Source organism: Capra hircus, chromosome 9 (genome assembly GCF_001704415.2).
Source record: "Capra hircus breed San Clemente chromosome 9, ASM170441v1, whole genome shotgun sequence".
Lineage (NCBI taxonomy): Eukaryota > Metazoa > Chordata > Mammalia > Artiodactyla > Bovidae > Capra > Capra hircus.
Window position 1 is genome coordinate 73527002 of NC_030816.1, and position 116281 is coordinate 73643282.

The window sequence follows — 116281 nt, forward strand, 5'->3', positions numbered from 1 at the left end:
CCATATTGTGTGACAGTATTTTGATTTGCACTGGGCTGGCGGAGCCGCGGCGAGAGCGAGCGAGAGCTGGGGGGGTGGGGGGAGGGCAGGCGAGCGCGAGGGGGGTGGGGGCCGAGGGAGGTAGGGAGGCCCAGCGAGCTGGAGCGGAGAAACGGGGAGCGGCGACGCCACCCAGCCATCGTTTTTGATCTGCAGCAGCCGCCGGCGGGGCGACCCAGCCCGACCCCCTCCCCTCCCCCTCAGCCACGAGCGGCGGCGGCGGCGGCCGGAGGGAGTTGGCGGCGGCGGCGGCCGATCGGAGGGGCTGAGTGGGGAGGGAGGGAGGGCTGAGGTGTCCCCCCTGCCGGGTGGAATCGGAGGCGGCGGCGGCGCTGGCGGCGGCTGTGGTGGAGGCGGCGGCGGCGGCGACGGTGGAGACGGCTGCCCTAGTGGGAGAGGCGGCGGCGGCCGAGGAGGAGGAGGGGGAAGCGGCGGCGGCGGCGAAGGGTAAGCGGACAGCGCTGCCGGGCCTCGGCGGGACCCCCAGTCCCGGCTCTCCCCTCATTTCCCCGCACCAGCCCCCCCTCTTCATCTGGAAGGGACTCTGCCGACTCGCGAGGCCCTTGCGGGGCGTCCGCTTCTTCCTCTCACTCTTCCTCTCCTCCGCCTCCTTCCTTCCCCAGTGGCGAGGTAGAGAGGGAGGCCCCCCCAAGTCCTCCTGAGTGGCCGGGGGTGGGGAGCATCGGGCCGGGCCTGGGCTCGGGGGAGTAAGTATGTAGGGGGAGGGGGAGATTCACTGGAGTCGGGCGCCGGGAGAGCCCCGGGTGGGGGAGGGTGCCAGGGGGGTGGGGAGGGCCCCTGCCTGCACGGGTGCCCCCCGGTCCGCCCCTTTGGCATGTGTGAGATGGGGGGTGGGGGAAGGAGAACGCTTTTGGGGGAGAGTTGTGGCCCGAATCAAGATGACTTCGGGGCGAGGGGAAAGACCGAGGGAATCTGGTGGTGCTAGTGGAGGGGAGACCGTCGTTTCCCTTTCCAGTATTGGTTTTCTGCAGCCTTTTTTCAAGTGGGGAGCCTGCCCCTCTGGGAACTTGTGGCCCCTAGATTTCAGTGGATAGATAATTCTAGCTTTCTGTCCGATCAGTCTCAAACCCTAAGACTGTGGTTGTGGCAGGAGGCTGGAAGGGTCTGGGTATCGCCGAACAGGTGACAGGTGTATCTTTCTGTGGCTGATGCTGTGGGATGGCCCGGGCAGGGTAGTGTACCACAGTGTCAGAGACCGTGTGCGTTCGTATTTATGTGTTTGGCCATGTTTCATTCCATATATAGTATATTTGAGATGTTAGGTTTCCATTCTTCAAGTCGGCTTAATTGTTGTGGAGAAATTCTTCAAATGTTTCTGATAAGAGGGGTTTCCAGGAGGGTGGAGGGAATTTGCAGCTTCCCGGGGGTTTCTCAGGAGTCCGTGATTTTGGGTCGCCAGTACGAGGCTGTTTTCAGTGCTCTATTTCATTGGAAAGTTCTTGAACACTAAGGTCGTATTTGAGGCAACAGTGAGGCAGTATAATTTTGCATCCATTTTGTCTGTTTTAGGTAAGTTTGTAAAAGTGTCAGACTTTAAGGTCAGGTTGATTCACATTTTTATGAAAGGAATCACTTTGTGCTTTTGCTCACTCTAAAGAGTATGTTGCTCATTATGCAATTTCGGATTTGGCCGGGAATTTTGGTGGGCATGGAACAGAATTTTGCTTTCAGTTTTTATACTACTACTGCTTACCACACTCCTCATACAGTGGCAGAGTATTGACACCTTTTAAAAAATATCTTTGAATTCCTTGTAACAGTGAAATCGTGCTTGCTTTTAATCCCAGTTTGAAACTTTAGATTTTGAAACCATTACATTTTCTAATAAAGACAGACATGCTTTTCCTCTTGTGTGCTTTGGCTGAGCACTTAAATTAGAAACAATGGGAGGAATTGTTAGATAAATGAGTTACAAATTTTAAAAGGGTCAAGTTTAAAAAGGATCTATAGCTTTTTTAAAAAAGTGTATGGAACGAATATATTGAATGATGGCACTATTAGTGTGTTAACAGGAAATAGAATAAAAATTCCAGTGATTCAGAACTTCTGTTGGTTTTTCCCCCCTTAAATCTTATCAGTTTCTAATAGGGTGCTTAATATTGAAATCTTTAAAGGATCAACTGAAAGTTGAATGTGTTAATTGGATGACTTAGTCATGTACTGCATATACTGTTACTTCATTTTTCTTTTGGGCAAGTGGAATACCTTTTCTTGAGTTCAAAACTATTCTCAGGGAACCCTGATGAATGCATGCCTTTCCCTTCTCTTTAGTAAACTGTCACATGGTGCAGCGTGTGCTTTTGTAACTTGTTAAGTGTATAAACAGTCTCATCTGATAGAAATTTTCTGAAAAATGTTTTAACTTAATCTGATCTGATTGAAATAACACCTATATTTGGTCCTCTACTGGAAAGAAGCACTTGCCTTCAGCTAATGATATTATTTAAAACTTGCATATAATTATTGCATCTAATGAAATCAGGAGGTTTTTAAACTACAAAGTAAGCATTACTCAGATCCCTAATTACATTATTACTGAGTATTGCTTATTTAGTATTAGTAACACATTACACTTGGGTAACTGTCTTAAAATGATTAGTCTTATGTCCTGACAGAAATAAAAATTTATTATACTTCTGTACATTTCTCTGTAAGGAAAATTCTTTTCTCAAAATACTATTTAGGATAAAATCGACATATGTATCTATGAACGTATGGCACTGTGCAAAATAGGTGTAATGTACACCATTTGCATGAAACTCTGTGGGTTTCTGTGCCCAAAAGTTCCCATGAGGAATGTGTGAATTTTCTGAAACAGCATTTTTTTTTTAATTGTATAAACTCAAGACTAAAATTTTATTTTTTAACAATTATCAATATACGTTAAAAGGCAATGTTTTACATTGTTGTAGATGTTTTGGGAAAAAAGTTCTTGATAATCTTTACAACATATAAAATTTGTGAATTAAACTATAATTCAAGAAAGCTTCAGTTCCTTTGTATCTCTACCTGGCCAGGCTCCTGTGGCCCAAAGGAGAACAATAGTAGCACTTTTCCATTATGTCACTAATGTCATCTTCATTTGATCCATCTAAGATTGGGACTCTGTAAAATAGAAGGATTATGAGATAATAACAGAGGCAAATGTGAAAATGGGGCAAAATAGTAATGAGGAAGAAGATAGGGGCTAAGATGCTAGTAGAGGATTAGATGGACAGTTTTAGGCAACTAGGAAAATGGAGATGTGAAGAGTGGTGGGTGCCAGCACAGGAAAGTGAACATGCTGGACTGCTCTAAGGAGATTTGGTCTGAATCTTTTGATAGACTCGCAGTCTGTATGTCATATTTTAAAAAATGAGTCAATAAAAATCGATGAAAGTCTAAATGAAATGCTTAACTTTAATGCTGGAATGCTAGTAGTAAGTAATTTTTAATCCTCTGTATTAAGATGATAAGGATTTGGTGACTGAAATCATATGAAATCTAAACATATGTATTCATATGTTCTTACTTCTTTGCGTCTGGCTCATATTTCCAGAATACTTATATACTATTTTAAGATTTCATTTTTTTATGGTGAATGGCAGAATGTTGTTTACTCCCTAAGTCGTGTCCAATTCTTTTGTGACCCCATAGACTGTAGTCTGCCAGACCCCAGTGTCCATGGAATTCTCCAGGCAAGAATACTGGAGTAGGTTCCCATTTCCTTCTCCAGGGGATCTTCCTGACGCAGGGATTGAACCTGCATCTCCTGTATTGGCAGGCAGATTGTTTACCACTGAACCAAGGCCACTGACTTAATCAGAAAGCTAAAATCCCTGAGTAAGTACTCAGGGGTAGCCAGTACTGTGCTTTATGTTCCCTTTGTGATATGCTTAGTCACTCGGTCATGTCTGAATGTTTGCGACCCCATGGACTATATAGCCCACCAGGCTCCTCTGTCCATGGGATTCTCCAAGCAAGAATAAGGGAATAGGTTGCCATGCCCTCCTGCAGGTGGTTTTCCCAATCCAGGGGTCAAACCCAGGTCTCCTGCATTGTAGGCGGATTCTTTACCGTCTGAGCCACCAGGGAAACACATGTTCCCTTTAGTTAACTACTAAACTTGCCTGTGATCTTGATAGAGTCAGAGATTAAGAATGGCTGTCTTTTTCTTAGTTTTTCTAAGTATTCCATTCCTTAAAACACATCGTTTGGTATTAAGGAGTACTTAATACTAGCCTTCCAGCATTAAAGTTACTCATTTCATTTAGACTGATTTTTATTGACTCATTTTACAAAATATGCTTAATTTTTAATTTCTGAATCCTAAAGGAATGGGCTTCTATTAAAAAGCACAGTAAAATGTGTCAGCTGACAAGTTAATGTTTTGGAAGGAGATAGACATCAGAATTGCCACAAATCAAAACTGTGAATATTAATTTCAACAAAGGATTTCTATGAAAATTGATTTAAGTTTTGGCACTTTAAAAAGTGCTTTGTTTGAAATATAATTTATGTAGACCCCAATAGAGGATGTTTGCTAAATGAAACTTTGCTGAATGTGTCTTTTTTTGATTTTCCTTAACATTTTATTTTAACAAGAAATTCTATTGGACTTATAATCTGTTTCAGCTCAAAATTTGGTATCAAGGAAGTGGTAAATTTCTTTTGGCCTTTAATATCTTAACATTAACCTTTTTAGTATTTCCTACATAGTAAAAGAAAAGAGAAACTAATATTTCTTGAATACCTACTGGGTGTCAGGTTTTCTATTGTTTCACAAATATTAATTGAGCACTTAATATGTGCCAGGACTCTTCGAGATGTTGGAAATGACAACAGTGGATAACATAGACAGGATTTCTGTCCTCGTGTAGTTTACATTTTAGTAGTGGAAGACATAATAAATGAGGAAAATCAAGTGTGTCTGGGAAAGAAAAGTACTGTGGAGAAATGTAAGACAGAAAAGGGGGTTGGGGAACAGACATTGCCTATCTGCTCTTTTAAAAACTGCATAATGGATATTATATTTGATTTCAGAAACAAAAACTCCCATACATAAATTTTTTCTTTTAAGACTATATTTCATAACTTAGGAACGACATTATGTTGATACTTCAGAGTTTTAATTAATAGCAGTTTGGTGTTGGTAGTGCTTCAGAAAGCTGCTTTTTGGCTCAATAGAAAACTTGGAGTCTGCTATACTGGTTTCAATCCTGATTTTGCTGCTTAATAGCTTTGTGATTTGAGATCAACTACAATTTCTCAGCCTCTTTGAGCTTATTTTCATCTCTGTAAAATGAGTGTATCTATAAGGTTGTTATGATAAATTATACAGTTTGTGTAAATTATCTAATTTATAGAAGGGGCTTGATAAATTAGAACTTTTTTGTCTGTTGCTTATCTGGAGTTCTGTTATAAAACAAACATAGTTGAAGTTGGTAACCCTTCCAAGAAGCTTTCACAGCGCTGTGGGGGAGATTGTTTAATACACATTGTATTTGAACAGGTACCACTCTTCTCTGGTAGAATGAGGTTAATTAAAACTCGACTGTAATTTGTAGTCAAACTTTCTGGGGAGTTTGTGCATATTGTCGAATCAGTATGCTGTAGGAGTAAACCTGGTCTTTATGCTGAAGACACATGGTGACTGATCTTATTAACAAGCTGGATATCAGCATTTTAAGAAGTAGATAAAAATATTGTGTAGGCTCGGTGGAAACACTGTGAAACCTTTAGCACAGTCGAAGTATTCAGTAAATGTTCACTTTTTCTTTAATTATTATGCCTTTATTGTGTGATGGGGTAATCCAAAGTATTCACAAAGTATTAAGGAAAACTTTACAAAGAGAAAATAATGCTAATTGTGGATAAGTTTTTTGAAGAAAGAGAGGAATGGTCGATCAGATTGCAGTTATTTGTTTCTCATTTTTAGCCTGGGAAATCATGTCTCACTTTCCTTTCAGGCTTGACTTCACCATATCTTCAGTGCCTGGCCTATGCTTTGGAGCTCAAGAAATACTTTGTGTTCAGTGCTGAAAGACTCTTAGTGATAGTGTTCCTTTGGTATCACAACTCTTTTTGGTAGTGAGCACCTTTTGATTTCGAAAAGTGCTTGCGCTGGACGTAAGCCTTTAAATCTCTTGTTTTAAGCACAGACTGAGGTATCACACAGAGTGTTCTGAATGCCATTTTTTTTTTTTTCAATTTAGCCAAAAGTTTGAAAAAGATCCTAGAGATTAGAAGGAAGAAATCATTTATTTTACAACTAGATTAGTAGTTGTGAACCTATTCATATGAAGTTATTGATATTAAAAAAGTGAATAGCAATTTTTAAAGCAGAGGAGAAAAATAATTCATGCATAATTTTTCACTCTTATCTCTTGTCTGTCTCTTTAAGGCAATTTCAATGAAACTGTAGATTTATACTGTCATTATAAATTAAATGGCTCAGTCAATTTCTTACATTTCTATGATGTGGAGAATATTGGTGTTTTCATGGAAAAGGGAAAACATCCCACCCCACCCCACCCCACCCTTACCAGTAACCATTTTTCAGATGTTTAAATCTTAGCATCAGTCAGCTTTTTCCTGTTCTGTGGCAAGTTATTCTCTGCCTAATGAATACAGTAATAATTTTAGCTTTCCTAAAACTGAAGACTTCCCTAAGGTCTAAGATCTTTAGTCATTTATGTAAATTATTTCTTGGCTTAAAAAAAGCCAAGATTTTTTTTGAAGATTTATAGAAACAAATTGCTTGATATTCAGATTTGTTTTAGAAATGAGCTAGAAATACCTGCAATTGAATATTTTTATACTCTTGTGGGATTTTGCTTGTTTGCTTGTTTTGAACTGTAACAAAACCTACCACTGGAAAGGGATACTACTACAGGCTGTCAGCTTGAGTGGCTTCAGAAAGAAAGTCTTGATTTATCCACAAACAGGTATAATGTAGATAAGGGCATTTAAAGAATTTGTAATATTTTAATTGCCTTATTAAAGAAAATGGTATTCTTGTTTCACTTAAGAAAAAAAAGAACAAAGCAAAACACAGTCCTTGTGCAAGCCAGAAGCCAAATGGAATAAAGTAGAGGTTGGAAGGGTCCCACAGAGAGAAGAAGCAAGAGTAACAAAGTGTAGGATTTAAAAGATTTTGGTGGAAACATGAATGCTGATTGTTTTTAATAAAATGATTCAAAAGAACCCATCTGTTAAAGAAAATCTGTGACCCCTGCAACCAGCCCCTGCCCATGCTTGCCTCAATGTAAGTCAAAAGCAATATACCACATACTGAGGTATATTCTAGAGATTGGTGCTGTTATCAAAAACTTCAGAGTTTCTGGGGGGGTGATTCTGATCATTTAACTTGTCTATTTGGCTAGTGCAGAAGACAGATTCTGGGAGAATAACAGATGACAGTGTATTATTAAGGTGAAAAAAGGGCAAAAAAGTAAATTTTCACTTAAGTTAACTATACTTAAATAATGGGAAGCAATTTTACACTTGTAATTTAGTTTTGTTAGGTTTTTCTTTCAGGATACCTGTTCAATTCATTTTTCTCAACAAGTAAAATAAAAGGGAAGTAACTTCTATATTATTTAATTTACAGTAACTCTTTAGACCAAGGGTGAAATAAAACATCACCAGTATTTTTTTAATTCAATAATATTATTTTCTATGTCCATATTTCACATTCAGAAAAGATTTAGTGCTAAATTTCCTGATGTTTATTACTGGATTGACTGATTTTTTTGCTTTGATTTTTTCCAGAAGTTTTTTATGTTAATTCCTCGAACTGGTGGTGGTTGTAGAATATTTTGCTCTACTAATGAGTATTAATTACTATTGGTATAAATAATATTTAACAGATTAGTAATATACTTGTATTACACAGTTATGCTTATAGTAACATTTTCTTTTCATCAGCTTTTATTGGTGGTGAGTTATCACTAGAAAATAATTACAGAGAAGGTAGTAATATAGGCAAGAAAATCTACTTTTTAAAAGGAATTCAGAACAGAGTATGTGTTGCATTTTAATTCATTGAGTACATTGTGGTAAAATTGCTTGGGTTACTTTTTAAAAGAGTATTGATGACCAGATGAACATGAGCATCTACTTTTTGGGACACAAGCTGATGTATGTAGGGGTCACAGTTAAGTAGTTACTAGAATTAAAGAGAAAAAGTTCTCAAGATACCTTAAGGGATCACTGTCATCAAAAGTTGAACATCAGGCACTGTGTATTTGCATTGAGAGTAATTTGATGTTTACCTTGTGACAAGTGTAAACCTGCTGTTTGCTGCTTTATGATGATTTTCAAAGGAAATGGAAAAATAAACATGTGGAAATGAAGTTTAAAAAAAACTTCCCATTTCCACAAAGCCGTTCTTTTTTACATATGAAAATGTATTGACACCTGTTGGTTGAGCTTGATTTTCTTTTTCTTGAGATTTCTCTAGCTGAGGTGAGGTTGCCCTGAGTGAGACATCCTCTCTTCGTGGACACCAGCGTGAATTTATAGGATGACGGTTCGGAGCCCTTGCCGTAGCTTTGTGAATGAAATAAATCCATTGTATTCTTTTGAGGAAGGAAACTGGTTCACAGGAAAATGGAACTGATGATCTTAGCCTAACCAAGCTGAAGAATCAGTACTTCAACTTCTGTAGGGTAATACATGACCAAAAGAATAGAAACTCTGTAGAGTTTGTTTCATATGCCTTCTCTGATACACCTGTGCACAATAGCTGACTAACCCAAGAAGTCTTGCCTGATTGATCCTCTCACCATGAGTCAAGTCTGCTTTATTAGTCAACTTAATTCAACTATCCAGTAGTTTTGAATTAGTTTTGAGTCCTGCTTGTGTGCCAGGTACTTTGCTAGGTGATGAGACTGGAAAGATGAGTAAGATGTGTCCTTGCCCTCAAGGGACAGGTATACAAACTAGCAAATGCAGTGACCAGGTTAGATGTAAGACACTTTAGGGATCTACAGGAGGGAGTGTCCGACCCTGTGAGGGAAGGAAAAATATGAGAGGGAATTCTTCCTAGGAAAAGTGACACAATCTGTGTGCCAGATAGGCAAGGAAGAGGAGAATTTGGGAGAAGCAAGGCCATTTCAGTCAGAACATGCGTAAAGGATGGAGGTAGGAGAGGACACGCCTACTCAGTACAATGTATTAAGTACCGGTGGTGGGTTAATAGGAAGTGAGGTAGAAAATGAGCAGAGCATGAAAATACTTGTATACTCTATAAAGCAGATTTGACTTCATCCCATAAATGATGGAATGTTTAAATTAACATTCTAGAAAGATTTCTCTGGCTCTAGAGTAGAGAATATTTAGGAGCTGGGGGTGGGGTGGAAGAGGTAGCTTTATAACCATTTATTTGAGAATTGATGAAGAGATGAGTTAAGGCTGTAATTAAGGAGAAGAGTGGGTGATGAATTTGAGAGTACTGAGTGTGAAGTAAGGTAAGAATCTCACACGCTCTGGCTTGAGTACCTGGGTGCAAAGTGTAATGCCTGCCAGTCATCAATACAAGAACATGCCAGGGGCACAGGTGAGGAAGATACTTGAGTTCTGTTTATGGTTTTATGGTTCCTATAGAGAGAGAAAGAAGAAGAAGACATCACTTTATGTGTGGTGGGGAGCGGTAACAACTGGAAAGTCTTCTCTGACATTTGAGCAGGTATCTGGGTGAAGTAATAAAGAGAAAACTTTCTAAATAGAGAGGTGGGAGCATGCCTGCTATGTTCTAAGAGCAAGAAGACCAGTGTGGTTGGAATTGAGAGTGGGAGAATTGTGGATGAGATCCTAGTGAGTATGTGCTTTTCGTGTAGTGCCTTTAGATTGCAGTGGGGATTTTAGTATTTAGGATGAGCTTAGAAGCCACTGAGGGGTTTTAAAACATGAGCTATTTGCCTTTTCCCCTCCTCTCACTTGTTAGAATATGATTTGAGAGTGGCTATGTGTGTGTAATTCTATATTATTTTCTTCTATGTAAATTCATATAACCCTCACAGTCAGGATACAGGACTAGATCTGTTCCGTCAGCACTAAGAAACTCCTCTGTACTACCCAGCCTTAACCACTGATCTATTCTCCATCACTGTAATTTTGTCACTTGGAGAGTGTTATAAAAGTGGAATCATACATTGTGTGATCTTTTGAGATTGGCTTTTTTCCCTCAGCATTAGACCCTTGAGATGCATTCTAGTTGTTTCTTGTATCAGTGGTTCGTTCCATTTTAATTCTAAGAAGTGTACCTTTGTGGGTGTGTGTTTTAGTCGCTCAGTCATGTCTGACCCTTTGAGACCCCATGGACTGTAGCCTGCCAGGCTCCTCTGTCCATGGTATTCTTCAGGCAAGAATACTGGAGTGGGTTGTCATTCCCTTCTCCAGGGAGGAAGTTGGAAGGGTACCCTTGTATGGTGTACCACAATTAGTTCAGTCGTTGACTGAAGGACTTTTGTGTTTCTAGTTTGGGGCTATAAACACAAAGCTGCTGTGAACAGTTTTGCAGGTAAAATATGTTTTCGTCTCTCTAGGATAAGTCCCCTGGAGTACAGTTGCTGGGTTGTGTGATAAATATATATTTAACTCTGTAAGAAACTGCCACTTTTCCAGAATGGCTGAATTTACACTCCCACCATCAGTGTGTAAGAGATAAAATTTTTCTGCATCCTTGTCAGCATTTGATACTGTCAGGATATTTTTTATTTCAGCCATTCTAATAGATATGTAGTGATAGCACATTGTAACATTAGTGTGTGTTTCCCTAATGGCTAATGGTGTTGAATGTGTTTGCGTGTGCTTGTTTGATGTCTGTATATCCTCTGTGAAGTGTCTGTTCAGGTCTTCTGTGTATGTTCTAATGTGATTGTTTTCTTGTTGAGTTTAATGAGTTATGTATATATTCTGGATAGAAACACTTTGTCAAATATGTGATTTGCAAATATTTTCTCCTGGTCTGTAGCTTACTTTTTCATCTTCTTAATAGAGGCTTTTGTGAAGAAAATAATTATGAAGTCTAATTTGTCTTTTTTCTTTTATGAATTGTTTTTTTGTTATCAAGTCTAATATCTCCTTAACTTTAGGTTCCAAAGATTTTCTCCTGTTTTATTCTAAAAGTTTTCTGAAAAGCTTTACATCTTACATATGTAGATCTGTGATCCATTTTTACTTAATTTTCACATAAAGGTATAAAGTTTAGATTGAATTTCATTTTTTGTCTGTGAAATGATCAGCTGTTACAATACCACTTGTTGAAAAAAAATTACCCTTCCTCCCTTGAATTAATTTTGCACCTTTGTCAAAAATCAGATGCATGGCTGTGCTATGACGGTCTACTTCTAGATTCTCTATTCTGATCTATTGATGTTTGTGTTTATCCCTGTACTAGTATCTCATTTTCTTGGTAACGGTAGCTGTATGGTAAGTCCTAAAACCAGGTAGTGAAATTTCCCTAATTCTTCTTTTTCAGAATTGTTTTTAACTATTCTATTTCCTTTCCATGTAAAATCTAGGATCTATTTAAAAAAATGCTGGAATTTTGGTAGGAATTTCATTAAACCCTTAGATCTATTTAGGGAAAATTGATATCTTTATTTTGTTAAAAATAAAATAAAATCTTTCAATCCATAACACAGTTTATATCTCTCCTTATATTTAGATTGTCTGATTTCTTTGATCAGCATTTTATAGCTTCTAACAGACACACATTTTATATATGTTTTGCTAGATTTATACCTAAGCACTTTTTTTTTTTTTTTGGAACAGTCATAAATGATACTGTGTTTTAAATTTTGGTTTCTAGTTTATTATAGTTTATAACAATGTGGTTGATTTCTGTGAGTAGATTCTGTGTCCTGAGACTTTGCTAACCTAATAAATTCTAGTAATTTTTTTGTGTGAGTTTTCTAATGTATCTGTGAATACAGACAGTTACGTTTCTTCTTTTCCAGTGAATTTTATTCTCTTTTCTGACCTTACTGCTCTGATAAGTACTTTGAGTACTGTGTTTGGTAGGCATGGGGAGATTAGACAAGCTAGTCTTATTCCTGATCTCAAGGGAAGGTATTAAGTCTACCACCATTAAGTACACGTTAGCTGTAGGTGTTTTGTAGGTGCCTGTCTTTTCATCATTTGAGTTTTTATCATGACTGGGTATTGAAATTTTTCAAGTGGTTTTTCTATGTCAATTGATACGGTCATATGGTTTTTCTTGTTTAAACTGTTAACTGATGGTAACTTCCCTTTTTAAAGATTTACTGTGGCAGCTCTTTGTGGAATAAACTAAGGGCAGGGCAAAGATGTCAACAGGGAAGCCATATTGGAAATTACTGCAGTTATCTAAATGAGAGCTGACAGTGGCTTGGACCACAGTAACAAAGGGAAACGGCATGAAGAGGGCAGGTTTTGGATATGTTACAAGCCCTGAGTGGCAGGCAGGATATGTTGATGAATTGGGTCTGAGGCATAAAAAAGCAGTCAAGGCGTACTCAGAGATTTTTGGCCCAAGCATTTGAAAGTGTGGAGTTGCTGTTGACTGAGTTGGGGAAGACAGTGAAGTAACAAGTTGGGCTGGACAATCAAGAGGGTTTTTGTTTGGACATGTTAACTTTGAAAGGCCTACTAGACATTTAACTGGACCTGTCAAGTAGGTAATTTGAAATACAAAATGGAATTCAAGAAGGAAATTCAGGCTGGAAATAGAAATTAGAATCATCAGTTGAGCTGATGTATGAGAAATTACAGTGACATTTATTAAAAATTTTAACCTATAACCTTTTTACTATACTGTTATTTAAGGTTTATTAGCAAAAAAACGTGATTATCCCAGCACATGAAAAACTTTGTGAAAATTTGAATTGTTTTGTTTATTAACACTGTTGCCTTCAGTTCAGTTCAGCTCAGTCGTGTCCGACTCTTTGCGACCCCATGAATCACAGCACGCCAGGCCTCCCTGTCCATCACCAACTCCCAGAGTTCACTGAGATGCCATCCAGCCATCTCATCCTCTGTCGTCCCCTTCTCCTCCTGCCCCCAATCCCTCCCAGCATCAGAGTCTTTTCCAATGAGTCAACTCTTCGCATGAGGTGGCCAGAGTACTGGAGTTTCAGCTTTAGCATCATTCCTTCCAAAGAAATCCCAGGTTGATCTCCTTCAGAATGGACTGGTTGGATCTCCTTGCAGTCCAAGGGACTCTCAAGAGTCTTTTCCAACACTACAGTTCAAAAGCATCAATTCTTCGGCGCTCAGCTTTCTTCACAGTCCAACTCTCACATCCATACATGACCACTGGAAAAACCATAGCCTTGAGTAGACGAACCTATGTTGGCAAAGTAATGTCTCTGCTTTTGAATATGCTGTCTAAGTTGGTCATAACTTTTCTTCCAAGGAGTAAGTGTCTTTTAATTTCATGTTTGCAGTCACCATCTGCAGTGATTTTGGAGCCCCAAAAAATAAAGTCTGACACTGTTTCCACTGTTTCCCCATCTATTTCCCGTGAAGTGATGGGACCAGATTCCGTGATCTTTGTTTTCTATTGCCTTATCTCACATTAAATGCACCAGAAATTGTGTGATTGGGAGACAATTTGGGAGATATATGTTTATTGTAATGTGTATTTAATCATGCTTATTTGATAAGTGGATGGCTATAATAGTAGTATAGACACATGTGCCTTATTAATTTTGAGAGCTTTGTCCTAAATCTTTGTAAACAAAGTAAAAAGTTTATGCATATTGTAGACAAGTTTTGATACTATTATTAAGTGGCTGAGAGGCTTTCTGAGGCACATTTCTTTTGTAGAGAAAACAGCCAGAGAGAAAGAGCAAAAACAAAAATTAAAAACGAAAATGCAAAATAGATATCAAGGAGAGACTTTTTTTTTTAAAGACTTTTGACTTAGAGCCAGAATTAAATTGGTAAAGGGGAAGGGTGAGCCTCAGTTTACAAACTTGATAAAAAGATATCCTCTGAGTTCCATTCAGATATGTTTTCTTCCTATTAAGGTATTCTGGAAAATGCTTTTTAAGTGGCATGATATTTTCTGTTGTAGCTAATTAATGATCTTTTCTTATTTATAATATAAATATCTCTAGCACATTATTTCCCGTTACAGGGTTTGCCATATTACATTATAATATTCTGTTTATTTTTCAGTTTCTCCCACTGAATAAGGTTTTACAGCATTAGTACAATGCCTTAGTACAGTAAGCTCTATGTAAATATTTATGAATGAATGAGTGAACACACACATTACTAAAGTTTAAAGCTGTTAGATTTACTTGCTTTTGAAAGTGTGTTTTTGAGATTCCAGAGTGTAAATTATGGTCAAAAGTCTTTTCTGAGTAGTGCCCTGATGCTTTCAAGCAAACATTATACCCCCGAAAAGTACACCCAAACATAGCGATATTACTAACCCAAGGTCAGTGACGCACACATTTTGCCTCTTGTTATTTGTTCTTTTTTCATAGTAATAGTGGTTTTAAAGAATCCCCCTGCCAGTGCAGGAAACACAAGAGATGCAGTTTCTATCCCTGGATCATGAAGATCCCCTGGAGGAGGAAATGAAAGTGAAGTGAAATCGCTCAGTCATGTCCGACTCTTTGCGACCCCGTGGACTGTAGCCTACCAGGCTGCTCTGTTCATGGGATTCTCCGGGCAAGAATACTGGAGTGGGTTGCCATTTCCTTCTCCAGGGGATCTTCCCAACCCAGGGACAGAAGCAGGCAGGTCTCCCACATTGCAGGCAGATGCTTTACCCTCTGAGCCACCAGGAAACCAACTCCAATATTCTTGCCTGGAGAATTCCGTAGACATATGGAGCCTGGTGGGCTGCAGTCCATGGGGTTGCAGAGTTGGTCACAACTGAGTGCACAGGCACACACAGTGGATTTTTGCAAAATCTAAACCTGGCCTAGGTTCTTGTGTGCAGAGCACACGTTGTAAATAGTAGGTTGAGCTTAGAGTTTGGTCCATAGTAGTATCTCATTGGAAATTTCCTATACACATTTTAAAAGAAAGTAACTTTGGTCTTCCTTTTACCTAGTCCCCCCTCATTTCCAGGTTGATGGTAGAGGTATAAGCCATGTTTCTTTTCAGTAATGATTATACATACTTTTTAAAAAACATTTTCCTCTACCTTTTCTCCCTTGAGCTTTATAAGACAAAAATACCTGAGCCTTTACTGTTCCAATTCATATTTAAGCCCCAGGAGAACAGTTATTTTTGAAAGCCATAGTGTTTTATTTCCAAATCTCTAGTGTGTGTGTTTTGTGTGTGTATGTTTATGTATGTGTATGTATATAGCTGTGCATGCATGCTCAGTTGCTCAGTCGTGTCTGACTCTTTGCGACCCATGGACTGCAACATGCAGGCTCCCCTGTCCATGAGATTGCCCAGGCAAGAGTACTGGAGTGGGTAGCCATTTCCTCCTCCAAGGGATCTTCCCAACTCAGTGATCAAACTCACATCTCCTGCATTGGCAGGCTGAGTCTTTACCTCTGAGCCACCTGGGAAAATAAGAAAGAAAGTGAAGTCACTCAGTCATGTCCGATTCTGCAACCCTTCAGACTGCAGGCCGCCAGGCTCCTCTATCCATGGGACTCTCCAGGCAAGATTACTGGAGTGGGTTGCTATTTCCTTCTCTAGGGAATCTTCCCGACCTGGGGATCAAACCCAGGTCTCCCACATTGCAGCCAGACCCTACCATCTGAGCCATGAGGGCCTGTCCAGCCACCTGGAAAACCATGTATATATCTGTATATACATGTATATATTGTGCTAGTCCATGAAACATTAATGAAGTGTATAAGAAAAACCGCTTTCCTCTGATATTGTTGACACCAACATAGTCAGCATATAAATTGTATAGTGCTCTGTTTTAGGCATTGTTGTGAAAAGACAAGGGGCTATATAAAATAATCCTTGTTTTCTCTGAGAGAGACCAGTGTGTAGTCAGCTGAGGATTCTTGAGAACATTAAATGAGCAAATGCATTATAAATCATTTGACCTAGTGCTTAGCACATATATAAATGTTTTATCTTACTCATTGTTACAAAATTGTAAACTATTTGTTATAAAAATAATAAACTAAAACTTCATTGTTATACCTCTTTTCATTTGACTTTCTTGGTCCCGTTCCTTCTTGCATTTTATCTAACTTTTCTAACTCCTTTGTTGTAAGTTCTTGGTCTTTGTGTCTCCTCTCTTCCTGTCCAGTCTCTTTTCCGTTATTCCCTAGGTCAATGTCATCACCTTCTACTGAAATTCATTGCAGTCTAGTTCTGCAAAATCTCTTAACCTCTCTTAGGAAGGAAAATGACATGATCCAGCAGTGTTTCAGGAACTAGAAATCTTGTTGCCACTCTGAAATATAGCTTTGAAGACCGAAGAGTGGAGTAAGCTATCAGATAAGAGATTACTGCGTTACTTCAGTTGTCCAGATAGCAGGGACCGGAACAAGGATGTTGTGGGGAGAGAAGGGGGGTTAATGCGAGAAACACTTGCAGGAGTAATCAGTAGAACTTTGCCACTGATTGCATATAGTGAGGAAAAGAATTGAAGGCCTTGAGATTTCTAGCTTCAGAATCAGTCCTGTACTATTGGTAATTAACATATAGATATATTATTGTGTGGGAGGCAGAGGGTTGAGTTTTGGGCAAGGTGCTTTAGCAGCATGGCACTGTCAGACTATTCCTTTATTTGTTGCAGTCCCACCCACGCATCCTCCCCCTCACTCACTCCCTGAATTCCATGCTATTAGTCTGGGAGCTTCCCTTTGAGAAGGGCAGTTTCTATCCGGTCAGAATCAGCACTGGAGGCTGAAGCGCTGCGGAGCAGCTTCTTGTTTCCCGCCCACGTTCCCATTGGCCTCCTCTCTGGAACCTTCCAAAAAGATTAGTTAGAGTAATGTTCACCACCATTACTATCGCCCACCCACTTCTGGGATAGTCACAGATAAATTTTTTATTTTTATATAAAGTAAATGGAGCAACTTGGCTGGGCTCTTTGAAGAAAAATAAAACATTATGAAGTGTTTGTGATTAAAACATTAATCAATGAGTAGAGTAATACCTCATTCATCTAATATTACTGGGCAATAAATATTCTAAAGTAAGACAATTGAAACTTATCCCGAAATCTGTTTCCATGTAGACTTTATGTATATAGAACTTTTAATGCTATTTTTATATATACTATGTAGATTATATATATATAAACAGCTCCAAATCTGTTTCTTTATAATGTTTTATATGACTTACTGCCTTCTGAGAACATGTCTCCACCCTAACTTAATCTCCTGCTCTGCTTTTTGTCCCAGAGTTTCAGAATGAGAATCAGGAGTCCCTGATCCTAGTCTACGGTCTAAGAGTAAATTCTTGTTTGAGGATCTTTTTTTTTTTTTTTTTTACCATTGAATCTGTGAAATCTGGATTTGTGCCTAGCATAGAGTAGATGCTTAGTATTTTTTGAATGAATCATTGGTTTATGCCCACTTTAGCACTCTTTCCCTGATTTATTACTTGGAATTCATCACTGCCTAGTAAATAAGTTTCTGAGTTTTTAATATAATATGACTATCTAGGTTCTAATTGAGTTGAATTATTAATAGTAAACTTCCCTTATGAGTCTGTTTTTGCTGCCTAGTAGAATTTTCAGTCCTCCTGATGCATTTTCTGATCCTTAAACTTTTGAAAGAAATGATCTTCTACTACTTGGTTTATTAAGAATGAGTAAGTTAGTCACTCAGTCGTGTCCGACTCTTTGGGACTATAGCCCATGGACTGTAGTCCACCAGGCTCCTTTATCCATGGGATTCTCCAGGCAAGAGTATGGGAGTGGGTTGCCATTCCCTTCTCCAGGGGATCTTCCCAACCCAGGGATCGCTCCTAGGTTTCCCACACTACAGGCAGATTCTTTACCATCTGAGCCACCAGGGAAGCCCTTACTGAGAATAGTTTCTTCACTGAATACATTCCATGGGCCTGTAACACATATAGGCAGTGCCACTATATACAAGTATGTCACCCATGTCCCCAGGGATCTTACACTTTAGATGAAGAGACACAGAAGTGGAGCTCTAAGAGAATAATTACATTTTGGGTCATGAAGCATTGATCCACACGCGCATTAGGAGTTCTAGGAAAAGGAGGGATCCATGTGGGCTGAAGCAGTAGAAAAAGAATGCAGAAAGGAGATGGAATTTGAATTGCTTTTGAAAAGGTAGTTAAGATTTTGACAAGCATTTGGTGGAGAATTGACATCCTAAGATAGAGCAGTAGTGTAGTCAAGAATGAAAACAGGATTGAACATGTTTAGACAAAGCCCAGATTTCAGATTTCTCTGAGTGTGGGGACTAGTGGAAAGTTAAAGTAACTAGATTTAATAGGGTTTTACTCCAGATTCTAAAACCCTGAAGAGGGTCTGAGGACAGAATTTAGAGGAGTCCCTGCATTTAGATGAAAAAAAAGTTCTTTATATTGTTACTAGCAATGACCTGTAACTGAAATTTAACCTTTCCTTCTATTATGATTTTAACCAGTAAAGCACAGTAGTATTACCAGTCCTGTGATTTTATTAGTCATAGAAAAAGCACAAATATTATGTTTACTGTTTTGGCTATCTCTGAATATATTTTATGCAAATTACTACTTTAAAACTAGTTGTTATTAGACCCCACTGGAGTTTACATGTTGGGTGTTAGTAAAGAAGCTGATACATAAATATATCAAAAATATGGGTTCTGGAAAACACTGGTGATTTTCAGTATAATTGATTTTCTTTGTGATCACTGATTTTATTTTACTCATTTAAAATAAATCTGGCCTGCTTTGTAATCCTGTGTACTGTGTTTTATGTATTTCAAGTCTTTCTGAGAGGCGATATGTAGCTTTCTCCCTGCCAAGTAGGGGTCCAAGGTACCAGTTCCAGTGGAACCAAACTGGAGAAGGAAGTCCTTGAAAACCACAGTGAAAAGTTTTAGTTGAAGTGATAAACAGGGGAGGAACCTAGTATATTTTTCATTTATTTTTGTTGTTTTAACAAAATGGTGTATTTACTCTGTACATTTACTCTTTTAAATTTCATCAAGTTGGAGAAAAGAAAGCCTCTTCTTAGCTTACAGTTATAGATAAACTAAATTTTAAAAGTGCACAGAAGTTCAAATATAATATCACAGTCACTGTCTTTACCCTCTTACTATGTATCTGTTCCAGTTTCTTAAGTTCTTGTGCAAAGCAGTGAAATATTTAGGGTGGTTATATAGGAACCTCTCTTACTCTGCTCTTCTATACGTGATTGGTCAAATGTGAAGGACTTCATGGCTGGGATATAGGCTGTGGGTCTGGTCATTTCTAAGTCGGATGATTGGGATAATGTGGTAGCAGTTGGGGTGGAGCAGAATTGGCAGTTGTGGTATTTGGAAAGAAGAACCTATAGGACTTGGTGGCAGATATGAAGGCTGAAATGCATGGAGTGGTGTTAGGGAAAGTATCAAAAGGAAAGTTAAGAACAGGACACCTGAATTGGGGTGTATATATTGTATATTATGTAATACCCCCAGCAAAGTTTGAGGCATCACCCAGTATTTAAACACTAGTATTTCTGCAGTGGAAAATGGAAATGTTTCAGTAAGTAGGCTAAATAAAGCCTGTAAGTAGCTTCACATCAGTTCAAAGCAGATTTTTGCCACTATCAGATGAGCTTTGACATGAAACTTAATAAGAAATCTTTTCAGAACTTTTTAGATTTTGGAACTACGGAAGTAATTGTGAACTGTGTTGACTGTAATATCCAGTGAGGAGAGTCTTAGGAGTGGTGTTTTGAGGAATGTTAGTTATTGGATGGATGAAATTTGAAGCAGTTGAGAAAAGTAAAAGAAAGCAAGAGAAAAGGTAATTTCATTTTTCAGGTTAACAAGAAAATTGCTATTTCTAATGAAAACAGGAAGTTGAAGAGGGGAAGCCAATTTGGGGAAGTTTAAGTTTAAACTTCAGCACAATTAAGAGGGAAAAAAAATCTTGTTTCACATGAGATACCTTTTATTTTTCATGTATTTTGTATCATGGGTAAACAAGCTTAGTAGTTTAGAAGTGTTGCAGTGGAAAATTTCCTTTTAAAATAAGCTCTTAATTTTCAGAGCCTGTAGACTCTGATGTTGAGATATGAAAGTACTTCTAGCTTGGGAGTGGTTGGAAAGGTATTCCTATATAAGTAGGATTGTGGCTCTGCCCGCTAAAAAAAGAACCTGGCCGATAGACTGAAAGGAGTGGAGTAAGGTAGGGGGTCCTCTAACAGGATGCTTGTGTGTGTGGCTGAATCATTAGTATGGCTGTTTTTATAATCATATGAATATATTCAGAAGTAGTAATTGCTGGAGAAGCAGTGGTAACTGACATGTTTTCAGTGCTTACCACATACCAGGCCCTATTTTAGGCCCTATTCAGCAGACAGTCTGGTGGCATCTGTTCCTGCCTTGTAGACAAGGTTGTGGTTATCAACCTAGATGGGAAGCATTAGGCTAGAGAGTGGTATAATTTTGATTCCCAGGTCCCCTTTAAAAATCTGGAAGATAGATAACTAATGCATGAGTTTGTGAAATTGAATGGGTTTTAACTTTATTGCCATTCTGTGACTTTAAAAAAAAAACCTTTGGTGAATGGACTCATACATTAGTATTGTCATATTAGAAATATGGACAAGTATCTTTAACAAAAATGAAACAGGGTCCAATCATTACTCTTGAAATTTGTTTAGTTGCTTTCTGTTTACTATATATAAATATGCTGTATAAGTGTACACTTTATGATTCATAAGTTTAAAAAGGCAAATATTGTCTTAAACTTTTATACAAATCCTGCTAGTGACTTGTGTGAGTTGAACTTTTATGTTTTTCTTCTATTTATTAAATAAGGATGTTGGGCTTAATCTCAAAGGCCCTTTCAACATTGAATTCTATGATTCTGATTGTTTAATTTTCATCAGAACAGAAAGCAGCTTCTTAAAGAAGCCTCTCCCTAGATTAGTACTACAAGTGTAGATAAGATACCGGAGGAAGAAGTGAAAGAAGAAATGTCATAGTTTGTACTTAAATCCTTTTGACAAACATTAAGAAGCACTGAAACAGGGAACCTTGGAAACTAGAAGAATGTGCAGTGTTGACCAGAAAAGTTTTCAAGAAGAGCATGATCAGAAAGCATTCAAGTTAGTACTTAATTAATGAGTTAAGTTAATAAACTATAGAGGAAGGAGCCCTGGGCCTGAAGTTAGAAAGCTACAACTACATTTCTGGCTCTAACTCTGCTGCTTATTGGAGTTTTGATGATCAGAAAATTACTTAATTTTTCTGAACCTTGCAAAGGAGAGTAATAAATACCTGGCCTTACTTGGTTTTTCATAAGGATCAAATGATATGGTAAATTAGGTGGCACTAGTGGTAAAGAACCCACCTGACAACGCAGAAGATGCAAGAGATGCAGGTTTGATCCCTGGGTCGGGAAGATCCCTTGGAAGAGGGCATGGCAGTGCTCTCCAGTATTGCCTGGAGAATCCCTTGGACAGAGGAAGCTGGCCGGCTACAGATCACAGAGTCGGACACGACTGAAGCAACTTAGCACACACACACGCAATAAAACTTAAAATATTCTGTGACCTTTCTTTTAAAAAGCAAAATTTAACTGAGTGCATTTGAAGATGTGATTGTATTTATTTTAAAAAATATATGAATCAAGCAGCAAAGTTGTTACAAAATGATAGGTAAGGATCCTGAAGAGGTTATTGAATTTGGTGATTTGAATGAAACCGTTAGCAAGGGAAGAAACTTGAGGGCAGATTAAAGTAAAGTTGAGGCCAGAGCATTACTGCTCAGTGGAGAAGTTTGGAAAGGCGCAGATGTTGGAGAGAGAGGGCCTGGCATGGCTTGTTTACTCCTTGCATTGTTGTTGCAGACTTTTGTTTGCCTGTTTGTGTTCCTCACTGGATCAGGGATAGGTCGAAAGCAGGAACTCCAGTTCATTCTCAGTGCCTTGAATAGAGTAGCAATTTTAATAAATAGCTTTGTAAATAAATACTTGCTGAACAAGACTTAACTAGTAAAGAAAATTTTTGTGGTACGAATTTGTGCATGGTGTATGTTTAAAATGGTTAAGACTTAAACATATTCATAGGTTGAAGTGAGAGACTGAAAAGAAAAGGTATTGGTTTTCTCAAAGAAACAGGAAAAAGAAGGATAGGATCTGGAGCCACAAATGAAAATGCTGGTCTTAACTGGTAGAGAGACTGTTCCTTACGAAAAGCACCAGATAATTATGTATTTCAGAACATAGAGGGAAAAAAGTAAGCTTCCATATTCGTTTTACAAAACTAAGATAACATAAAATATGAGCATAAAAGGAGATTACATACCAGTTTCACATAATGCAAAAAATGCATAATAAAATCAAATGGAATTTAGCATTACATTAACAGAGTACTACAAATGAGTGGTATTCCCGTTAGGAATAAATCAAATTAAGTTATATTAGGTGATGGGACATGTGAATATCCTGAGGGATATCAAAAGAAGGGAAATCAACATTTATTTCTAATAAGAATCCTTAGTGAAACAAAAATAAATGAACATAGATACATAAGATTTTATATATCTCAGACCAGAAGCCAGCATTTTGTTACTAGAAATGGTGAGGTACTAGAATTTCTATTTTAGTATTTAGGGAAATACTAAATTCCTTTTAAAAACTCATGAATCAAAAAAGGTCTGGCTGGCATTACTGTTACATAACATTGTCTTGAGAAAGCTGGCCAATATAATTAGACCAAAAACAAAATAAGAGGTGTAATTATTGAAAGGGAGGAGGCACATTTATTTGTAAATGACAGTTTATATCTAGAAAATCCAAAAGAATCAACTGAAACATTATGTGAGTAATGAGATTTCAATGTGATAATTGGTTATAAAATAAAAACACCCAAAAATTAATGGTTTATCTAGAAAATTGTTTCTTTCCATGGTCTGTAAACTGAAAGCCTATCCATATGGATTAATGAATGGGAATCCTCATTCTTGAATACTCTTTATTATGCCTGCTGGCAAAACTTACTTATCTTATCATCTCTAAGTAAATTCATCTCTAAGTCTATTTTGAGTAAGATTCTTTCCATGTTAACTTTTAAAACCTCTGAAATAAAGTTGTAGTAGTGAACACATTTCAAGTAAACTTTAAGAAAAGAAGTTTTTTTTTCTTTTTTCTTTTTAGAATTCCTTGTGGCTTGTGATACTTGCTCTATTACTTGGTAATGCCAGGGAAGGTGTAATCTGAGCTCTGAACCATATTTGGTAAATAATAATTTTATGTGGAACCCACTGTTCTATCAGTAAGAGGAAAATTATTGCTCAAATGTAAGGCTTTTCTACGCCCTTAAAGCATTTCCTGTCTTAAAGACCAAGTTAGATCATATATTGATTCCTTTTGTTTTTTAAAAGACATTGTATCCCAGTTCTATACTATTTTGACTAGAGGTGTGTTGACAAAAGTATTTTCTGCTTTACTTGAAAGAGGGAGAATTACATGTCTACTTACTTGTTTACCATTAATTCTCTTTATCCTAAGTGTAAATTGTTATGTTTTTATTTATCATCAGTTCTCAAAATTGAGCTCTCTCGCATTTGCCTTGTTCTGGGATCAGTGTTGATAAATCAGGTTATCTCTCTTATGATGTGATGCAGTTGAGTTATTTAAAGCTAAAGCTTGCCACACAGCTGTTGTTTCAGCATTTTATGAAAATGAAAGCTTAAGTATACTCAGATGTTTAGAGCAAAGCTTCCCAGGTGGCACAGTGGTAAAGAACCCACCTGCCATTGCAGGAGTGTGGGTTCGATCCCTGGGTCAGGGCAATCCCCTGGAGTAGGAAATGACAACTCACTCCAGTATTCTTGCCTGGAGAATCCCATGGACCAAGGACCCTAGCAGGCCCTAGCCCGTGGGGTCACAAAGCGTTGGACACAACTGAGCATATAGAAAACTGAATTGAACACCTACTGTCTGCCAGGTTGTTAGCTGCTAATTCTCATGACAATCCAGTGAGGTAGGGGATGCTATCCCATTTAATAGAACAGAAACTTCTGCAGAGTTTTAGTTTGTACAGGAACCAGATTTGGAACCTAGATCTTTCTCTACCAGAATATTTTCATCTACAGCATGCCATTACAAAAGGTGGAAAATTGACGTTGTCCTTAAAAACTACGTTCATTCTCTTTTGCTTTGTTGTGTCCTGGTTACTAGAAATGCAGGGAGTTAAGTTCTTTACATCCTTGTCTTAGCACTACTCTTGTCCTGTTACAATCCTCACCATCTGCCATCATTGGACAGCAGCAGCAGATTCAGTTTATTTTGACTACTGTGGGATTGAGTCTCTTCTTTCGTAGACACTCCTAAAATTATCAGCTTGCCAAGCATAAGAACATCATTTCTAGGCCCCAGTAATCTAATTAGTACAACATTCTAACATTTTTAATAGCCTACCATTTCTGTAACCTTTGTACTTGCAAGTTTTCTTGTGTGTGTTTTAATAATGTGGACCTAACCAAAAAAAAAAAAATCATTGACTCTGTTTTGGTAATGGAAAAAAGAATTTCTGGTGTGGTTAAGAACCACATTTATGAGCTGTTCTTTGCGTCCTTCTTTAAGAATTACCAAGTGTTTTTAAAAATTGGAGCTTTATTTCACTGCTTAGATGTATCTAAAGCATTTCTTAAGAAAAGTCTGAGAACTGATTTTAGAAATTTAGGGAAACAGAAGGTAATTGGAAATGAGATAGCAAAAGAGAAGAGTAAAGTGACTTAAAAATGAGAGCTTTACAATTCCAGTCTTACTAATGAAAATGAACTTACTGTTGGTTTTCTCATTCTATATACTCTGGTTCCATATTGGACAGTCTGTTGCTGAAAGCCAGTAGAGATTTCATAAAGGCTACTGGTTTAGTTTCTAGAATTGGAAGTTTAGAGTGGAGTCGGGTAGATTAAGACAATGAGTTAAGTAATGCAAATAGCATCTTTTGGTAACTTGTATTTAAGAGAGTCTTCCATTTAAGAATATTTCCTATGCGAGACACTGGGGACTACCTCACTGCTATTAGCTCACAATGTTATCTGGTCACGTTTCTTGTTCTGCCTACCTCTAGTTTACTCTAGTTTCTCTTCTGCTTTCAAGGCTCCAGACCCAGTTCCTGGACCTGCCCTGGAAAAGAAGTATCCAGTAGAGATGAGCTCACTGCAGTTACTTAATTAAAAATTTGTAAGCTGCAAAAATGGCAATGGGCCAATCAAGAACAGCTACCATTTGAATTTTTCTATTTCCAGGTATGCTAAAGTCCATGGCACCAGTCAAGCTTAGCCGTGTAACTGCCTTACTATGAAATCTATAATAACCAAAACTTTACTTTTAAAACTTTGGTCATCTTGCTCAGAGTTTAGTAACATCCCTAACCACTGGGTGACATGCAACTAGTATTGACTTTAACGTACCTTTTGCCTGACTATTTCTAATTTAACTTGTTTGTAACAGCAAACTAATGGAAAAAGAATTAAAGAAAAATTAATTGGAAATGCTATTGAGTTAAGCCCTGTAAAAATGTACAAAAAGTACTCTGGTCTTCATTGAGAAGTACAGAAACAACCAAACTGTCTTCCTTTAAGAGGTTCACATATGGTACAAGTAATTTAGAGAATTAAATAAATGAAACAGTTCTCTGTCTTGAGGTCCTCAACTAATCTACACTGTGAGTGCCTACACATAAAGAGTTAATATGGTCTTCAAAAATGGGGGTGGGGGTGGGAGTGGGGAAATTGAAAGAAAATTCCTGGATAGAATCAAGTAATATATTATGTAATAGTTTTACCTGAAGAATTTAGTTCTGTTTTAAATGTAAGTATATAACTAGTATTTGCTATATTTTTACTTGATTGCCCAAAAGAAACCAGACGAGAAAGTCATCAGTAGTTGGAGTTGTTGTAGAAGGTAACCACAAAACTGAAAATTAAGGTTTCTTACTACCTTAGATTTTAACTGAGAAAAAACTACTTGTGAATGTTTAGAGGGCTAGGTTAGCTTTTAAGGACGTTTACCACTTTTACTAATTCGTATAGATTTAGGAACAGTTAATCCATAAAAGGTGACTTTATTTGCTAAAGGGTAGATGACCATACATATCTTTTGATTTTAAGTTCAGTTCAGATAAGTTAGAGATTACCCAAAGTTGAACAAATGAATTTTATATCCCAGTTGTGATTTTAAAAGGTGATTCTGATATCCTAGCTTATGCTTTGTATGCCTTCCTCCAGTGTTAATGCATAATGAATTTAAAGTCAGCCAGTCTTGTCAACATCAGGTCACTGATTCTGTGCCACTTCATTTGTTTAGCATTGAAATAATTATATCTCACTGAGTGTTGAATTAGGGCAGGAAAGAGAGCTACTACCAGAGTTACTAGGGTCGTTACCACTGGTAGATGAATTGAAGGGGAGATAAGAGAGAATTGCTTCTGAATTTGAAGTCTTACTAGTTATCACTGGGGCTGTGAGTAATGGTGAAAGTTTTCTACATCATTGAATGTAAATTGTATATAAAATAGTTCATTAGGTGCGCTAAGGATGTAGAAATAAATTAACCTTGTTTTCAATGGGCTTATGGACAAGTAATACCATAAAAAACTATCATAATAGAGGTGGAAAAAACTGTAGAGAAAGTAATATTTCTACTGAGCCTTGAAGAGTAGATAGAAATCTTTAGCAAGAAAGACGATAATATTCCTAAGTTGTAGAAATCAAAGTATATAATATGTTCTAAAAATTGTAAACACTCCAGTATGCCTGCAGAATAGTAGGGTATAGAAGGATATGATGGATGGTGGAGCTATGCCACACATGCTTTCAAATGTATGGTAAAGGAGTTTCGATTTAGTTATTAGGGCATGAGAATCCATTGCAGATTTATGTCTTAGCATTCTTGCACTTAAGTCAGTGAGTCTTTTGAAAAGCTGACTGCAATAGAGTGAGAGTTGAAACTTGAAAAAGTTAGAGATTAGGCAGTAGCAATACCTATGAAGGCCAGCACTTACTCTTATTTGTTTAGGCATCATGTGTGAAGAGTTTTACCTGTAATATCTCACTTACTCCTTACAGGAATGTTGTAAGAACTGAAATAATACAGGTTAACATTGTTCAGCACAGAACCTGATCCATGGTGAGTCAGTGATCACGCTGTAAGCTCAGAGGAAAGTGCCCTTGTCCGCCTTTATGTGTGAACATTTAAATCCCATCTGTCAAGACTCCTGATGGTTGACCATTGTTGCAGTTATTAAGTATATCCGTAACAATTTCAGCATTGATAGCATAGGCATAGAGTTATTTGAAAGTACATTGAATTGGCTCAGTTCTGGTACTTTCAAATAATTCTTTCTATGCTGCTCCTACTCTCTGACCCCCCCATATCAAAATACAAGTAGTGTTATGGGGAAATACATAGGAAATATATAGGAAATACTTTTATAGGGAAAATATTCTGCTCTAGTCTCCATTGTTTATGCTTACTTATATAAGAATACATGAATATATATTCTTATAAAAAATTGGAACATAACAGAGATGACTGTATCTCCTTGGACCACCTTCTCCCTATGTGTTCCTTTACCCAGCCAGGTCTCCAAAATAATTAGTGTGTATCCTTTCAGAGTATTACCTGTGCATTTCTATAAAAATATCTGTTTCAAACTTTTTTTGGTGTCTTTTTGTTTTTAACACAAAGGGCATCATTATACATGAGTTTTGCATCTTTTTTCATCCAGTAATGTCTTAATAGGCCTTTGCATATAATTATTTGGCTCTCTTACTTGACTTAAAGAAAAAAATTGCTGTACCTTGATTTACTCATTCATTCCTAAACGGTTATTCAGATTGTGCTTTTAGTGATATACACTGAAGTGACATTCTTACATCCATGGAGTCGCAAAGGTCGGACACGATGGAGTGACTGAACTAAACTGACATTCTTATATGCTTCTTTTTAAATACATATGCTTGCCTGTAGGTTGGACACTTTATATTGTTATAGATGGAGCTCTGGTACTTCATGATCAGCAACAAATTTTCATTCCCAGCTAATGGTGCTAGCACTGGATAGTGACACCACAGTTGGGAACTGGTCTAGAAAGCAGCTCTGCTACTGACTTAGCTGGAAGTGTAAATACACTTCTTAATACATCTTTCCATTATTCTCTTCAGTTAAAAAGAAAAAAAAACTGGAGTAACATTTCTCTTCTCTGCTTCACGTGTGGGGATGACAAAGTGAGATAAATGCTGTAAGAAGTCTCATATAAATCTGAATTCTACTAGTTTATGATTTTTCTCAAAAGCAGGAACTATATTTTGTTCATTTTTGCATATTTAGAGCACATTACCTGGCTTACAATGGGCAGTGTTTGTGGAATGATTCACAGACATTAAGGTGAGCCAAAAAGCAGATTGTATTTATGAAAATTCCAGGCCAGTAGAATTTTCTTAGATCTTATACATAATCTGGAATCTGTGCATTTTTCATTGAAAACTTTCTACCTTTTTAGCCTTATCTCACTTCCCTTCTGTAGTACAGCTATAATTCTTCAAATTTATCCTATTCTTTCATAGTCTTTTCCCTAACACAAACAGTTGTCAGTGATATCCTGCAAGACTCTATGATTTATCTGTAATGGCCAAGTCCAAATACTGCATTCTTTGTGAAATTTCTCCTGCCTCTCCTCAGTTCCTGCATTTTAGGCACTACTGCCTCCTGATCTCCACTGCTGCTTGTACACCTCTCAGTGCCGCACAGTGAATGTTACTGAACAACTGCATGCCTGCCTCTGGGACTGTGTGGAATGTCACAGAACCAGGCAGGGCTTGGAACTTCAGAGATAAATTAGGTGGATCTGGAAAGTGAGAGGCGTGTTGTTCTTGCTGACTTGTGGGATTCAGCACATACGGGACAGGGGAAAGCAATTAAGATCATCTATGATTGCCCATGCCTACCCTACTTCTCCAGCTTCATCCTGCATCTCACTTTCTCCCTGTTCCTCTCACTCCCTGCCCTTCAACATGAGCCAGCTACTGGTGGTTACCCAAACTTGCCATGCTGTCTGATTCAAGTCTTTTCCCAGGCAGCTACTTATGCTTGAAATTTTCTTCCCCTCTTGCCTGTCCACCTGGTAAACGTATTTTTGTCTTCCAAGACCCAGCTTAGGTGTTGCCCTCTTTAATTAATCCTACCCTAAACTCTCCGCTTCCCTCAGAATTGATTGGCCCCCTCTATGTTTCCGCTGTGCACTGCAACACAGCTCAGTTACAGTTCAGTCATTAATGTTTACTTGTTGATGTATTTGTCTTCCTCTACTAAATGTAAATTTCTTAAGTGTTGAAAAGTGTGCTTTTATTAATTTTAATATTTTCAGCACCCACTATAGTAGAGAGTGAATAGTAGACACACAATAATTGTTTATATAAGCAATGTGTATACTATATATGAAAATATATAACAATAATGCATTAGAAAATGTGTCATAAATCAAAATGTTGAGTAGATGATCACTTTCATATTTGTTCATAGTTTACATTGTTATGAAAGTCATTCTAGATTTATGGATAAGTATTACATAATGAGATTTCTGGTTCTTTATTCAATTATATGATATTAAATTAAATATTCTCCAAGGGCATCTATAATTGGAGAATTGTGAAATATCTTTATATATAATAAATATGTTGAGATAGAAGTTTCTGTACAGTTTTGAAATTATTCTTGATCATCTAATATAAAATCCATCCCCCATAACTATAACAAGATTAACAACCGACTTTTTAACAGTTCCATAGTGTTAGATTTGAAAGACTGGCACATACTTAACAAGATTATGTTAAGTTCAATGAGATGAACAGAAGAAACAGGTCAAATAAGGGGCTGAAACTGCATGGGAGTCAGTTGGTGAAATTTCTTCTTTCTCTAAATCTTCATCTTAAAATGTCAATTTAGATTAATACTTTAGCCAAGTTATTGTAATTTTCACATGTCATTGAGTCTTACTTAGTTCATTCCAAACATTTATGGTGGATGTAAGATGAAAACTGGTTCTTCCAAGTGCTTTCATTTTCTTTTCTGCTCTTTTTTTCCCTTTACCTATAAATGGGAGCTCATTATCATATCATTTATTTATATTGTGCTTTCTTTTAAAGATATTTATACAGGAGATGGATTATCAAAAAATTATATTAAAAGGGGCACACTCAGAAGTAACTTTGTTTCCATCTTAAAACCCTAATGTATTGGAAAATAATAATGAAGTATGAATTGGAAAATATACACAAGGTAGTTAGTTATATAATATGTTTTGATGAATTATAACCATTCTGCCTTAGATTTATTGCACTTTTCTTGATCCTTAGAAAATGGTAGCACTCACCACAAAACCACAGTACATAAATTGCCAAGTGTGGCTGACTTGCACATTCCTTTTAGAGGAACTTATAACTGCTGAACCTTTTAACCATAAGAAATGGTCAGTATTCATGGACTTGAGGCAGTGTATTAATGAGTAAATTGGGAATTTTTTTTTAAAAGGAGATAGAGTGGGCCATTATGTTACTTCTTAACCATTTGACATGTATTAAAATTACACTATTAATATTTATTGTTTTTCTATAGAAAATAAATTACTATAGGCTTGTAAAGTTGAGAAATACATTTTCTGGTAACAATCCTTTGTTCCCTTTAAACTTTTAAGTTACACTAAATCTGAACATGATAAGTAATTCAAGTAAGTAGCATTTAGGTGACTTAATTTGGTGTGTTTCTATTATTTTATTTTTGCAAATATCTATATAAAGTGATTCAAGACTACAGCAGTTCTATGCTAAACTTTATGCTAAAGATGGATTATACTTATTCTCTTTTTTATCGTAAATGATGATAGTATTTGAATTTTAGATTTTTAAATGCCATAGCTATAATTCTTACATTTTACCTCTTAGGAAAATAATTTGATATTATAGACTTTGGAGAGCAGCAAGTTTGCTTTGCTTTAATAAAGATGTAACATCATGTTCCAAGAAATACAATTCTAATAATTTTCTGTTAAAAGTAATTTTGAAATTTTCATTCAATTACATTTGTAGATTATTTTAAAATTAATCAAATGTGAAGCATCAACTATTATATACCTGCTTGACATTTGATGAGATAGTTACATCATCAGTAATGAAAGAGGTACTTAAAATAGTGTATATAATTAGAAAGATAATACTTTTTTTTTTTCAGTTCACTCCTGAGATCCTTATTAAGGCCAAAAAGTTTCAAAACTTGCTTTAACTTCAAAAAAAAATTAGCAGCTAACTCACTGCATAGTCATCAGCCAGTCCACAGAAGAGACACAAGTTAAAATTAGTAATAAAAAACTATTAACATCATATTGACAACCAAGTACATAAGTTGAAACGCTCTCCCTTCCCATTAGACGTCCTGGGAAATTTAGTAATGGTTGTTGAGGTTGCTGCTAAGTTGCTTCAGTTGTGTCCGACTCTGTGTGACCCCATAGATGGCAGCCCACCAGGCTCCCCCATCCCTGGGATCCTCCAGGCAAGAATACTGGAATGGGTTGCCATTTCCTTCTCCAATGCATGAAAGTGAAAAGTGAAAGTGAAGTCGCTCAGTCATGTCCAACTCCTAGCAACCCCATGGACTGCAGCCCACCAGGCTCCTCTGACCATGGGATTTTCCAGGCAAGGGTACTGGAATGGGTTGCCATTGCCTTCTCCAGTTGTTGAGGTTATGTGTCCCTAAAAAGCACCGCTATAGTCAAAACTAAAAAATAAAACCCCACGGGACTTAACAAGAAAAATGGAATTGAGGTATAATACTCAGAATGTCATCAGTGAACATTTTAAAAAGTAGAAACCTTAAAAGGCATGATACTGTAATTTTACATATGTCAAATGGCTAAGAAATATGTGTAAGTACTTATATAATATTTATACAAATAAATACTGTACTTTGCTTTTAAACAGTCCTAAAGTTTGCCTTATAGAAAGAACTTTCACATAGTTGTGGAAGCTTGTTATTGTGAAGAATGATTTTTTGAAATTGGAAAGAAAGTTGAACACAAGTTGTGGATGGGTGTGACTGATTCCTCGAAGCTTCAGTAAGCTGAGGTTGCTGGCAGATGTTTGAGGTGTGTTCGTATTTACATTTTGAGTGTTCATAGGCAGCTTGTTTCAGCTGAGTGTGGTTTTTTGCATTCATCTAGTATTTCTGACAGATGAATTCACAGCAGAATTCATTTAGTGCTCAAATTGTTGCCTAATATATCAATTGCATTGATGCAGTTTCAAAACAACTATTACAGCAGCACTCACATATAGCCAAGGGTAAGACAAACACTGTAGTTTGGAGGGATGGCTACCACTTTTTATAGTAGTCTTTAATCTAGATATATTCTGATCTTTATTTAGAGATTTATTACGACAGATACTTACTGAGCATCCACTACTTGCCTTCCACTTTCTAAATATTTAAGATACAGCAGTGAACAAGATAGTCTCTCCACTTTGAAACTAATATTACTTGTGTAAAAATTTCTGTTTGTTGTCACAGGTTGGTTTTAAGAGGTAAAATTGGATAGATAAATGGACCTCAGGTTTAAAAAAAAGAGTCTGCTGGGCATCAAGACTTTTCTCTAACTCCCTAAATTATATGCGTTTACAAGATAATTTTCTAGGGATCTGTCCAGGTCAAGATTCCATTGTTTATAGAAAAAAATTAGTATCTCTGGAGGTCACTATGGAAATCAGAGTTAAATTTTAGGATAGTAATACATGTTAAAATGGAGCAACCTCTTACCTTATTGTCTATAAGCTAAAGGAGAGTCCCAGTGCAGTTGAGAAGTGAATTTTAGTTTTATATATTTTGTCCTGTTCTTCCATGATATTCAACATAAGCTGTATTTTTCTTTGTTATGGTAGTAAATTTGTTCCGGTAAAACTCAACCATGTACAAACAGGGCAAAGATGAAATACGTATATCAATTTACATAATGATAGGCTAAACCATTTGTGTATCTCAAGACCTTCTATAATAAAAGCCACTGTACACTTGCAGCCTTCATCAACCTTTCTCATCTTCTCTTGTAGATACTCCCCACCCGAAACTCTTTCTCCTTAATCCTCTTTCCTCCTGTCCCTCCTCTTTCTAGCCAAACAGGTGACTGACTCATTGTCTCCAGAACCTGCCTAGTATTTATTGGATTGCCTCGCTTCATACTTCAACCTTGTGATGATTCAAGGCCCTTCCACCTCTTCCCTCAGGCCTGAGAGCACTCTGAACACCTATAGCACAGTTTATACCACTTATCTGGCACTTATTTTCAACCTAATATTTGGTTTTCAGGTAGCTTTGTCTGAGTTATCCAATTAAGACAAATGATTTGTCCCATATACGTGGGAAAGGAAGGCCTCAAAGGCTTTGTTAGCAAAGTAATGTCTTTGCTTTTTAATATGTCATATTAAATAATTAATATGTCATAAATTTTCTTCCAAGGAGCAAGCGTCGTTTAATTTCATGGCTGCAGTCACTCTCTACAGTTATTTTGGAGCCAAAAAACAGGTCTGTCACTGTTTCCATGTTTCCCCATATATTTGCCATGAAGTTATGGAACCAGAGTTTATACTTAACCAACCATTTAATTGTCTCATCTTACTAAATGAGACAGCCCCTGCTGATATAGAATTGTGGGTGAAATATTTAGCAGTGTTATTTATGTTTTTAGCTATTAACATGTTCTGTCACCAGAAAATTTTAGGAACAAATAGTTAAAACAGAATGTTGTTTCTTGAAATTCTACTGCTTAGGAAAATTTTAAGCTTACTTTAGAGTAACCCTCTTCCAACAACACAAGAGAAGACTCTACACACAGACATCACCAGAAGGTTGACACCAAAATCAGATTGATTATATTCTTTGCGGCCAAAGATGGAGAAGCTCTGTACAGTCAGCAAAAACAAGACCGGGAGCTGACTGTGCCTTGGATTATGAACTCCTTATTGCCAAATACAGACTGAAATTGAGGAAAGTGGAGAAAACCACTAGACCATTCAGGTACAACCTAAATCAAATCCCTAAATCCTATACAGTGGAAGTGAGAAATAGATTTAAGGGACTAGATCTGATAGAGTGCCTGATGAACTCCACCTATAGATGGAGGTTCGTGACATTGTACAGGAGACAGGGATCAAGACCATCCCCAAGAAAAAGAAATGCAAAAAAGCAAAATGGCTGGCTGGGAAGGGCTTACAAATAGCTGTGAAAAGAAGGGAAGCGAAAAAGGAGAAAAGGAGAAAAGGAAAGATATACCCATTTGAATGCAGGGTTCCAAAAAATAGCAAGGAGAGATAAGAAAGCCTTCCTCAGCGATCAATGCAAAGAAATAGAGGAAAACAATAGAGTGGGAAAGACTAGAGATCTCTTCAAGAAAATTAGAGATACCAAGGGAACATTTCATGCAAAGATGGGCTCGATAAAGGACAGAAATGGTATGGACCTAACAGAAGCAGAAAATATTAAGAAGAGGTGGCAAGAATACACGGAAGAACTATGCAAAAAAGATCTTCATGACCCAGATAATCACTATGGTGTGATCTTCAACCTAGAGCCAAACATCCTGGAATGTGAAGTCAAGTGGGCCTTAGAAAGCATCACTGCAAACAAAGCTAGTGGAGGTGATGGAATTCCAGTAGAGCTGTTTCAAATCCTGAAAGATGATGCTGTGAAAGTGCTGCACTCAATATGCCAACAAATTTGGAAAACTCAGCAGTAGCCACAGGACTGGAAAAGATCAGTTTTCATTCCAATCCCAAAGAAAGGCAATGCCAAAGAATGCTCAGACTACCGCACAATTGCACTCATCTCACACACTAGTAAAGTAATGCTTAAAATTCTCCAAGCCAGGCTGCAGCAGCACGTGAACCATGAACTTCCAGATGTTCAAGCTGGTTTTAGAAAAGGCAGAGGAACCAGAGATCAAATTGCCAACATCTGCTGGATCATCGAAAAAGCAAGAGAGTTCAGTAAAAACATCTGTTGACTGCTTTATTGACTATAAAGCCTTTGACTGTGTGGACAGTAAACTGTGGAAAATTCTGAAGGAGATGAGAATACCAGACCACCTGACCTGCCTCTTGAGAAACCTATATGCAGGTCAGGAAGCAACAGTTAAAACTGGACATGGAACAACAGACTGGTTCCAAATAGGAAAAGGAGTATGTCAGGCTGTATATTGTCACCCTGCTTACTTAACTTATATGCAGAGTACATCATGAGAAACGCTGGGCTGGAGGAAGCACAAGCTGGAATCAAGATTGCCGGGAGAAATATCAATAACCTCAGATATGCAGATGACACCACCCTTATGGCAGAAAGTGAAGAAGAACTAAAGAGCCTCTTGATGAAAATGAAAGAGGAGAGTGAAAAAGTTGGCTTAGAGCTCAACATTCAGAAAACAAAGATCATGGCATCCGGTCCCATCACTTCATGGGAAATAGATGGGGAAACAGTGTCAGACTTTATTTTTCTGGGCTCCAAAATCACTGCAGATGGTGATTGCAGCCATGAAATTAAAAGATGCTTACTCCTTGGAAGGAAAGTTATGACCAACTTAGACAGCATATTCAAAAGCAGAGACATTACTTTGCCAACAAAGGTCCATCTAGTCAAGGCTATGGTTTTTCCAGTGGTCATGTATGGATGTGAGAGTTGGACCATAAAGAAAGCTGAGTACCAAAGAATTGATGCTTTTGAACTGTGGTGTTGGAGAAGACTCTTGAGAGTCCCTTGGACTTCAAGGAGATCCAGTCAGTCCATCCTAAAGGAAATCAGTCCTGGGTGTTCATTGGAAGGGCTGATGCTGAAGCTGAAACTCCAATACTTTGGCCACCTGATATGAAGAGCTGACTCATTTGAAAAGACCCTGATGCTGGGAAAGATTGAGGGCAGGAGGAAAAGGGGGTGACAGAGGATGAGATGGTTGGATGGCATCACCGACTCGATGGACATGGGTTTGGGTGAACTCCAGGAGTTAGTGATGGACAGGGAGGCCTGGCCTGCTGCAGTTCATGGGATCTCAAAGAGTCAGACACGACTGAGCAACTGAACTGAACTGAGAGTAACATGGTTTTATTCATTAGTAAGACTTTGATACTAAAGGGCAACACTTTGTCAGGTTTGAATTATGTAAATCTAAGTAGTTTATATAAGGTATATTACCAGTTACTCCTTTTTTAAAAGTTGGATCTCTGGGAATTTAGCTTTGCTGCATCATTTACTCTGTATGGTACCTCCTTGTCAGGAGCAGGTAACTAGAATCTTTTACATATCTGTATAGTCATCATTTGGGAGTTTTGTTTGTTTTTTAATCTTTTATCAAAGTTTGCTAAAAAGTAACACATCTCATCTAAATCTGTAACTTCACTGGTAGAATAGTAATGTTTACTCCATCCCCTCCACTCACATCTCCCCAATTCCCCTAGGGTTAGAATTGCAAGAGCTTTGCTGTGTTATTGGACTTGATGGAAAGCCAGCTTTTAGTCATATGTGATTAATATTCTATAGCTCTTTCGTTAGCAACATACACACTTTTCTTCCCAAAAGACCAGTTTGGAAAGAACCTTGGTGATATAGTCCACCCCTCATAATCTATTAACTGGGTAGGCTGATAGTATTTACAGGGAAAAGTAATATAAATATTGAATACAGATTTAAGCAAAAACTATGAAATAAGTAATTGGGCAGATGGACATAGGAGTAGAGAAGGATGGTTATATTATGGCATGAGAACTAAGTTACAAAGCTAACTCTTCATTTTCCATAGTAGGAAATCCATAGAAAATGTGTAAAATTGAAAAAAATCAAGAAATAGTCCTATAAATCATCTTGTATAGGAATGTGAAGAAACAGCTTAGTGTTGACACTGGAATATGGAATAGGATAAAAGTGGAGAGGCATGAGGCAGGGAAACTTGGTTTCCCCAATAAACTTTGTAATACTGTTTGGCTTTTAAAAACTATGTACATATGTTCCTCTTTAAATTTTTAAACATTTTAAATGTTTCATTATAGGGTAGGTCAAAAAATTAAGATATCTTAAAATCAATTTTTGTATAAAATGTTTAGTATTTAGGCTGGAAGGAACGTTGGCCTTTTAGGGAAAAATTAATAATGACTGTAATTTTCATATAAAATATAACCAAGAATATTTTTCTTTGTGTATTCTTAAATTATATGGTAGGATTGTCTCATCTACACTGGTTAATTAATGCCAGCACCAAGGATGCCTTTCAGATGTTTATCTGCAGCCCAGAATTCTGAGCTCCAGGTCCATCTATCCCAGCTCCCTCTGTGATATCACTGTTTTGAGGTTGTAAAGGTACCCTAGACTCAGTATGTTCAAAACTAAACTTTGGTTTGTTTTCTTGGACCTTTTCTAGTTTTTTCCTTAGTTTCTAGATGGGACCAGCCATCTGAACAAATGAAAAAGCAACCTTTACAACCTCCTTCTTTACCCCAATATCTAATCCATCTCCAAGTTCTATTAAATTTTACTTCCTAATTATCGCTTCAGTTTTTCCTTCTACTCAGTGTCCATTGCTATCTCTACACTTACAAAGTATTAACTATTTCTTAGCTAGTTCAGTTCAGTTCAGTCTCTCAGTCGTGTCCAACTTTGCAACCCCATAGACTGCAGCATGCCAGGACTCCCTGTCCATCACCAACTCCCGGAGCTTACTCAGACTCATGTCCGTTGAGTTAGTGATGCCATCCAATCATTTCATCCTCTGTCGTCCCCTTCTCCTCCTGCCTTCTTAGCTAGACTAAAGCATTTTTCTAACTGGTCTTCTCATCTTTTGCCATTTTCTCCATACTGTAGCCATTCTTCACACATACATGATTTCTTGATCATGTCACCTTTCCTGCCTCTGAGCTTAAATCTTTCAGTTTCTTCTCATTACCCTGGGAATAAAACCTCCAAATTTTAATGGCCTATAAAGGCACTGCATGATTCAGCTCCTACCTTTTTCTTGCTGCTGCTGCTCTCTAGTTTTTCCTAATATACTCCCTTGTAGTCTGTTTTTGAATGATGTGAAGGAGATGAAAAAATTACTGTGTCAGCAGTGAGGTAGACTGAGATAGCAGTCAGCAGATCTGGTAGCAGAAGGCAGACAGAAGATAAAATAGTGGGCAAGTTAAAATAGTTATGTAAATTATTAGCTTGTTTTGATGTGTCTTTAATCCAGGAATTTCTGTGACCTGGAGAGCAAGGGTATGGACTCTAATACTTGTATCTCCAGCATGGTTATCTGCTGTGTACTAGGTACTCCTTAAATTCATGGATTGTGAATGGATGATGATAGTCCAGTTTTAAATATCCAGGTACCTCATAAATGCTCAAATTCTGTTCAGACCTGTAAGTCCTGTTGCTTTTCTTTGTTGTTGTTTTTTGATCTGGAGGCTATGGTCTCTTCTTGGGAGTACGGTTAACAGTTGCATGTGTCATACCACTGTTACAGTCCTGGAAGAACTCACCATAGTGAACGGTAGTGAAATGAAGACTTGATGATTATCATGACATGAAGTCTGAGCCATTAACTGATACTTAGTACTCTGTACTGTCATAATACTGAGAGGTTAGAAATCAGTTGCTTACATACTCTAGGAAAGGAAATAACATGGCACATTTTTTAAATCTTTCCAGTATACTTATGGTTGGGTTTGTAGTGCTGTATATACTCTGCTGGGCTTCCCAGCAGCCTCAGTGGTAAAGAATCGTCCTGCCAGTGCAGGAGACGCAGGTTCAGTCCCTGGGTCAGGAAGATCCTCTGGCGGAGGAAATGGTGATCCTCCCCAGTATTCTTGCCTGGAAAATTCCATGGGCAAGGGAGCCTGGCAGGCTGCAGTCCATGTGGTTGCAGAGTCAGACACAACTCAGTGCCTGAGCACAGCACCCAGCAGCATGTACACTCCGCTACTATTTAAAATCATTAAGAGCTTACTCCCAGATTATTTGAGCTGGCAGCAGGTTAGGTGCTAGAATTTTACCCCTATTGTTAGGAGCATTCCTGTAAAGCATGATTTCTTTATTCTTTTCTCAGAAGAGCAGTCATTTTGCATCTTAACCATAGAAAATTCATTTCTGTTTATTATTAGAAATAATTTTCCAGATTAAATTGTAAGGTATTTCTAGGTTTTCCTTTCAAAATTAAATAAATACCTGTTTGTTTCAACAGTGTGTTTAGTTGTAAAGCTTATTCACTCACCCACAGGCTACATTTAAAAATAGTTACCTTGCTTTGTTCTTAAAGTCTGCTTTTGGTGGATGCAGAATATGGGTTAATTGTTTCTTTTCCCTTTCAGCACTTGAATTTTGTCTTTTCAGTATCTTCTGGCCTTCACTGTCTTTAATGAGTAGTCAGCCTTCATTTAAATTGTTGTTGCCCTTTATTTTATTTCTTTGACTGCTTTTAGGATTTTCTTTTTCTTTGGTTTTCAGCACTGTGACTATTATGCCTACATGTGATTTCTCTGGCTTTTCCTGTTTAAGACTTGCTGATCTTCTTGATCAAGATCTTTTTGCTTGTTTGTTGTATTTAAAGCAGACTCTGACCAGTTTTATTATAGAAAATTTTTCCATGATTGACTTTTCACTAATCTGTTTTGGCATGCTTCTAACGATACCAAATCAGCTGGATCAGTGATAGCCATGGTGTGTATTCTGGTATTTCCTATACCCTGTGCCCAATTCAACATTATTGCCACTGCAGATGGATACCAGTTTTGGCTGACGTGGCGTAATTCTCTGTTTCAGATTTCTTCAACCTGGGCAGTTGTTGATGAGGCTGACCAGTTTCACATTGCCTTATCTTACCATTTTCAGAGCCTGCATGTACTCCAACATGTGCTTGCCACTTTTCTTAAGGAGTTGGAATCTTGGGTTGATACAGAGTCTAGAGCTGAGTGATTTAGGCAACTTTATTGTCTTCCTTGTGACCACCGTCTTCCTGCTTTAGGTGTGAAATGGTTCCCAACCAAGAACAACCTCCAAGATGGACAGGGAGCCAGTCAAGTTCTTCTTGATGTGTAAATTTAGATCTTTTACTAACTTGGGGAAATTTTTAGACACTGTTTCATTAAATACTTTTTTCTATCCCATTCTCTGCCCCCTTTCCTTCTGGAATTCCAGTTACAGGTATGTTAAGAGTTACTGATTCTTTCTCACAGGTCCCTGAGCTAGGTTCATTTCCCTGGCTCAGTCTTTTTTTTTTCCTCCATCCTTCAGGTTCTAATGATTTCTATTGCTGTGTCTTCAAGTTCACTCACTCTTTTGTCATTTCCAATTTGTGACTAAACCTAGCCAGTGAATTTTATTTCAGACATTTTATTTTTCACTTCTTGAATTTACATTTCTTTTATAGTTTTTTTTTTTCCCTTGACTGAGAAATCTAAGCATATTGGCCCTTATATTCCTGGACATAGTTAAAATAGCTGCTTTAAAATCCTTATGTGCTAATTCTAGCATCTGGGTCATCTTGGGCTTGGTCTCCCTCAGTTGCCTTTCTCTTGACAATGGGTCAGTTTTTCCTGTGTCTTCTGTGTAATAATTTTAGATTATAACTTGGATGTTATGAATGACACATTGTAGAGACTGAAGTTTATTGTGTTCCTTTAGAATGTGTTGATGTTTGGTTAGTGGTTTGCATGCTTGCTTGTTTGTTTTAGTAGGCAGTTAACTTGGCTGAACTTAAACTACAAACTGAAACCTCACTTCTGTTACTTTAACCTTAGCCTGATTTCTTGGAATCTCGTCTGTACAGTTTGGGAACCAGAGATATGTGTAGATACTATACACAAAATTTGGTGTTTCTCTCCTTTTGGTGATTTACTCACTAGGTTTTCAGCTATTGTGGTCATGGCAAAATCTGTCCTTTGGTTCATTAAGCGAATTAGACTGAAGATTTACTTGTTTGGGCTTTTGCTGCGCAAAAACAACTGGGATGTGCTCTCTGGGTAAAAACCATTTAAAAAATGGAAAGTCACCCCATGTTGTCTACTTCTTGCAACTACTGACTCGCTTCTCCTCCTCCCAACCCCCAGCACCACCACTCCCACTTTGCTGTTTCTGTTTTCAAGCTCTTTATGTTTTGTCTGTTTACAGAAGCTACTCGTGAGAGCATCAGTCCAGTAGGAGCTACTTTGCCATTTCAAGAAGTGGAATCCCTAAAATACAATTGTGCTTTTGAACAATTTTCTTGTTAGTATACTTGATAGTCATATAAGAGTTTTTTCAAAGAACTTGAGAGATTTCTGTATATGTTTTAATAATGAGTTGAAATTTATTTTCATCCTCTTTTAAATAAGAAAGGTTGTCCTGAATTTAGACTGAGGATTTATTTATTTGCCTTTCCCTCAAATTATAATTTCCAAATCTACATTACTTGAAATGCATTTTAGAAGCAGAATACATGAAGAACCCATACAGTAAAGCCTTTATTTCATCCAACAAATCTTACATCTTGGACCTAGGTCCTTGGGAATACAGCTGTAAACTTTGAAGTTCTTGATCCTATGGAGCTAACGCTTTACGGTTAGGCAGGTAGGTAGATAGGTAGATATGTCAGTATTGATAAAATGCTATGAAGTAAAACCAAGGTATGAAGATGTGATAGGGAAGGAGAGGAGAGAAGTGTGGCAATATTCTAGGTAGAAAGATTGGTCAAGGAAGCAGTCTGATCAGACTTCTTAGTGAAGTGTGAGAGAGCCATGCAAATATCTGAGAGGAAAGGGTTCCAAGCAAAAGGGGCCACAAGTCTAAAAGACCCAAGGGAGGAATGAGGTTAGCTTCTCTTTGAGAAATAACCAGTGTGGGGGAACTCAGTGTGGAACTGAGGAAACAAAGACAGTGGTAGGAGATGAAGTCCCAGGTGGTAGTTAGCCAGGGGTCTTGTGTTACAGGATTTTGTGCTGGGGAAATGATTGTTCGGATTTACTTTTCACAAGGATCACTCTGTTCAGTAGAGTAAGAGGTAGGGGTGGAGCAAAGAGTTAAGCAAGGAGGAGACCTTAGCAGTAGCAGTCTAGGTGAGCTGTGATCATGGCTTGAATAAGAGCAGTAGTAATAGAGGTGGGAAAATGTGATCAGATTCAGAACAATTCTTTTGCAGATAGCCAGCAAAACTTGATGATCGATTAGATATGGCATGTGAGAAGGACCAACTGAGTGACTGATGGTACCATATATGGAGGTGAAAGAGACTGGGAAAGATTTGGTCTGGGTAGGGGAAATGAAGAGTTCAATTTTGGACATACTAAGTTTGAAGTGAATTTTAGATATCCAGACGTAGATGTGAAGAAAGCAGCTGGTCATGTAGCCTGGAACTCAAGGGAGAAAGAGCTCCCTTGGAGTTGGACATAGAGATTTGCAAAGCCTTTGTTTAAAGTAGTGTGTTTGGTTGAGATTACCTTGATGAGGAACGTAGGTGTAATCGAAAAGAAACCCTAGGTCTGAACTGCATAACTCACTGATGTTTAGATGTCCAGAGAAGGATCTGACAAAGAAAACTGACAAGGAACTGCCAGTGGGTGGGTAGAAATCCAGAAGAGTATAAATCTCAGAAGCTAAGTGAAGAAATTGTTTAGAGAATGGGGAGTGGTTGACTGGTTTATAAACTGAAGAGAGATCTAGTGAGATGAGGCCTGAGGAGTAACGTTAAGTTTAACAATCTGAAGATCCTGGGCAACTTTGATAAGTAGTTTCAGTGAAGAAAAACTATGAAAACCTGAGTTGGTAGATCTTAAAGTGATAAGAGGGAGGAAATGAAGACAAAGTATAAACCATCCTTTGAAGGAGTTAGCCTGAAAGAGGGAATGGGCAGATAAATGAGTTGATAACTGGAGTGAAGTCCAGAGAGACTTTCTCAAGATCAGCAATGCTATAGCATGTTTACTGTCCCTTATATTATGTTTAAATATCATTTATGAATTTCCGGTACTCTTCTTTTCTCTTGCAACCCATTTGTAGAAATATTACATTGGATGCTAAAATATTGTGTGTGTGTGTGTGTGTGTGTTTTTGAAATAGATTGGGGAAATCTGTAATGCTAATAATTTGGTTTGGCAGTGCTTTTACCTAGGAGATGTAACTAAGCTGAAGTCACACAGACAAAAGAATTGGGGGAAAATTAACCAAATGATGATAAAAAGTTTGAAAGTCTTTACCAAACATGATATCCAAATGAGCTTTTATTCTATTGAGGATTCAGGAGTTCTGTCATAACTAGATTTACTCAAAAGTGTTTAATATCTACTGTTACGCTGAAAACTGTCTACAGAGTGCTAGGTGTGCAATAAGGGACATGAGAGACCAATTTCTGTGTTCATGGAGTTTATAGACTTGTACTTAAGCTTATGGAAAAGAGAAATATTACAGATAAGAAATTTGTTTTAAAGAGATCGTCTTATTGTTAAATTTATTCTAAAATGAATTGTATTTTAATTATTGTGCAAATAGTATGATTTTAAAAATTTTAATATGTTATATAGGTTTAATGTATTTATATGCTATTTATATCTCAAAGAGGCTTTAAGATTAAACATGGTTTATGTTAAGAATGTTAGGGATATAAATAAATAGGGTATTTCTCAACTTGGACTGTACATTAGAATCACTTGGGGGGCTTTTAAAAATCCATATGCTCATGTTGCTCCTAACCAATCAAATCAGAACCTCTGGGGTTGGGGCTCAAGCATTAGTATTTTAAAATACTGATTTAATAGAGACAGAGGGAATAAAATGCTACCAAGCCCCTGAGAATGAATTGATTACACATTTAAGGATTAAGTACATCTGAAAAGACAAAATATCAAATATTTTTTGACTTATAGATCATTTTTAGATAGAGCATGCAAAGCTATTTGTAGAACGAAACTTTTTTAGGATCCAAAGTTTAAAAAATTTTAGTAGAATAAATAAGATTACTCCCTTAGTCTCTCCTCTGATAATTAAGAAAAAAATCAGTGACATTATTCATTTTTTCCCTTTTAAAACAACCTTGACAGTAATTTCTTATTTGAATGCCTTTAGGCACATCCATTATAAAGCATACACAAATACATAGGAATTAGAAAATTTTAAAGTTTGCCATCAGTAGTTATAAACTGAAAAGACAACTATACTGCAAGCATTATAAGACTGAATATTTTTATAACTTAATACTAAATAAATACTAAAGCACATACCCTTTTGTATTGAAATTTTAAATCCATGATAATATTAATTCTATAATAGTTCTCATTAAAATTTTTTTTTCTTTCTTTCACAGAAAATGCTTGGACAGAAGAGATGAGTACTGTTTCCACTAAGGCCTAGAATTGCCTGTTGTACAAATAGTCCTGATCAGGCAAGATACGAATGGCCCAAGGAAGCCACCAAATTGATTTTCAGGTTTTGCATGACCTGCGACAAAAATTCCCTGAAGTACCTGAAGTTGTTGTGTCCAGGTGCATGTTACAGGTCAGTGTTTAATGATTTCTGAATTTATTAATACAACTTGGTATTTTTTTCAACATTGGAAGAGAACACTTTTATCTTCTTTGGCATTAGTGCAGTATGATGGAGAGATGAGCTTTGATGTCTGATAGTCATTTAGCCTTTAGCAAGTTCTAGGCTCTCTGTTTCCCATCTGTCATATGGATAATACCTGCTTTGTAAAGTAGATGTGAGGATTAAGTGAGATCTTATATAAAGCATTAATAAATGGTCCACATTTACGATGAGCTTGCTTGACTCCTCCCTTACCCAATTTTGCCAGGAGAACTTTTAAAAATTCCAGGTCTTCCATTTCATAGGGGTGGGATGATTTGGGAGAATGGCATTGAAACATGTATAATATCATATAAGAAATGAATCGCCAGTCTAGGTTTGATGCAGGATACAGGATGCTTGGGGCTGGTGCACTGGGATGACCCAGAGGGATGGTATGGGGAGGGAGGTGGGAGGGGGGTTCAGGATTGGGAACACGTGTACACCCATGGCAGATTCATGTTGATGGATGGCAAAACCAATACAGTATTGTAAAGTAAAATTTAAAAAAATAAAATAAAATAAAAATTAAAAAAAAGAAAGAAAATGAGAAAATCATTAAATAAGGAATCAGGAAACTTGGGATCTAATCCTAAATGGCGCCCTAAGCATATTTTACAAGTAATATGCCTTCTTTTGTCCTTTAGTTTTCTTATCTATAAAATGGAAGGATTTGACTAGACAATGCCTGAAGTCCCAATTCTAAAGAAAAAAGTTTATTTTTATATTTTTTAATTTACTCTGTAAGTTTTCTACTTAATATCACTCTCTAATATGTTTTTAGATTTTTCTTAGTACATACAATTTTAGAAATACATAATTCTAAATATTTTGTGATAGTATACTTTCTCATTTGATTAAAGTGGAAATCTTTCTGTCAAGAACAGTTTTTCAGCTTGTTCAAATGGAGATAAAAAAAGGTGATTGGGGCTCAGACATATTTACTCATGTTGAATGATTTTTAAAGTTTTAAATTATATGAAACTTGAAAAGGCTCAATATCTGTATTTGGTATCAAGTAACTCCATTTTGTTCACACTCTGTCACCTGTTCTCTGTACACTTAATTAGCCTACCACCTTTAGTCTAACCCAGTTTTGGTCTTTCCAATCTGTCCTTCTCACTTCTGCTAGAAATGTCCTTTTAAATTCAGATTTTATTGCATATTTACCTGCTTAAAAGCCCCATGGTTGTTACCCATACCCTTCAGAGTAAAGCTGATAAATCTTGATGAGGGCATACTAGATCTGTGATCTAAAATCCTGCCGCCTTCTGCAGCATGACCTCTTGCCTAGTCCTTCCTCCCTCATACCCTTTCCCATAATCATCCTCAGCTAGTTGGAATTCTCCAAATATGTCTGGCTCTTTCTGTGGTACATTATTTAAAAGCATATGTTTTGAGTTAATAGTACTCTATTGTATATTTGAACGATCTTGAGTATTCTTACTGCAAAAATAAAAAAGGAAGAAAGAAAAAATTGGCTGTGTAGAATAGTAGATGTGTTGATTGTGGTAATCATTTCACAACATATAAGTATATTAAATCCTCCCACTGTAACCTTTAAAAAGAATCATGTTGTCCAGCCTAAATATATACAGTTTTTATTTATCCATCATACCTCAGGTAAAGCTAAGGGGAAGTAATTTTAAAAATTTAATAATAACAAGTAGCATATGTTTTGTGAGTAAAAGAGACTTGAATTCAATATTTGACAGTTAATAGCAGCAATTGAATTAACTTCTCTGACCCTCATTTTCCTCAAGTGTACAATGGAAACTTAAAAAAAAACTTAACAGAATTAAATGTGATAAGGCAGGAAAGCAGCTAGTAGGATAACTGATTCATAATGAGTGCTTAAGTAATGTTAGCAACCAATATGAATAACAGTAATAATAGTGGAAGGCCCATAATGAATATTTGGTGAGTGAATCAGTAGTCCATATTTGTTGATATCAGATGTGTAATGAAAATGAAAGAGGAAGGAAGGGTAATAAAAATGGAGTCAAAAACTAAAGAAAGTCTGAAAAGGAGCAGCAACAGTGAGGGGACGGTATCTTCTACAACTCAGGTTCAGTTCAGTTCAGTCGCTCGGTCATGTTCAACTCTTTGCATCCCCATGGTCTGCAGCACACCAGGCCTCCCTGTCCATCACCAACTCCCAGAGTTTACTCAAACTCTTGTCCATTGAGTCGGTGATGCCATCCAAGCATCTCATCCTCTGTCATCCCCTTCTCCTCCTGACTTCAATATTTCCCAGCATCGGGGTCCTCTCAAATGAGTCTGTTCTTCAGATCAGGTGGCCAAAGTATTGGAGTTTCAGCTTCAGCATCAGTCCTTCCAATGAATATTCAGGATTGATCTCCTTTAGGATGGACTGGTTGGATCTCCTTGCAGTCCAAGGGACTCTCAAGAGCCTTCTCCGAAACCACAGTTCAAAAGCATCAGTTCTTTGGTGCTCAGCTTTCTTCATGGTCCAACTTGCACATCCATACATGTCTACTGGAAAAACCACAGCTTTGACTAGATAGACCTTTGTTGGCAAAGTAATGTCTCTGCTTTTTAATATGCTGTCTAGGTTGGTCATAACTTTTCTTCCAAGGAGCAAGCGTCTTTTAATTTCATGCAGTGATTTTGGAACCCCCCAAAATAAAGTCAACCACTGTTTCCCCACCTATTTGCCGTGAAGTGATGGAACCTGATGCCATGATCTTAGTTTTCTGAATGTTGAGTTTTAAGCCAACTTTTTCACTCTCCTCTTTCACTTTCATCAAGAGGCTCTTTGATTCTTCTTTGCTTTCTGCCATAAGGCTGGTGTCATCTGCATATCTGAGGTTATTGATATTTCTCCCAGCAATCTTTATTCCAGCTTGTGCTTCATCCAGCCCAGCGTTTCTTATGATGTACTCTGCATATATAAGTTAAATAAGAAGGGTGACAATATACAGCCTTGACGTACTCCTTTTCCTATTTGGAACCAGTCTGTTGTTCCATGTCCAGTTCTAACTGTTGCTTCCTGACCTGCATACAAGTTTCTGCCTTGAGAACTATTTCATGAATAGTATGAAAAGGCAAAAATATAGGACAAATATAGGAGTTCAGAGATGAACTTCCCAGGTCAGTAGTGCCCAACATGCTACTGGAGATCAGTGGAGAAATAACTCCAAAAAGAATGAAGAGACGGAGCCAAAGCAAAAACAACATCCAGTTGTGGATGTGACTGGCAATGGAAGTGAAGTCTGGTGCTTTAAAGAGAAGTAAGAACCTGGAATGTTAGGTCCATGAATCAAGGCAAATTGGAAGTGGTCAGGCAGGAGATGGCAAGAGTAAACATCAACATTTTAGGAATCAGCAAACTAAAATGGACAGGAATGGATGGATTTAACTCAGATGACCATTCCATCTACTAGTGTGGGCAAGAATCCGGGATCTTAGAAGAAATGGAGTAGCCATCATAGTCAACAAAAGAGTCTGAAATGCAGTACTTGGATGCATTCTCAAAAAGGACAGAATGATCTCTGTTCGTTTCCAAGGCAAACCATTCAATATCACAGTAATCCAAGTCTAAGCCCCAACCAATAATGCTGACGAAGCTGAAGTTAAACGGTTCTATGAAGACCTACAACACCTTCTTGAACTAACACCCAAAAAAGATGTCCTTTTTATTAAGGGGACTGGAATGCAAAAAGTAGTAAGTCAAGAAATACCTGGAATAACAGGCAAATTTGGCCTCGGAGTACAGATTGAAGCAGGGCAAAGGCTAATAGAGTTTTGCCAAGAGAACGCACTGGTCGTAGCAAACACCCTCTTCCAACAACACAAAAGAAGACTCTACATATGGACATCACCAGATGGTCAATACCGAAATCAGATTGATTATATTCTTTTCAGCCGAAGATGGAGAAGCTCTATACAGTCAGCAAAAATAAGACTGGGAGCTGACTGTGGCTCAGATCAGGAACTTCTTATTGCCAAATTCAGACTTAAATTGAAGAAAGTAGGGAAAACCACTAGACCATTCAGGTATGACCTAAATCAAATCCCTTATGATTATACAGTGGAAGTGACAAATAGATTCAAGGGATTAGATCTGATAGACAGAGTGCCTGAAGAACTATGGATGGAGGTTCGTGACAGTGTACAGGAGGCAGTGATCAAGACCATCCCAAAGAAAAAGAAGTGCAAAAAGGCAAATGGTTGTCTGAGGAGGCCTTAAAAATAGCTATGAAAAAAAGAGAAGCAAAAGGCAACAGAGAAAGGGAAAGATACAAGCATCTGAATGCAGAGTTCCAAAGAATAGCAAGGAGAGATAAGATAGCCTTCTTCAATGATCAGTGCAAAGAAATCGAGGAAAACAATGGATTGGGGAAGACTAGAGATCTGGTCAAAAAAAATTCAAGATACCAAGGGAACATTTCATGCAAAGCTGGGCACAATAAAGGACAGAAATGGTGTGGACCTAACAGAAGATATTAAGAAGAGGTGGCAAGAATACACAGAGCTATATAACTCGGATATCTCTTCCTAATTTTTTAAATCACGTTCTCTGATAAGACTATACTGAGAATGTTCACTGAATCATTGAAAAATAGAAAAATACGATATTCTTCAATAAAATTGTGTAAGATTTGCTACTGAGAGAACTGTCCAGAATGTGGAGGGAGGGAGGAGAGAGAAGCTCTTAAAGTATAATCTTCAGGGTGTATTAAGTTAAATAAAATGTAGAGTATATATAGATGTATATAAATACATCTATAAATAAATATACATATGTATATATATTTGCCCCTGTTTGCATGAGGAAATACTGGAAGGATTAAAAATGAAATAAAAGATGGGTTATCCATGGTGGGCAAGAAGGAACAGGCCAGATGAGAGGAGACATCTCAATGTGTATCTTTTAGTGTTACTTTGGTCTTTGTAAATAAATTACCTATTTTTTAAAAAGATAAAATAAGTAAACAGGTTTTTAACTACCAAGAAAACAGAAAATGAATAATCTAGAATTTCTTTTGGGCTTTCAGTAGTGTCAACTTCAATTTATTAATCTGGTTTTATGAAAACACAATGTTGTATGACATGCTTCCCAATACCCAGCTCTTTTAAATTGAGTTGATAATCTTTCTGGGCATTCAAGCAATATGTCTTCTAGCTGATTTAACAAAAATGTGACAAGTGAAGGATGGGGAAGACTCCTCTAGGGATACAAATAGGGTGTGAATCTTCCCAAATTTAGAAAGTTACTTTTAAACTGTCACAGCAAATAAACTACCTCTAAACGTAGTGTGACTTCCCTGGTGGCTCAGACGGTTAAGCATCTGTCTACAATGCAGGAGACCCGGGTTCAATCCCTGGGTCGGGAAAATCCCCTGGAGAAGGAAGTGGCAACCCACTCCAGTACTATTGCCTGGAAAATCCCATGGACAGAGGAGCCTAGTAGGCTACTTGTAGCCCATGGCGTCGCAAAGAGTCGGACACGACTGAGTGACTTCACTTCACTTCACTTCAAACGTAGTGTAAATAGCTCTTATTTAGTGACAGCTTTTCTTTGGGGAGCTGCTCTCCCTTACTCGAGCTTCCAAGGTGGTGCTAGTGGTAAAGAACCTGCCTGCCAGTGAAGGAGACCTAAGAGACCTGGGTTCGATCCCTGTGTTGGGAAGATCCCCTGGAGGAGGAAATGGCAACCCACTCCAGTATTTTTGCCTGGAGAACTTCATGGACAGAGAAGCTTGGTGGTCTGCAGTCTATGGTGTAACAAAGAGTCAGACATCACTGAAGACGCTTGCTCCTTGGAAGAAAAGCTATGACAAACCTAGACAGTATATTAAAAAGCAGAGATACTACTTTACCAACAAAGATCCATATAATCACAGCTATGATTTTTCCAGTAGTCATGTATGGATGTGAGAGTTGAACCATAGTGAAGGCTGAGCGCTGAAGAATTGATGCTTTTGAACTGTGGTGTTGGAAGAGACTGTTGAGAGTCCCTTGGACTGTAAGGAGATCCAACCAGTCCATCCTAAAGGAAATCAACCCTGAATATTCATCGGAAGGACTGATGCTGAAGCTGAAGCTCCAATACTTTGGCCACCTGATGCAAAGAACTGAATCACTGGAAAAGACCCTGATACTGGGAATGATTGAAGTCAGGAGGAGACGAGGACGAGATAGTTGGATGGCATCACTGGACTCGATGGAGATGAGTTCGAACAAGCTCCGGGAGATGGTGAAGGACAGGGAAACCTGGTGTACTGCAGTCCATGGGGTCACAAAGAGTCAGACACGACTGAGTGACTGAACAGCAGCTTCCTTTCTCAGTTGGGTAGGCTTCTTGGTCTTTTCTCTGAAGACAAGTATATTATCCTCCCTATAATATACTGGTTCAGAACTTTTCTGCTGCTGCTGCTGCTGCTAAGTCGCATCAGTTGTGTCTGACTCTGTGCGACCCCATAGACGGCAGCCCACCAGGCTCCCTCGTCCCTGGGATTCTCCAGGCAAGAACACTGGAGTGGGTTGCCATTTCCTTCTCCAATGCGTGAAAGTGAAAGTGAAGTCACTTAGTTGTGTCCGACTCTTCACAATCCTATGGACTGCAGCCTACCAGGCTCCTCCGTCCATGGGATTTTCCAGGCAAGAGCACTGGAGTGGGGTGCCATCGCCTTCTCCGTCAGAACTTTTCTAGATTAAAAAAATAATAATATACAGAATATTAAAAATCAGTAGTTAAAGGATCATGTCACACTGCCACTTTGTATACATGTTCTTAAACATCTTATTTCTTAGGAGAACTGAAGTATCAGTATCATTTTTGTTCTCTTCTGACTTTGTTTACTGCTCAGCTCCCTCTTTTTGGAACTACTCACATCATTTCTTTGTGCTGTAGATTCTCTAAGATAGCTGTGTTTTCAGCAGGTGTAATTCATATCTTTAGCATTCATGTTTGGTAACTAAATCATAACTTAGAATAGTGTACAGATTTCAGTTTTTTAACTGAAATTTTCATTATTTTTTTATTCTCTTAATATGACAGTTAAATCTGTAAGTTTAAAATTGCTTTTCTTTTCAAAATAATGCATTATTACTTGTAAGCCGTAGTAGTTAAGTACTATAGCCTTAATTGAAGTCTTCTCAGATGACCTCCACCCATAAACCTTATCCATATTCCTATTACAACACCTACCATTGTGCATTATATTTATTTATGTACACAGTAATTTCCTCCACTGGACCATGAGATCCTTAAGACAGCAGTTATATTCCTTTCTACTTGCCTAATGGGATGCTCAGTAAATATTGGTTGAAAGAGTGAATGAATCAAAGTATGAGAAGGATGATTATAGTGTATACTTTGATACTGTCTATGCAAGAAGCTTGGGGGGAAACGAAAAATGAACTGGAAATAACAATTCAGACCCTTCTGTAATTTTGAAGAGAATGCAGATTTGTGTATGTACAAAAAACCAGTGACTTTGAATCTTTTAAAAACTCACCCCACCTCTTTTGATACACTTAAATGGGAGTCCTGTACCATTTCCCACTAAAGTAACCAGGGCTTCTTTGAGAAATAGCTGATCCTGTTTCTAGGATAAGAGCTGTACAAGGTGATTGTGAACTTCTTGTCATATTAGAAAGCAAGGAAGCTATGAAAGAGATGACTGGGCTCACGTCCTGTGTACACTGGAGCCAATGTGGAATCATTCCCACTAGCCTAAAGATAGGATATAATGACCATAAACGACAAGCATTGACACATATCAGAATGTTAAAGATACAGGAATTTATCATGATACTGAAAATGTGTCACCTTTGGAAGTTGCTAGGGCACCAATTCATTATTCTAAAAACCAGTAAAGAGAAAGAATTTATTTATCCTGCTTGTTCTGTGCAAAAAGTAATAGTTGAAAAGATCAAATTCTTTGAGGGAGAATTGCAGCTCAATACATGAAGAAGGAATCTTTTAATTGGAATGCTACCCTTTTGCATCCCCTAATAAAGTTTCTCAACAGTGACGATCCCTGACTGCTAAAAGTCATTAGCTGGATCAAGCTGTGACATCAGAACCTACCAATCAGCCTTAAGGTCAAAAAGAGACAGGCAGATATATCATTGTGTCTCCTGTGTGATACAGTAAGAAACAAAGCCTACAAAGGGACTTGCCAAAAACTTGTGTGCATGAACCTGCACACACCTGTAGTGAAATAGTTTACAGTGAAATATAGGAAATAGTCATACCACAAGGGTGCAGTCAGCCAATCCAGATGGGAAATTCTGCTGGACAAATGACCCATTTTTCAAAAAACAAATGGCTTAGAAAATTATAGAAAGAGGAGAGGGTTAATTATTATTATAAGATATCTAAGAAGCATATCAACCAAATTATGTGAACTTTGCTCAGATCCTGATTTAAACTAACTAAAACAATACCTGCAAGACAAGGGACTTTAACACTTATTTGGATATTATGTGATATTACGAGACAGGGGACTTTAATACTATTTGCATATTATGTGATATTAAGTACTGATTATTTTAGGATATGATAATGCCATTTGCAGTTATATTTTAAGATACATATTGATGTATTTACAGATGGAAACAAAATAATGTCAGGCTTGATCTAGCTTAATAGGAGCAGCTGGAACAGATAATTGGTGAAGAAAGATTTGCCATATAAAGATTAATAATGAATATAGGAGAGTTTGTGATATTTGGACTTCCCTGATAACTCAGTTGGTAAAGAATACACCTGCAATGCAGGAGACCCCAGTTTGATTCCTGGGTTGGGAAGATCCACTAAAGAAGGGATAGGCTACCCACTCCAGTATTCTTGGGCTTCCCTTGTGGTTCAGTTGGTAAAGAATCTGCCTGCAATGCAGGAAACCTGAGTCTGACCCCTGGGTTGGGAAGATCCCCTGGAGAAGGGAAAGGCTAGCCATTCCAGTGTTCTGGCCTGGAGAATTTCATGGACTTTATAGTCCATGGGGTCACACAGAGTCAGACACAATTGAGCAACTTTCGCTTCACTTTACTTGACTTGTGATATTTACTGTGCTTTTATATGTGTTTAAACTTTTCTGAAACAAAATGTTTAAAAAGTATATTTCCTTTTATCCTATTGTAGCCTTATAAAAGTCCCTGTGAACTCTTTCATGGTTTTGCTAATAAGAAGTAATGTCTGTAGAGAGTAAAAACAACCTAAGGACCTGTGAGTTATGGCATAGCTGGGACTAGGATATATTAATACTAATGAGAGATTATAAAGAATTAGGGATTTTTGAGATCTCACGGAAATTAAAACATTTGTAAATATGGATGTCAGCTTTTGAAAAGGATGTGTGGGATTGGATTTAGTAGGGAATATGCATTTTAATTTGGGAATGTTAGCAAAAAGGAGATGAGAAGATGAGGTCTTTCGTGACTTAGAAGGGAGAAGAATTTACTAGGAATAGCAATAAACTTAGTTTGAAGCAAAAGCACCAGTTAGGTTTGGCAAAAAGATAAGGTCTTAATATGAAAAAGAGTAATCAGTTGATAAAGATTGTGATGAATTTTTAAATTTTCTTTGAAAAACTAGTGTGTATTAATTCAGAGCTATATGTAGGATAAAAGGATTTGTATGGTATGAAAGATTTGAACTGTTGGTTTAAGAGGGAAAAAAGTCCAACCTTGCTCACTAATCTTTTCTTTTGTGTCACCTGTTCAAGTTGTGAACTGCCATTTCTTAACAAGACTTGGAGATGCCTTTTAGTACCATTTTCTCTACTAAGATTTTATCTCATATCAAATCACCTATAGACATTTTAACCTGACTATTCATCCTTTTTATCTCTAAAATTCCCCTTTCTGTCAGGCTCTTAGTCTTCCAGTTCTTCTTGAATTCTCTTTCTCCCTTATAGCAAATTGTGTTGACTGTTTGTGAAGTGAAAGTGAAAGTCACTCAGTCGTGTCCAACTCTTTGTGACCCCATGGACTCTACAGTTCATGGAATCCTCCAGGCCAGAATACTAGAGTGAGTAGCCTTTCCCTTCTCCAAGGGAATCTTCCTTACCCAGGAATCAAACCGGGGTCTCCTGCATTACAGGCAGATTCTTTTCCAACTGAGCTTATCAGGAAAAGACTGTTTGTAGTCTTTCATAATTTGTTTTCACAGTCAGTCATTATTTCATGTCTTCTAACTGATCTTCTTGTCAAAAAGTTTCCCCTGTCTTCTTTCAGTATCAGTGAAGTTCTTTATCTTCCCCAGAGACCCTTTGTGTCTTCACTTCTCTGTTAGCATATGTTGATTGGCTCTTCCCATTTCCTATATTAAAGTCCAAACTCCATAGTGTGACTCATTTTTCAAAACCATGAATTATTTAATCCCAATCTGATTTTCTAACAGTTTGTTCCACAGAATTTCCAATAGAAACCTTAAACTCCAGCCAGATCTATTCCAATTACTTTGTTTAGAACATACTTTTACTTACTGTCACATTTATGTCTGTATTTACTCATGCCATTCCCTTCAGCAGGAATGCTTTTTTTCCTATTCAGGTCCTCCATTTACTAAGGAAATCAATGAGATTGTACCTCCTTCATGGACACAGTCCTTTTTACAGTAGCCTACAATATTAACTCTCTGTTGAACTTCAGTACCACATATTATTTGGCACATGTTCATGCTTTTAAAATGTTACCTTTTCACAAATCCATGTTTTGTTTCCCTAATTGAGTTGCAAGCTCTTCTAAGGAAAAGTCTGGGTTTATACATCATTTGAGTCCTCCACAGTCCCGAACAGAATATTGCACACATTGTGGGTGTTCAGCAAATATTTTTATGGATAATTTGTGAGTAGTGGTTAGTCAGTCTCTTCTTAAGAAACAATCCAGTCATTTTTTGGTTTGTTTTTTATTTTTTTCATTTCTCTGGAGTAGAATTATTGATGCTGTCTAAAGGCAAAGATGTGAACTCAGCCCCTCAGATTCTGGGGGCTAACTTGAACTTATATTACATACATATACATATGTGGTTTGTTTATTTTTAACACTAAAGAGGAAGCACGTAAGGAACTGTGACACCTTTGTTACGAATTTTAGAACTTTTTAACTTAAATACCACAAAAAATAGTTTTTAAAAGGTCGTTGGTTTGAAAGAATGATACATAACACATGAACATGCAAAGTATTAATTATATAGCAAGCTCCAATGCTTTGGCCAGCTGACTCATTAGAAAAGACCCTGTTGCTGGGAAAGATTGGAGGCAGGAGGAGAAGGGGACGACAGAGGATGAAATGGTTGGATGGCATCACCAACTTGATGGACATGTGTTTGAGCAAGCTCCAGGAGTTGGTGATGGACAGGAAAGCCTGGTGTGCTATAGCCCATGGGATCGCAAAGAGTGGGACATGACTGAGCGACTGAACTAACTAATATGTTTACATTGAGTATTTATATTTTGTTCGACATTCAAACTGCATTTTTAAATAAGTTGCAGTGTTACTATATTTGCATGAATCTGTTCTGTAAATCAGTCAGTTCAGTTCATTTCAGTTGCTCAGTCATGTCAACTCTTTGCAATCCCATGGACTGCAGCACGCTAGGCTTCCCTGTCCTTCACCATCTCCTGGAGCTTTCTCAAACTCGTGCCCATTGCATCAGCAATGCCATCCAACCCATCTTATCCTCTGTTGTCCCCTTTCTTTATTTCTACTATAAAATAACTCCTATTATAATTATTGTTTGTTAGAGAACTTACCATTACTTTAGTAATGAGGATTTTTTTAATCTTTATTAAATTTGTTAAAATATTGTTTCTGTTTTGTGTTCTGGTTTTTTGGCCAAGTCACATGTGGGGTCTTAGCTCCCTGACCAGGGACTGAACCCACACCCCCTGCACTGAAAGATGAAGTCTTAACCCCTGGACCACCAGGGACATCCCAGTAATGAGGATTTTTAATTCAGTTGTTTGCATTAATATTAGTTTCTCAAGAAAAAAGGCTCAAATGTATCTGTTATAATTGTACTAACTTATCTCTGATTAATCTTGTAATATTTTAATAGCAATGAGAGTATATGTGTTGGCTTCTGGTTAATACAAGCTGTTTTTATTTTGTCTTATAGAATAATAATAACCTGGATGCCTGCTGTGCAGTTCTCTCTCAGGAGAGTACAAGGTATCTTTATGGTGAAGGAGACTTGAATTTTTCGGATGATTCTGGAATTTCTGGTCTACGCAATCACATGACTTCTCTCAACTTAGACTTGCAGTCACAGAATGTTTACCACCATGGAAGAGAGGGAAATAGAATGAATGGAAGCAGGACTCTAACGCACAGCATTAGTGACGGACAACTTCAAGGTGGTCAGTCCAGTAATGAACTGTTTCAGCAGGAGCCACAGACAGCACCAGCTCAAGTTCCTCAAGGCTTTAATGTTTTTGGAATGTCCAGTGCATCCGGTGCTTCTAATTCAGCACCACACCTTGGATTTCACTTAGGCAGCAAAGGAACATCTAACCTTTCTCCACAAACTCCAAGATTTAATCCCATTATGGTAACGTTAGCCCCAAATATCCAGACTGGTCGTAATACTCCTACTTCTTTGCACATACATGGTGTACCTCCACCTGTACTTAACAGTCCACAGGGAAATTCTATCTATATTAGGCCCTACATTACAACTCCTAGTGGTACAACTCGACAGACACAACAGCATTCTGGCTGGGTATCTCAGTTTAATCCCATGAACCCTCAACAAGTTTATCAACCTTCACAACCTGGTCCCTGGACTACATATCCTGCATCCAATCCCCTGCCACATACCTCAGCCCAGCAGCCGAATCAGCAAGGCCACCAGACCTCTCATGTCTATATGCCCATCAGTTCACCTACGACTCCACAACCACCCACAATTCATTCGTCTGGTAGCTCACAGTCTTCTGCCCATAGCCAATATAACATTCAGAATATTTCAACAGGACCTCGAAAAAACCAGATTGAAATCAAACTTGAACCCCCACAAAGAAACAATTCTTCGAAATTGCGTTCTTCTGGACCTCGAACCTCCAGCAGTTCCTCTTCGGTCAACAGCCAGACCTTAAACAGAAACCAGCCCACTGTTTACATAGCTGCCAGTCCCCCAAATACTGATGAGGTGATGTCCCGTAGTCAACCTAAGGTCTATATATCAGCAAATGCTGCCACAGGAGATGAGCAGGTCATACGAAATCAGCCCACTCTCTTCATATCCACCAACTCTGGAGCATCCGCTGCCTCCAGGAATATGTCCGGGCAAGTGAGCATGGGTCCTGCCTTTATTCATCACCACCCTCCCAAAAGTCGAGCAATAGGCAATAACTCTGCAACTTCTCCTCGGGTAGTGGTCACTCAACCCAATACAAAATATACTTTTAAAATTACAGTTTCTCCCAACAAACCCCCTGCAGTTTCACCAGGGGTAGTGTCCCCTACCTTTGAACTTACAAACCTTTTAAACCATCCTGATCATTATGTAGAAACAGAGAATATTCAGCACCTCACGGACCCCGCTTTAGCACATGTGGATAGAATAAGTGAAGCACGGAAGTTGAGTATGGGATCTGATGATGCTGCCTACACACAAGGTAATAAAAATACTGCAATGGGATCATTTTCCATTCTGGGTTTAATTGGTGTACATTTGACTTCACTGCAGAAGTGGGTATCGGTATCATTATTTTATGTTGTAAATGTTGTCCAAAATAATACTATCTTAAGAACTTTTGAGAGTATTCATATACATTTTAAATATATCAGTTTTATTATGTTGTAACTTGAAGCTTGAATGATAGCCTTATCAGATGTTCTGAATAATCACCTCTTGATTTGGTTGCTCATAAAAGTTTGTTTTCACCTGTAGTGATGCTGACTTTCCCTTTAAATTTTCTGCAAATAAAAATTCCTAAAAACATGTATTTTAATAAGAGATTAGTGAACTAGTATAGCAAACTCTGCCGTCTTTGGCCAAAAGAATCCTCTGTTCTTCATTGTTCTAATATGGTTTTGCCTTATTTTGTATCAAAGTCTAAATTGCTATGCATTCTTGAATAACTCAAAAGTATCAATAACAGGATTCAGATTTCTCTTTTCCTTCTTTTCAGTCTCCCTTAAACATCAGTTAATGCAATCTTTTTGTTTGGAATTGTGAATAAGAATTTCAAATCTATCTCACTTGGTTATGCTTTTCAGAAATAGACTAGTTAATATTGGCATAATACTAAATTATATCCATATTAATTCAATTAGAGATCATTTATATCTGACCTCTTAAGTTATTTAATCTTCAATAGGAAGCTATTAAATTCAGTCAGATAAAAAAGAAGCTAAGTGTTTGTTTCTTCAGTATTGACAAAGGTTTTGTAAATTAGCCAAAGTCCTTTAGAGTAAGGATTTATCATAATCTATACCCCTGCTAAACTGTTCTCAGTATTATAGGTTGGAAAATACTACACAGTCACCCCCATGCAGTAAATAGCCTCCTACTACTAGTAGTACCACTTGTCCTTTTTAAAATTTCTAAAACTAATGATTTTACTGCGGAGTTTCATAGAGGAGGTTTGGTTTGTTTTGACTGGTTTGGTTTGTTTTAAACAATTATATTCTAGTGATTCTCAACCCACGCTGGGCTGTGGTGCTTTCAAATTCTTAATCACCTTTGAAGCTTTCAAAACATAAAATTGCCCAGGTTCAGCCCCAGACTTGCTCAATTAGAGCTTCTGAATGGTGAAGCCTAGCTGCCTGTGAACATACATGTTCATGTGTGCACATGGGTTTTAAAGCCCTGTGGGTTATTGTAATTTTCTAGAAATTGTGCCGAAACTTTATGTTCCATATATCTGTGACTAACCTGAAGCCATTTCTGTTTAGTTTTGGCAGTAAGTGATTTTTAATATGACATCATGTTTTTCCACTGATACTTAATTCCTACTCTTACCCCAAAGTCCTTTCTTCTTCTCTCTCCATCAAAGTAGATTTCCTATGTTTGGATAGTTGCTAATCTTTAAATGGAGAGTATTTTTTTCTAACGATTTTATTAATATATAATTGACTTACAGCACTGTATAAGCTTAAAGTGTACAACATAATCTGACTTACACACATCATGAAATGATACCACAGTAGGTTTAGTGAACATCCATTGTCTCATATAGATACATTTAAGAAATAGATTTTTAAAATATTTTTTCCTTCTGATGAGAACTCTTGAGATTTACTCTTTACAGCTTTCATTTACAGTGTGTAACAGTGTTTTTTTTTATCTTTACTATACTGGATATTACATCCCTAGTATTTATCTTGGGAGAAGGAAATGGCAACCCACTCCAGTGTTCTTGCCTGGAGAATCCCAGGGACGGGGGAGCCTGGTGGGCTGCCATCTATGGGGTCGCACAGAGTCGGACACGGCTGAAGCGACTTAGTAGCAGCAGCAGCAGTATTTATCTTATAACTAGAAATTTGTACCTTTTGACTGTTTGCATCTAACTCCCCTCTCTCTCCTCCCCTCTGATAGCCACATATCTGATGCCTCTTGAGTTATTTGTTTGCTTTTGAAGTATAATTGACTTACAGCACTGTTTTAATTCCTGGCACTCACATCATAATGATTCATTATTACTGTACATTTCAAAATGATCATGATTAGTCTAGTTGTCACTTGTCACCTTACAAAAATATTACATAACTGTTGACTGTATTCCCCCAGAGTACATTTCATACCTGTGACTGAGAATTTCATAACTGAAAGTCAGTACCTCTTAATCTTCCTCACCTGTATCTCTTCCCCTCCCACCCTCCCAGAGTGTAATTGTTTTTATGAAGATAACTTGAAAAGGGGAATATTTTACTAAAGTAGACATAAGATACTCATAAATTGACTGGCATATGGAAATAAAGTGTTGCTTAAACTTGCTGTCTCCCATATTTCTCTCCCCTTCTTTCTTGAGCCTACTCTATGGCCAGGGTTTTTCCCACTGCAGCACTCCTGCTCCTGGCAAGGCCGTCATTGACAGCATCATTGTAAACCCAGTGGTCTTTCAGTCCTTGTCTTTCCTGATCTGAGTCGGTAGCGCTCGCTGCAGTCGAGCACCACCCTCTTCGCTGTGAAACGTTTTGTCCACCTGACTTGGCTGCAGTATGCCACCCTGGGATCCCACCTCTCCTGGTCTTCTTTGGTGGTTCTCCCTCGTCTCTCTGACCTTTCACTTCTCTGAACAAAGAAATGAGATCAAAGCCTCAAAGTTCAGTCCTTGGGCTTTCTCTCTTTTCTGTCTTTACTATTCCCTGGATGATCTCCATCAGCCTCATAAGTTTAAATTTTATGCCAAACCTCCCAAATGTGTAACTCTAACCTGGATATATTTCCTGAATTTCAAGCAGTTTATTTAACTATCTCCTTAACATCTCCATTTAATGCATCACAAGTTCACTGTGTCTGAAAAAACGTCTTACATTGCCCCCAGCTTACTCTTCTTGTCTCCATTAATGACATCTTAATCAGGCCAGAAACTTCAGAAACACCACTGACTCCTTCCTTCTTTCACATTTGACATATAATTTGACTAAATCCTGTCAACTTTAACTTTGAAAGTGTATCAGGAATTCTCTTTTCTTACCACCCCCATCCATTGTCACCACTCTGCTCTGAGCTACCATCTTCTCTCAAGTGCTTTATTACAGTGGCCTACCTGCTTTCACCCTTGCTTACGTAGGGTCTTTTAACTCAGCGTCCACAGGAATACGGTTTGAAAAACATAAATCAGACTGTATGACTCATCTGCACATGATCACCACCTTTTCATTCAGAGATCACTGGCTCTCCCTCATCTCTTGCTTTTACTCACCACCTCACTCACTCTGTCCCAGCCCTGCTGGCCTTCATGCTTCTGCCCCTTAAACCTTAGAAGGCATACATTTAAGGCCTCTGTGCTTGCTGGTCTGTCTGTCTGACATTCTCTTCTCTCTCAATATACGGTTAACTCCTTCAGTCCCTTCAGGTCTTTACTCAAAGTCACCTTTTCAGTGAAACTATTTCTGAGATCCCTATCTGAATCCACCCCCCAGCATTTCCTGTCTCTTCATCTTTGCTTACATTTGCTCAAGGGGGAAATGAATAATGTTAAGATCAGATCAGTTCAGTTCAGTTGCTCAGTTGTGTCCGACTCTTTGCAAACCCATGAACCACAGCACTCCAGGCCTCCCTGTAGATCACCAACTCCTAGAGTTTACCATGTCCGTTGAGTCTGCGATGCCATCCAACCATCTCATCCTCTGTTGTCCCCTTCTCCTCTTGGCCCTCAATCTTTCCCAGCATCAGGGTCTTTTCAAATGAGTCAGCTCTTCACATCAGGTGACCCAAGTAAGGGAGTTTCAGCATCAACATCAGTCCTTCCAATGAATACCCAGGACTGATTTCCTTTAGAATGGATCTCCTTGCAGTCCAAGGGACTCTCAAGAGTCTTCTCCAATACCACAGTTCAAACGCATCATCTCTTCTGCACTTCTTTATAATCCAACTCTCACATCCATACATGACCACTGGAAAAACCATAGCCTTGACTAGACAGACCTTTGTTGACAAAGTAATGTCTCTGCTTTTGAATATGCTGTCTAGGTTGGTCATAACTTTGCTTCCAAGGAGTAAGCATCTTTTAATTTTATGGCTGCAATCACCATCTGCAGTGATTTTGGAGCCCAGAAAAATAAAGTCAGCCACTGTTTCCACTGTTTCCCCATCTATTTCCCATGAAGTGATGGGACCGGATGCCATGATCTTCGTTTTCTGAATATTGAACTTTAAGCCAACATTTTCACTCTCCTCTTTCACTTTCATCAAGAGGCTCTTTAGTTCTTCTTTACTTTCTGCCATAAGGGTGGTGTCATCTGCACATCTGAGGTTATTGATATTTCTCCTGGCAGTCTTGATTCCAGCTTGTGCTTCCTCCAGCCCAGTGTTTCCCATGATGCACTCTGCATATAAGTTAAGTAAGCATGGTGACAATATACAGCCTTGACAGACTCCTTTTCCTATTTGGAACCAGTCTGTTGTTCCATGTCCAGTTTTAACTGTTGCTTCCTGACCTGCATATAGGTTTCTCAAGAGGCAGGTCAGGTGGTCTGGTATTCCCATCTCTTTCAGAATTTTCCGCAGTTTATTGTGATCCATACAGTTAAAGGCTTTGGCATAGTCAATAAAGCAGAAAGAGATGTTTTTCTGGAACTCTCTTGCTTTTTTGATGATCCAGCAGATATTGGCAATTTGATCTCTGGTTCCTCTTCCTTTTTTAAATCCAGCTTGAACATCTGGAAGTTCATGGGTCACGTATTGCTGAAGCCTGGCTTGGAGAATTTGAGTATTACTTTACTAGCGTGTGAGATGAGTGCAACATGTTAAGATACATAACTACTAATACCTGCTGAAAGCTTACGATGTGTTAGGCATTGTTCTGAAAGCCCATTTATTTCTCGTAACCAAATATAAAGTAGACACTAGTAATATTCCTATTTTCAGCTTAAAATGCTCAAGAACAGGTTGATACCTATACAAAGGACAGGTAGCAGCATCAAGATTCTCACCTAGGCAGTTAACAGAGCCCACAGCACTATAATGTCTTTTCAGATTTTCAAAATGAACCCTCTGAAAAGATGGTTCAAGTTTATCTTGTACCTTCATATAACCTGTGCTATACCATGTATGAGGGGCCATGTGTGGCTCAGTTTGAGAAGCATGGAGCTAAAAGATCACTTAATAAAAATAAATAAAGGCAGCTATTAGGAAAGAAGTCACAAATAGATGATATGTAGATATAATTAGAAATTACTTGGAGCAATAAAGGAATACCCTGAGTAGGGGTAGGAAGCACTTTATAAAGACACTTGAAGGTTGAAAAAAAAAATTGCTAATGAATAAGGGATGTGGTTTAAGAATTCAAATCCTACCCAAAAAAGCAGGGTTTCCCAGAATGGGCCACTCAGATTATTTCTCTTTGCTAATCACCTTCAGACAGCTGGAACAACCATGATCACTTTCCTTAAGCATACCTACATACATATGGAATTTCCTAACACTTGTATGGCTGTGTACCCTTGTGTTATCTGCGTGTGTGTACTGTAGTGGGGTGGCTGTTGTTCTTCGACCTCTTATCTTGTTTTCTTTCTAGTTACCATGGAACGAGTGTTGACCGAGACTTATGTATCATCCAATCAAATCAAAGGACTGTTCCTTCCTACACAATGCATCTCTTGCATTGTTAACTTATGCACGTGTAATGCTTTGCCATTTACACAGCACTAAATGAGGTGACCCAAATAACACTGGTCTTTAAGTAAGGATCTTTTCTGAATTCTTAATTTGTGTGGTGTGGGTAATAAAGAGAAAAGAAATGTCCCTGCTTCCTGCAGTGAAATTGATCTTTCTAAAGCTCCTGAAACACTGTTTCAGAGTAGAAAAAAGAAGTTGAGCCAAGTACTAGAATCATAGGAAAATATTTTTCTCAAATTGAGGAGAGAACATGTATCAATAACTTGGTAACCAAAATGCATTATTTTTAACTTACCATTTAACATTTGAAATATATACTACAATAAAAATTTCAAAAATGAGAATTTCTTTATAATTTCTTATATGCCCTCTGTTGTAGAATGAGAGGGAAGGAGGACAGTTAGTGAAACTGTTGCTGAAACTCAGCCTCTGTTCACCAGTGCCTAATAGAAACCTGGAGACAGAGTTTTGGGTGAAGTAGAAAAAAGTAGCTTTTATTGCTTTGCCAGGCAAAGGAGGCCACAGTGGACTAGTTCCCTGACTACCATGTGACCCACCCTGGAAGGTTAGTGAGTTTTATAGTGTTCAAGGAGCAGGGCTGATGAGCTCATGGACAGTTCTTCGATTGGTTGGCATCAGGGCGAGGTTTCAAGTATCATTAGCCTGATTTCAGCTAGTCTGGGATCTGTGTTCTTATGGTCAGCAGTTTTCATCTGCAGTGTGGTCCTTCCTGTATAAACCTAGGAATGTTTGTCAGGCCTTTATCTGTATCTTTCAGAAAACTGAGAGTTGGTGACTGTGTTATATGGCCAAATTACAGTCTAAATTGTTAGCAGTTCCCTAGCCCAACAGTTATTCTGTTTCTACATCTTCACATTTTCCAGTCATTAACTCTTGAGTCAGCATTTTACTTCGAAAGACAAGGACACAGAGACTTCAATCAGGACCCTGCTCATCTCAGCACCAAGTCTCAGCACCCCCTGTAAAGGAAATAAATTATACCTGAGTCCTTAAACCACTGTAAGAATTAGAGTCAAAAATGAGTCCCAAAGAGAAAAAACAAATTCAGGTTAGAAAGTTCAGTTCAGAGTCTGTCAGCATGAAGTAGAGTCTCACTTTACTTGCTAAGAACAAATATTAAAGTGAAAATTGCTTACCAGTAGTAAGGTTACTAGATACCTAGTATCTACTAGGTTACCAGATAGCTGCATTTCCTTCCTTGAGTTATACCACCGGACTTTACCTAACTTCTATAAAGAACCAATAAGCACTTTCATCATTCACTGTATTCTGAGATTTTCTGGTGTCCTCTCCCATTCATAAACGCATGATTTTTGTAACACTGGCAACTTGTGTAAGTGTGGAGAACAAATGCTCTACTCATTCAAACCCGTTTTCATTGGGGATTAGGGGAGGAAAGGGTTGGCCTGTGTTCTGTATTTTGTTATAGTTGCCAGAGGCTCTTACCAAACTAACATTGCTGCCAAAAATGACTTCTCCTTCTCCATTATCGATAACAAAAAACGCTATGGTATTGACCTTTTCTTATAATCATTTTTATGATATTTTAATACTTTCCAGTTATATTTATGGTCCTATTATATTGAAGAGCAGTAGCTTTGACTTTGAACCTAAAATAGAAATACAAATAAAAAAACTTATGAGATGAAAATTAGCTTCTTAGAACTTCTCATTCCTTGTCATTTTTTCAGCAGTACTTCCCTCCAAACCACAGCACCTTTCTACTTAACAAGATTTAATAAAACTGCTAATCATAACAAAAACTGAGGGTGTTAGATATTCTTTTCAAAAAGAACTAAAAATTAATTTAAATTTTAAAATTTGCACTTTAACTTTTATTCATCTGCTAATTGGAAATGTCTTTTTTTTTTTTTAATGTTGACTTGCTGTGTTGACATTGAGATCATGTTAAATTAACTCAGTAATTACTTGACATTAGACCATTTAAAGGATTTTTTTTCTTTTGGAGAAAAGAATGGCCTACTTCTCATAGATTCTTCCCAGTCTTAAGACTAACCACCTTTTTCAGTTGGAATAAATCTCAAGATTGGAAGAGACTCTGCTCCTGCTGCTGCTGCTGCTAAGTCGCTTCAGTCGTGTCTGATTCTGTGCGACCCCATAGACGGCAGACCACCAGGCTCCCCCTTCCCTTGGATTCTCCAGGCAAGAACACTGGAGTAGGTTGCCATTTCCTTCTCCAATGTGTGAAAGTGAAAGTGAAGTCGCTCAGTCGTGACCGACTCTTCGCGACCCCATGGACTACAGCCTTCCAGGCTCCTCCGTTCATGGGATTTTCCAGGCAAGAGTACTGGAGTGGGGTGCCATCGCCTTCTCCGGAAGAGACTCTGAACATCATCTAGAACTCTGCAGCAGACGTTACCCAGTCCACTTACCCGTCCAGCAGTTGGACCCTATCAAATGTGAATCCATCCTATTCTTGGGTACCTTCTGAGAAACAAGCTACCTCCTGAGGTAGTACATTCCATTTGTGAAGAGTTTTGCCTACTGGCAAGTTATTTCCTATATTAAGCTGAAGTTTTTTACAAGTATTAATGAAAATAACATATCTATATGGTAAAAGAAGTTTAACACCAAAAAGGGAAGGTACAATGAAAGTGTCTCCTTTTGCCCCCGACCTCTCCCTTTGCCCAGCCATCCACCATTTAATTATCTGAGGAAATCTCCATTATCAGTTCTTTATCCTCCTTCCGTTTATAATTATAGTCTTTGTCTCACACACACTTTTTTTAATGAAAGTTTTTTTTTGAAACTTTCATAAAGTTTTATGAAACTTTCATAAAAAGTTCTTTTATGAAAGAAAATGTATGTGTGTGTATATATATATACATACATATATGAGTATATATAAATACATAACATGAGGAACTGTATATATCCTCTGCTGCTGCTGCTGCTAAGTCGCATCAGTCATGTCCGACTCTGTGCGACCCCATAGACGGCAGCCCACCAGGCTCCTCTGTCCCTGGGATTCTCCAGGCAAGAACACTGGAGTGGGTTGCCATTTCCTTCTCCAATATATCCTCTACAGTATGTATAACATAAACATACTGTGTGGGGCTATATGATATACAATTTTGGTTAACATATCTTAAGATCATTTTATTTCCACATGTACAAATATTTTATTCTTTCGCTTTAAAAAATTTTAGTCATTATTTTAACATTTATTGAGATAAAGTTTGTCATTTACAGGGTACAAATCAGTGATTTTTAGTATAGTCACGTGTGTGCAACCATCACCACAACCAATATTAGAACATCACTTCAGAAAGAAACTCAATACCCTTTATCTGTCACCTCCTATCCCATCACCCCCACTCTCAGCCATAAGTAGTCACTAATCTGCTTCCTGGCTATAGGTTTACATATTCTGGACACTTCATATGAAGGGAATTCCATAATAGGTAGTCTTTTGTGACTAGCTTTTTTCACTTAGGATAATGTTTTAAAAGCTCATCCAAGTTGTAACATGTGTTAGTACCTCATTCCTTTTTATGGGGCACTCTGCCATTTTATAGATACACTACATTTTATTTATTTATTCATTGGTTAATGGACATTTAGATTGTTTCTGACTTTTGCCTATTGTAAAATAATGCTGTGATGAACATTTGTGTACAAGTTATGTGGGCTTATCTATACACATAAGTGTAAGCATACACACGAGTGGAATTGCTGGGTGTTACGGTGGGGCTGCGTTCAGCCATCAAGGAGTGAGCTGCCATACCATTTTCCAGCGTGGCTGCACCATTTTGTATTCCCACCAGCAATCTTTGAGGGTTTTGATTTCTCCACATCCTCCACCACAGTTGCTATTTTCTTTGATTCTTGCCATCCCAGTAGCTGTAAAGTGGTATCTCATTTTGATTTACATTTTTCTGATGACGAATGGTGTCGAGCCATTTGTGTATGTTCTTTGGAGAAATGCCAGTTTATATCCTTTGCTGATTTTTTAATTAGGTCATTTGTTTTTATTACTGAGTTGTATGAGTTCTTTGTATATTGTGGTTATAGTTCCTTATGTGATTTGCAACTGTTTTCTCCCATTCTGTGAGTTATCCTTTCACTTTCTTGGTAAGTGTCCTTGAAGCACAGTTTTTAATTTTGCTGAAGTCTGACTTATCGCTTTCCTTTCATTATTCATATCTTTGGTGTCGTATCTAAGAATCAGTGGGTAAATCCAAGGTGATTAGGATTTACTCCTGAGAGTTTTAGAGTTTAAATTTTTGTCTCTCATCTATTTTGAGTTAACTTCTATATAAGGCTATGAGATAAGTGTCCAAATTTCATTCTTTTCCATGTGGCAATCCAGTTGTCCCAGCACCATTTAGGTTTGTTGTTATTGTTGCAAAATTTTCTCCGATGCCATCAGTTTCCTTTTTTTTTTTTTATGTTGGAGTGGAGTGAACAATGTTGTCAATTTCAGGTGTACAGCAAAGTGATTCAGCTGTTCATATGCTTGTATCTATTCTTTTTCAAATTCTTTTCCCATTTAGGTTATTACAGAATATTGAAGCAGAGTTCCCTGTACTATACAGTAGGTCCTTGTCAGTTATCTGTTCCCAGCACCATTTCTTGAAAAGACTTTTCTCACTGAATGGCCTTGGGACCTTTATAGAAAATCAGTTGATCATAAACAGATGGGTTTATTTCTGTGCTTTCAGTTTTTTTGTTTGTTTGTCTGTATGTGTGTCCTTATGCCATTACTTCACTGCCTTGATTGTTGTTACTCTGTAGTGAGTTTTGAAATTGCGGTGTGTACGTTCTACTTTGTTCTTGTTTTAGTTTGGTTATTTGAGGTCTCCTGCTATTCCATATATATTTCAGAATCAGCTTGTCAGTTTCTACAAGCTGGGATTCTATAGGGATTATACCAAAATATTTTTCTAAATACACTTGTTTTTTTTTTAATGTAAGCAAACCAAAAGGATTTATAATGAAAAGTTCTCGCACTGAAGACAACCAGTAGCTATTCACAGTTCATTTTGTATTCGTCTAGAAATTGAAATTGTATATGAAGCATACATATATTTATACATTTTTAATACAAGTGAAACATAGTTTACTTTCTCTTTTTATCAGAGCTTTTGTTTTTGTCTCTTTGAGAGTATTCCAAGTCAGGAATTGCAGATCTGCTTCTTGTAAAAATGACTATATAGTATTTTGTACCATAATCTCTAATCACTCCTTTTTTGATAGATCTTAGGGTCTTGTTTTTACAAACTGCTGCAGTTAAAATTTTATGCATGAACATTTTAACCACACCCAGGTATGTTGGCAGAAGAGATTACCAGGAGTAGGAAACTGCTGTGTCAAAGGATATTGTATTTTTTAAATTTTGATACATGTATCATTTAGGCTTGGTTATTCTGCTATTAACAAACTGTGTCTTTAAACAACAAAGGTTTATTTCTAGCTCACTTGACAAATAGATTAGCTGGTGGGCTCTGTTCTACATCACCCTCACTCAGGTACCCAGGTTAAGGGAAGCTCCGTCTTTGTGCTTCCATGATTGTTCAGGCAAGACAAAGGACATACAGCAAATTAGCTCTGACTCCTTAATTTTCTGCCCTGACACGTGTTACTGTTTAGAAAGAACAAGTCCACATACCATCCCTAATTCAGAGAGGATGAGGAGGTGCAATTCTCCTATATACCTGGAAAGCAGGGAGCCAGAAGTATTTGATGAAGAACACAGATGACTGCCTCACTACATGCTACCAATTTTAATTTTGAGACTCTCTCTCTAAAGAGATTTTACTAGTTTATAGAGATTCTACTTGTTTATTTTATCAACCACCAGAGGGAGTTGTAAGCTTAAAACTTTATTAAAACTTAACAGACTGAAAGAAGATTTTTAAAGTACTGAGTATATTTTTTTCTGTTATTCCTCCTCCTTTCTTGTCTTTTTAAAAGGGTAGCCTAGATAGTTAAATTTGGAAAAACTAAAGAAATCACTATATGAACTAAAAAGCCTCTTGATGAACGTGAAAGAGGAGAGTGAAAAAGTTGGCTTAAAGCTCAACATTCAGAAAACGAAGATCACGGCATCCGGTCCCATCACTTCATGGAAAGTAGATGGGAAACAGTGGAAACAGTGTCAGACTTTATTTTGGGGGGTTCCAAAATCACTGCAGATGGTGACTGCAGCCATGAAATTAAAAGACACTTACTCCTTGGAAGAAAAGTTATGACCAACCTAGATAGCATATTCAAAAGCAGAGACATTACTTTGCCGACTAAGGTCCGTCTAGTCAAGGCTATGGTTTTTCCAGTAGTCGTGTATGGTTGTGAGAGTTGGACTGTGAAGAAGGCTGAGCGCTGAAGAATTGATGCTTTTGAACTGTGGTGGTGGAGAAGACTCTTGAGTCCCTTGGACTGCAAGGAGATGCAACCAGTCCATTCTGAAGGAGATCAGCGCTGGGATTTCTTTGGAAGGAATGATGCTGAAACTGAAACTCCATTATTTTGGCCATCTCATGCGAAGAGTTGATTCATTGGAAAAGACTTTGATGCTGGGGGGGATTGGGGACAGGAGGAGAAGGGGACGACCGAGGATGAGATGGCTGGATGGCATTACTGACTCGATGGGCGTGAATCTGAGTGAACTCTGAGAGTTAGTGATGGACAGGGAGGCCTGGCATGCTGCAGTTCATGGGGTCGCAAAGAGTCGGACATGACAGCGACTGAACTGAACTGAAGTATATCCCTTATTTCTTTGGTAGAATTAGCATATCAAAGAGCCACCTTTCTGTAGTGTGAGCAACCGGAAAAGTCTTTAGGTCTTTAGGTTCCTTATGCTTAAGCATGCTGTGCTTAAGATTCCATGGGATGGGGAGAGGTTGACTGTTCTATTCAGAGACTTGTAATTAAACCCCCTTTTCTGGTCCATCCCTCACTTCTGCCTTCTGTTATTTACTTGCATTCTCCAGGAGCCTCTTTTAGGTTTCTACATGGCAAATTAGCTGCCTCTTTGCAGTACCCTCCTTGTCTATGAGACTGTAGCTTTCTCCGCCCTCCATTAGTCTATTCCATTTCATCTGCTTTCAGTCTTCCAGGAACTTGTTGAAATCTCTTGCCACTAATTGCCTTCTTCCTATTGTTTACCTTTGTTGGATTCTATCCATTTTATTCCTCTGTTATTTTCATGAGGTTTCAAAAGGCAGAAGATTGTGGCTCAGCTGGTGAAGAATCCACCTGCAATGTGGAAGACCTGGGTTTGATCCCTGGGTTGGGGAAATCTCCTGGAGAAGGGAAGGGCTACCGGTATTCTGGCCTGGAGAATTCCATGGACTGTATAGTCCATGGGGTCACAAAGAGTCAGACACAACTGAACGAGTTTCATTTTCACTTTCCTTTCAGTCACCTTTAACTAGAAATCCTCTCTAATATAATTGATTCTTTGTATTTGAATTTTAAAGTCCATATTAGTCTAAATGTAAATACTTGACAGGAATGGAGAGTATTTTTTCCTTAGCTTATGTACTGGAGTCTGTTTAACAGATCACCCCGCCATCTTTACAAGTACATATCACTACATTGTGCATGAAGCTCATTCATCTGTAGGTGTGGTTGATATTATTTTGTTTATAGCAGTTTCGTTGTATGCAAAAACAAAGGGGGGAAAACCCAAAAAGCCAGTCTAAGGGATTTCCTCAGATTCCTATTCACAGTCTTTTCCTATAACAGAGGTGAAATGTTCTAGTCTTAGCCCACAACTGCAGCCGTCATTTTGTCACCCCTTTCTGACTGTTTCCAAGCTGTCTGCTTCTTTTGGATGCTAGAAGTACAATTGTCATATTTCTTTCTCCCCAAACAATCAATACCCAACTCCTTCATTTAGGAGAGACTGATCAAAGCCAAAGTGTCTTTATAAGTAAGCGTTATAATCATTCTTCTTTATTATGAATATTCTTAATAATGTTTCTTAATGAATATGTATTGTGTAATATTTTGTACAGTGAAGATTAAAATTGTAGACAGAACCACAACTGGAGAAAAAGTTTAGTTTAGATGAATTTTCAGTGATTCTTAGAAATTCACCTTGACACTACTTTGTAATTCATCTTTCTCAGACTCCTATCTAAAACTCCCAAGCCACAATTGAAAAGTGAACTAGACACATAAAAATCCAGGCACCTACTAGAGAAACTGAGATCATGTCTCTCTCATACTATTTCCAGAGCATTTTTTAGTTTGTTTGTAATTAACAGACATACTTAAAAGACCCTGAATAGTCTCCAGATTGTTATTTCTAATATAGTCATAACTCTGCTCCACAACTTTGTTTTCACTGAAAAGAAATATCTCTTAGATAAGTTCTAAGACAGTGGATTTACTTTAGGGTTTCAGCCTGTCATAGGTGATATCTCACCTTTATTCTCAAAGGTAAGCCATATCTTCAGCCGTTGCAAAAACTCCTTTCTTTGTGAATTCCCAAAGATGTAGTATTTTTTTTGTTTAAGAAACATTCTGAAGTATTTACTCTGTAACTTTAAAACATCCCCATAATAATACCTTCAGTAACTGTGACTCCTTCATCTCTCTTACTATATCTTTTTCTTAATCAGTTTTTTATCTTCTACTAATATTGACCTTCTAATCCCAAAGAAAGCAAATGCCAAGAATGTTCAACCTATGGTACAATTGCACTCATCTCACACGCTAGCAAAGTAATGCTCAAAATTCTCCAAGCCAGGCTTCAACAGTATATGAACCGTGAACTTCCAGATGTTCAAGCTGGATTTAGAAAAGGCAGAGGAACCAAAGATCAAATTGCCAACATCCACTGGATCATAGAAAAAACAAGAGAGTTCCAGAAAAACATCTGCTTTTGCTTTATTGACTATGCCAGAGCCTTTGTGTGGATCACAATAAACTGGAAAATTCTGAAAGAGATGGGAATACCAGACCACCTGACCTCCCTCCTGAGACATCTGTATGCAGGTCAAGAAGTAGTTAGAACTGGACATGGAGCAACAGACTGGTTCCAGATAGGAAAAGGAGTGTGTCAAGGCTGTATATTGTCACGCTGCTTATTTAACTTATATGCAGAGTACATCATGAGAAATGCTGGACTGGATGAAACATAGCTGGAATCAAGACTGCTGGAAGAAATATCAGTAACCTCAGATACACAGATAACACCACACTTAGGGCAGAAAGCAAAGAACTAAAGAGCCTCTTGATGAAAGTGAAAGAGGAGAGTGAAAAAGTTGGCTTAAAGCTCAACATTCAGAAAACGAAGATAATGGCATCTGATCCCATCACTTCATGGCAAGTAGATGGAGAAACAGTGGAAACAGTGACAGACTTTATTTGGGGGGGCTCCAAAATCACTGCAGATGGTGGCTGCAGCCATGAAATTAAAAGACGCTTGCTCTTTGGAAGAATGGTTATGACCAACCTAGACAGCATATTAAAAAGCAGAGACATTACTTTGCCAACAAAGGTCTGTCTAGTCAAAGCTGTGGCTTTTCCAGTAGTCATGTATGGATGTGAGAGTTGGACTGTAAAGAAAGCTGAGCGCCGAAGAATTGATGCTTTTGAACTGTGGTGTTGGAGAAGACTCTTGAAAGAGTCCCTTCGACTACAAAGAAATCCAACCAGTCCATCCTAAAGGAAATCAGTCCTGAATATTCATTGGAAGGACTGATGCTGAAGTGGAAACTCCAGTACTTTGGCCCCCTGATGGGAAGAACTGACTCATTTGAAAAGACCCTGATGCTGGGAAAGATTGAAGTAGAAGGGGACGACAGAGGATGAGATGGTTGGATGGCATCACCAACTCAATGGACATGAGTTTGAGTAAACTCCGGGAATTGGTGATAGACAGGGAGGCCTGGCATGCTGCAGTCCATGGGGTTGCAAAGAGTCGGACACAACTGAGCAACTTAACTGAACTGAATATTGACCTTTTCTCGCTCAGCTTTTTTCCTGAAATGAATATTATTACACCGGCTTTATTTCAGTTTTATATTTGCCCGGTATATCAATTTTAGAGTATCTCTATCAGCCTTCAAGATTTCCTCTGTATCTTTGGTTTTTCAGCAGTCTTATTATATGTCTAGGTTTTGTTTTGTTTTGATGTTACTTGGAGATCCCTGGGCTTCTTGGATCTGTGACTTATTGTCTTTCATTAATTTTGGAAACCATTTAGCCATTATCCTCAAATACGTCTTGCTGTTTTTGCATTTCTTTCACCAATTACATGTATATATGCACTCATATTGCCTGTCTCTTCTTGGATGCTTTGTTCTTCTTCACTCTTTTTCTTCGGGTTTGATTGAAGTAATCTCTGTCTTCAGGTTCACTGGTTCTTCTGTATCCAGCGTGCTGGTAAGCATGTTGAAAGATTTCTTTATCTCTGATACCATATTTTATTTCCAATATTTGACTCTTCCTCAATAATTTCCATCTCTCCTCTCAGGCTGTCCATCAGCTCCTGCCTGTTGTTCATCTTTTCATCTAACTGCTTCAGCATGCTGTGTGTATGTTCTGTGGCTCAGTTCTTTGGGACCTGCCAGGCTCCTCTGTCCATGGGATTTTCCCCAGGCAGGAATACTGGAGTGGGTTGCTAGTTCCTTCTCCAGGAGATGTTCCTGACCCAGGAATCAAACCCAAGTCTCTGGCGTCTCCTATTAGCAGACGGATTCTTTACCACTGCACCACCTAGGAAGCTTCAGTCATAGTTACTTTTCAATTTCCTGCCTGCTCCTTCCAGCATCTGGGTCATGTTTGAATATGGTTCCATTGACTGCTTTCTCTCTTGGTGATTCATTGAATTTTCCTCTCACTTTTCTGTGTGTCATTACTTTTTTCTTTTATTATTATTGAATGCCAAAAAGTAGTCTCTCCTGTTTTTTTTACATGTGAGACCTTTACATCCAGAAACTAGAATACCTTTTTTCCTGTCAGGATATCGTGTGAAGGGTTAAGTCAGTTTAGGCAGGAGTGGAGCTAGGTCTGGGTTTTGTTGTTGCCCTTTTAGTTCTTACAGTCTCTAGCAGTTGGCTGCTCTTACTTTGTGTCTCTTAGAGTGCTGCCTAGAGTACAAAGTATTCCTTTACTTTAGTCCTTTTATTTTCAACCTTTCTGTGGTGTGATGGGTCCCCATTTATTCAGTCTCCACATGATCTGATAAACAGCCAAATACTAAATTATGTGGAATTTTACAAGCCACGTGGTTTCAGTTGTAACAAAAACAGACATAGACAATAGGTAAACAAGTGAGTGTGGCTATATTCTAGTAAAACTTTGTTCACAAAACAGGCAATGGCCAGATTGGGCCCTTGAGCCATAGTTTGCTGACCCCTTTTTTGGAGCTTTGTTCTTGGGACACACACACCCGTATCTCCAAGCTCCAGCAGGGTAGGGATTTTTACCTGTCTTGTTCGTTGATTTCCTGAGTGGCTACAACAGTCCTGACATAGGTTCTTAATATATTAAAAGAATGGATTAGCAAATTACATTTTAAGTGTTTTTTGAAAACAGCAATGCAGCTGTAGATCTTTTGTATATAAACAGATTAATTTAATTAGATTACAGTTATTATGATTACTGATATATTTGGAATTATTTGTGTTCTAGTTCTTTCCTTCTTTCCTGCTATCTAAGTTTAATCAAATTTTATCCTTTTGTTCTTTTAGAAACTATATTTAGCTTTCTCGTATACTCTTCATCTTTATCCCTAGATATTAACATGTATATTTGGTTTAGCAACATTTGAGAATATTCTTTTCATACTGTTCATGGGGTTCTCCATGAGGTTTTTCCATTAGTCATATATGGATGTGAGAGTATAATGAAAGCCGAGTGCCAAAGAATTGATGCTTTTGAACTGTGGTGTTGGAGAAGACTCTTGAGAGTCCCTTGGACTGCAAGGAATTACAACCAGTCCATCCTAAAGGAGACCAGTCCTGGATATTCATTGGAAGAACTGATGCTGAAGCTGAAACTCCAGTACTTTGGCTACCTGACGTGAAGAACTGACTCATTGGAAAAGACCCTAATACTGGGAAAGATTGAGGGCAGGAAGAGAAGGGGATAACAGAGGATGAAATGGTTGGATGGCATCACTAACTCGATTGACATGAGTTTGAGCAAGCTGCGGGAGTTGGCGATGGACAAGGAAGCCTGGCGTGCTGCAGTCCATGGAGTTGCAAAGAGTCAGACACGACTGAGCAACTAAACTAAACTGAGAATATTCTTTATAAACACTTTTAAAGCCTTAGAATGCTTTTCATCTAATTTTCATATTTCCAATTTCTTGTTATTCTTCTCTAATATTTTAGTTTTACTCTTTAAACAGTCTTTGCCTCCCCACCCACTGCCATGGTCTTTTTCCTTTGTTTCAGAGTTAGAACTTTTTTTACATTCATTATCTTATTCCTTCCTGTTGTATTAATGTCCTCTGTATCAAAAAAACATCTTTAGTAGTTCTTTCTTTAGGAGCAGTCCATGGTTTATAAAATCCTCCAACTTTATCTGTTCATCCCTACTCCAGTAATTTGATTAAGTGAATTAGTTATTCCATTAGCTTCTGAAATATTATTTCATTTCTTCAGGTTTCTCTTCAAATTTTGCCATTCACTCTATTGTCTCCTTCTGGAACTCCTTTTTATATTTATTTAAGATCTTTTAACCCCTCTTTCATGTGTCCTATCACTTTATCTCTGCACTTTGAGAATACTCTTAGATTTATCTCTTGGGTCACTAAATATGTCTTTGACTATGTGTAATCTACAGTTTAATGTATTTGGTTGACTGTTTCATTGGCTGTTTTCCATTTCCAGAGGTTGTTTATGGTCCTTCTCCAAAACTTATTCATGGTATCTTATTTGTTATATTCTTCTATAATCATTATAATATTCTTAAACAGATATTTCCATAGCTTCTTTCAAATTGTTATATAACCAAGTTTTAGGGGGCTCCTCTCGGGCTGTTGATTCTCATGGTAGATGGTTTTCTTATTTGGTCATACTTTTCTGCTGAGCACTTCTCTTCATTGAGGATTTTTCCATTTTGGATTCCATAGTAGGTGTCCCTCCATACTGGAAGTAGTTTGCCAGAGCAGTTTGCATTTGCTTCTGCCGGTTACGTCAAGGAAATCACCAGCCTAGAGCTAATTGTTAACAGTAATTCCTCACTCAGAGGTTCTGTCTCTGCCCTCACCGTATAAATCAGTTTCTCAGAAAATCTGTTCTTATCCCTTCTCCTCATGTAATATTGAATAATATCACAAATATATGTCTTATTTTCTGACTCAGTACAAATATAAATTATCACTTAGTCATTAGAACCACTAAATAAATGCGTTTTTTAAAGTTTTTTTTGTTTTGCATATTTAGGAAAAAGCTTTTAGGGAGATGATCTCCGTTAATTTTTAGGAAATACTGCTTTTAAATAATCATTAATTTGAACAAATGTCTTACTAATGGCATTTGAGACTCATTGGTAGATCATCAGAGTTTAGAAATGAAAGAAAGTATGTTATGTTCTTCTAGTTTTCCTTTGCCTTGGCCCTTCATTCTCACTTCAGGCCTCTGTCTTTCTCCTCTTACTGTCCCACTCAGAAATTAACAATCCACTCCGCATCTTCTTTTAAGAGAATAAAATAAACCCTAATGCACAATTCTTATGTTTTGGAAATAGAGGCATAAAACTTTGCAATTCAAGTAAAATAAACCAAATTAATAAAAGTCTGACAAAACAAGCCTGGGGTGGTTATGGATATACAAAGACACAGTGAGTTTTCTATCAGGAACATGTGTACCTCCAAAACACCTCCCTGCATTTTTAGAATATATATTAAAATGAGAGAGAAGATACCAAGCATTAGTCAGGATTTTTAAAACTTGAGATATATTCCCTAATACTCTTTTCTTCCAATAAATAAGAAAGAATTACAGAGGGAGATACCTGTGGATTGTATTAGTGTCAAATTTTTGTTGGGAAAAATTATCTTTTTTTGTTGGGAAAAATTATATTTTTCCTGGGAAAAATTAATTTTAAAGCACTTGAGCCTAACTAGCTTCCCCACACCCCACACCCTAATTCAGATTCTGTAATACACTGCTGGACTAAATGGCCTGAATATATATAGCCTTTTCCTTTTTTAGCTTCTTGGAAATTTTAGTCTGATTGATGGTGACTAAATAGCATTAATCTGTTTAATCGACTTGACTTTTTAATTTTAATTGCTATTTTTCATTTTTAGAATTTATTTATTATACTTTCTCAAATCAGCTTGTTTTCTCGTGGTAGAGTCACCCCAAGCTTCCATTTAATAGTAAATTCGGTTATCTTCACCACCAGCACAATAGCCTAAAAAGTCAAACTCATTTTGTCCAGAAGTGGCAAAATCATGTATACCAATTTTTATGGTTTACTAAGGTTTCCCGAGCAGTTCATCATTCATGTGACAAGGTTGATTGCTTATTTTCTTTTTAAAAAAATCTTACGAAAATGTTTTCACTAAATATAATTGGAATATAAGAAAATGTATTTGGTTTATCTGAATGGTTTTGTTTTTGATTTGCAGTTTGAGCAGTTTAATGTTAACATTCATGTGGATCGAAATCAATCACTTTTATTTATTGCATGAGTCAAAATGGATTTAACCTAACCCACATTCCCATTAAGTTGTTTATATGCTTAAATGATTCTCAAGTTAAAAATAAAATAATTCTCTAAAGTTAAAAATGTTGAAATGTTAAATATTTAACACACAATACTTTGTTTTAGTGTTATCTTTGAGATTCTCCGCAGCCTCCTTTTTGTCACAGAAATAGTTATCTGTTTTGTTTTCCCAAGGTTGTTTAAAGGTTAATTGACTAAACTGGGTGGATCTTCATATATACTAATATGTATTGCAGCTCTTTTGGTACACCAGAAGGCCAGAATGGAACGGCTTCAAAGAGAACTTGAGATTCAAAAGAAAAAGCTGGATAAACTAAAATCTGAGGTCAATGAAATGGAAAATAATCTAACTCGAAGGCGTCTGAAAAGATCAAATTCCATATCCCAAATACCTTCAGTAAGTCTTTCTTTCTGTAACTGTTGTAACTGCTGTGCTTGAACATGAGAATAGGTAACCTATCATCAGTATAAAAGCTTGACCTACTTTTCTAGAAATGCTCTTAATTCATACTTATTTTTCTGTCCTTACTTCCCCCTGCAAACCTTGACTCCTTCTTAACTAATAACACAAGAGTTCGATGTAGATCCTCACCTGGAATTATTTTTCAGCTCGAAGAAATGCAGCAGTTGAGAAGTTGTAATAGACAGCTCCAGATTGACATTGACTGCTTAACCAAAGAAATTGATCTTTTTCAAGCCCGAGGTAAAGTTCAATGCATATTCAGCTGAAATTCTTTGTATTAATTTATCAGCTCTTCCTGTGGCTGGAAACAGACTTTTAATTGTAATCTTGTTTCAGATTTGATTTGGAGCCATATAGTGCTGCTTAGATTTTTATTTTCTACTTGCCACTCCTCCCTCCAAAGCTGTATATTTGGTTGAGAAGTAATTTGATACATTTAATATCCTTCAAATCCCCTTTAGTCATACAATAAGGGAAGACAGTGATTAGTATGTCTGGCTATATTGTCAAAAGTATTGCTGTTATGTATTAATATAATCTGTTACAATGTTTATTAAGATTGTAATATATATACTCATATTCCTTTTTCCTGTTTCCCTTTTTTCCTTCTACCTTTGAAGAATTATGCTTTTAAGAACATGATTAAAAGGCATCCCCACTCTAATGGCACTTACTTAATTGATGACATAGAGAAGAAAATTAAAATATGACATACAGTATTTTAGGAAAGTGATAGTTTATGATATTTGAACTGTTATTGACCAGCAATAATTGCTTATTGTGGAGTAAAAAAAAGATTGGGGCATTTGGCGCAGTACATGAGTGAGTAAAAAGTGTTCATAGACAACTAAAAAGAATGTTTATAACTTAAACCTAATTCTAAAGTTTGGAAATAATAGAAATATATAAAATGAAAAGACAGGAAAGGGAAGAAGCCAAAAAATAAGCCCATAGTCACATTTCTCAGTGTGTGCCAAAATCCATTAAACTGGAAGATGATTTGTTTTATTTTCTTTTAGTAAGTAAGCTGTTTATCTTGAAACAGTCATAGAAAATGCCATAATTTAACTTTGGAGAGAAAAAATTGGTGCTAGTCTAGAAAGTGTAATCTTTGAACTTGTTCTTTTGTTTAAAATTTGAAGCGTCACATTATATTAGTTCAGGTTTTTATAGTTACTTGAGGCCAAGCTATTTAGGTGCTTAAGACCATGTTAAAATTATATTTTACACTGTCAAATTTTAAGTTATCTTAACTTGTCACATACAACAGGGATCTGTTCTAATTCTTTAACTGTCTTACTAGCATTAATCTAACGTCTTCCTCAGCTTACAGGTTGGACTTCTGTTATGGGTACTATCAATATATTACACCTATTTCAGCTGTCTTTGAAATCCTTTCATGTAATTGGAGATTAGAGGTGTGAAATAAAAGAAAAGTACTTTTTCTATTTAACTGTGATTTTTTTTTTAAGAAAGAAAATATTTGCTTTTAAAAAATCTTTTTAATTTTTTTGAGCTATAAACATTGATATGCTTCTTTTTATATATTTCAGGACCACATTTCAATCCCAGTGCTATTCATAACTTTTATGACAATATTGGATTTGTAGGCCCTGTGCCACCAAAACCCAAAGGTTAGTGGTGTATCCAGTAAGTGTGAAAACTGTTGTGTTTTGAAAAACAAGATTTTAGAAAATTTTATTCTTAGCAGCCTTCCACTCTAGAAGTGCTTCCAACTTTGGCATTCTTGGATGGATTCATTAGGAAAACATGCTGGGAATTGGGAGGGTTCAAAAATGTAATGTCCTTAGCCCTTTAAAAGTAATATGTATGTCCTTAGGATTCATTGTATACTCCCAGAATAGCAAATCTTGGCAAAAAAAAAAAATCACCGGGTATAAAAACTTGTATTCTTTGAAATTTTAGACAAACATTAAGAAAGATACCTTAGGAAAGTTTATTTTTCATAAGTATTATGTCCTATATAGTTTATGCATAGTTCTCTATAATCAAAATTCTCTGAATTTCAGATAAATGGTTTTTTTAATTATTACCTACTATCATTTTTATGTCATTGATACAGATTATGTACACACCAAACTAAGAAATGTTGAAACATTTGTGTGGGTTTTTTACTCCAGGCATTAAAAAATATGTAGACATGGGAACAATCTTTGGTTTGTTCCAAGAATTTTCATATTCTCATTCAGCATCCTCTTCTCTCCGTTCCTTAGTTTTTATTCAGTTATGATTCAGTTAGGCCTAGCTGTAGCTTCATATTTTTTATTATTTAAATGTTTTTAAACATAGTTAGCTGGAATGTAATGAAGTCTTATTACAGAGGAGCAAAAGTGAAATTGGGCATTTGACACAGTACGTGAGTAAGCAAGTGTTCAGACATTGGATGTTAATTGAATAAAAGAATAAGGAAAGCAGTGGTGAGCAGAGCCTAGCTCCTTAAAATAAGCAAAATGGATATTTTAGACTCTGAGTTGCCTCAATATAATCTTTTTATTCTCTTTCAAAAACTAAAAATTCTCATATGAAAAGATCTATTTTGTTTCCAGGTAATTCAGTACTTATGTGTTATGGGTAGGCAGGAGATGGGGTATAGATGAACTAAGGTTTGTCTTGATAGTTGTTGAAGCAGCATAAGGGCTGAGAGTTTTTTTCACTGTTTTCACTACTTTTGTGTGGGTTTGAAATTTTCCATGATAAAAAGTAAGGGGAAAAAAAAATACTTAAAAAGCTTTTCACAAAAGATAAATGCTTATGTACTGGATATTTTTAGAGAAATAAAGAATTAGTCATTTTTGCCTTAAAGCTAAAATAGGGAGTTACTAGTTTCGCTTAGAGAGGTTTACTTAGTTCTTAAAATCAGTTCTGCTTTACAATGTGGATTTTTTAACAGCTAAAATAAAGTGTGGCCATCACAAGTCATCTCGTACTGTGCACCCTAAATAACTTCCTCTTTTCTTGATTCTGGTGGTTACTTAGTTTCCAAATACCACTAATAATAAAAGTCATAATTAGAAGGACCAGAAGATTTTGTGCAGTTGGAAGAAAACCATTGGAGATTTTTTCATTTAAAAAAAAATTAGGTCCTCTATTTGATTACCTTAGATATTGAAATATTGAAGATAATCCTGGCACTTAGTAATAGAATGAAGTGTTAATACAGATTGAATGGCCCCTCCTAAAAAAACCTTTGTAGTTAACAAAAAGGATAGACAAGGTTTTACTGAAAATGTGCCAGATTGGAATGTTTTACCAAAATTCTAATAAGCAGAGTGGATTATCTCCAGATTAAAACAGTTGTTCTATAAAATGTGTCCTAAGATTGGAATGTGGAATAATTGTAGATGGTAAGTCAAACTTTTTTAACCTATTCATTTTTTAGTTTTAGGTGGATAGTAATTTGTATTGTCAGACTCTTGATTTTTAAAATATTTTTACCTAGATAAACCTTAAATAGATAATTTTTTTAATATGTATTTATTGGTTTGGCTGTGCTGGGTCTTAGTTGTGACATGTGGGATCTAGCTCCCTGACCAGGGAGTGAACCTGGGCGCCCTGCATTGGGAGTGCAGAGTCTTAGCCACTGGACCACCAGCAAAGTTCCCTAGATATTTGTTTTAAAGCTATTCAGTTTAAAGAAAATTTACTATATAAATAACTTTCATGGTGCTCATGCATGTGCCAAAATCATGGTGATGCCTTAAAGTTCCCATGCCTAAAGTGGGAATTTTGCAATAAAGTGTTAACCTTAAGACCAAACACTAAGTAAAGTGCCGCTAAACAAAGTACCATCACTTAATTATTTTGAATTTGTTACAGAAACTTGTCTTCCTGTATTTTTATCCACTATATATCATAGTTTGTCTTTTAAAATAGCAGAAAAGATATCATTTACTTACCAGCTCAGTGGAATAGGTAGAATTTGCAAATTAATATACATTTTTAATATGATTTATAAACTACAAATCATAGACCATGACTGGAGAGATCCAATAATGCATGCTCTTTTTACTTCAGACCTCCCCAAAATAATTTATAGGAATCCTACTTTTAAATTACAAAGATACCTCCCTCCCCCATAAAAGTAGTTTTATAAATGTAATTTCATCTTTGACACAACCATGGAGGAATATATTTCTTATATTTAAGATACCTCTGTACATTCAAACATTTAGAACATTGACCTTATAAAACTGCAGTGACCATTGTATAAGAAAGAAAGACTAGATGTAGAGGAAACATGATTATCTAAGATCACAGAGCAAAGAAATTAGGAGTTAATAGCAGAACCATGAATAGAACTCCAGTCTCATGACTCTGGATCTGGTAGTCTTTCTAGTGTTCCATGATAAATAACGTTTTCAAATAACATGAGAAATAAAGTCTGATAAAATTTTATACTAATTTGCTTCTCCAAGTCTGTTGTTGACATTTAGGTAAATAAGATTTTAGAGATAAGTACGTATTGTTCAGTTTTAGATTTTTAGCAGATGGAGAACATTTAATAAACACATCCATTCATGATAGAAATCAGAAATATAACTACTACATCAGTGGGAAATGAAACTCAAGCTTGAATGAGACACAGATGCACTAGCAGTAGTGCATTGCAGGTGGATACCTTGCCGCATTCTTAGGTGACATTGTGGTCATCTTGGCTACTAGAGACCATATGAATTGATTTCCCCTTTCTCCTGCTATAAGTTGGGGGAAATGATGCTCTTTTCCCATTTGAGGAGATATTGAGGTGATTAAGTCACGTCCATGTTGCTGTTCCCCAGCAGAGATGTGCCAGCCTGATAGATACAGGTTGTGAGGATCAGGCATGTGGGTCGGTTTCAGCTAGATGCTTCATTTGATTACCAGGCTGTTTCATGCTGTGTGATGCTGGTGTTTAACAGACTGCGCTATGAGGAAAGCCCAGTAGTGCTTATAGTTGCCAGTAATTTATGACTGTGAATTTGCTTCTAAAATAATTATTTTGCTTCCTTACAGATCAAAGGTCCACCATCAAAACACCAAAGACTCAAGACACAGAAGATGATGAGGGGGCTCAGTGGAATTGTACTGCCTGTACTTTTTTGAACCATCCTGCCTTAATCCGTTGCGAACAGTGTGAGATGCCGAGGCATTTCTGAGCCAGAAGGCCCTATATCTTCTCTAAATCCACATCTGAAATTCAAGAAACCAGTCTGTCATCAGGGGAAAAGTTTCACTGCTACATAGGATTTTGTAAAATTGAAGGTGTGACAAGATGGTGGTGTGCTAATGTTAAATATCAACCCACAGAGCTAATAATACCTCAGTCTAATGTCATGGGCAGTTGAAATTCATCACATGAAAGGTAATCTGCTAAAAGACTTGGTTGCCCACTGCCTAACCATGTACAGTGTTACCAGTAGCCCGTCATGGATAATTCTCAACATATTAATACCTAGGTGTTCCCAGTACTTTTTTCCCTCATGTCACTACTGAATTTTGACAGGAGGAAGGAATAGAATGATGGCTTTTTTTTTTTTTAAGCTTTCGGTGAAACACTACAAACATGAAGAAAAGCAACGAGGTTTAACTATTTAAAAACTGTTTGCTGCTGTATAGTGCCAGTGGAAAGGGGAAGAACTTCACAAATCTGTGGTACTCTTGGCCTTGTCTTTGTCTTCCCTGAAAACGTCTCCACTCTGTGAAGCGCCAGCATCTAGGCTCTAAAGATGAAAGGAGAGCAGCAGCATTGTCTGTACAAACCTGGAGTGAAATACCCCAAAGCTTTTCCTACTGTACAGAGCTCTCAAGTTTGCTTTAAGTGATTTCTTTTCTTCCTTATTATTTTCTTATATTTCTATATGTATAGTGTAATAGTCTTTTGTTAACTAATTTTCTTTTTTCCTTTTAGTGATTAAGTACTATCATGTCCCTTTTTAAGCCTTACATGAGAGAAGCATTGCCTTCAAAATAAAAAAGCATTAATGAAATGAAACTATGCACAGAATAACGTTCCTCTACTCTTTCTGTGCTTTGCCCTCCTGAGCACCAATGTTCTGTGAAGATGCATACAGATGCTGCACAGAGAACTGCAGAAAATATACAAGACTTCTGTCTGTAGGTCACACTATGTGCTGACTTCAGTGGTGGGTGACACAACATGGTGTTTGATCTTCCACAGGGAAGCTTAAAACAAAAGGTATTTTTAACCCACTGACAGCAACAAGGCTAAGCTTGCTTTATGTGCCTTGTGTCCCACAGAACTTCCACAAGAGATTACTATTGGGAAAGTACAGTTTCCAAACGAGCAGCAGTACCTACAGCCCTTTTTTTGGAGAGAAATTTAAACGCTTTACTGTTGGGGCAGTCCGTTTCTAAACCTGACTTGGTGGCAGTATCGTGTATATTTATGAAACAAGGCTAGTCGCATTTAGGACAACTGAAGAAAAGCTGGAAAAAAGAAAAACAAGCAAACTTGAACACTGAAGCAACCTCAAGCATCTCTTTATTTTGATGATATATTTTTATAAGGAAAATAAATATTCAGATGATCAGGAATGTATATAACGAAATGAAATCAAGGAAAAAATAACAGTATGCATTAAAAAAAAACAATTATGAAATTATATATCAGTGCTTAGAATGGGGTTAAGGGAAGTGCTGAAATGTAGCAAAAGATAGGAGATAATGTAGACTGGCACCCACTGTAAATGTTTGCAAATGAATATTTTTTAAATAAGCAAGATTATTACAGGTGATTCTATATGAATGTCAGAGCCTTAACTTCCAGGCTTTGCATCTTGTATATGAGAAGAACTATGACAATCCTAGTTAATTAGATGAGAAACCCAAAGCCTTTACATTTGATGCATTTTGTTTTAAAATAGGCCTTGTTTTTCAGCTTCATCTGCAGTTCTATGTGAAGATTGATAAATCAGTTTTTACTTGTTTTATTAATAAAACGTAATTTGGATATCTTGAGTTGATGGTTTTGTGATTTAGCTGGGTAAACTATCTTTGTAACAGATAAGTTATTTATAAAAATTAAAAAACTTATATTCTAACATGGATTTTGTGACTTGTTCTTAAAGTTTTGTGGGACAGGAGGTAAATTATGCCCCAGCAGAACATTTGATAGTTAATAGAAATCAGAGGAAACTCAACCTCCAGAGTCTCCTCCTGACATCATGGCATTCTGTGGCAGTTCTCGGATTATTCGTATCGGTTTCCCCAGGCTTCTTTTTAACTAATGAAAGCAACCCTGTTTCAGCTAAGCCAGAGAAATGAATATTCCTCTTTTCAAAGTTTATTATAGCTTTATTCTTTTGTTTCTCTTGGAGTTTTGTTTTTTAAGTTTACCCCATTGTTGAAATGTGATTTCTTGGGCCATTTAGCCTGAGTAAGTCGCTTAGTTCATATTTGCTCTTTCACACTATGTGTATGTGCTGAAGATGGCACTACTTCTCTGGAAGAGAACCTTTAAGAATTTTCAAAAACTTATGGCTCAGTTTTTCTGAGCTTGAAAAAGAGCCAAGTAGCGCTTGCTGATCTCATTATGACATAACTCAAAGCCCTACCATGGCTTCCCTGGTGGCTCCGATGGCAAAGAATTTGCCTGCAATGCAGGAGGCCCAGGGTTCGATCCCTGGGTCAGGAAGATCCCCTGGAGAAGGGAATGGCTACCCACTCCGGTATTCTTGCCTGGAGAATCCCATGGACAGAGGAGCCTGGCAGGCTACAGTCCATGGGGTCTCAAAGGAGTTGCGCAGGACTGAGCAGCTAACTTGTCTGCCATTGTTGGTCTTTTAAACCTGCTGCTGCTGCTGCTAAGTCGCTTCAGTCGTGTCCGACTCTGTGCGACCTCATAGATGGCAGCCCACCAGGCTCCCCCGTCCCTGGGATTCTCCAGGCAAGAACACTGGAGTGGCTTGCCATTTCCTTCTCCAGTGCATGAAAGTGAAAAGTGAAAGCGAAGTCGCTCAGTCGTGTCAGACTCTTCGCGACCCCATGGACCACAGCCTACCAGGCTCCTGCATCCATGGGATTCTCCAGGCAAGAATACCGGAGTGGGTAGCCATTCCCTTCTCCAGGGGAAGCCATGGGGTGCCATTGCCTTCTCCTCTTTTAAACCTAGTAGGACATACATATTCTTTGCCAGGGAACATGAGCAGTGAAAAAGAATTATAGGTACTGTGAGCCTCAGATGGAAAAATGGACTTCACTTCTCATTGCTGATCATACCTGGGTGCTAACATTCTTTATTTTTAAAAGGGAGGTGGGCAGTTAGTGGCTCATGTAAACTGGCCCTCTCAGGAAAGCTTTTATTTTTAACAAAATATTGGCCAGTATCTACTATCATAGCTAGTACATTATACAAAGAAGATGCACATTGTATTGAGAATTTTTGTAGAAAAAATACAAAAATTTATTTTTCTATTAAATTTGCCATTTTTAAAAAATGATCAAGAAGGATCAAGCTACAGCGTAATGTTAATTGACTTTATACTAGAGAATTGTGCATAAAATCATATCTATGATAGCCCAAACTGTATTAGCTCTTAGCTTTAAATTTGTAGTTTAATCAAAGCATGTATAAATAGCAAAGTTAACTGACATTTCATCAGTTTCCTGTATCCCAATTCAATGTTGATAGGCAATTACAGTGAACAGTGATAGTTTAAGAAATAAATGGTAAAAGATAAAATAACCTGTAATTGAAGATGGCCATGCTGCCTTAGAAAATAATAAGTCTGCAGTGGCACCGAAGGCCAGTCCAGATTTAATGTATGCTTGCTAGGTATTAGTATAGTTTTACACATAATATTACAAAATGCTTAATTTCTCCATGACAAGTGAGCATGTTTTTTGTGGCTCTAGTTTTTAGAAGCTATAATTATATCCATTTACTTGAAGATTAAGCTATTCAGGGTTGCGATTTCATTTTTGTTGTTGCCATCTGAAAATATAGGCAAATGAGAGAAAAGACTTCCTCTAAAGAAAGCACAGTTTTGTAGCTTTGTATTTGTTAAATTGGATTTTCCCCCCTCAATATGTACTAGGCTGTTCGGTATTTTTTTTTGTTCTTGTCTTTTTTTCCCCAGGGAGTGTAGTTAATCATTAAAAATGCTTGGTTATGCATTGTCTTCGCAACTATTAAGTTTTTTCCATGTTATAGATTCAAAACTAGAGTTGCTATGTTAACAGTATAATAGTTCATTTATTTACTTAGTTGTTTAAGAAGGGAAAGCAATTGCTTTCTTAATACTGCCACTTTGTTCGACAGCTAGACCCCCTCAAGTCTTGAGTTGGGACAGCTGCAATCCAATTGGGCATCTCCCTGGATTTACTCTGTGATCCTGGAATAGTCACTTGCTTTTCACTCCTTACCTTGTTAAAGGAAGATTATATTAATGTTAAAATGCTCCTCACAGGGGTGTTGAGGGGCTTAATGTGAGTCCATCAGAGCCAACCTCTTCTCTCACTAGGAACCAGATTATCCTAAAGCAGTGGGTTATGTTTCTGTATGAATGGGTTTTGAAACATTTTTCTCAACAGTATTAGTGAACAGAATGGTCATTTGACTTATTTATTTCTTTAAATTGGCCTCAGAACATCTCAGTCTTTCAGAGTTTGGTATTTCAGTCACTGTGATTGAAATTCTGTCCCTCTTTTGATGTCAAAAGATTTATTGCTTTGCAGAGGTTTCAAGGCTGACCTGAAGATCAAGTCTGTTTATACATGTCCAGCTCTCTAAAGAATGTACTTTTTATGATGGAGAATAACAAATTATTTCTCCAGGAAAATAAATACTTTCTTCAAAGGACTTAGTCCAGTGTTTGCACATCTGCATATTTGTTTTAACCCTAAAATTGACCCAAAGTCCTCTTCCATTCTAGCTACTCTTTACAGATCCCCTTCTTTACCCCTTTCCCCCAATCCCTTTTCTGAGGGTAGGAATACATCCTTCCTTCGATCACAACTGCACTCAGCACTCCATACCTACAGATTTAAGCAACTATAGATCAAAAATACTCAGGAAAAAAGTTGCAGAAATCAGAACTTGAATTTATTGTGTATCAGCAACTATTTGCATTGTATGAGGTATTGTAAGAATCAGAGATGACTTCAGACATACTAAATACTATGCCTTTTTATATAAGGGGCTTGAACATCCACAGATTTTGGTATGGGGTCAGGAGGATACCAAGAGATGACTTAAATAATAGAACCATCACAACTTTCTGATCCACATTCCAAAAATGTTTGTTGATCCTCATAGCACACTGAATAAGTACTGCAGTATCTTCATTGGGGAAGTGTTTTCCAGAGATTTTAAAAAGGAAACAACACTCCCACCTGAGAACCACCAACTAGTTCCTGGCAGGCTCGCGCCTTTCTCACTGATGTAAGTGGTTCCGCGCCCAGCTTCCTCTTAGCGTGCACACTGCAGCTAGAATAAAGAGAAGACATCCTATCCATGTTCTCTTCAGAAATGTCAACTCTTTCTCCATTGCTAAGATTCTGTAGTCTGATCAGGATGGCTTTACTTTCCAATAGAATACGCTTTACAACTCAGCCGGCCTAACCACTCACTGTAGTAGATCTTGCACTTCCCCCCACTCCACCATGTACTTTTGTCCATCCCATTCCCCCAGTCTTACTTCAAGCATCAGGACAAGGCTAGGAGGACTTTCCAAACTACACCTTCTCGTAACACTTGGATAATTTTCTGCTCACGTGGCGTTCATTGCTGCTGTGACCTCTCCATTTACAGACTGACAGTAGGTATTGTGACATACCCACTTTGGGTCCACACAGTCAATGCCGCTGTGCATAAGAAGTCTAATTGATGGTGATAATGATCCTTGAGGACCAAGTTAAGTGAGAACGCTTCAACTCTCAACATGCATTTCCGGAAGATGATGGAGAAGTCGAGACCTCTGGATATTCTGGAACCTTCAGAAATTTGGCATTTGAGATTGAGTCTCCTGATTCTGTTACCTCTGATTTCACTTTAGAGCTTTAATTTTGTCTTTTCTTAGATAAAGCTGTTTGCATGACTTATTCTTAAACATAACAAGGATCAATTTTTTTTTGAACTAACTATTGAAGCAGAGAGGAACATGGGAGAATATTTTTCTCGGAAAATTGGTATAGAAAAGACAAAAGTTGAATGTGCAACGTGTGATAACTCTCTTCCCCTTTCCCAAGAGGGGAATGGAAAGGCAGACTTTTAACTAGAGGAACAATAGCAGAGAGCAGGGACTAGGAGTGTGTCTGTGACTAGGGCGTGTATAACCAAGACACTACCTGTGCGATGGATGCCACAAAATGTGTACATTTTATGACGTGGATCAACTTGAAGTCAAAATTACTACCATTTTGAGTTTTTGTTTGTTTTCTGATTTTTCTAATTTATTTTTTTATTGAAGGATAATTGCTTTACAGAATGTTGTTGTTTTCTGTCAAACCTCAAACATGAATCAGCCGTAGGTATACATATATCCACTCCCTTTTGAACCTTTCTCCCATCTCCAACCCCATCCTACCCCTCTAGATTGATACAGAGCCCCTGTTTGAGTTTCCTGAGTCATACAGCATATTCCCATTGGCTATCTATTTTACATACGGTAATGTAAGTTTCCATGTTACTCTCCATACATCTCACCCTCTCTTCCCCTCTCCCTATGTCCATAAGTCTATTCTCTATGTCTGTTTCTCCATTCAGTTCAGTTCAGTTCAGTTCAGTCACTCAGTCGTGTCTGACTCTGCGACCCCATGAATTGCAGCACGCCAGGCCTCCCTGTCCATCATCATCTCCCAGAGTTCACTCAAACTCACGTCCATCGAGTCAGTGATGCCATCCAGCTATCTTATCCTCTGTCATCCCCTTCTCCTCCTGCCCCCAATCCCTCCCAGCATCAGAGTCTTTTCCAATGAGTCAACTCTTCGCATGAGGTGGCCAAAGTACTGGAGTTTCAGCTTTAGCATCATTCCTTCCAAAGAAATCCCAGGGCTGATCTCCTTTAGAATAGACTTGTTGGATCTCCTTGCGGTCCAAGGGACTCTCAAGAGTCTTCTCCAACACCACAGTTCAAAAGTATCAATTCTTCGGCGCTCAGCTCTCTTCACAGTCCAACTCTCACATCCATACATGACCACTGGAAAACCTTTGTTGGCAAAGTAATGTCTCTGCTTTTCAATATGCTGTCTAGGTTGGTCATAACTTTTCTTCCAGGGAGTAAGCATCTATTAATTTCATGGCTACAGTCACCATCTGCTGCCCTGCAAATAAATTCTTCAGTACTCTTTTTCTAGATTCTGTATATATGCGTTAGAATACGATATTTATCTTTCTCTTTCTGACTTACTTCACTCTGTATGATAGGTTCTAGGTTCATCTACCTCATTAGAACAGATTCAAATGTGTTCCTTTTTATGGCTGAGTATGAAATTAAAAGACACTCCTTCGAAGGAAAGTTATGACCAACCTAGATAGCATATTAAAAAGCAGAGATATTACTTTGCCAACAAAGGTCCGTCTAGTCAAGGCTATGGTTTTTCCAGTGGTCATATATGGATGTGAGAGTTGGACTTGAAGAAAGCTGAGCACCAAAGAATTGATGCTTTGAACTGTGGTTTTGGAGAAGACTCTTGAGGGTCCCATAGACTGCAAGGAGATCCAACCAGTCCACTCTGAAGGAGATCAATCCTGGGTGTCATTGGAAGGACTGATGCTAAAGCTGAAACTCCAGTACTTTGGCCACCTCATGCGAAGAGTTGACTCATTGGAAAAGACCCTGATGCTGGGAGGGATTAAGGGCAGGAGGAGAAGGGGACGACAGGGGATGAGTTGGCTGGATGGCATCACCGACTCAATGCACGTGAGTTTGGGTAAAGTCCAGGAGTTGGTGATGGACAGGGAGGCCTGGCATACTGCGATTCATGGGGTCGCAAAGAGTCGGACATGACCGAGTGACTGAACTGAACTGAACTGAATATTCCATCGTGTATACGTACCACAACTTCTTTATCCATTCATCTGTCGATGGACATGTAGGTTGCTTCCATATTCTAACTATCATAAATAGTGCTGCAATGAACAATGGGGTACATATGTCTTTTTCAAGGAGTGGGATTGCTGGGTCATATAGTGGTTTTATTCCTAGATTTTAAGGAATCTCCAAACTGTCTTCCATAGTGGCTATATCAATTTACATTCCCACCAAGAGTGCAAGAACATTCCCTTTTCTCCACATCCTCTCCAGCTTTTATTGTTTGTAGATTTTTTGATGATGGCCATTCTGACTGGTGTAAGGTGATATCTCATTGTGGTTTTGATTTGCATTTCTCTAATAATGAGCGATGTTGAGCATCTTTTCATGTGTTTGTTAGCCATCTGTATGTCTTCTTTGGAAAAATCTCTGTTTAGGTCTTTTTCCCACTTTTTGATTGGGTTGTTTGTTTTTCTGGTATTGTGTTGTATGAGCTACTTGTATATTTTGGAAATTAATTCTTTGTCAGTTGTTTCATTTGCTATTATTTTCTCCCATTCTGAGCATTGTCTTCTCACCTTGTTTACAGTTTCCTTTGCTATGCAAAAGCATTTAAGTTTAATCAGGTCCCACTTGTTTAGTTTTGTTTTTATTTCTGTTACTCCAGGAGGTGGGTCATAGAGCATCTTGCTTTGATTTATGTCATCGACTGTTCTGCCTATGTTTTCCTCAAAGAGATTTATAGTTTCTGGTCTTATATTTAGGTCTTTAATCCATTTTGAATTTATCTTTGTGTATAGTTAGGAAGTGCTCTAATTTCATTCTTTAACATGTAGCGGTCCAGTTTTCCCAGTACCATTCATTGAAGAGGCTGTCTTTACCCCATTGTATATTCTTGCCTCCTTTGTCAAAAATAAGGTAACTATAGGTGCATGGGTTTATTTCTGGGCTTTGTATCTTGTTCCATTAGTCTACATTTCTGCTTTTGTGTCAGTACCATACTGTCTTGATGACTTTTTGTAGTACAATCTGAAGTCAGGAAGGTTGATTCCTCCAGCTCTATTCTTCTTTCTTAGGATGGCTTTGGCTATTCCGGGATCTTTTATGTTTCCACATGAATTGTGAAACGTTTTGTTCTAGTTCTGTAAAAAGAAATGCCATTGGTAATTTGATAGGGATCACATTGACTTATTGAGTTTTAATAGAATTATTCCACAGACTGTTTCACTGAAGCGCCAGATTCAATATCCCAAAGCATAGTTATATTACTATTGAATAGTGGAAACATACAGCCAAGTTTTTTAAACTTGTCACCTGTATTTCTTCATTAACCACAATTTTATTCTCTTCTACTGTTCACAACCATTAACATACCATAGTTAAAAGCACTGATTTCATATTACTGAAACAAATGGGCCCCACGTTCTAAGACAAGTGAAATAAGCAGGACTCAAGCCACAGTTGTAATATATAGTGGAACTATTTGTAACTCTTTCTGTATTTTCCAGGTCTCCTATAAATGTGTTGTCATACTTTCATAACTTAAAAAATAGAAGAGAAAAAATTTTAAAAAGAATCAGCAGGACTTGCTGAAAACCTTTAGCCAATAGTCATTTTTTCCCTCTGAGCATGTGTGCTCCGGCATCTGTGTTTGCTACAGGGGAGAAATCTTAAGACCCTTAGCACTGTATAAACCTTTCATTTTTCATGGCATTTTTATGTAATCATGAGTCCACAAGTAAAAAGATTTTATTACTATACTGAGTCATTGGTTCTATTTTCTCAGATTTCTACAAGCAAATAGAGGAAAAAAAATACCCTTCCATTCTCAATACATGCGATTTAGTAACACCAGCTGTCTCCTGTCAACAGAAGAGTGACCTTCAGTTATTCCTTGTACAGTCTGTTTTCATTTCCTAAGGTCCCAGGTTGCTCTACTATGCTTTAAAAATTATAATTGGACATAGAACCCTTGGCATCTTCATTCATTCAGAAAATGGGCTTAATATGTGTTTCCTAGCGCTTGCATGTCCTGCGCGTTGCCTACATGCTGGGGGCTTGTTGGAGGTCTCCTCCCACTGCGTTTGTTACACAGCTCTCTCTCTCTCTGCCTGTGCTGTTCAGGATAATTTCATGTACCTAGGTGACCTCAGAATTGTGCTATCCAGTTACACTGGTTTTTGTTACATCCTTCTTTCTAATGCATCCGTGCTTTGGTCACACCAAGGGGCATGCAGAACTTCCCCAGCCAGGGATTGAACCCGCACCCACGGCAGTGAAAGTGCTGAGTCCTAACCACTGGACCACCAGGGAATTCCCTCTGCTGTTTTTATAGATTCTTTGTTTTCTAACATTTTAGATTAGTTAACTATTAACCATTCATCCTGAATTCATCCTCCTGTACGTCCTAGGCATTTTCTCTGGAGGTCTGTACATGACCCACAAGGAGACGAGCAGCATGGGTGGTGATTTGTAACCTCAGGACCAACCATGACTCAGTCCTGGGAATCATCTCAGAACACCTCTAACTCGGCACATCCTCCAACTATGCTGCTCGCGTTTACTGGCTTGATAAAGAAATGCCAAGCAGACATATGTACCTCACATTGCACTTTCCTGTTTCTCTTAAAAAAGAGAATCACATTGATCTGACAAGGTCTGCTTCTTCAGCAAATAGTCTGGGCACTGTGTAGTTTTTAAAAGAACAGTTAACACCTGCTTTTTACTACATTATTAGGCACTGTTCTAAATGCTTTTCAGGGCTTCCTTCTTAGTTCAGTTGGTAAAGAATTTGCCTGCAATTCAGGAGACCCCAGTTCAATTCCTGGGTTGGGAAGACCCCCTGGAGAAGGGCATGGCTACCCACTCCAGTATTCTGGCCTGGAGAATTCCATGGACTGTATAGTCCCTGGGGTCACAAAGAGTGGGACACGACTTTCACTTTCACTTTCTAGATGCTTCTCAAATATTAACTCATGTGATCCTCATAACAACACAAAGAGGCAGATGACATGATATTTCCATTTACAAAAGAAGAACTGAGGCAAAGAGAGGTTAAGTAACTCTCCCACAGGAATAGGACTCGAAAGTGAAAGTGAAGTCACCTAGTCGTGTCCAACTCTTTGTGACCCCATGGACTGCAGCCTGCCAGACTCCTCCATCCATGGGATTTTCCAGGTAAGAATACTACAGTGGGTTGCCATTTCCTTCTCCAGGAGATCTTTCCGACCCAGGGATTGAACCCGGGTCTCCCACACTGCAGGCAGACACTTTACCATCTGAGACACCAGGGAAGTCCTGGCCAATATTAAAAACCAAGCAGTCTCTAGCCACGCTTTTAACCACTGCAATGCGCTGCCTCAGGCTCTCCAGGGAGCTGCAGAGCAATTTGTATGACTGTTTATTCCAAGGCAGCTATTTATTCCAGCTCTCAATCCCTGAAATCTTTCCATGAGGAGGAATTTCACATTTGAACTGCTACTCCGCCTTTTGCTCATCTTCCTAATCTGATTCCTACGAGTGAGGACAGGATCTCTTGTTTTGTTCATCACTAGGTACCTGCTCCCCACGTGAGTCTGGCACACCGAAGTGTGCAATGAATTTTAAGTGACCTGATAAATTTGGTAATCTCATGTAACTTTATTTTTCTATCATGTCCCCACCAAGTGCATCTCAATATCACATTCCTCCCATAGGCGAGGCATTGTGTTAGCATGGCAGATAAAGTCACCACCTTAGAGCTTATAGGAGGGAACTACGCACAGTCAATCCTTGTTATTCTCGGAATTCCATACAATTTGTGAATTGGGGGACTCCCTGGTTGTACAATGGATGGGATCCTCCTGCCAACACAGGGGACAATAGCTGCGATCCCTGGTCCGAAGAAGATTCCGCTTGCAGCAGAGCAGCTAAGCCTGCGAGCCACGACTGCTAAAATCCGCACACCCTAGAGCCCAGGCGCAGCAGCAAAGACCCAGTGCAGCCACAGCCAGAGTGAATTCACTGGTTTCCGTTTCTGGATTTGCCTCCTCACGATAGTCATTCATGGGCGTGAACAGAACAGAGGCAGTGCTGGGTCTTGTGATGCTCAGGCTCAGGTCAGATAGACCCCACGAGGACCCCGCCTTCTTGTTTCAGCTCTCCTACTTCAAACACCTGTCCCTTTTTCATGGACTATTTAGTGCCACAGGTTTTGCATTTGGGGGCTTTTCATTGTTTACCGTGACCCCTCAAACATAATGCTGTCTAGTGTTCCTGAGTTCAAGCCCAGCCTGTGCCTGTGAAGAAGACGATGTGTCAGGCAAGTTTCATCCGGGCATGAGCGAGTCAAACAGTGCTGCTACCGGGGAGGTCGACGTCAACAAGTCAACCATATAGATGAAAAGCACACAGCAAAAACAAGGTCACGTATTGATTGGTTGATGAAAACACTGTGACCAGAGCCTCATGGGAACCTAACCCTGTATTCCCCTAGGAGCAGCGATTTCGTATTGACAATTTCAGTGTTTGTGGAGACTTCAAAGAACACAACTACCTTAAATAACGAGAATCGGCTATAATTATAAGGCAAGTGCTGTACAGAGGGGCACAAGGTTCAGGGATGGGAGAGATGACTTCTACTGGTCAATTCAAAGACAACTTGTGAAAGGGAGGCATTTGAAATGGGATTCATGGCAGGTGAGAATCTGACAGAGGTGAGAAGACATTCCAAATACACATTCCTGTAGGAATCTAGAGGCTACAGAGACTGCAAAGATCCACAGGGAACCTCGCTTGGCTGAAAGGTAAGTACAGGTTGGGAAGATAAGGCAGGAAAGATAATTTGAACCATTCTGTTGATGATGATTGAGAGTGTACTTAATCTGATAGACAATAATGAGCCATGGAAGCTTTGGGGGTAACTTGCCAAGGAAATAAAAATGGAAGTCCATATAAAGACTTGAACGTAAATGTTGACAGCAGAATTATTCATTACAGCCCCAAACTGGGAACAACCCACACACCCATCAATAGGTGAAGGGACAAACAGATGTCATCTGTCTACACATTGGAATGATTGATGAAGGGACAAACAGATGTCATCTATCTACACATTGGAATGATTGAAAAGGAGCAAATCCTGACACCACAACGTAGATGAATCATACATGTGTTACACTGAGTGAAAGAAGCCAGACAGTCAATTCAGTCACTCAGTCGTGTCTGACTCTTTGCAACCCCATGGATTGCAGCACGCCAGGCTCCCCTGTCCATCACCAACTCCTGGACCTTGCTCAGACTCACATCCATCAAGTCGGTGATGCCATCCAACCATCTCATCCTATTTCATCCATCCCCTTCTCCTTCAGCCTTCAATCTTTCCCAGCATCAGGGTCTTTCCCAATGAGTCAGTTCAAATGTATCCACTTGTCAAAACTCATTTAAAAATTGGGAACTTTCTATATAAAACTCACACAATTTATGTGAGTGCACTTCATTGTATTAAAACAATACATATTAAATTAAATTAAATTAATGAATGTGTCTTAAAAGAAACTTTAGGGGAGGAAACCTCTAATACATTTTAATACTTTGAGGTGAAAAGTAATGAAAAAACACTCATGAGAAAGGCAAATAAGGGCAAAAGCAGAAAGACAAGTACCAACTAGGTGCCCTCTTGTAATGATCAGGTATAAGGTGGTACCTTGTCACATCTGAAGCTAAGGACTCACAGACATCATCCTATGTGAGAATTTCCATTATCGATACTGTCGCTAACTTGTGTTTTATTTACAAGTTCATAGTAGTAAATATACCGGTTTCTCTGAAAGCTATCACCGTCTATCAGGTGACCAAGATACCTGGTTGGTGTTCTTCTCAATCCACTGACACCATTGAATTAATGCTGAGAAAGCTGAGAACAACCTGTGCTGAGGAGCGTCATGTCCTCATTCATTCTTGGGAGCTCAGCATGAGACCAGCGCCTGTGAACACACTGTGGAAGCGGCTGGTGAACTGTACCCCCAAGATCAGCGCTGTCTTAGGACCTTGGTTCCCCCGGTCCCTCCTAAGGGCCGTTCGTTGCGAGGGAGGGAAGGGCTGGCCTGTCCTGGTGCTCAGTCCCACGCAGCCCGTGGGGGCGGGAAGCCCCAGGGCACAGCCTCTGGCAGCTCAAATTCTGCAGCACCAACAGACGTCCTCCCAGGGTGACTGCTTTTTCATTAAACTATTTAATTCTAGTAATTTTCTTGTATATAAAATTAATACCTCTGGTTATACTCGCTATGTAACATTTTATGATGACACTTCCTCAACAACCATCAGATGCTTCTACTGAGTTAAACCTTACTTTAGAAATTTCTTTCTTATTCATTCAAAACATGCAGTCCTACGTGCCGAGGCTTATTCTGGTTCTAGGGACACAGGCCCAGCGTTACGGTCTCCCCTGAGCCCACCTGGCCCCGGGGACCTCTCACGTTCCTGCACTGCCTGTCATGTGCCTGCTTTGAGAGTGGTCTTGTCATGTCTTAGCTTCATGTTCTCCCCTTAGTAGCCTGTGCTCAAACTCAAGAGAATACTGTTCTAGTAGTTTTTTGGGTTGTTTTGTTTTGGCTGTGCCATGGGTCGTGCAGAATCTTCGTTCCCCAACCAGGGGCCCCCTGCGTCGGAATCATGGAGTCTTAACCACTGGACCGTCAGGGAAGTCCCGAAAATACACTTCTAAATGTCAGCAACCGTTTCCTTTACTGAAGAACTGTGAACTGGCTTTTCTGGCTTCTACTTCTGTGAAACGGTGGAGAACCTCAGCAGTCAAGACGTGCTGCAGAGTGCTCCAAAAATCAGCTGTCAGTCTCTTTAGAACTGGTTTCGGTTCTGAGATTGAGGCGGGTGGAAAGGGAAACGGGCAAGGGAACCGCTCTGGGGTCACCGCACCTGAAAGGCTGGAGAGGGGCTCTCTGATCCTGTACTCCTTGCTTCTTGATTTGCTCAGCGCCTGTTGATACTAAGTTGGATGGATTCCTAAATCTGACACGGTGTTGCTTCTTTCTCACTGTCTTTCAATGTTCTCTTTAATAAGGAAGGTAGAGCGAGGCTATCTCAGAAGGATGCCTCCCTCCTTGACCGCTGAGCTGGGGTGAGGGACTCAGCACACATGTGGCTTCTCCCTTTGCACCCCACTTTCTTGCTTTCTAAGCACATCATGAGAACATCTTCCATCCGCCCAGCTCCAGGCGGCACGACTCCTGACTGCTGAATAAACAGAATGGAAGTCGAGCAGCAGAAAAGCACGAATGCACACAGAGGCATAATTATAAGGGAACGTTTTTGGCTTGAAAACATTGCTCACCCGGAAAAAACTTTAGCGAGAGGAGTTTAAGCTGTTTTCAGTTTTCCCTTCAGAAATAGTTTCTGACAGGGCTGATATTTCCAGAGTTCAAAAGCAACTCTTCGAGCAGAGGATTAAAGTTGTAATTAATTCCACAAGACGGCACAGACGTGGTCCAGCAGGCTTCAAAAGCACCTAGGATGCTGATCACAGGAAACGGACGTGGAGTAGAGGAAGCAACGGCTCCACGGAGGGGTCTGGGCTCCTCTACACCTCAGAAGGCACTGCTTGAAAGTCCACATGAAGCCATCACCTCCAGTGCTTGAGAACGAAGTCCCCCCAGCAGTGGGCCTTTGCCGACCACCTACATTGGCTTGGCTAAGGCATTTAACCTTGTGTGAGTCCCATCCCTACCCCTCTTCACAAAGCACTAATGGAAAAAAAAAAAAAAAATGAAAGAAAAAACTCACAACTACACACAATGTGAGCACACAGCGTGAGCATACACATTGAGTTTACAGGCTCATCGGGAGAAACAGCAACAGAGCCAGGGAAAGAGAAGAGCCCCGAAGAGGGATGTTTATTCCGGTGGCTCCCTTACCCAGACTTCAAGCTACTCCCAGCCCACGCTGATTCCTTCAGCGATCTGTGGCAAATAAGAAAAAATGAGAACAATATGCTGCATTTCCATAGCTGATTTTTTTTAAGGCTGCCTGTTGTTCTAAACATTTTTAAACTTCTCTGTAGACCCTAAACCCCTTGAGACATGACCTAGCAGTGAAGGCTTTAAATTCGAAGGGCCTCTCTGTTAGTTCTCAGCCTCCAGGAAGCAGACACGGTGAGGCAAGATTAGAGAGGCGAGATGAAGGTGGGGGGAGCCTGTAGAGCTGGAGGTGGGCCTGAGCCCCAAGGTTGCAGGGGGAGAGGCGAAGGACTGGGCAGGCAGACTGGGACCCCAGCACACATCTAAGGCAGTTCCTTCCAGCCAGGGCGGTGGGGAGTCATCAGCTCTAGCAACCTATCCGAGGAAAGCAGAGGAGCCCAGGTCTGCACGGAATGGGCCTCACCCGACAGCCCTGGGCTCCATCAGTGGCTGGAAGCCTCAGCAGGGTGCCGTGATGGATCCGCAGGGGGCAGCAGCTGGGGCCTTGCGGCGGCAGGATGTCTGGCTGCTCCGTGTTCGTGGCTGTCACGGTCCAGCCACATGCCTCATGGATCTGCCTCATCTCTCCACGTGGTCTAGGGAACAACGCCTCCAGGAACCTGTGGGCCTCTTCCTGTGGACGGAGGGAAGTGGTCCGATTCCAGCTCCAGTCCCTGCGGCTGGTCTCGGGGCCACAGCCCATACTCACTGCCTCCCTCGTCCTCTGCCCATTCCAGTTTCCCCTCACCCTCCGCTGGTCTTTGGGGCATCCCGGATGTAACCCACACCTTGTTCCCTGAGGGTTCTGAGTCCGGCCAACCACCACCTGCATGGCCTAGGGCAGCACTGTCTACTGAGAGCCGCAGGGAGGCAGGTAGCCAGAGGCCAAGCCGGTCACCTGGGCTCCTCACTGTGCCTCCCTGTCCCCATTTTTTAAGAAGCAGCCCAGCCTCCTTCCAATGACCGTGACCACGACCCTCATGCGCTGGTTGCCGGACACAAGGGTTGCGGATGCCTCCACGGTATCTGTAGTTCTAGCCATGCACTCTGGCAAGAAGGCTCCCCTTTTCTGGCCCTGCAGAGCCCAAAGGTGGGGGAAAGAGAAGCACACAACCCCTGGTGCCATTAGTGGTCTTGGGAAGTGCTGCCACTTCTTCTTCACCCCTCGTTTCCCAGCCCTGTGGGCATCTGATCCTGCTTGGGCTTGACTCTGGGTGGACCATCTCCAACCTAAAATGAACTGATGGTGGTTCATTCAACCCCACGACTTGAGGGGTCTGATGGAGCCCATAATGGACAGTTCCACGTGGTCACTTGTCTCCCCATCATCAAAGCCCAGTAACATGCGTGTGTGCTAAGTCTTTTCAGGCATGTCCAACTCTCTGTGACCCTATGGGCTGTAGCCTGCCAGGCTCCACTGTCCATGGGATTTTCCAGGCAAGGATACTGGAGTGCGTCGTGTGCCCTCCTCCAGGGGCTCTTCCCGACCCAGGGATGGAAATGGATATTAATGAGCCCTGCTCTGTGCCATCCTTTTACCACCAACCCTGGGCAGCTGCAGAAAGCACACGTGAATCTCCTGGCGGTGCTGACTCCCTCTCCCCGATGCATTCCTGATGGCCCCTCCTGGAGTATCTCCCCCATTAGTCTTCAGCCTCACCTAGGACACCCTGTCCAGCTTGGCCATTCCGCTCCATCTCCATCCCTTCCTTCACCATCTGTTAGGGCAACTCAGGCCTGTTCACCTCACTCAGTGCTGGCTGGCACACTTCAGCTTCAAACAGCCACCTCAGCAGGAGTTTTCCCCACCTCTGGAGGCCTTACCAGGGTGTTAAACCCCATGTCCAATAATGCACCCCAAATCGATTAATTCTTGCTTATCCGATCTTGTATTCCATCCCTCTTTGATCAAAGCCCTCAAAATCAAATTCCAGAGAGATGCCCCTGCCCCCTGTCTGTAGTGCTTTCTGATTCTCCCAGCTCCTCAGGAATATAATCATTTTCCTCCTTGATCAGATTCAGTCTGTGTGCTGGAATCAAACTGGCAGCCAGGAGAGGAGATGAGGGCGGCTTCGAGGGGCCATCCTGCCGCCCTGCAGCATCTTCCCGCAGAGGGCAGGGCCACCTCTTCCTGGAGAGGGGCCACTTCTGCCAGCTCCGAGGCTCGGAGCCAACATCCTCAGAAGCATCCGTCCAGATGTCCCCATCACTTGCTCACGGGTCATGTGTTCCCAGCCAGGGGGATGCCCTTGGCAGCGTGACAGACCTGCCTTGGCTGAGGAGTTCTGTGTCTATCAGGTCCTCAATCTACTCTTCAGCTGTGTCAGTTTTTCCACTGCAGAAGATAAAGGCTTTTAGCAAGAGGCCTCCCACCCAGCCTTTAATTGCTCATTAAAGCCTAACAACAATAGTAATAGTAATATTTATTATCCCTCTGCAGGGCCTCAATGCAGCTTTGTTTAGTCACTCAGTCGTGTCTGATTCTTTGCAACCCCATGGACTTTAGCCCATCAGGCTCCTTTGTCCATGGGATTTCCACGATATGTTGGAGTGGGTTGCCATTTCCTTCTCCAGGAACTGGACAATAGGCCTCTATTTCTTAGCTTGCATCTAGTAATTCAACTGGATATAAAAGTTTTATGCCAAAGATATGTATATTGATAGCAAAAGACAAATAAATAATGTGCAATAAAAAAAATTATAGTCTAACAGATGATGTTTACAAAGCATGTAATAAGATGAGAAATCGCTCGTTACAATATTATAGGAAAGAATACAATTTTTAGTTGTATCTGGAGGATGATCTCAACTACATATCTGCAAACCAACAAAAGCAACAAAAACTATTGAGAGCGTATCAGAAGGAAATACACCAAAATGTTATGTAGTTGATTTGATTTTTTTCCTGGTCATTTTTCTGTATCCCCTTGTTGTCTATAGTGAATATGCATCCCCTTAACAGTGGAGTACACGTGCGCAGTATTTTCCCAAGAACACTTAGCGTTAAGGCATTGCACTCAGGATATGGACATCTGTGTTGTCCATCTGGTAGCGTGTGGTGGGCACCGTTCCCCTGCTTGTGAGAAGCTTGCTTCCGCTTCCTGAAGCAGAAAAGTGTGGGGTGGAGGCTGCTCTGCCCGTCATGTGACTTTTCACTGCTTCACGATTTGGGTTCAGCTGCCTTTTTATACTTCCCCACGGAAAGCCCAACTCCTTGGAAAAGATCTTGATGCTGCGAAAGATTGAGAGCAGGAGGAGAAGAGGGTGACAGAGGTTGAGATGGTTGGGTGGCATCACCAACTCAATGGACATGAATTTGAGCAAGCTCCAGGAGATAGCGAAGGACAGGGAAGTCTGGTGTGTTGCAATCTGTGGGGTCGCAAATAGTCAGACACAACTGGGTGACTGAACAAGGACAAGGGAAGCAATGGTCTCGCATAGTCTTTCTCACATTTCCCGAAAAGCCCATTCAAGGGAGGAGAACACAAGAGATAAACCCTGAGGAGCATCACAAGCTGGTGAGCATCAGGCTCACAACTGGACTTTGTGCAGGACAGCAGCTGTGAGCCACGTGTGGCCACTTAAATTTAGAATTAAATTAGCAAACAAAACAAAATTTAAAGTTCACTTCCTTGGCCGCACTATCCACATTTCAAACACTTGGTAGCCACACAAGGGTAGTGACTACTCTCTTATACAAACCAGAACATTTCCATCACTACAGAAACTTCCACACTGCTCCACAGTTAATGGAGAAAATTAACTGGCTTCTCCCATATGCAGAGATAACTCAACATTAATATTATAAAAGAAACTCACATGGGAAGTCCCTGGCTGGCCAGTGGTTAGGACTTGGTGACTTTTTAACTTGGTGAACCAGGGGACACTGGTTCAGTCCCTGGTCAGGGAATTAACTTCCCATCAGCCATGTGGTGTGGCCAAATAAATAAAGAAAGAAATACATACGAACCAGTTAAAGGGGAAAATTGAATCTTCGCAATAGATGTCAACAAAGCATTCAGGGAAATCAAGATTTATTTATACAAAAATAAATACACCAAAAATAGACTATGGGGGGGTGGGGAGAACAGACTATGGGGAAATGGAAAGAAAAAAGAATCCATTTATAATAACAATAAAGACTACAAGGTGTTCAGGAATAATTTCAATAGTGTATGCACCCGTACCTTTGTAGAGAAAATTGCAAATTATTACTAAAGGAAATAAAAGACAACCTAAGTAAATCTAGATATATGCCATGTTCCTAGATGGAAAGATTCAGTTCTCCATGAACTATTCTACAAGTCTATCAATTCAAAGCAATTCTGATAAAATTTCCATTAAGGTTTTCTGTGGGACTTGACAAGCTGATCTCAACGTTTATCCAGAACTATTAAGAACCAAAGATAGCGAAGACTTTCCTAAGAAAAAGGAGAAAAGAGACTTGCCCTACCACCATTCATTCATCCAATAAATCCTTATTGAACACCTACTATGTGCTAGAGCTTTAGATGCTGGGAATCTAGAAGTTAGCACAATGGTCACAGATCTGTGCCCTTGTAGAGCTTGGTAACATTCCAAATATTGGGACTTGCTCTCAAGCTATAATAATGGAAATGCTAAGCACAGGCACAGGCCCAGATGAGCAGACTAGAGAGGCCCAGAAACAGAAGCTCGACATGGGATGTGATTTGAAAGAGGAAAAGGAGCCTATATGGAGAAAAAAATTCCTTGCCACACACAAAAACCAAGTACAGGTGGATTAAAGACCTAAAGAGAGAGAAAAAAAAGAAAATCTATAGTGAAATGTAAAGTTTTAAAACTTTTAGAAGAAAATATAGAAAGATATTTTGGTGATCTTGGGGTAGGAAAATGTTTCTTATAAGATGCAAAACTCACACACCCTTACCAAACTGTTGATAAATTTGACTACATAATCATGTACAGCTTTTGGAACTTCCCTGGCAGTCCACTGGTAAAGAATCTGACTTTTCCAACTCAGGGGACAAGAGCACAATCCCTGGTTGGGGAACTAAGATGCCACAGGCGATGGGGCAGCTGAAAGCCCAAACACTGCGACTGCAGAAGCCCGCATGCCGCACTGAAGACCCAGCGCAGCCCCCGCCCCAAAATTCACAACCTCCTTCAACAAGAATCCCTAAAGTTGAAGTAAGCCACAGATTTGGAGAAGATATTTCCAAAGCATGTAATGGAAAAAAAAATAATTATTATACACACACACACACATATACATAAGGGACGGCTACACATCAGTAGGAAAGGACAATACGTTAGAAGATGAGCAAAGACTATGAACAGGCAATTTATAGAAGAGGAAATTCGAAAAGTCAATAAGCACCAAAAGAGAGAAATTAGGAAAACCCAAGTTAAAACAACAAAATGGTTACACAAATCAGATTGGCAAAGAAAAGAACAAAATTAAAGAACACAGACAGAGAAAAAGTGTACACACCACTGGTAAGAGTGTAAATTGATCCAACCACACAAGGAAAATAAGGCAAAATTGGAGAATCAAAATATGCATGCTCATGGCCTTTGCAATGCCACCCTTCATGGGAGAAACTCTCTTGCACATGAGCACACAGAGAGCCGTGTAAGGATGATCACTGCACAGGAAATACAATAGCAGTTGCCTGGCTGCGCTGAGTCTGGGGATTTACGGTGAACAGGCATGCAGCCTTATTGGAATGAGAGCGAAATATTTGAAACCTGAATTATAGTGATAGTGGCACAACCTGGTAAATTTACTGACAGTCACTAAATTTGTACACTCAAAGTCGGTAAACTATTTGGTACGTAAGTTATGCCTAAATAAAGTTGTTTTAAAATTGTCATCGTAACATTTGCTGCAACGAGTAAAAAATTGAAATCAGCCAATAATTTTGTAAATTGATTGTTGTAGAGGTGCAATCGAACACAATCAAGTGATTCAAATAAATGAACCAGAGCTACTTATATCAACATGAACAAACCTCCGAAATGACTGAGGTTGTAAAAGCAACTTGCAAAACAATACACATTGTGTGGATGGTAATATTTACATAAAAATTGAAAACACACAGAATGATATTTATAATGTTTATGAGTACATACAAATACAGTGGTGGCATAGAAATACATAGGAATGATAAACACCGAATTTAAGGTAGTATTATCTCTGGAGAACCAGAGAACTGTGTCTTCAGTGTTTCATTTCTTTAAAACACACACGGAAAAAAACATGGCATATTACAACTCAACTCAAATGTCTCTGATAATAGGCTCTGCAATTTTCTGTGTATTCAAACTAGTTTACAATGAATTTAAAACTACAACGTAAAAATAAAGTTTATTTTCCTTTTCAGTAGTTTGTGAATCCCACACTCTTGTATCTTCCATTAACAAAGAAATGTAACTGCCAGAGTGCAAGATAATGAGTTTTACCTATATTCTATAAACTTTATGCTCGGTTTACTGATTTCTGGCCTCAGGCTGGGTACTGCTGAATAGTTGAAGCCGGAGCGTGGTCAAACGCCTGGACTCCAGGTCAATACAAGTTGTGTGCAACAGTGACACCTACTGGTCATACAAGGTACTTCCCTGTGCTCTTGGGTCTGAAGGGCTGGAAGGTGGTGGTGGTTTAGTCTCCAAGTCGTGGACACGTTTTTTGCGACCCCATAGAGGAGCCTGCAGGCTCCTCTATCCATGGGATTCTCCAGGCAAGAATACTGAAGTGGACTGCCATTTCCTCCAGGAGCTCTTCCCAGCCCAGGGGTCGAACCTGTGTCTTCTGCATTGATAGGTGGATTCTTTACCACTGAACCACCAGGGAAGCCTGTAAGGGCTGGGTAGTGACGGGTGAATACTACCAGCCATATGTGGGGACGTGTTCTTCCAGCGGTTGTTAAGTGAAACTGAACTAATGATTCTGGACTAGAGTGGATTGTAGTTGATCAGGTCCCTCAGCCGACTCAGATGAACCTCCCCCCAGAAAAGCGGAACTAATTTGGAGAACTTCCATGCTGCTTTTTTTCTCCTCCAGGGGGTAAGGGAGCCAAGCTCTAAGTCCTGAAGAAGCTTTCTCCAGGCATCCTCAGCACCACCAGGGCAGCCTCTGAAGCCCTTTTAAAAGGATGCCTCCAGCCCACATGTGAAGTGAGATTTGAAGGGAAGAAATGCTTCTGTAGTTGGATAGGAAAGACTCCATGGGCACATGTATTTTAACCCATTTCAAAGCAAGCTGCCTAGTGATGCTACAGAAATGGGGAGAAAGTAGTTTCAAAAATCATAGAGTGCTGGGACCGGACAAGACTTTGGAGCTCATACTTACCAGTTCCCCACAGACACGGGACGTCATGAGATGCTTGAGAACATTCACTTGACTAAGAACAGAAATGACTTGATAACTCTAGCACCACACACAGGACCAGTGGCCTGAGTGTGTGTTCCACAAACAGACAACATGCTGAGATAAGCCAGTTTTCTCCTTCCACAGTCATTTATAAAGCCTCTAAATCTGCACAGTAACAGGCCACCGACAAAACTGGCTGCTTATCTGCTCTGACATTGAAATCATCACCAGCTTGAGTCTTTCAAAGCTACTAAAAGTCAGCATCTTAATTTGAAGGTTGTTAAGTAATTAGTGCAAGGAGAGAGCTAAATTCATCAGTATAGTAAGGGTTTACCAGAGAAACATGACTGATAGGAAAGAACGGAAGAGAGAGAGAGATTTACTACATAGAATTGGGCCCCACAAGAGCTGATGCTTCAGTTCCAGTCTGAGTCCAAAGGCCTGAGAACCAGCAGAGCCCAGGAGTAATTCCCGTCCAAAGGCCAGCAAGCTTGAAACCCAGAAAGAGATGATGTTTTGATCAGAAGGCTGTTAGGAGGAAGAACTCTCTAACTCAGGGGAGGGCCAGCATTTTGGTTCTGTCTATGCCTTCACCTGATCAGATGAAGCCCACCCATACTAGGAGAGCAATCTGCTTTCAGTCTCCAAACGTTAATCTTACCCAGGAGCATCCTCGCAGACACACTCGGAATACTATGACCAAACATCCAGGCACCCTGCAGCCCAGTCAAGCGGGCACATAAAAGTAATCATCATGGTCAGAAACTGTTAACTCCCTCCAGGGTGAGGGTGGGAGCTGAGGAAGGCAAGCACCCAGTGGGCCCCACAGGTGTGCTGGCTGAGGGCCTGGTTCCCTATGGTCCAGCTTCTCGTTGTTTTCTGTTCCTGGAAAATGGGTTGCCAGGCTTATGTCGAAACCCTCTTCCTGGGAATTCCCTGGTGGTCCAGTGGCTAGCATTCCACACTTTCATCTGCCAAGGGCAGAGGTTCAATCCCTAGTCGAGGAATTAAGATTCCACAAGCCTCATGGCCTGGGCAAAACCAAACAAAAAAATAAAAACCCCTCTTCTTTCCCTTCTTCAGGAGATGGTCTAGTCGTTGCAGATATCAGGGCTGAAGGAGGGCAGTAGCCATTGCTTGTAGCATTTCAGGAGTCTTTTGACCTGTCCATTTACCTGCGTCCAGGTCTTTTCTGACCCCAGCTCCCCACACTCCCTCGGTGAAGACAGGGCAGTTTTCCACACCACAGCACATCCCCCTGATGAAAGTGGTTGCTGTCAAGCAAACTGCTGTGGCCACCCTGCAGGCCCCTAAGAAGCTCCCTCCAGCCCTGCCACAGCTTCCATCCACTCCTGATGGCCTCCACATCCCCACAAGTCCCACCAGACAGCCAGCCTTTCTGCTTCACAAAGAAAAGAACTATCGATGGCTGCCTGGAATGGTCCTGCGGCCAGAAGCTCCCATGAGCCTTGAGCGTGCCTCCCGGGAAAGTAGCCCCTGGGAGCGTCCTTCTGGGTCCATCCTGATGGGGAAGCACCGAGTCTGGTCCACCAGCTGCAACGTCTCATGCACAGCCTCACCTACAGGCCCCAAGAAGGAGGCCTGAGTTCCCAAGGTCCACAGGCCCCAGCTGTGCTCACAGACCCTGTAACAAGCTGACCCATCAGAATCAATATGAAGTTATTTGACTCAGCCCCCAGAAAGGAAAGAGCAGGCTTGGAAGATGCCGGGGATGAAGCTGGGCTGCAGGCAGCAGCTGAGCACTGAGATACTCCACAACGGGAATCTCTTTGGGGGTTTCTGGAAAGGGGTTAAAAGCCAGAGACCATGACTGACGTGGTCCAGGGAGTCCAAAGGATCACGGCCTGTCTGAGATATGGAGCCAAGCTCTGACTAGGGCGTGAGCCCTGAGGGCAGGGGCCACACACGCGGTCAGGCCATGGGCCGGAAGAACCAGGGAACCCTTCTTGGCACTGCAACTCCTAAATCACTCTGGGTAAACAAGCAAAGGAAAGGCTCCCCTGGGGCCCCAGGCAACAAGTCAAAGGTCAGCAAAGCCATAAATCAACTGTATTTGCACCAACTAGGTCAAGAAGGGTTATTTTTGAAATGACTTGGCAAAAAAAAAAAAAAAAAATTCCCTGGCACTGAATCAACTCAACAAACGCAAATAGAGAATGGGAAATGTCCATCTTCCTCGTCTCCCAGGTGATAAGCCCGAGAGACCTCTGCAGTGAGAGCTGCCCCCTCTCCCCTGCAAGGGTGCGATCCAGATGTGAGTGTTCGTGGGTTCGGGTGCCAGAGGTGATGGGTCTTCATGGACCACCTACTGCTGCTGACAGACGTAGAGCTGGGGTGGGGGTGCCTCCCAAGAGCCTTCAGCCTTCCTGGGGTCCAAGGCCTGCCCAGAATGCTCTCTGGCAGTGGATCCAGCATGAGGCTCTGCTTACCTGGACTATGACGTCACTGACCTCAGCCAGGTGTGACCCAGATCCTAACCCATGAGGATTCTCTTTCAGTTAAATATGCATGCATGTATAGAAAGACGTCTGGAAGGATCTACACCTTGGTGTTATCAAATGTTAATTTAAGATGCCTGAATTTTCTGGATCTTTTATAATGAATGTGTATTTTATTATTTTTTAAAGGCAGCATTGCCTGGTGGCTCAGACGGTAAAGTGTCTGCTTGCAATGTGGGAGACCTGGCTTCAATTCCTGGGTCGGAAAGATCCTCTGGAGAAGGAAATAAATGGCAATCCACTCCAGCACTCTTACCTGGAAAATCCCATGGATGGAGGAGCCTGATAGGCTATAGTCCATGGGACCGGCAAAGAGTCGGACACGACTGAGCGACTTTACTTACTATTGTTTATCAAGGAATTTTTTTCTTGTTACCAAAATTATTAGCTATAAAATATTTGGAAGACTATACTGACCAAAGTGGAAAAAGAGTCACTTGTAATCATAATCACCCCACCCAGATATATTCCCTTGACCTTCTACTAAACTTCCCTTGGTTCTTTTCTGTAAGTATAGTATGCATTTTTAAAAAAAAAAAAGAGACCATGTGCTTTCTTTTGTTGTTGCTATTTTTATAATTTACTTTTCTACTTCATAATATAGGCTCAACATTTTCTGTGTCATCAACATCCTCCTTTGATACCATTTCAGTAGCTTATAGTATTCTATTCAATGGACGCACCATGATTCATTTAGTTCATTCCTTCTGTTGAGGTTCTCAATCACCAAACATTTTTCTCTAAGCCACCACAGGCAAATGCTTGTAGTGTTGTTCTCCAAATAAACCTCTCATATATAGACATACAGAAGAATTGCATTTTCCTGCCCCCAGGGAGTTAGGTGTTGTCACGTCACTTGTTTTGGCCAATGAAACATGAGCAGCCATAAACCTGGGCAGGAGCCTTAAGGGTCTGTACGCATCAGAGAGCAGTCTCTGCACACACAGCCCCAGCCAGCCTACAATAGACAAGGAGCACAGTAGGGAAATGAACTCTGTGGTCTTACCTATTGGGATTCAGTTCAGTTCAGTTCAGTCGCTCAGTCATGTCTGACTCTTTGCAACCCCACGGACTACAGCACGCCAGGTTTTTCTGCCCATTGCCAACTCCCAGAGCTTGCTCAAACTCACGGTCTTCAAGTTGGTGATGCCATCCAGTCATCTTTTTCCTCTGCTGTCCCCTTCCCCTCCTGCCTTCAATCTTTCCCAGCATCAGGGTCTTTTCCAAGAAGTCAGTTCCACATATCAGGTGGCCAAAGTATTGGAATTTCAGCTTCAGCATCAGCCCTTCCAATGAATATTCAGGACTGATCTCCTTTAGGATGGACTGGTTGGATCTCCTTGCAGTCCAAGGGACTCTTAAGAGTCTTCTCCAACACCACAGTTCAAAAGCATCAATTCTTCGGTGCTCTGCTTTCTTTGTAGTCCAATTCTCACATCCATACATGACTACTGGAAAAACCATAGCTTTGACTAGACGGACTTTTGTTGGCAAAGTAATATCTCTGCTTTTTAATATATTGTCTAGGTTGGTCATAGTTTTTCTTCCGAGGAGCTAGTGTCTTTGAATTTCATGGCTGCAGTCACCATCTGCAGTGATATTGGAGCCCCCTAAAAATAAAGTCTGTCACTGTTTCCATTGTTTCCCCATCTATTTGCCATGAAGTGATGGGACCGGATGCCATGCTCTTCGTTTTTTGAATGTTGAGTTTTAAGCCCTTTTTCACTCTCCTCTTTCACTTTCATCAAGAGGCTCTTTAGTTCTTCTTCACTTTCTGTCATAAGCGTGGTGTCATCTGCATATCTGAGGTTGTTGAGAAATATTGATATTTTCCCCAGCAATCTTGATTCCAGCTTGTGCTTCATTCAGACCAGCATTTCGCATGATGTACTCTGCATAGAAGTTAAATAAGCAGAGTGACAATATACAGCCTGGATGTATTCCTTTCCCAATTTTTTGTTCCATATCTGGTTCTAACTGTTGCTTCTTGCCCTGCATATAGATTTCTCAGGAGGCGGGGATTAGGGACCATTTTGTTTCTGTAACATAACCTTGCTGACCCTGACTGCCTGGACTCAGAGTTGATGGAGAGACAAGGTTAAAGGCAGAGTCCCAGCCCGCCAAGTGTGCACAGTCGTGTTGGGGACGTCCAACCTGAATACCAGGGGAGAGTTAAACGATGAGCCACCAGTCACCATTCAGAGGCATGGTGCCATGGAGCAGACTGAAAACGTTCAGCCCCTGGAAGGACAACATGACGTGATCTGAGCAGAAAGCCAGCTCACCAGTGCTGGGACAGCCTGAGGAGGCTTCATGGAGGAAGCGTGAGGAAGGGGCTTTGAAGGTTCGGGAGGTTTGGGGACAGGGGTGGGGGCAAGAGATCAAGGAGGTGAGAGCTAAGGAGCCAGGACTGAGCAAAACACGGAGCCCAGAGGGCTGCCTAGCCGGTGATTTCATGTGAAACAGGTGTTTTGAGAAAATGAGAGAGAGAGAAATAGGCCATCTGGAAGAGACATCACATCTCCTTCCTGCGCTCCCTATTCTTCCTTTGAAGAAAAAACTGCCTCCATAAGCTGCGTCATCAGGAACGACATTGGTCAAACTGACCTTTGGAGGTTTAATACTGCTTGTTTTAGTCAAGCATCCAACTTGACTTGAAAACAAGAGGAAGGTGACTGCAGATAAAGTCAAAACTATTGTGGTTTTTCAAATCCTATTTGAGTAATCTCTCCCCACAGCTACAGGCGCTGACCACACTTTCCACTTCTCATTCATCCAGTCAGTCAAAGTCAGTCAGCCTGTGAGTGTCTCAACATCAATCAATCTGCCGATCACTGCCAGTCATTGTCTGCCAGCCAGTGACGGTCAGTCAGTCAGTCTCTTAATTAGTGTCTGACAGTCAGTGTCAATCGTTGTCAGTCAGCCAGTCAGTATCTGTCAGTCAGTCAGTCACCTTCTTAATCAGTGTCTGTCCATTAGTGTCAGTCAATCATTGTCACTCAGGGACTTCCCTGGCAGTCCAGTCGTTAAGACTTCACCTTCCAATGCAGAGAGTACAGGTTCGATCCCCAGTCAGGGAGCTAAAATTCCATATGGCTGGTGGCCAAAAAGCCAAAACATTAAAAAAAAAAAAAAACAGAAGCAATATTGTAACAAATTCAATAAAAACTTTAAAAAATGGTCCACATCCAAAAACAAAAAACTTAAAAGAACAATCAGTGTCAGTCAGTCAACCAATGAGTGTCTGTCAGTCAGCCAGTCAATAAGAACAGCGCTCAGCTGGCTTCTGAGCACTGTGCCTGTTTGTCTCTATTTACCCAGCACCCTTCCTGTTTCTGATTATGAGGACAGGTGTGTCCTGCCTCCATGAGGACATTTAGGGGACCTGTTTCCCCAGGAACCCAGAACAAAGCAATTGCCAAGCTGGGTCAGGCCCTCAGCCCTCATTTTCAGCCCAGCCATAAGCTGCTGGGCTGAGCTGCCGTGATCCTGAGAGCTTCCTGAGGGCATCAGCTAAGAAGTGACTGAGAGGGAACCAGGTCACCTTTGACTCTGAGGAGCCGCTCCCTCCCCCGCAGGGGTTCTGGCAGTCTCTCAACTAACTACTCACCTGGCCGCAGTCCCAGGACTGGCAAGACAAACACAATGATACCTCAGGCGCTGTGGTGGCAGGCCCTCCCAACTTCTCCCACAGAAAGCTCTGCTCTGTGCTGTCTGTGGATGTGACTAATGGGGACAGAGAATAAATAGCAGCTTCCTTCTCAGGTAGGGCCATTGTTGAGGGTACTAGAGGGTGAGGCCGTTCTGAGCCCTGAGGCACAGGGACCTTCCTCAGTGCAGACCCAGGGTGTTCGCCATCTCTTGCTTGTAGAAAAATCCCTCATCTCCGAGGCTTCCCTGAGTCCCAAAGAACAGACTCAAAGTAGTTAATGATTGTTGTTCTTTTGTCACTCTGTTGTGTCTGACTCTTTTGTGACCCCATGGACTGTAGTTCCCCAGGCTCCTCTGTTCATGGGATTCTCCAGGCAAGAATAGTGGAGTGGGTTGCCATTTCCTCCTCCGGGGGATCTTCCCAGCCCAAGAGTTGAATCCACACCTTCTGCACCGCAGGCTCCTTCTTTACCACTGAGTCACTGGAAAAGCAGTCAACTCAAAAAAAAGTAATGATAACCTAAATAATAGATCAGCTGTAAAAGAATCACAAGACTTCTAGTTTTCCTTGCGGGATACAGACAACCTTCGGATCTCATTTCTAAGTTGTTTTTACAGAAGCCAGGATCCCACCAGGTGAAAACTGCTGACCACAAACAGGTGGATCCTAGACAAGCTGAACTGGTAGTCTGACAACTGAGATTTTTAGAACACCACACTGTTACCTCATCACCAACCAATCAAACATTTGTCTAATGTTGCCTTTTAAAACCCTTGCCTGAAAAACCATTGGGGAGTTTGGGTGTTTTGAGCATCAGCTGCCCATTCTCCTTGCTGACACCATCCAATAAAACTGTACTTTCTTTCCCCATGACCCAGTTTCAGTATGGGCTTCCGCAGAGGCTCAGTGGTAAAGAATCTGTCTGTAGTATAGGAGCTACAGGACACTCGGGTTCGATCCCTAGGTTGGGAAGATCCCCTGGAGAAAGGAATGGCAACCCACTCAAGTATTCTTGCCTGGAGAATCCCATGGACAGAGGAGCCTGGGTTCCAGTCCATAGGGTCACAAAGAGCTGGACACGACTGAAGCGACTTAGCACCCACAGTTTCAGTAGATTGGCTTTGCTGTGCATCAGGTATTTGTTTTGTCTGCCTGGACACTGTCCCCACTTCATTGATGGCGGCTCTCACCAGCTCCATCAACTCCCCACAAACCATATAGATTCAGGTATGAACTGACAATTAGTGTGCCCCCTCACTCTGCCCACAGGTGGACCTGAGGCCCAGCTGGACCAATGGCAGAACTACTAGGCAACCAGTTGGGGTGGACATGTGATCCAAGCCTGACCAATCAGAATTCTTCCCAAAAGTTTTCTTAGGCTGCCTCTTGAGTCCTTTAGCCGGAAGGATATGTGCCTGCCTGGCAACAGAATCGGAGAAGGTAATGACATCCCACTCCAGTACTCTTGCCTGGAAAATCCCATGGACGGAGGAGCCTGGTAGGCTGCAGTCTATGAGGTCGCTAAGAGTCGGACACGATTGAGCGACTTCCCTTTCACTTTTCGCTTTCATGCATTGGAGAAAGAAATGGCAACCCACTCCAGTCTTCTTGCCTGGAGAATCCCAGGGATGGGGGAGCCTGGTGGGCTGCCGTCTATGGGGTCGCACAGAGTCAGACACGACTGAAGCGACTTAGCAGCAGCAGCAGCCAACAGAATGGATTTCGTTGTATGCTACGTGCCAAGTCCCTTCAGTCGTGTCTGATTCTTTCTGACCCTATGGACTGTAGCCCACCAGGCTTCTCTGTCCATGGGGTTCTCCAGGCAAGAACACTGGAGTGGGTTGCCATTTCCTTCTCCTTCATTGTGTAGGGAAGTCCTTAAATGGGACAGAATAATCCCACATATGGAAGAAAACAGATGAGAGAGTCCTGACAGGGTTTAAGCCCCTAATTTCAGTCAGCCCCATAGCTGCCCCCATCCTAGCTCCCACCATTATCAGGTTTGTGAGCAGTGCTTGTGAAAAACCACCTCACCTGATACCAATGAGCATGCTCGCAGCCCTGTTAGAGTCACCCCTACCTACATCTTCTACGTACTTACAAGTGGCCAATCCAGTGTGTGGTTTGCCTAAGCCTCCCAACTTCTCTTCTTCAGCCCCTTGCATCAGAGGTGGGCACTTAGAAGGGCTTGTTTCAATGCTTAGTTGGCACTATCTTGAAATTCCTATATATATAGTATTTATTTACTTATTTATTTATAGCTGTTCCAGGTCCTCGTTGCTGCTCATCGGCTTTCTCTAGTTGCAGCAACTGGGGACTACTCTCTAGTTACAGTGTGCAAGCTTCTCATTGCGGTGGCTTTTGTTGCAGAGCACAAGTTCTAGAGCATGCTGGCTTCAGTAGTTGTGGCACACAGGCTTAGTTACCCTGCAGCATGTGGGACCTCAGTTCCCGGACCAGGGATCAAACCTGTGTCCCCTACATTGGCAGGCGGACCACCAGGGAAGTCCCAATGTCTTGAAATTCTTGGTCACTTTTAAACACAGAGCCCTGCGTTTTGATTCTGTGTATGCCTCACAGGTTAATTTTGCACAGGGTCACACATTCCCTCCTGGTGGGATTTGTGATTCCCCTTCATTGCTCCAGTTCCCAGAGCTC

General features: G+C 39.4%; 1 protein-coding gene and 1 non-coding gene across 3 annotated transcripts; one reads left to right on the forward strand and one right to left on the reverse strand.

The window, feature by feature from the left end:
• Positions 405-86227, forward strand: TAB2 (TGF-beta activated kinase 1/MAP3K7 binding protein 2). Of its 2 annotated transcripts, none has more exons than XM_018053329.1 (7): positions 405-486; positions 44486-44676; positions 56843-58343; positions 78934-79094; positions 79307-79400; positions 80714-80794; positions 84174-86227. In XM_018053329.1, exons 2-7 carry the CDS (start codon positions 44575-44577, stop codon positions 84314-84316), a joined length of 2082 nt encoding a protein of 693 aa, XP_017908818.1. In that variant the 5' UTR covers positions 405-486; positions 44486-44574; the 3' UTR covers positions 84317-86227. The 2 variants fall into 2 exon arrangements, with proteins under 2 accessions (XP_017908818.1, XP_017908817.1); XM_018053328.1 differs by lacking the exon at positions 405-486 and adding an exon at positions 25238-25406.
• Positions 94393-94465, reverse strand: TRNAE-UUC. Its single transcript has one exon. It is a non-coding gene; the product is annotated as a tRNA-Glu (tRNA).

What these genes read in the sequence shown, in the direction of transcription:
- TAB2 (XM_018053329.1), top strand. Translation starts at nt 44,575, where the DNA reads ATGGCCCAAGGAAGCCACCAAATTGATTTTCAGGTTTTGCATGACCTG. An exon ending in TGTCCAGGTGCATGTTACAG is followed by an intron (nt 44,677 to 56,842) that starts GTCAGTGTTTAA and finishes TTTGTCTTATAG; the next exon opens with AATAATAATAACCTGGATGC. An exon ending in TGTGCCACCAAAACCCAAAG is followed by an intron (nt 80,795 to 84,173) that starts GTTAGTGGTGTA and finishes GCTTCCTTACAG; the next exon opens with ATCAAAGGTCCACCATCAAA.